The sequence below is a fragment of the Nothobranchius furzeri genome, chromosome 12 (assembly GCF_043380555.1).
Source record: "Nothobranchius furzeri strain GRZ-AD chromosome 12, NfurGRZ-RIMD1, whole genome shotgun sequence".
Lineage (NCBI taxonomy): Eukaryota > Metazoa > Chordata > Actinopteri > Cyprinodontiformes > Nothobranchiidae > Nothobranchius > Nothobranchius furzeri.
The window spans coordinates 53,407,650-53,551,828 of NC_091752.1; the positions used below are offsets into that span (position 1 = coordinate 53,407,650).

Below are 144,179 nucleotides of genomic sequence, written 5' to 3' on the forward strand. Positions count from 1 at the left end.
TCTGCTTGCTTCACAGCCAGACAGGACACGGATAAAATTAAAAAAAAAGGAATGATCTTCCTTTATCCTTACGTAGCATTGACAGTCTGGACACCTTTAAAAACAGCTAAAGACCCTTTTACTTAAAGCTGCTTTTACCTAAACCTTTTATTTTCTTATTTTTAACTTAAATGTGTAATAATCTTTAATCTGTTTTATGATATTTTATATTTTATTACTTAATTTTTCTGATTTCAATCAATTTCAGTTTTAAGGTCATTATGATTTTTTGACTTTATGTTTATTTTGTGTTGATCAATGTGAAGCACTTTGTGATTCTATGTCTGTGATAAGTGCTAAATAAATAAAATGTACTTACTTACTAGTCTGAGCACAGGCAAGACCAAAGGGGATTACCGTAATAACATTTGGTCCTGGTTGCACTCAGACTAGTCACAGGTCATTGGTCCTGTTGGACATTAACAGTGTTACCAACAAAAAGCTGCTAGCAACAACTTAAACTTCTTCTCAGGGTGTTACTGAGGACCTTTGGAGGCTCTGATGTACAAACACGTCTGGCTTAACCCTTACCCCATCAAAAACGCCTCGGGTGGCTCAGTCTAGCATGTCTTCATCCAAATTGCAGTCAGAGCGTTAGTAGTTAACCTCCACTGTGTACAGACTTATACAAAGTTAAAATGAGAAAAGTTAGCTCAGGAAGCTATCTATTGGCAAGGTTGTGTATGTTTATACACACACACACACACACACACACACACACACACACACACACACACACACAAGATTAAAGATTATTAAACTTTTTTTTTGCACATCAAGCATACTTCCAGCTGTCATGTTGAAGTTAACAGTCGGATCACTTTTGTCACGGTTGTCAAAGACGACACGGATAAGGATTTGTATACTGTCTAGAAACTTTTTTTTTCTTTTGTGGGTTACCAAGCCAGCCATTGAAACTAAAGGTGTTGACACAACCGATAAGGCTTGCAGCTGTGAGAGGATAAGCATTGTGACATAATGAGCCTGCGGCGATTGCCTAGAAACAGACAAGCACACACACAAACAAGCACCCAGATTGGCTTCTGTAAAGGTCACACCTCGTGCTCTGATTGATTGTCTGATACTGACTTTGATATTATCATGACGATGACCAGTCCAGGTGGCATCCAAGGGAGCAGAGCAAGTTTATGCCTGTGTTGTGGTGCACTAATCTGCTCGATCCACTCCTAAAATAACAGGTTCGTTACCGGGAGAAGTATCGTTATCTGCACCAACTGATGCTCGAGACATGGGAATGAATTTCAGTTTGCTCTTAGGGTTAAAATTTAAATAACTTTAAACTGAAATCAACAGTTCAGACCTTTTTTTATGTTTGTTTCTGTGGAAAAAGTGAAAGTCTTACCGTGAACCTGAGATTAGTTTGTGATAGACTCTTGAGCTAAAGACTAATCAGAGAATAGCCAAAACAAGAGTAAGTTGCTGCTGTCTTAAAATAACTTACATCAGTTAAATAGCAGTTCCTCCAAACACTTATATCATTTAAGCCTTTACTCTGCAATCAAGTTCACTAGGAACACATTTAAAGCCACTGTTGGAATAAGCATGAGATGGAAAATGAAAGGTTTTCAATTCAATTGGTTTATTTATAAAGCATCTTTCTGCCAGCCAAGGACGCCCAAGGTGTTGCCATGATCAAATCAAATTACAAAGTAAAATCATGAGAAAAGACTAATAAAACCATAAAAAAACCAACAACAAACAACAAAAACAAGATAAATGCTGAATCATTGACTTTCCTGCAGCCGGATCTAAAATACAGCTTCAGCCATCAAGAGGGCCGGGTTTAGAAATAGGAGCAAGATTCAGTATTCGGAATTTAAAATATGATTGTTTTGATTATTGTTGAAATTGTGATTATTTAACATGATTCCCGAATCTAACCCTAACAGAAGACATTACATGGAGTTCACATTTTAAGCAGATGGCAAGTGGTTATGTATGCCTGCAGGTAGCAGAGCTTTTTGGTGTCAGTTTCAACTTTTAATTTATGAGATCAAAATGACTTTTTATTATGCCAGAATCATTACAGACTAGGGTTGGGAATTGAAAACCGGTTCCTGTTGAGAACCAGTTCAATTCCTAGGAATCGTTCACCACTTTTGCAAACGATTCCCTTTATCAATTCTGGTTGGCGCGAATGACGTCACCACGCATGTCGCATAGCTTACGGAGGCAGGAAACATGGCGTGTAAGCGGCACACACGCTTAAAAGTTTGGTTAGATGTTACAAGAAAGCATGACAACAGGGTAACGTGCAATAATTGCAAAGCAGATATTTCAGGAAGGGAAGAATATACAAAAGCCTCTGGGCACAAAATACGCTAAAACTTAAAGTTATTGGCGTGTTTTGACTCGCTCTGGACTAATAAATATCAACCAAGCAGCGGCGGTGACATTCGCACATCCTCTCCTGTTAATACTGCAGGTAACTAATCAACTAACACTGTTTATCGTGTTAGCGTTGTTTACCTTATATAACACACTAGCAGACTCCAGCGACAAAGGTGTGACCTGTGGTGAGATTTTTCCCACTCTACAAAAGCTACAGCAACACTGCACCGAACAAGAAGATGACTCAGCCTTCACATGGAGCTCGAAGGAGAACATTTGGAAAGATCTTTCCAACCGATACATGTGCAATTGATTATTTATCATAAAGAAACTGACAGTTATATTTCAGGGTCCGTGCGCTTAGTTTTTTTGCCACCTGTTTAACTACTCTGGAATTTATAAGGAATTAGATCGATAGATAGAATCGACAATGCCATTGATATTGATAAAAACGTATCAATTCCCACCCCTAGTACAGACAACCATAAAAATATATAGAGCCACATTGTTTCTTGTCTACAGCACTCGGTAGTAAAGGGCTTTACAGTGGTCCCTCGTCACCGCGGGGGGTACGTTCTAAAAACCTGCACCATTCTGCATTCGATTCAGTTCCAGCACTCTACTCTTCTCCTGCCCTTCGTGCTGCTACTACTGTAACTTTTAAAACAAGGAGAGACCCTGGATGTGTACTCATCAAGCAAAGACTTTTCAGATGGTCACATTTAATGCTTTTCCTCTCAGCTGTGAACATTTTCTCCTGTTAGACATAAATTGTTCAACTGCTACTGGCATATAAATGGTAAATAGTAAATGGCTTGTATTGGATATAGCACCTTCCTGATTCCTGGAACCCCCTAATGTGCCTTACAACACATTCAGTCATTCACCCATTCACACACACAGACTCACCCTGGTGGGGATGAGCTACTTTTTAGCCACAGCTGGGGCACACTGACAGAGGCGAGGCTGCCGAGCACAGGCACCAGCGGTCCCTCCGACCACGACCAGCAGGCAAGGTGGGTTAAGTGTCTTGCCCAAGGACACAGCGACAGCAACAGACTGAGCGGGGCTCGAACTTGCGACCTTCCTAGTACGAAGCGAGCACTTAACTCCTGTGCCACCATTGCCCACATATAAAGTTACCGCTAGCTTGTTCTAACAGAAACAGGCTCTGGACTGTGATTCTTTTCTCGCTGATTGGTTCTTCTTTCCATTCACCTTTGTTTTCTGATTGGATTTTTGTTTTTGTCCATTTTTGTTCTTGCTGTTATTTTAATCAGCAAAAACAGAAATCTGCGAAACAGCGACGGTGAAGGTTGAACCGCTTTGTAGAGAGGGACTACTGTATAAGTTAATATGACGATGTATTCAACAAAATATTTTAGTAGCATTGACACATGTTTAAAATGTGTGGATACCAAATATTTAGACTAAATTTTGAACTAAATCGATCAGACATGAAAACATGGACGGCTCAAGATGCTATCAAAGCAGAGAAAAGCTGCTATAGAAGCCCTGTATGTAAAAGCAGGACATTTGAGCACCTTAAATATAAGGATCTATGATAATAACCAGTGCCACAGAGCATGTGGGAATACTGTTGATGCATATTTGTAGCCAAACATCATACATTGCCTGTGTGTTTTACCCTTGTTCTGCCATTTTTAATTGTGTAAAGTATGATAATTCACATGTGAGTTTGGAGATGCATGCTATTTACTTAGTGCCATTTAGAATAATATTTTGATATGGTTTGTGATTCTGAACTCAGAATTGAATTAAAAATTGAATAACAGATCAGATCTAGCTGGGTGGACAGGCCCATCTGGGTAACTTTAGTTAGAAAAAGCTGAAACATTTCACATTAACTCTAAAAGGGAAAAAAACAAACGTGTGAAAACATATCGAACTTATCTGGTCATTTACTTATTTCAGTTGCATATATTTACAAAAGTTTGAAAGAATGTCTCTTTGCATGGACATTTATTTATTTAAAATAAAAGTCTAGTAATACCTACCGTTGATTCATTTAACTTTTGCTCCGTGCTTGTTTAAATTATGCCTCAGAAGGTGAGGAAAATTTAATGACTGATCTTAAAATAAATTATTTAACAGCAGAGATGACTTGGTTTCTTGATGAAGAAAATATTTTTCATCTGCAGGCAGGTGTGTCGACATGCCTGCAGGGACTGCACCACTTTATATTCATGTCAACACCTCCCTATAGTTCTTTTGATATTTCAACACCTAATGTGTGTGTGTGTGTGTGTGTGTGTGTGTGTGTGTGTGTGTGTGTGTGTGTGTGTGTGTGTGTGTGTGTGTGTGTGTGTGTGTGTGTGTGTGTGTGTGTGTGTGTGTGTGTGTGTGTGTGTGTAGTGATTTGGATTTCACTTGACCCTGTAAGTTTCTAGTCCTGGACGGGGGTTGTCACGGTAACGGTAACACAGCTTTGATAGTTTTCAGCTCACACCAAATACAGAAAAACCTTCACTCTGGGTGTTGGGGAGTTATTGGAGGCAGAAAACAATCTGAGGAGGACCGTAGAGATCCTGTAGCTGAGCTGTAACATGTTGGGCTATACTGAGAAATGATCACATTCGTCCAGCCAGCCAGGAGCCAATTCTTGTATTTCCTGTCTTCAAATGCAACAGAAGAATTGTATAGTGCCTCACAAGGCACAAGGAAATCACAAGGTGCTTCACAAGAAAAAATGTAAAAATAAATTTATATTTATATATATATATATATATTTTTTTTTTTTTTAATGATCAAAAAATATAAAAATGAGAAATAATTTTATTTGTGAATAAAATATGTGAGGAAAGGGAAAGAGAAATTGAATAAGGTCATCAGTGGAACCACAAAAGCCGGCTTGAACAGGTGAGTCTTCAGTTGCTTTAAAGGAGACCCCTGAGTCCACTGATCTCAGGCTCAGGGGGAGAGAGTTCCAGAGTCTGGGGGCCACAGCAGCAGATGATCTGTCACCTTTGGTCTTTAGCCTGGTACTCTGCACAACCAGTCAGCTTTGGTCACTGGACCTCAGGGACCTGCTGGGGTGTAGGGACTGAGGAGATCACCAATGTTTGTTGGTGCTTGTCCATGTAAGCCCCTATAGACCAGAACCAGGATCTTAAAATGAACCCTGAAGTTGACTGGCAGCCAGTGAAGCTGGAGGAGGAGCGGTGGGATGTGGGACTCAACTTAGCAATGTTCCTGAGATGGAAGAACGAAGAGCGAAGAATAGAACTGGCATGAGAATCCAGGGCGAGAGCTGCCAAAGGTCACAGCGAGGTTCATGACAGAGGGTTTGGTGTGAGAAGCAAGCTGACCACACAAGGATGATGTGACATTCACCACCATGGTGGGACTAATAACTTATAACCTGCCAGTGGAGGACGGATTCTAGTGTCTAGTTATATAGGTACAGTATATGTATTGTTGTCAGTGAATTATTTCAGTAAACAAACTCATGACTCACTGGACAAGTTTTATCAAAACACTCAAAGTGATCCCTGAAAGGACATTTATATGATTTTTGTGAAGATAAATGTGGTTAAAACACAAATTCGTCAAAATGTGTTCAGGGACCATCCTATAGGGGGCACCAGTCCATCTGGAATAACAAACACATCAGAGATCGATAAAGAGCGCTCACAAGCAATGTCACTTAAAATAGAGTTTATAGATGATTGTGGTGATGTTATGACATCTGTTTGCAGGATCAATGAGACACACCCTGTGATCTGTGAAGATAAACTGTCTCCCTGGACTGTGATCCTCTACAGAAACTCACATGAAATAGCATCCTCTTTGCTTTAATGTCTTTATGGCTTTTATTTTGAAAATCTTTGCTGAGAAAATGCATTCATCTGATTCAGAATCAGTGTATTATAAACGACTTGGATTAATATTGGGAAAAAATATGTTAAGCATTTTTTAATCAAAATGACTGAAATGCCTTTTATGTATGCAGATAAGTGTAATCAGGTATAACTACCATAATTACTACTGCTAATAATAATAATTGTTTACGTTTGTGCAGCAACACAGCTCTGAAACAGAGAGGCCAGTTACTGATACTCGACTGCAGACAAGCTGAGGCTGTTCCAGCCTACTGCAGGTCTCCTGTTCACTCTTGTGCAGAATGTCAGATGATGAAAAGTTTCCATCGTTTAAAAAAAAAAGAGTACAGATGGCCTAAAAAAGCCTAAAAGTGCCACTTGAGAAATAAAATAACGCCACCAGCTTCAATGAATCATGCAATTTAAGGGTAAAAACGAGTGAGTCATGAGACTAAAAAAATCATCCAGTTGCTGCTTAAACCTAAATCACAAATGCTGCAAAGAGAGGAGGGGAAGAGCAGGGAGAAAGAGGGGGACGGGCTCTACGTCACTGATGGTGGAGAAACCAGAGCTCTGGGGTGGAGCAGAATAAATAAAGGAACGAGGACGGAGGTAATTGAATCTACATCCTCCCAATAGCTGTTGGCTTTACTGTCTGTGGTGCTCTTCTGGGCGGTGATGTCACTCCGACTGCAGCGTGGCTCGCCCACCTCAAGGTGGACATAAACAGAGCACCTAGCTCGCCCATACTGCAGGGAATTAATTATTTAGCATGCAGCATATATGTATCTGTACTTTTATTCATAAAGATGCTGAATAATTCAGACATCGTGGCTGAGCGGTAAAAACTCTGAGTTCTTAAGCTGCAGCATCATCTAATTGATTTGAGAGACAAACAAGACTCCTAAAGGGAAAAGTTTTTGTTTCCTGAGTTGATGATTTAAAACTTACTAAAAATAAAACGGGGGGGGGGGGGGTTACACCAAACCATGTCCCCGTTTTCAACCCCAGTTCATTTCCCTCAGCACTTACGTCCTTTAATATAAATAGACTCATGCAGCAACACAAGCCAGCCCATATCATCTCCCGCTCTCGTTTTTTTCAGCTGTGATCAGGCCTCACCTGGCGTTTCATTTATGGCGTACACAGCAGGCTCTGAGAGACGTGCCCTGATGCTTCGCTGTATTGGATCTGAAAATGCTTAGCCCAGCTCATCAAAGGAAAATGCTGCAATACTTCAATGGGAGGCCAAGGACGCTCTCCCTATGACTGGAGGAGGCTTTTAAATCACGGGAGGTGAACAGCGTGTACTGCTCCGCTCGCGGGCTGCACGTCTCATCTGTCAGGTGGCTGCACAAAGCTGACAACACAGAACCGGACTCCTCCACTAAAAAAGAAACGAAACGCATCTGACTACATTAATCGTCTGGAACATTTCGGCATGCACAAAAAAATACGCTTTGAGACCCGGTCATCTCTCAAACCGTGCAACGTTGCAATTCTGATCATTTTTATCATGTATTGCTTCATGTTAGACTGAAAAGCTTTGAGGAGATGGTTAAATCACACATGGTTCACTTCAGTTCAGCTCCTGATGTCATTAAACAATCTCACATCCACAAAAGAATGAAATGCAACACTTTAACCAAATTATCCCACGTATAGTCCATAAGAACGCGAGACAGGGTGAGGAGCTCGGACTTCCATGAGCCGCTGCTTTTCCATGTCAAGAGGAGCCAGCTGAGGTGGCGTTTGGTCAAAATATCTCTTCAGCGCTTCTACGAGGAAGTGTTTTGGATGTGTCCTGATAACAGGAGGCCCCCGGGTCGACCCAGGACACGTTGGGTGGATTATATCTTTCCGTTAGCCAGGAAACACCTAGGGATCCTGCTGGTGGAGCTGGTGCACGGTGCCACCTCCACGACCTGGAAAATTATGAGCTGAGGAATGGATGAATCTCAAGTGTAATTCAAATAAGTTTTATACGAACCTTTTATTTCATCAGTTTATGACAGATTGTGCAAACGAAGACAACTGGACTTCTTGGACTCTTGAATGTGTTTCCATCTGAGATTTGTCAATTCCGACTGGAATTTGGGAGGGTCAAGCTTATGGTAAATGGCCTGTATTTGATATAGCACCTTCTAGAGTCCTGGAACCCCCCAAGGCGCTTTACAGCACAATCAGTCATTCACACCGAGGTGTTGATGAGCTACATTGTAGCCACAGCTGCCCTGGGGCACACTGACAGAAACCGTGGCTGTCTATTGTTGCTTAACGAGCAGAAACTACTTATGAAGACCCCTCCTCCCTATCCCCTGGGGAGTTGTCGGTGTCGTTAGGCCTTATTGTGTGTGAATGGTCTGGGTTTTAGTTCAAATACATCTAAGCTTGTCTTTGTAAAAATTTGCAACACATGTAGGATGGACGGCTCATTAAAGATAGACTGTTTCATGTTGAAAAGGGTTCTGTTTACTATGGATTTGTTGCTGTATTTTGAACTAGCCTGTAGTGCCCGTGTACGTGTGGCTATAGGGGTAAAACGCTGGCTTAACCGTTTTGTGTAGGAGGAAAACAAGAAGTCTTAACAGCATGAATGGTCCTCATGGTTCTACAGAGGAGAGCAGGTCAATGCCACCAATGTGTAACATTCCCATACTAGCTGCTTCTGCACAACAACACCCCCGCTTTTTGTTTACAGGTTGTTTACAGAAGATGAACGTCTTCCTCGCTCCTCACAGCAATCACATATTTTTCACTCCGGGGTCATGAGCAGAGCCTTCTCTCGTTGACACCACCCCACACTCTCCACCTCCTTGGTTTTCAAGACTGCTTGGATTTCTTCTTCATTTAGCTTGCGCCAAGCCTCATTCACCTCAACCTTGTGGCACTTGGTGCTCCGTTGCAAAGTAAGTCAAGCAAAAGTGTTGAATTTCACAGCATAAACCAGTGAGAATGCAATAAATGTTGTCTAAGGAGGAGAAATGTTGATAATGGACTGCCTCTGAAAAAAGCAAAGCACTTAAGCTTATTTTATTGGTTGAAAACCATTATTGGATGTCACAATATCAATGTCAAAATAACAGATTTGACTAATTTCCTGTTAACATAAACTTGGACATACGTTAAGGTCATTGCAGTCAACAAGCAAACAAGAGTTTATTTGGAAAACAAACGGATGGTGCAGAGAAAACGGTGGATAAGCAGTTCTGGAGCTGAAAAAGCTCCAGTTCAGACAGCAATGACGAATGAAGAGACCAAAGACAGAACAGTTCTGTCAGGCATGAATCAGGTGATCTCTAGAGTTGATGAAAAATCCATTTTACTGGATCAAGTCGTATTTTGACAAATTAAATAAAGAAAACTGCTCATTTTTCATCTGTTGCACGAGAAGAACAAGAAGCACAGAATGTCCCTAAAGCCTTTTGAATGTAAATTGTGACTTTTGAACAGGCATCTCCATCAGGAGCATCAAGAGCCCTCCGCTCAGCTGATGGGGAATTGTTGGTGGTTCCGCGTTCCCGGTGTAGGTCACGGGGGGATCGCGCACTCTCAGTGTTGGCACCGAGGCTGTGGAATGAACTGCCTTAAACCGTGCTCCAGTCACCCTCATTGCTGATTTTTAAGTCGTCTGAATACGTATTTTTATGTTATGGCTTTCCAGCGGCAGATGTAGCGTGGCTTCACTGTCCACCATGCAGTGTGGTCTTCTTATTGTGTTTAATGTTTTTTTTACAGTTTTTTACGTGTGTTTCTTATTATCTTCTCGTATTGTTCAGCAACTTGGGCATCCGATAAGGTTGCGGAAGGGGCTTTATAAATAAAGTGAAATGAAAATGAAATAGATGTAAACAACTAAAACTCAGTGTGTGTGTGTGCGTCACGACAAAAATCTGTTAAAGCATTAGTTTTAGTATTCAAATATTTCTCAAAGGCTTTTTAAATTATTAAACTCTAATTTTAACATGCTTTCCTAATCATCCATTCACAGATTTTGTATTTTTTTCTTAAATACAAAGCTGGAATTGACTCTTTTTTTGCTCGTATCCCTGGCATTTGTTTCACAAGTCCATCATCTGGACCGCCATGCTCCATCTCTGACGTCAGGAAGCTTTTTAATGTGAGCATGCAAGCATCACTGTCAGCTCCTGCGTGGCTGTGAGGAGGATGTGGGGGGGCGGAAGTGGGAGGTGGGCCTTACGCTGTGATGTCATGGAGGCTGATGTGTGTGGGGATGCTTGCATCAACAAGTCCTCCTACAGCTGATCAACACACAGGCTCAGTTTGCTGTTTCATCCCTCTCATTTACAGGTGATCAGACATGAAAAGCGCTCCTAGAGAGGCTGATTTAGGTCTAGAGCAACCTCGTCTATCATGGATGCTTTAATAATTCTACAGGTGACAGGTGGTCTGTGATTTTGGAGTCACAAAAATACTTAAATTTGTGTTAGTGTGAGACTGCTGCTGTGAATTTCTGTTTTTATAGAAGTGACTGTAGCTGATTGATCAAAACTACATAAACACACAGCACCATCTGCTGGTAGAAAGGGATAAAAACAAACGCTGACTTTATTAAACTAAAGTTTTCTTAAATCTGCACAAAGCAAACAGATAAACAAGAGTTCCTAAAGAAAGAGGGCTAGTTGTAAACAATTAATATCTTATCTGTTGTAGACCTACAACCTCAGTTTGTAGAAACATGAGACGGCAACCCTTAGAAACTGAAATAATGGAAGAAGAAGAAGAAGAAAATATCATTCTATAGCGCCTCTCAAGATAAAAATCACGAGGCGCTTCACAAAAACAAAAAATGTAAAAATATAAAAAGCATTTAGAAAATGTTTAAAAATATATTTAAATGAGCAAAAATAGACAATTGGGATTTAAAAGAAAAAATGTAAAGAAAGAGAGAGTGAATAGGAAAGAGGGAAATCAGTGGATCCTGAGGAAGGTGGAATAGGTGGGGAGAGCAGAATAAAGAGAGAGTGGTGAAGGTCATACAAAAGCCAGCTTGAACAAGTGAGTCTTCAGCTGCTTTTTGAAGGAGTTCACTGAGTCCACTGATCTCAGGCTCAGGGGGAGAGAGTTCCAGAGTCTGGGGGCCACAGCAGCAAATGATCTGTCGCCTTTGGTCTTTAGCCTGGTGCTGCACAACCAGTAGGCTTTGATCACTGGACCTCAGGGACCTGCTGGGGGTGTAGGGACTAAGAAGATCACCAATGTAAGATGGTGCTTGTCCATGTAAGGCCCTATAGACCAGAACCAGGATCTTGAAATGAACCCTGAAGTTGACTGGCAGCCAGTGAAGCTAGAGGAGAAGCGGGGTGATGTTTGTGTGTTTGGAGGACTTGGTCAGAAGCCGAGCACAGGCATTCTGAACCACCTGTAGACGGTTCAGGGAGGTTCTGCTCAGACACGTGAAAAGAGAGTTACAGTAGTCTAAGCGTGAGGAGATGAAGGTGTGGAGAACTGTCTCAAGTTCAGAGCGAGATAGAATGGGACTCAGCGTAGCAATGTTCCTGAGATGGAAGAAGGAAGAGCGAACAAGAGAACTGACATGAGAATCCAGGGTGAGAGCTGGGTCAAAGGTCACACCAAGATTCCTGACAGAAGGTTTGGTGTGAGAAGCAAGCTGACCAAGAGAGTCTCTGACTTTGGGAACCAGCTTGTCTGGGGCACAGATGAGGATCTAAGTCTTATCTTCATTCAGCTGAAGAAAGCTCCCAGCCATCCAGGTTTTGATAGAGTCTAAGCAGGTGTGTAACAGCTGCAGCTTAGACATCTCATGGGGCTTAAAGGAGATGTACAGTTGGATGTCATCTGCATAAAGATGGTTGAAGATTCCTTTAAAGGAGCTCAGGATGTGCTGAAGAGAAAGCAGATAGAGGAGGAAGAGCAGAGGTCCCAGCACAGAACCTTGTGGGACACCATGGGTAAGAGAGGTTGTGGAGGACCTAAACTTGGAGACGGCCACAGAAAAGGAGCGCTCAGACAGATAAGAGGAGAACCACTCCAGAGCAGATCCTGATAGGCCTACCCAGTCTCTCAGCCTCTCCAATGGCAGGAGATGGTCAACAGTGTCAAAGGCTGCAGTCAGGTCCAGCAGGACCAGAACAGAACAGTCCTCTGCATCACTGTGAGTCAGAAGGTCATTAGAGACCCTAAGAAGAGCTGTTTCAGCAGAATGAGCTCTACGAAAACCTGACTGGAAGCTATCATAGATGTTATGTTCATCAAGAGCAGCTGTGAGTTGTTTAGCCACAACCTTTTTCAAGATCTTGGAGATGAACGGATGTTTAGAGATGGGTCTGAAGCTGCTATGGAGAGAGGGGTCGAGACTCAGTTTTTTAAGAAGCGGGTGGATTACAGAGTTCTTAAAGTAAGCAGGGACCTGACCAGAAACCAGAGAAGCATTAATTATAGAAAGCACTGCAGTAGCATGGCAGTGCTTCTCCATTATCATCTGCTTATCTGGGGTTGGGTTGTGGGGGCAGCAGCCTAAGCAGAGATGCTCAGAGTTTCCTCTCCTCAGCCACATGGGCCAGCTCTTTCAGGGGAATCCCAAGGTGTTCCCTGGCCAGCTGAGAGACATAGTCCCTCGTGTGTGTCCTAGGTCTTCCTTTAGGTCGCCTCCCAGTTAGACGTGCCAAGAAAACCTCAGGAGAGAGGCATCCAGGAGGCATCCTAACTAGATGCCCAAGCCACTTCAATGGGCTTCTTTTGATGTGGAGGAGCAGCGGGTCTACTCCGAGGCTCTCCCGGATGACCGAGCTTCTCACCCTATCTCTAAGGGAGAGCCCAGCCACCCAACGGAGAAAACTTATTTCTGCCACTTGTATCCGCGATCTCGTTCTTTCAGACACTACCCAGAGCTCATGACAGTAGGTGAGGTTTGGAACGTAGATCGACTGGCTCTCTCTTCATCAAAACAGACCAGTACAACGTCCACATCGCTGCACCAAACTGCCTATCAATCTCACGCTCCATCTTTCCCTCACTTGTGAACAAGACCTTAAGATACTTAAACTCCTCCACCAGAGGCAGGACTTCATCCCTGACCTGGAGAAAGCATGTTACCCTTTTCTGACTCAAGACCATGGTCTTGAACTCAGAGGAGCTGATTCTCATCCCATCTGCTTCACACTCGGCTGCAAACTGCTCCAGAGATCACATTCTGATGAAGCCAACAGGACCACATCATCAGCAAAATGCAGAGACCAAATCCCTAGGCTACCAAAACGGATGCCCTCAACACCTTGGCTGCACCTAAATATTCTATTCATAAAATTTATGAATGGAATCGGTGACAAAGGGAAGCATTGGCGGAGTCCAACTCTGGGGATGAGCCCAATATACTTCCAGCAACGCAGACCAAGCTCTGACACTGGTCATACAGGGACCTAACAGCTGTATCAGAGGGCCTGGTACCCCATACTTATGAAGTGCCCTCCACAGGACCCCCGGAGGCCTTCTCCAAAACCACCTTCTCCCAACTAGAAAACACATGTAGATTGATTGGGCGAACTCCCACGCACCCTTCAGGACCCCTAAGGGTATAGAGCTGGTCCAGAGTTCCACGACCAACGCAAAAACCACATTGCTCTTCCTGAATCTGAGGTTCGACGGACCCTCCTCTCCACAACCCCTGAACAGACCTTACAAGGGAGGCTCAGGAGTGTGATCCCCCTGTAGTTGGAATACATCCTGCGGTCTCCCTTTTTAAATAGGGGGACCACCAACGCGGTCTACCAGTCCAGTGGAACTGCCCCCGATGTCCACGCGATATTGCAGGCAACGCAACCCTACCATATCCTGAGCTTTTAGAAACTCCGGGCAGATCTCATCCACCCCTAGAGCCCTAGAGTTTCCTCCGTAGGGTGGCCGGGCTCAGATGCCAGATGGTGGACCAGAATCTCCTCGAAGCCATATGGATGTTTTGTTCCATGGTCTCACCGAACTCCTCCCACGTCCGGGGTTTTTGCCTCCACTCCATGTCTTTATAACACATCTAAATCATGCTTAGCTGTGGCTCTACGGACTGAATTTAAATAAAAGAAAACTTTATTATGCTTAATAAATATTTATAATCTAAAGTGTGAAACCCGTCACTAAGCTCAGAGGTGACAGAGCTTTTTTTTCCGTAGCGGCCCCTAGGCTTTAGAATGCACAGCCAATGCCCATGAGGTTAGGATCTTCTCTGTCCTGTTTTAAATCACTCTTGAAAACCCATTTTTATTCTTTGACTTTTAACATGGCATGAGAATCTTTTAGTTTTCATGTATTTTTATGATGCATCTGTTTTTAATTCAGTTTAATTCTATGAAGCACTTTGGTCAGTTTTGTACTGTTGTAAGGTGCTATACAAATAAAGTTGCTTGGTTTGACTATTTATTATTGACTAATTATAAACAGTATGTAGCACAAATTGTTATTTATCATATCTAAATATATAAACAAGCCTTAAGTTGTAACATTAACTGAAACTATATAATACCTCTTTAAAGTAGACCTGCTTTTTGGCCTTTTTGATTAACTTGTTCTGAAATGTTTAATAAATCAACTTTAGACAAATAGAAATATAGAACAGATTTGATTCACCATCTGACAAGAAACCAGTTTCTTTCTTGCCTTTAAATATTGCATAGTAACTATTTATTAACAATTTATAATTTAAAACCATTTGTTAGCTGTTTAAAGTGGTAAATCAAGCGTGCAAGGCAAACTTGACAACGATGAAAAGGTTTGTCAGAGTTAGCATGAACTGATATGACTTGTTTTTAAATGGGAGCAGCACAGACTTGGATTAGCTGTTAAAGGTGCATTATGTAAAAATGAAGTAAGACCGACATCATCTGGTTAAATTTGGGTACTGCAACCAATTTTCCAAACAAACAACTTAATTTTTCACTTCCTCTCAGAGTTTCATGGCTGTTTCCAGTTACGGCTCAGCGCCAAAAGACTATAGATGATAAGAAAAGACAAGTCATACAAGTAAAGTTGATTAAAACACTTCACTCTAAAATCGAGTTGTTGGTAATCGAAACAGTAACTTGAGATATTTTAAAAGCTGACTCTTTGAGGTGCACACTATATCGACATCAGTATCGGTATCGGCTGATTTTAGTAATTTATTAACATATCCGTATCGGTCTGATAAATAAAATTGGACCGCTATTTACAACCGCTATATTTTCCACCTTGTTTATCTGTTTAAGAGGATGAGGGGTGTGATATGTATTTGTTTAGTCACGTGGCTGTAATCTTCTCAGAAGCCTAAATGTGTGTGGTGTGTGTACATAGTATGGTAAATTCAGCTTTAGTAATTTTCATTCTATACAAAATCTGCTGATTTTAGAAGCATTAATGTCATATTGTATCCGCAAATGTCGATTATCAGCCATAACAGTGATATCAGTATCGACCCCAAATTTCCTATCGGTGCATCACTACTTCTAATTCACCGTTAGTATTGTTAGCTCATTGTGGGCCTCCAGCCTGCTTTACGCGATGAAGACAAACAAAAAGATAGCTTATTTTAGTGATACAAGAAATAACTTCTGGGTCGCTCCTGTTTACTGACTTAGGATCTTTACAAAATGGATGGCGTCGAGTTACAAATGCCAGCTCTGCAGCATTAGCTGATGCAAACTTGGCAAGCAAGATTACTTTGTTTTTCCTTCTTCTTTCTTTGTCAAAGGAGAAAAACAAACAACCACCCAGAGATAGAAATATGTTTCAATGTAACCTCCAACATGACTGAGACATTAAAATGCTTTGTGATTATTTCGCTGTAGATTTGTTACTTATTGCACCTTTAACTTGCCAGTCAGGTCAGAATTGCAATTTTTCTAAAAAGAAGTTATTTAAAGATCTACAACAGAAACTAAATGTTCAGAATTGAGATCTGCATCAAACAATCATGACTATTTAACTAAATAGATTTTATTCTTATTTTTTTATTTAAATAGTATAAAACATTGCTTGAAAATTTTATTTTGTAAAAAAATCTTTGTGAGTTACTTCAGTTCATTTTGTAACCACAGGTAGAGGTATTATTTTGACGATTTTGCTTAACCCTTATATAACCTTTTAATTTTCTAACGTTTCTGGTGTTTGAGCTCAAGAAAATGCACATACAAAACTTCCTATTGAAATATTATATAATATTTCACATGTCTCAATTTTTTTACATCCTTGGCTTCAGCCCTGACAAAATATAATGAAAAAAATGTGTCTGTTTCTAAGATTTAACCTCTTTATTGCCAGGTTTATGATCAACACCAGAATTGTTTAAAAAAAATTATTTAAAAAATTGAAAAATCAATTAAGTTTTGTCATTTATGTTCAGATTACCTGTTTTGGGGTTAAACTGTCACAGCATTGGAGTGTCACAAGTAGGCATAAAAATGTTTTTTGCTCACTTTAAAGTTTTTGTGTAAATTAATGTTTTATAAAAAAGTGACAATTTCAAACTTAGTGCACAAAAAATGCAGACACAATACTCCCTCATAAATTATTTCATAACTCCCAATTTCTTTACATTAATCTTGTTCTTTATATATATATATACATACATACACACATATATATATACACATATATATGTATAAATATACAGGGAGTGCAGAATCATTAGGCAAGTTGTATTTTTGAGGAATAATTTTATTATTGAACAACAACCATGTTCTCAATGAACCCAAAAAACTCATTAATATCAAAGCTGAATGTTTTTGGAAGTAGTTTTTAAGTTTGTTTTTAGTTTTAGCTATTTTAGGGGGATATCTGTGTGTGCAGGTGACTATTACTGTGCATAATTATTAGGCAACTTAACAAAAAACAAATATATACACATTTCAATTATTTATTTTTACCAGTGAAACCAATATAACGTCTCCACATTCCCAAATATACATTTCTGACATTCAAAAACAATACAAAAACAAATCAGCGACCAATATAGACACCTTTCTTTGCAAAGACACTCAAAAAGCCTGCCATCCATGGATTCTGTCAGTGTTTTGATCTGCTCACCATCAACATTGCGTGCAGCAGCAACCACAGCCTCCCAGACACTGTTCAGAGAGGTGTACCGTTTACCCTCCTTGTAAATCTCACATTTGATGATGGACCACAGGTTCTCAACGGGGTTCAGATCAGGTAAACAAGGAGGCCATGTCATTAGTTTTTCTTCTTTTATACCCTTTCTTGCCAGCCACGCTGTGGAGTACTTGGACGCGTGTGACGGAGCATTGTCCTGCATGAAAATCATGTTTTTCTTGAAGGATGTAGACTTCTTCCTGTACCACTGCTTGAAGAAGGTGTCTTCCAGAAACTGGCAGTAGGACTGGGAGTTGAGCTTGACTCCATCCTCAACCCGAAAAGGCCCCACAAGCTCATCTTCGATGATACCAGCCCAAACCAGTACTCCACCTCCACCTTGCTGGCGTCTTCGGACTGGAGCTCTCTGCCCTTTACCAATCCAGCCACGGGCCCATCCATCTGGCCCATCAAGACTCACTCTCATTTCATCAGTCCATAAAACCTTAGAAAAATCAGTCTTGAGATATTTCTTGGCCCAGTCTTGACGTTTCAGCTTGTGTGTCTTGTTCAGTGGTGGTCGTCTTTCAGCCTTTCTTACCTTGGCCATGTCTCTGAGTATTGCACACCTTGTGCTTTTGGGCACCCCAGTGATGTTGCAGCTCTGAAATATGGCCAAACTGGTGGCAAGTGGCATCTTGGCAGCTGCGCGCTTGACTTTTCTCAGTTCATGGGCAGTTATTTTGCGCCTTGGTTTTTCCACACGCTTCTTGCGACCCTGTTGACTATTTGAATGAAACGCTTGATTGTTCGATGATCACGCTTCAGAAGCTTTGCAATTTTAAGACTGCTGCATCCCTCTACAAGATATCTCACTATTTTTACGTTTCTGAGCCTAAGTCCTTCTTCTGACCCATTTTGCCAAAGGAAAGGAAGTTGCCTAATAATTATGCACACCTGATATAGGGTGTTGATGTCATTAGACCACACCCCTTCTCATTAAAGAGATGCACATCACCTAATATGCTTAATTGGTAGTAGGTTTTCGAGCCTATAAAGCTTGGAGTAAGACAACATGCATGAAGAGGATGATGTGGACAAAATACTCATTTGCCTAATAATCCTGCACTCCCTGTATCTATCTATCTATCTATCTATCTATCTATCTATCTATCTATCTATCTATCTATCTATCTATCTATAAACATTTACATATATGTACGGTATATAAATTGTTTTTATCAGTTATTTGCACACCAAAAAAATCATAATTTGGTTTAGTCTTGTGGTTGTGCAGATTCTCACCATTCATGGAAAACAAGCAGACATAAATTCATCAGTAAGGACACACATTTCCAACAACTTCTCCATAAAACTGAGTTTATTAGATTGTTAAAAATAAGGCTATGATAAGATTTTAGCAAAAGTTTGACTAGGAGGAACCACAGTTAGGACGTCCAGAGGAACCCTGGTGCTACAGCTAAATGTGACCAGTCTGGGGGTTTCAGACAAAACACACACATCTGCCACACATCTGGAGGGGGAAAAAAAGACATACAAATACACATGTTTGCACTCACATCCATCCACCCAAAATGGTGGCAACAAACTGAAAAGCAGCAGATGAAAGACTAGTTTTCATTCAAAAAATTAAATAAAAACATGCATAGATTTGCACATCAAGTTTTCAAAATATTGTATATGTTTTGTTTTATTTTATTGTATTTTTATTTTTTTTTTTCTAAAAAAATCCCACATGATCATCATGATTGTGTTTTATTGAACCATTATTAACAATCATGTAAACTTACTGGACTATGTTGTTCATGTAGAAAGTTACATTCTGAGCCCAGACGGACTCCATAACCAAGAAAAAGAAATAAATACTGGAATGGTAAACACACAAATAGAAAATGACTGCTCTGAAATGGACGTAAGACGAAGCTCATTGGATATAAAAACAAATCTGCTCGATGGTGGCGAGTCAGTCAGTCATTAAAACACTTGTTAATGACTCACAAAATGGATACAAAACAAATAAAACAGAAAACCTAAAATCGTTTTCATTTACAAACAAACTAAAAGTCTTTAGTGCTGCATGATCCTCCTTTAGTGCATCTCTGTTACACAATCAGACACAACCTTGAAAATATACAGTCCCAAAAATATGTGACTCACAAATGAATCCATCGTTTTCCTTAATCCTTTGGTTCTAACTGGACTAAAAACCTCCACACACTCCGGACACTTAGTGTTGATGATGTTATTTACACACACTCCTCAAAACCTTTAGGTGATGACACCCAACCCTTTAAAGTGCCAGCGAGCTGAAGCAAACAGGAAGCACTGATCTGTTGGCAAACACGGGACAAAGTTTTAACACACTTTTAGGCTAACGCTAAATTCACACAAGGATTCAAAGTGCTTAAAATTAATTCCAAACTAATAAGTATTAAAAACTAATTCTAACTTTTGAATTGTTCCTAAAAACATTTATCCTTCTCTTCTGAGGAGCTTTACATAATACCAGGAGTTTGATGCTTATAAATTCAACATTTCACACGAAAGCTCCACAAATAAGAAGCTGGGCGTCCCAAAGATTTAAGTTCCCTTAGCTCATCTGTTTAGGTCTGCATCCCTCTGGGCTGGAAACTGTTGGCACCAACTGGAGACACAACTGTGACAAAACACATTCATTCATGTATCTTTTCTACTTTACTTCGGTTGTTATCAGTAATTAAAGTTTGGAAATTTTGATTAAAAAAAAAAGAAGGAAAAAAAAGGCCTTTATTTGCTACTTTAAACTGAAGCAGCAGTCCGGAGTTTCCCTCTTACAGGAATTATGCAAATCCACACTGCACTGTGATATAATGTGAGCAGTACGCTATTTTGTTGTTGCTAAGCCTGTCCCCCATCTCGTAGAGCCTCGTGCAATTTGAATTGAATGCTGCTCAGAACTAGCCAATAGCATTAGACATCTGCATAGATAGAGATGTTAATCACGCGTTTGAGGATGTAACTGCAGATGCAGAGTTGAGGAATTTTCTTGTCGACAAGTAAGTCTTTAAAAGAAAAGACAGCATATTGTAAGGTGTTTTAGCTGTTAGCCGACTAGGGGAGCGCGCTTAGGAACGAGAGCCAGGAGGCTTCCAGCCGTAATTACGAAAGTAGGAAGAAGGGCTTAAGGTGCAATTCCTTTGTTATGCCTCTAGGTGGTGCCGGTTGAGGAAAAACACAGAAATTCAGCTTTTTATCTGAATTTGTTTGCAAATGACCTGGTACCAGTCTGAAGCCTAATTTATACTTCTCTGTTGGCTCCACGTGGGAGAGACACTGACGGAGACATTTTGCCCTCATACTTCTCCGTCTTCTGGGGAGTGTTGCAAAGCAATTCCCCGCCAGGACAACAGAGGGCGTAGCGCTGTTCTGTGGTATCCTGTCATGCATCCGGTCCAAGATGGTGTGTCTATATTGTGTTTTTGTATGTCAGAGACTTTTTAAGACAGATAAATTTGTCCCTCATCCTCCTCCACCTCTTCATGCACTCGCCACCTCTAAACCCACATTTCCCGCCATTTCCATCCACGAATAGGGCTTGTGATTGTGACGTCATCACCGACGCGTCCGCCCCATTGGAGGCGTGAGTCCTTACTTGTTGCTTGTTACTACTGTAAGCAGCACGCTCAGTCTCGTTCTTGCGGCTTAATCTATTATACATTTGATTGGTTATATTACACAACTCTAGTAAATCATTACTGTGTTGTGGGGTGGCCTATGTGATCGCCAGGGGAACAAAGGTGGAAAACAAGCTAACTTTTCACCATTTTCCTGCTTGGAGGCTAAACCACGGAGACCATCATCTGGAGTATTTTCATTCTGGTAAGTTACAGATGGTGTATGTTTTTTATACACTTTCTTTCCTTCAACTGCGACATGCACATGAAACACACACACACACAGAGGCTAAACTCGCATACCGGTGAGCTAATGCGGGTGCACTGACACTCAACACAACTTCTCTTACTACACTTCTTCTGTGAGATGACAACTTTGACCGTTTTACTAGAAAAATCAACAAATGAAACGTTTACCTCTCATCCAGACGTTTACATCCGCTCACACCACAAACAAGAAAGCCGAAATTGTCCGTTATGCAGAACTGCAGCGCTAACAATACGTCATCAGTGCTCCGGTCTTGGGTCTTTCATGTGGATCAAAACCATTTATAATGCTGATTTTGTCCACACACCGGTCCCCGGCGTCTTTAAAAAACCACCCAAGTATATTCCCCATCCCTTTTGGGCTTTTATAATGTTGTTTAGAATTTTCTTTCACCCAAATCCGCTTCTTCTCTGCAACAGTACCGTTTGTTTCACGGTGTGTTTACACTCGTCAGCCTTCCAACATGGCCGTGAACATCCCAGAATGCTATGCGTAATCACGTGTGATGACAAGCCCTATAAAATGCTTGCTGCACATCTTTGCACTCCTCCAGTCACAAGGGAATAAAACGTTCCTATTTTTAGTTTTTCCAAGAGGTATTCTACAAGCTTCTCCATGTCTGCCGCTAGATATCCTCGGCTCTCTTTTTGTCTTTGAGGGCGCAATGGCAGCGCTGTAGACGACAGCACCATCCTGACCAATCACAAAGCTTGCCTTCTCCGTTTAAACGGACGGTTGTTTAGAAAAGAGAGCTCGACTCTGTCCATGTGAGGGCTCTCCAGCAGGCTCGCAAGTACGGATAATGGCGTTGCGGCCGTCCGTCCCGAAGCTGACAGAGAAGTATAAATTAGGCTTAACGACCAGCAAGTCTGACTCGTTTTAATATCGGATTCTCTCAAAGTCGTCTCTTCTTCTGCCTTGTGGAAACTAAACTGAGACGAGGTCTGGACACCTGCAACAGGAAAATCTGCGGAGCAACTTTTTCAGATGTGTTCAGAAGGATGAAAACCTTCAGGAATGTTTAGAAACATTTTGGAAACTCTCTTGTAAATAAAGATGTGACCAACAGCTGCAGCCCAGTGAGGTAGTGACTCCTGGATGATCCACACCAACATCCTCTGATGTTGCTCATCACTGAGAGAGAGGACGTTTCTGTTTGCTCTCTAATAAAACCAAAACAGTCGGGTGATTGAGTTTTAGTGACTGCAAAACTCCTAAAATCAGATCCCTTTAGAGTTTTAAACCCTTTTTAGTCTTTAGAAACATAAACGACGGTGATGCTGTGGTGTGGGATTTGTCCCGTGAGGACCAGCTTTTCCAACATGCTGCCCAGCACGGACGGACTCTTGAACATCGGCTTAAAACAGAAAAATGTACAAAACAGACTGAAAAGAATCGGGGGGGGGGGGGGGGTGCTCTGGTGTCTGAAGAACCCGTCTGACGGGTTTCAATCCAGAGAAGCAGTGACCTGCCAGACGATCAGGTGGCTCCGCTCCGCCTTGGTGGGCGCAGACTGCTCGCTGTCGATTTGCTCGGATAAGCCATCCAGCTCGCAGCCTTCATCACCTGAGGAGGAGGAGGAGGAGGAGTCACGCTCAGCGATACAGGAAACAGTTTGAGTTGTTGTCTGCACTCACCGATTCTGAAGTCGATATATCCCTCTCCTCCACTCATGATCAGGTATGTTTTGGACTCTGAGGGTGCCGAGTCAGAAGATTCTGACGCAGGTTCATCTGAGCCTGAATCAGCACTTCCTGGAGGAGGCATCGCCTGACCTGGAAAAAATAAAAATACCACAAACGGGGTGACGATGACACAGGAGTAAAGTGCTCGCCCTGTAATTGAAAGGTTGCAGGTTCGAGCCCCGCTCAGTTTGTCGTTGTGTCCTTGGGCAAGACACTTAACCTGCCTTGCCTGCTGGTGGTGGTCGGAGGGACCGGTGGCGCCAGTGCTCAGCAGCCTCGCCTCTGTCAGTGCACCCCAGGGCAGCTGTGGCTACATCGTAGCTCATCCCCACCAGCGTGTGAATGGCTGATTGTGTTGTAAAGTGTCTTGGGAGGGGGGAGGGGGGGGGTTTCCAGGACTCTAGAAGGCGCTATATCAAATACAAGCCAACTACAGATCTTAAAACGTTGGTTCGTGTGGCCTCCTGAGCTTTAGTTTCACGTCTATATTTGACCTAGCTAGGTGTGATCAGCAGGACCGCATAAAGCATGAAAGTAACATTATAATCCTTCATTACTAAAAATAATACTTAAATTTAAAAACAAAAATAAAATCTTTAAACTATAAAATGAAGAGATTAGTGTTCATGTTTGCTAATGCTAATTATACCTTGTGGTCCCTCCGGCTCGCCTCACCACCGTTGGAAACAGAGCTTTCAGTCGCTCTGCTCCTCGGCTCTGGATCTCACTTCCTCCTGACATCCGAAGCACAGACTCCCTCCTCTCATTCCAATCCAAACTCTAAACTCTCCTGTTCAAACTGGCTTACACTCTCTAGCCCACAAACTCTCCACTCTGTAATTTATAGTATATTCTTTGTAATTCTATTGTTTAAACTATCTCATTCTTATTTTTGTGTAAGTTTTATCATGCTTTGTGAGGTGACATTGAGATTTGAAAGGCGCCTATAAATTAAATGCATTATAATTATTATAATTAGCGCTGGCGGCCATCTTGAACTGGGATGACTGTAAACGCGGATCAATTGTAGATGAACGTCAAATAATTATTATTTAGGAGCCCATGAGATAACACATCACCTGCCTCTCACCTTTCTGGTGATGGGTGGTTTAGGACCTGGACCTGCAGTTTAGCACTACAGAACATTATTTACTCAAACCTGGTAAGATAAATAATTTCAGGTTATTAGCTCATTCAACTGCCAATGATGACAAAAGTCGTCATTGCCATTTTTTTTACTGTGTGGACGTCGGAACGACGCCCCACACCGTGAGAACGAACATCTCAGCTCTAAAGCCGATCTTCATCCGCATACGTCACGCGATCAGGAAGCAGAAAATCCATGTGTTAGGAGATCGTTTTGGGCCGCTGCTGTAAAAAAAAAAAAAAACGGAAAAGCTTCTGCCGATCACAATTCAACAACGGATTACGAAAGAACAGATAAAGCTCAAAACGCATGGATTCTTCCTGATGTAAGAAATGAGTCTCCGCTTTGTTTTGGTTGTTTTGGCGTCGACGTCATCCTAGAGCGCAACGTTCTGTGACTCTTAAAATAACAGCAAAAACGGTGAGAAACGCTGGCAGCGAAGGGCTTAACCGATCAGGAAGCGGCTGGCAGTGAAGGAGTTTATTAAATACTTTTCTACTAAAATAAATATTTCTAATTGGACAATTCCAAAGGCACAACAGCATAAGAATTAAGCCCCTCCCAGTTAGAGGTGGGATCTTGATAAAAGTAGAAAAACGTTAAAGGTGCATTATGTAGAAATGAAGTAAAAATGACATCCTGTGGTAAAATTTGGTTACTGCAACTACTTTAAACAACCCTGGAGCTTTTTGCCAGCTGTCGTCAAATTTAAATTGTCACGTCCCTTCTTCCTTTGTTGTGAAAAGAGCCAGCTGGATATGAAATATATTCCAGTGTAACCTTCCTTCCAAAATGACAGAAACATTAGACTCTTTTGGTATTTTCTCACTAAAATTCTCACTACATTCTTACATAATGCACCTGGGCTGCATGGTGGCACAGTGGTTAGCACTGTTGCCTCGCAGCACGAAGGTTGCAGGTTCAAAACTCAGCTCGGCTGCAGCCTTTCTGTGTGGAGTTGCGTGTTCTCCCCATGCATGAGTGGGTTTCCTCTGGGTACTCCGGTTTCCCCCACAGATCACAACACGCCCTATAGGTTATAAATTGTAAGTCACTTTGGATAAAAGCGTCTGCCAAATGAATAAACATAAACCTTTAATGTTTGTGGGAATGATGGAAGCTGAGTGAAGGTTTTAAACAGGATGACTAATGCCGTCCTAAAGGAAAATTTGTTTCCAAACTCAGAACTGCTGCTTTTGTATGAATCACAAATCAAAAAGGTTTACCGTATTTTCCGGACTAAAAGTCACACTTTTTTTCATAGTCTGGCTGGTCCTGCGACTTATATACCAATTTATGTATACCGCGCTGCTGCGGGCTAGCTCCGGGCCAGGAATGAGCTTCCCTGCCCCGCCATCACCTGCGGGAGACCGTGGCGCGCTGCTGCGCCCTGGTTGTTTATTCTGTTATTGTTACCGGTACTTGTCTTGCAATGTGAAAAGCTTGGTCTCAGATTTAGTAAGAAAAATAGAAAAATTTCACCCCGCAATGCGACTTATATATGTTTTTTCTTCTTCATTATACATTTTATGGTTGGTGCAACTTATACTCCGGAGCAACTTATACTCCGGAAAATACGGTAGTTACGAAATTCCTCATGGAAGTTTGACAGCCAAAACATGTATAGAAATAAATTTCTTCTTCATACATTCTCCTGCAATGCCCTGGTCCTGTAGAATGAGCCCTGGCATTTTTACTGTGATTGCCTGTTTTTCTGTAAAATCACAGAAAAAGAGAGCTGCTCGGGTCGAGCAGGCTGCTTCATGCGCGTTCACGCTCAGGCATAGCCCTCCGAACTGTTCTTTGAACGTTGTTTCAGCTATCATCAAGGATATAAATGTTACAGATACAGAAGACACCACTGGCGATTTAGCTCGCCTAGTAAGACTTTGGGCTTACATGCAGAAGTCCCGGGTTCGATTCTGGATGTGAACATAGTGGTTTTAGAGTTTATTTTTTACATTAATGATATTTTTTTTACAGTAAGATGCCCAAATTTTTATTTGAGACTCGCCAAACGGCATTCAATTCACAGATAAAAAAGATGTGGGTTCAACTTTCATTTTGGAACAATTTTTCAAGCAAGGGAAGGGAATGATCTGAGCATGCAGGAGGACTGACCCATCTTAAACCTTTGTCGGCTGTGCTGAAGAGAAAGGTACAGAACCAAATTATTTAATTAATCAGCTGCGTATTCTCCTGTCCTCTGTCCTCCGGGCCACACACACACACACACACACACACACACACACACACACACACACACACACACACACACACACACACACACACACACACACAAGGGACTGTCAGCTCTCAGAGCTCTGTGAAGCTGACCCCCGTCAGCTTCACAGAGCTTTGTCTCAGCTGTTATTTTCGTTAAGGAGTGTGCACGTACAGCATGCGCGCCTCGTGCACGAGCCTCCTATTGAAGCTGCCGTTACGCTTTTGGCTCGAGGGGGCAATCGCGAGCATAAAAATTCAAAACTCCGTAAAGTCCCTTTAAGTATAAAAAAAGATGCAAATATTCTATGGAACTTGGAATGGGACAATATTACATGTAACTTGTACCAAGCTTTGTAACCTGTAACATGTTTTGTAACTGTAACTTTCATTTTGTAACTTGTAATTCTCGTTTTGTAACACGTAACTTTTGTTTTGTAACTTGCAGAAAACAATCAATGTACAAGTTTGAAATTACAACTCTGAAAACCCACATTTCAGTCTACAGTTACAAAACTCAAGTCTACAAGTGCAAAAAATGTTGTCCCAATTCCAGCTTCCTTCCCAAAAAACTGGCTTCGTCTGACCAGCCAGTCATGAGTCTTGGATTCCTGTCCAAGACAATTCCTGTTCGAAGCAAGCTAGAATTGGGACAATTGCACCACGTACGTTACGAAAAAAGAAACTTTAAATAACTTTAAAGTAACTTTAAAAAGAAGCAAACTGAAGAAAACATAGGGAGTACTGAAGAAACGTGAACAGTGAAGCAAGCACAGAGAGAACCGTTACTGTCTGTGTGTGTGTGTGCGTGGATGGACCAGACGCAGACTGAGCTGTGAGCTCCCGGCTGCAGAGTTTTGTGTGTAGGGAGGGGCGGGCGCTCTATTGACTGGCCAATCACAGAGCGTGAAGACAGTCAGTTACCCAATGAGGATTTTCCTTCAGCACGATAACAGATATGTACGAGTTTTACTCGTTTCATGCTCATACTCGTCAAAAATGCTTTATCCGTACCGGATACTCGTCTGAAACGAGTATCCGGCTCATCCCTAATTTACCTGTTACGAAATTAAAGTTACGTTACAAAACGTGAATTACATGCTACAAAACAAAAGTCACAGTTACAAAACATGTTACAAGTTACACATTTTAGTACAAGTTAAATGTAATAGTCCCAATCCTAGTTCCACAATTTTCGGCCAAAGTGTACCTGGCACGGTGACAAAGAACTTGACGGCATCCCGGTGTCCATGGAAACAGAGCTGGGCATGGGCCATGGAGCAGTACGGCACGAAGCTGCTAGACACATCCAAACACTCGTCGCCGTAAACGCGCACCGCACTGCCGGGGCGATTTGGCACCGCCCCCGCTGTCTTGTTAGCTGAAGGATAAAAAAGATATTGACAAAAATTTCATATGAGAGCCTGATCTGTCTGAGCGGTGCTGAAGCTGTGAGAGCTGAAGGTTTTCACATCAACACACAAAAGCAGGATGACACAGTCACACTTTTATTATTACAAACAATCTATTCTTTATTCATGTAAAAGCCTGTTATTGAGACGTCGGTATCCATGGCAACTCTTTTATTCCACAGGTTGATCTGTCTGACCTTGTTTTAGAGGAAATATGAGACAGAGGCAAGGAGAAGACAGACAGATGCTGGAAGATCTGAGAGAGAAGGTGAGGACATGGTTTCAGGGTCAGCCAGGGTCATCAGTGGGCACGGTGCAGATGAGAACCACGGCGTTTCTGTCTGACCTACAACATCTGATCTAAATAGCTGAATGTTACCTTCAGACAGCGGGATGGAGATGATGACGCCATTTCCTGTTCCCACCCACAGCCGACAGCAGGACACCACCAGAGCTGTGATCCTCACAAAAGAGAAGCCCAGTTTACCCGTTCCTGCAGAAAACACCAGAAGCTCAGAACCTACTAGAACCATGCAGCTTCTCCTCTGATCCGCTCTCCTTTAACACTGAATCGGAGTGGAGGTCAGCGGTCGTACCCAGCATCTTGCTGACGTAAGGCTCGATGTCCACGTCCTGCAGGTGCTGATAGGTGTGAGCGTGAAACAAGCGCAGGGTAGAATCCAGGCGGATGGACACCCAGATCCCGTCTCCCACCCACGCCAGCTGGCGCACCTGGCTCTCTTTACGGGGATGAGCGTCGAACGACTTCTGCTCCGGAGAGAAAGATCGACATCAGGAGACCTGAAGAGCCGCAGGTCATGTGACTCACACGACGGGAAGCTTGTTGGCGCTGTATGTACCTCTATCCTCATGGCTTTGGGCTGGATGACGTAGATCTTGTTCCTGTAGCCGCACCACACCTTGTCGTGGACCACGGTCATACAGCGGATGGAGTGGTGGGGTCGGCCCAGATCCAACAGGTGATAGTTGGTCAGGTCCCACTGACCATCTGGAAAATGAAAACAAAAACAGTTTCATGAAAACCTAAATCCACGACAACAATGTTTTTTTGAATGTTTCTGACACAAACCAACACTGACCAATGCTTCTGTGGAAAATCGCTAATGTCCCATCGGCCAACGCCACCAAAACTCTCCCTTTGATGTGTCTGAAACACACAACAAATACATTTCCACTTTTAAACGAGTAAACCAACATTAGTTATACGAGTTGTTTTGTTTTAAACTCAGGCGTGGACTTACACAATGCCGAGGATGGAGTCCTTTAGCTTGATGGCATGAAGACACTTCCTCCATCGCGCCACAGACGAGTGCACATACAGACTACAGAATAAAGGCAGGTTGAGCTTAGTTCATGTGACGCTGCAGTAACAACTCCCCCTGGTGGCCGGTGACTTACTCACCATCCGTTCTGAGCTCCGAGCCACATGGTGGGCAGAGCGCTGCTCATCCTCAGGACTTCCCCCTCTGATGCGTCCATGTCCTCTGACTGGGATGTCTCTCCGTCTTGTCCACAGCCCCTGAAGACAGATGAGTCATCCAGACAAGGCGTCTCAGCTCACGATCCTGAAGTTTTTACTTTGGATTCCCAACCAGAGAATAAAATACACATTTGTCTGCAGATCACCCCGAGACGGGAACTTTCTCACCTCTGTGCTTCAGCGGGCGAGTCAGTGGGCCCCACCCCCAGAGGGTCGGTGAACACGTGCTCCGTGTAGATCCCCGGTTGGTTTGGATCCGCTCCCTGATCCTCCTGGTCGTCCTCACCCACACCAGCGTCGGCCTCTGTTGCCTCGGTGGCCTCCTCTGCTGTCGGAACGCCGTCCTCTGCTGGACTGGACTCTCTGGACAGCTCGACTGTGGGTGAAGGGAACAACGACGGCCACATCAGTCAGAACCCGCCTCGGACCTTTAGGTGTGCACTAAACCTTTTTGGTACAGAAAGTAGGCTGATTAAATAGATTGCTGCTGTTTTAGAGCCCTAATTAAACCATTAACGGAGCATGTTTCAGCGTTTGTGTCCCACTGAAGCATGCTAACATACATTAGGCCTTATTTATTGATAAATAACAGATCTAACAGGCAGCTTATGAGGCACAAGCTCCAAATGAACTGATTAGATGTTTATTTTATCTGACAGGACTTTAATGCTTGTGGCTAATAGGTCAGGAGTCAACAGTTTAAGAATCAAAATGAGTTCGGATCCTGTTCAGTTTTAGACTTCTGCTGTTTCCTGCTGAGGTAAACGTCTTCCAGCAGCAGTCTACCTGAGCCCGATGCGGCACCGTGCTCCGCCTGCTGGTCGGTGGCACCTGAGCTGGCGATCTGAGCAACAGCGGCGATGCCTTCTGTTGCCATGGCACCGTCGCTGCCTGTTGAGCCAACGCTCGCAACACTACCAGCCAGTGACACGCCATCTCCTTGGCTGGCCTCTGAGTCCTGAGGTACCCCGTCTCCTCCTGGATAATCAGTATCCAAAACGCCTGAAAACACACAAACAGCCTCATGAATCACAAACCAAAGACGGAATCAGTCAGATAAGGCAGCTCTTTGACCTGCCTGGTGACCTTTGACCTACCCGGTACACTGGCGATGCAGACGACATGCGTGTTGCAAGCATAGAAGCTGTCCATCAGGTCGGTGGGCTGAGTGGCGTCCAGCACCAAGACCTTGGTGGAGGAGTTTGTGCTCATGCAAACCCAAACTGTGCTGGACACCTCGTCCTGCAGGATCAGGTCCTTCTCCCCTCTCTCCTGGTTGTAAAAAACAAAGCCACAGTCACCTCACGACATCATCTCCTACTTGATCCTGGGACCTCACCTTGTTCTCCTGGTCCAGCTGGTCCAGGCTGCTCTGAGAACCTTTGGTCTGCTTGGAGAGCTCAGACGAGGAAACCGCCCTTCCTCCGGACAGGTTGACCCCTGCAGCACACCACAGCTGAGGAGCAACGAGAACGTCTTTACACTCAGAATATTATTAACAAATCATATCTGCTTCTTTTATCTAAAATATCCACGTACGCACCTTCATAGAAGCATCTTTCTGGTCCAAGGGCCGCAGGTAAACCGGGACAGGTAAGTTCACCTTGTTTTCCATCTGTCCTCCATTTGTGACCTGTGGAGGTGAAAGCCAGGCAGTCAGGTGGGATTTAAAGCTTTAAACTCACACCTTTATTTATAACCCATAGGTCGTCTTCCTACGAAACTCTACTAAATACTATTATTAGAACTATTTTACAACTTGGCTGATGAAATGAGCTCTCCCGAACTCACCACCTCAGCTCTGTGACTGCTCCCAGGCAGACTTAAGCCCTCATGCTGCCTTCATAGATGCAAACATCACTCAGAGACGAGAGGTAGCTCAGGGCTTGTCGTGATGATTGCATGTGGGCTTTTAAAAAGTATAACCTTTATTTCCGTGATTAAGAAAAACATCACAACCTTTTTTATTGTTTTGGTAACAAAGAGAAAAGGAAAAATAAAATAAAATAACTGATGCAATAGATTAAAAATGAATGCCACTGCAGAGCAACTTTTATTTAGAGGTTTTAATTTGTGCAGCCTTCATTCTGACAGCTGCTACACTAACGTGAAAAGGTGTGATGAGAGTTTGATATTTTCAGATGCTCATAGCGACATTAACCCGCCAAAGACGGCAATCTCAAGAGTGATGATAAACTGACACATTTACACTTTAATCAAAATGTAGGGCCTCAAAATGAAAAAGAATATAGATGCTGAAATGATCAGAAAAGGGAAAAACGTCTCAGCTTCACCTCTGACCTCGCTAAAAGACCCAATCCCAACACTCGCACTGCGCACAACGATCAAGTGCACTTGGAGGAAGTGTGCAGTAAGGCTTCGAGCGCGTGGTGCACAGGTGTGAAAATAACTGGTGAATAGAGACAAGGAGCATTGCTACTGATGCTGGTCTCTGTGTTGCTTCAAAAAAAACCTTTATTAACAACTTCCAAAACAAACAAATATTTTGAAATAAAATTGCATTCATTGCTGCTTTGCCGAAAACGTTCAGAGCATCAACTAATATTCCTAAAATGAACTAATTTCATTTGAAAATACATATTTTCAGAGAAGGCACTTGAGCCTTTTCTCCCGCAGCAACGGACTGTTGGTACTTATCGATGTGAGAAAGCTGCATGACCAGCTTCTGCACTTGAGAATCAGGACGCCCTACACACTCGCATCCCTGGCTGGGATGATGCAATTGAAGGGCGCAGGAGTGGAAGTGCGAGTATTGGGATCGGGCCCAAGCCTGTCAGATGCAAGAACGCTGCTCTGTGACTTCCTTCCTGTTTCAGCACCACATACAGGTCTGGAGGAGTCACTGCAGCGTTTTAGGTTTATACCTGAGTTTATGCATAGAGGAAGACATTTTTAGAAACAGGGATACTTTAGAAAACCGTGTTTCAGTGTGGACGAAGCCTCAGAGCAACAAAAGGAACACCAGCTGTACTCCTGACTGGTGCTTAAAGGTTGAGGGGGCACCTTGTGTTTGCTGGGCAGGCTCCAGCCGTGCACCGTGACCCGCCCATCCTCCTTCTGCATGTGGGCCTTGACCTGCTGGTACTGAGCCTTCTTCTGCTCCTTACGGGAGGGAGAGCTGCACTGATCTGCCCTACAAAACCACCAGAAAGCAAAATGTCTTCTGTAAACACAAACACACACACACATCGCTGACCCCTTACTCACCCTTCGTTGAGGAAGTCGAAGGTCTTGGACTTCTCTGTGGGGAACTGAGAGAAGGTGCTGCTCCGCTTCACCATGCTGCCTGGGGTGTTGTACTTCACATTGGACGGGTACTCCACCTTCTTCATAGCGGGGGAGCTGGAGGAGGAGCTAAACAGTCTGCTGAAGCTGCAGGAGAGTTCCAGAAAAACCAGGAGGGAAACAACGGGAGAGCGGGGAGGCAAGGCAGGGGAGGGAGGGTCACCAACCAGGCAATAACGCAGCACCAGATATCACCAACACTGACCATACAGTGACGAACACTACAGCATGCTGTTCAAAATGAGCTTGTGCTCTTGCCTGATCAATTATAATAGCATCGTCATGGCAACACATTTAACCCTTTACAGCCTGACTGATGAAATACTCAGTAAAGAGTATTTCTAATAAAACTGTTAGTTGGATAATTATCATCTAATATTTAGTTCTAATCCTGTTAAAGAGGCACAACGACACATAATCTGGCATTAAAGATACTATTTAACACTCTTAATATTACAAAACTGAAGATATTTATGAATTAGTCTGACAGCGCCTCGTTTACCTCCACAACCTTTACGGGACGTCGTGCTGCACAAGTGAGCAACGCCGGTTTCCTACCGGAAACATCAGCGGCGCTAAACGGCAGCGGCACGGCTTCCTCGCTGTGCTCTTCGCCGGACTTGCGAGATCACACAATCCCTTAAGACTTCAGGGCACGGTTTGTTTGTGGAACCCGCCATTAAACCAAAAAGATGGAATTCACGTTTGATATCGCTGTTTGATGTCATATATGATGATGTTCCTCTCCACTGCCAGGATTAAAGCCATGAAAAACACAAAGCTGCACTTCTGAAACGACGCTGTAAGTAAATCAGCCGTTGGGTCACACGCACTTTCACATAAATGAAAATTGTATCGCTGCAGTACTTTTATTTTGAAATTTACCGCTGATTTTACACTGAAACCGTGTGTGATTTCCTGTCTAGCCCTATGTTAACTGTGGAAATTGGCGCATCCCAGAAGCGGGTTGTGGCAAAAGTAGAACCCGAACCGATCTTTAGCAGCGCGGCACGCCGCACCTGGAAATTGGCGCGTCGCTGCTGGTTTGGAACACTCCACGGACTATAATGGATTCTATCTGAAGCAGTTCCGTTCTGCGCCGCTGATGCTTTCTGTGTGAGACTGGGGTCAGTCTGCAGAGCAGCTTGATTTACTAAACACAACCTCGGATAAAAGCTACTAAAAACGATGCATCAATAAATAAAAATGTCTTCATTTGCAGAACTTTCCTAATTAAATTCTAATTTATGCTTTTATCTGATTAAACTGAGTTCATCCACACCAAAGCGACCAGAGTCGTGTCTTTGTAGAACGATGAACATTTATGGGTAAAACTTTCAGATAAAATTATTTTCACAGAATTATTCTAAGTGGACCTACAGGTTTAAATAAAATTGTCTTTCAAGCTGGTTGAATTCAAGTTTTTAGGAAAAAATGTATTTTCTCTAAAGAAAGCAGGAGAATGAACAGAAATGTGTTTGTTTTTATCCATTGAAACTGTTTGTATCCCGCTTGGTTCACTTATCAGCTGCACAGTGAAATCATATAGAACAAGGTATGAATTTAAATGTGTTTAAATAACCAAACTAAACACAAAGATGCAGCTTTCTCGGACTTTCACTCCTAAACTTCAAAGAAAAGTTGAAATAAAATGCTCGTTGATGACATCCTTTAAGTTGACCTTGAATAACGAAATTGGAATTTAAACGAGTCGACCTGCAGCTCAGCTGAGAGCGGACAGCACAGAAAAACACGACAAGGCACAGAGCAGGCAGGAGACGAGGAAAGCCCAGAGACACAAGGAGAGCTTCGTCTGAGTTAGTGGTGACAATGCAAAGGCTGCAGATGAAAGTGCTTCAGAGACTTTTAGGAACGGTTTGTCTGTTAGTCGGGTTTCTGCTAAACTCGAGGTCTTTAAATGACGTTTACCTAATGCTGCAAATTCAGAAGCAAATCCCCGAAAATCAAACAAAAACACAAGATGATGTTTCAACATTTCAGAAACGCGTCGACGTGGAGAACGAGTTAGCAGCATCACCAGAGTAAAGGACTCACAACTGCCAGATGCTGGATTTCTTTTTCTCCGTCAGAGCTGGATTTTCCCTTGAAGCCCTGCAGAAGACGACCAGATGATGTCACGATAGCAGCTGACGACGGTTCCTTTTAGACCATCCCCTCCACCCCGTCTTTACCTGATCATCTCAGTCCACCTCACAGCCTCCTGCAGCTCCATCAGCCGCTCCTTGTACTGGTTCCTCTCCATTAAGACTCTGGCCATCTCCACTCTGGTGAAGCGCTTCCTCTGAGCTGTAGGTACGTCACTCTGAGGGCACACACAGTTAAAAACAGAAACATCAGTTCAGGACTGGAAGTGAAACATAATTCTCCTGTTGGAGTGATGAAGACTCACATTTTCTTCATCTTTGCTTTTCTGCCTCACCTCCGCCACCTCCAGTCGGACTCTGGAAAAGATCATTTATTACATTTACTCTGTTTTCCCACTCAGAAGTGGTGAAGTCAGGGATCTAGATGGGTTCCCACTTCTTAAGCTCCTCCTCCAGCTCCTTGTTCATCTCCTCCAGCTTGGTCTTGGCCAGCTGCACAGCCTCCATCTCCCCCTGAAGCATCTCCTTCTCACACGTCAGCTCGTCCACCCTCAGGATCAGGTCCTTGTTAACCACGTTCAAGGCATTCCTGGAAGAAGGGGACGTTTAGTCGTAAAGTAATGATGAACCACAACAAGAAAAGAAAACTATTCAGACTCTACACTTACTTTGTTTCGAGCAGTTGGGAATTCTCCTGAATTAGATTTTCTACTTCCTTTCCCATTCCTGGAGAGGAACGAAAGCAAAATTAGCATTTCACTATAGAGAGAAGGACATCAACGACACTCTAGAGCTACTCAGGCAATCTAAACAGAAATTTTCTACAGAAGGATGTTTATTTTTTTTGTTTCTCAGCTTTGAAAATTAAAGGTACCCTACGAGATTCTTTTACTGGAACGTTTTTGGCCACATTAGTTGAAATGCTCTCCATATACTGATGACAACCAATAAATTAAATGTTTTGTCAAAAAAAAAAAAAGAGAAAATTTTGAATAATCTCAGAAACACACAGTCCTAGAATAACCTCATCCAATCCAGTGCCGGTCCCCCTTCTTAATGATTGGCTTACATAACATATCCATCCAACTGCTCTGCTGAACGTCTCTCACCCTCAGTTACTGGGACAGCAGAAGCTCAGGACGTAGGGCGGGTTGTCCAGTAATCGGAAGGTTGCAGGTCCGACCACAGAATGCTGCTGTGTTGTGTCCTTGGGCAAGACACTTAACCCACCTTGCCTGCTGGTGGTGGTCGGAGAGACCGGTGGCGCCAGCGCTCGGCAGCCTCGCCTCTGTCAGTGCGCCCTGGGGCAGCTGTAGCTACATCGTAGCTCATCCCCACCAGCGTGTGAATGTGTGTGTGAATGGGTGAGTGACTGATTGTGTTGTGAAGCGCCTTGGGGGGTTGTAGAACCCTAAGAAGGCGCTATACAAATACAGGCCATTTACCGTTTACCCACAAAACGCTCTTTCTCGACACAGCAGCTAAACAGGAAGTTCGCTGTGCTGCATAGTAACACAGATAGAATGTCTCATTTAGTTGAGCCATTGCTAAATACCCAAGTACACTAGTATGCTCTTGTGTACTTGTCAAGTATGTTCTTTGCAAGTACATCAGAAAGCTCGTTCTACCGAGTTCATGGCAACAAGCGCTGCTTTATGCTATACGGTTAAGAAAACAACCGGAAATAAACATAAGTGTCCTTTAAAAAACAAAATAACAAATATTACATCATTTGCCGTCCACGTTTCATTAAAATGAATACAACACCAGCATCTCCAGCAGTTATATGAAGAAAAAAATGTCTCTCATCAAAACAGAGCAACACTGTTTTTTGTGCTAATATATTAGCTAATTAGCAGTTTGAGGTATTGTGAAGAAAAATACCAAATTAAACACAATAACAAAGTTATATTTATTTATTTAGATGCAATGTTCGTATTTTCGATATAAAAAAACTACAATTAAAAGCTTTCTCCTCTGTCATTTTTTTTTGTTTGCGGTATAACGTTTACAACGCAATGCATTGAGGGATACATAGTCGGCCCAAGTCTGCATTGAGGCATCCTTTGTCTCCTTCCGTGTGTCTGTCACAAGCAGGTGTACCATTTTCTGCACCTATCTGATTCTGTGACCCTGGGGAGGAGCCTGTAAAGAGGGCGGGACCTCTGAGTTGTTCTGATTGTTGAGTGAATACTATAAAGTTTTACTTTGACAATAAAAGAGAAATTGTTTTAACTTTGTTCTGGAAATAAAATTGAATTTTTTATCAACATTTTGACTCATTCTGAAAATCTTTTGGCTTTTTCCTTAACATTCTGACCTCCTCCTAAAAAAAACAACTTTAACTTTGAAACTGTGAAACAACTAAACAAAAATCCTTCTTTCTTCCTGAATCTGAATGGCTCTAATATCAGAGCTATGACTACTTTAGCACTACAGACTATTCATGCTACAAATCCAACACGTATGTGAAGTATCTCCTAGACATTTTACTTACTACACGTTTAACATAAACTACCAACAGGAATGGCACCACAGCACGGCTCACATGACTGACAGGAGAAGAATGGACAGAGTGGATGTGCTTCTTACCAATCAAACTAAGGTCTGAGAAAACCATGCAATCCCAAGTCAGGCAGAAGAGGACAGCGAGAAAGAGAGACATGTGGACAGTTTGAGTGAAATGACCAAAATAACGAAGGAGCCAGAGCTAAATGTGAAGCAGCTGACTCCTCAAGCTGAAAAAAAAACAGCTGCCATATTTAGGGTAGTTACATTTTATATTTGCAGGAGAAAGAAGAGCAGAGGAAAAAACACAAGGGCAAGAAATAAAATCTGCAAAAGGAACCATTACAGATCATCGTCCATGCAGGCAAACTGGTAAAAAACAAAAGATGCTGAAGAATATAGATTGTGCTCAGGAAGCTGAAGCTTAGAGGTGGATTATAAATGCAGGGTGAAAATAAGTTAAACAGACATTACAGAAAAATAAAGTAGCAGGATGAGCAAAGGTCAGAGGTCATACACACCAGAGTACTCCACTTGGATGAGAATGAGACAGAAGAGAGAGAGAGAGGTGATGTTAGCATGAGCAGAGAGCTAAGAGAGCAGACAGAGGAACGGCAGCCGGAGCTGAAACAGCCGGGAGATAATCTGCTGCTGCTGGGATTAAATATGGAGTTAGTCAAACTGAGTCACAGCTGGTTAGGAGGGAACAAGCACAGATCAGTTATTTCAGAGTAAAGTAACATTCGTGGAAAAGCTCTTGGTTTGTGCAGACTTGACTTTAACTATTGCAGCAAATTAACATGCTGCATAATAATTATGAAACTTTATTTTCAGTTATCTAGATTAGGAGTGTGCACAAGAAACCCATTTGCAACAAATATGATTAAAAATTGATTTGGGTGTATTTAAACCTTATAAAACATTCTGAGACCACCACATATAGGTTGTTTGGAAAGTTTGTATTTGTATTACCGTATTGACCTGAATATAAGACGAGGATTTTTTCATTGAAAATAATTTTTAAATGTGGGGTCGTCTTATGATCCGGATCTAACCATTACACGCTTGTAACAGCAGAGGGCGCCACGCTGTGTGTTCTCAACGGGAGAAAAAAAAATGGAGCAGAGAGGTCTGGAGAAGGGGCAGCAGTAGCTCAACAGGTTCAGCGGGTTGTCCAGCAATCGGAAGATTGCAGGTTCGATCCCAGCTCTGGACAGCGAATTCTGCTGTTGTGTCCTCGGGCAAGATACTTAAGCTTGGTTTATGCTTGACGCATTCACTTTCCGCGCGGTGATGCGGCTCGCGGATGGAACGCACTTCACAACTCGCAGCTTTTATGGTTCGTGCGGCTTGTCTCTGCGGTGAGCCAATATTCTCCCAAACTGAACGGGGCAGCATGGAGCTCTACAGCATGCATCCAACACTTCACCGTAGTAGAAGTAGAAATTACTGTTTACAATATGGCATTCCAGCATTTTTAACAGCGTCCTCGTCTTTTCCGAAAGTGCGAGCTATTTCTCTCCAAGAATTATTAACTACTTGTTGATCACGGTGATCTCTGAGAGCTGAATCATATAATTGTCTGTGTTTACGAACCTCTGCCATACTAGTTCTTGCCGGTCCGCCATGTTTTTCCGCGTCCGTCCATCCGCGTGGTGAGAAATTTTCTGAGGTGCGCGTTGCGGAAATCTTGGGCCGTGCGGAGATGCGGTGGAGGGGCGTGGTTGTTAAAATGACGCAAAATGACGCAACTTTTACATGTGGACCCGTGCGGACCTCGCAGACGCGTCAAGCATAAACCAACCTTTAACCCGCCTTGCCTGCTGGTGGTGGTCGGAGGGACCGGTGGCGCCTGCGCTCGGCAGCCTCGCCTCTGTCAGTGCGCCCCACGGCAACTTTAGCTACATCGTAGCTCATCACCATCAGTGTGTGAATGTGTGTGTGAATGGATGAATGATACACTGTAGTGTAAAGCGCTTTGGAGTCCTTAGTCTGAGAGGCGCTATACAAGTGCGGGTCATGCGAATTTTAAGATGATGGTGGTCAATTCAGCAGCATACGTGGATGAATTGGATGGCAGCGAGGATGACGTTCTGGGAGGAGTCGGCAGGTGTAGCGATCTGATGGCACACTGGGACCGCAGCAGCATGAGTAGGCAGAGGGCGTCTGAATAAAAGCCTCATTTGACTTTTGATTTCACATGTCAGCAAAGTTCTGATAATATGCATTAAAATAGTATTTTTGCTCAAATTTTCAACAAAAATAGTTTATTTCAAAAGTTTTTTTCCCCCTTTCCTAAAGATTAGTCTTGGAAAGGGGGGTCGTCATATAATCGGGGTCGTCATATATTCGGGTCAATATGGTAATTAAAACTCATTTATTGCCTTTTTTTTTTTTTACTGTGTGGACGTCGGAACGAGCCTTCGCACCGTGAGAACAAACATCTCAGCTCTAAAGCCGATCGTCATCCGCATACGCCACACGTCACGTGATCAGGAAGCAGAAAATCCATGAGTTAGGAGATCATTTTGGGCCGCTGCTGTAGAGGTGCGAACCGGAAAAGCTTCTGCCGATCACAATTCGACAACGGATTATGAAAGAACGGATAAGGCTCGAAACGCGCGGATTCTTCCTGATGTCAGAGGTTAGTCTCCGCTTTGTTTTGGTGTCCACATCATCATAGAGCGCAACGTTATGTGACTCTTAAAATAAACAGTGAAAACGCTGAAAAACGCTGGCAGTTAATGAGTAAAAAAATAAAAGTATAACTGTTTACTGGGAGAGAACGTATTTGTTTTATAGAATATTATAATGAGGTATCCATCCATCCATCAATTTTCTGCCGCTTATCCGGGGTCGGGTCGCGGGGGCTGTAGCCTAAGCAGGGAGGCACAGACTTCCTTCGTCCCCGCTACTTGGGCCAGCTCCTCCGGGGGAATCCTAAAGCGTTCTCTGGCGGGCCGTGAGACATGGATCCTCCAGCATGCCCTTTGACCTTAGCCTTGAAAGGTTGAGTTTGAATGCTGTGAAATTCTAAATTAGCGACAAAAGGTAATGCTAAAAAGAAGCACGTAAAACATCCATGTAGATCATTTTCAAACTGGCCTTTTCGTTAGAGGAAAAAGTTACAAACACAAAGCAAACCAATAAATTAGTGAATGTTTGGAGAGAAACGTGTCACTTCAAAAACAGTCAAATAATAAAATAATCCAACCATCGTACCAAAACTGTTTCCTGTGAACTCACCGAGAAGATCAGCTCCTTCGTCCACGTCCCCGATCAGTCCGGTGCCCGCAGAAGACAGCTCCTCAAACAGCGAGTCTGTGTTCCTGTCAAACGCCATGTTCTCAATGCCTTTGGTAGGAGTACTGAAAACAGGACAACAGGGGGTGTGACGCTACACCTCTGACCCACACCAGCCCAGCGGTGTGCTTCTTGCTCTACCTGCAGGGTTTGTATCCAATGAGGTCCATGTCCAGCTCGGGAGTGGACTCAATTATGTCTTTAACTTCAGAATTTTCCTCATTTTCAGGCAAACCTGCACAAGACACACAACAGGTGAGTGTAAGAGGAATAAAAGTATGAGCGGGTGAACGTTTTCTAAACCTCTCTATGAAGAAGGTGAGGAAATGCATCAAAACCACTGATTTTATAACAACTGAACCTACCCACTGATATGGTTCTGGTCCCCGGTGCAGCCTGCACCTCTGTGCTCCGGCTGTTCCCATCCCTCCCCTGCATGTCTGAGGTGGACGTACCAGTGAGGTCTGATAATTCATCCTGTAATCAAAACCAAACGTGCAGCATACGGTCCAAACGACAACATCAATGAACTGATACCAAAATAAAACTAACAAGTGTACAGAACACTAACTAGGCCACACGATGTGAGGGGAAACGGAAACAACTGAACAGGTTACAGTGATAGTTCAGATCTTCTGAAGATGTTTCTGTGGAACAGTTAGTATCTTACCTGCTGCAGATAGCTCTATGAAAAGCCTCAGCTGGGAGAAACAGAGTTAAACTGACTGACAGGCTAACAGCTAGTCTGCTATCTTAAAACAACCCTAAAGTCTCAGAGCTAGTCATGTTATGTAAAAACACCTTTAATAATTAGTGGCAGAGCTACCTTTCTGTAACACTTCCTGTCAGTCCCACATCCAACCTGCCTCCACTTGTTGATTAATTATTCATTTAAACAAAAGGATGTCATTTACAATCAAATATACTTATATACATGTGTTGTATTCCGGAAGAACAGGCTTTTTCGTGTATCATATTTCCCATTTTTCAAATGCAGTGAAGAGTTTTTACCTGACAACGGCACAACACTGACTGTTTCAGGCAGAAAATTTAAATTTTAACTAAAGTGCACTAAAGTGCAAAACTATTGGTGGTTTCGGTAAGGGGTCAGAACAGAACGAGAAGAGAGAAGTGCGGAACGAACGCCACGGGGAAAGGAGCCCTGCAGGCTCCTGTTCTCCCACCACGCTATTTCTGTCAAGCCAGACAGAATAGCTGAAATGCAACCCGCTAACGCAGACTCGTCCCAGAGTCTTTTGATTTCTGAGTTAATTTAAACGTGAGAAAGCGCATCTGCCGAAACGCTTCAGCAGTGTGTACTGAGGTCAACTCTGGACTGGACCGTCGCACACCTTCGTCTTCTCTGTCAGCCAAGGTGGCATCTGGAGAACCATCCTCCTGTGAGGTCCGGATCTAAAAGAGGGTCCTAAGTGCGGTGAGGCAGAACACGACCAGATAGCGTTCTGATGCTGTTTTTCTAATAAGAACTAAAGTTTAACTGCAAAACATCATTTTTCACTCAGTTCACGTTCCCTCTCCCTGAAGCAATCTCAGACACCTGCATGCACGCATTCATAATTCCATCATCCTCACTCTTAGCGCATCCAACACAAGGTCTATTTGAGCAAGCCTAAAATATCAACTGTTAAAGATTGTCCAAAAAGGTTGCCAATGTTGATCGTTTTTCCTACGATTGTCAGTTCAAATCGTTAGTTTAAATTGAAGAAATTAATCTCTTAAAATTTAAACTTGCCTTTTCATTGAACTGAAACACAGACAAACGGATATGATCGTCAGTTTATCGATGAAAACAACCTTTGAGTCTTCTTATCTCTATATTAATTTGTTAAAATTAATATTCCAGATTATTATGTAGAATGGTTCATCTTTCATAAAAGAGCCAACAACCATTACGCTACACATGTAATTTGAAACTGGCGGCTGCATAAATAAAAATCTAATTTGCACGAGAATTAAACTAGAAATGTTTTGTGATGAACAAAAAAAATTTACTTTTGAAGTCTCCTTCAGGTAAGATAATACTTGTTCATAAACTTTCCACAGAAACCCAGTTCAAAAGGTCAGAATAATGTATTTAATGTGAGATGTGAACAAACAGAGGTAGACAAACATGGCTACTATTTCTGAGAGCCAACCTTTTACTCTCTGTAGGAACAAAAATAACTATAAAGGACATTTAAACACACTCAGAAACATAGAAGGATGGGTCTGGGTGAAAATGGAGCTTATAAAAGTAGACAACAACTCCAAAAGCACCGTGGGCAGGTTCAACATCAGATTATTATCACAGAGCTAGCACCCAAACACACAACATCACTACAACAACACAACACCAATTCCACAAATAAAAGCAACAACATGAGCCATCAATCTACATCTACAACACAAATGTACAGAAAGAGAACCACAGACGTCTCACAAGGAGCTGAAACTAAAAACCTGCAAAAGTCCAGTGGTGCAAACCTAGAGCAGGAAGCGGTGCAGCTTTAAATGTGCGTTAGTGTTTGATGGCATGATCGCTAATGTTAGAAAAAAAAACACGAATGAAGCAAAAACAAATTCATTCTAAATGAAATAACAATTAAGAAGCCAGATGCAACCAATCTGTCCCTGAACTTCACATCAATAATTAAGCACTCCTGGCTTCAGACAGGACATGGTTGCATGTGGCTCTGCAAAGCACAGGAGCTCCATGGGGGGCGGGGGTGTCCTTTAAACATATGAGGCGGGACTTTGAAAAAAGACAGTGAGACAAAACTAGTGAAGCCCACACATGCACACAGGAACTGTGCAGAAGCGCCGGCGCTCATTCAACTACCTTGCAGTCGTCTGCCAGTGAATTCCCCCAAGTAGGGTCCTGCTCAGTCTTACTCCCCCTTTCCTTTGGGGGGTCGGCAAAGTCCAACTGCTTGGGGGGAAAGTAAGAATGAAGCTTGCACGTGCAGAAGCAGTTCAACAGAAATGTGCACACCTAAAAGTGTGCACGTCTGTGAAGTGAATGGAGACGCCTGTCTGTGTGCATTTATATAGCATCTCCCCTGCTTTTGCTGTAAATATCATTTTACAGAACCAGAAAAAATAATCCTCTTGGATTAAAAAAGGGGGCGGAGCTTATTGCACTACACTGAAGCCAGCCACTGGAGAGTGGTGTACTTAATATTCATGTTGGTGGTGTTTATGTGTGTTTTAAACTCACTGGATGGTTGGTTTTTTTTAACTACAATAAACATTATTTGATTATTAATTTAATATACAGTATCGCCCCATAATGAGTTTTTTCAACTTAATATTATAAAAGTTTATTACTTCAATTATCAAAAGCATCTAATTGGTTAAAACTATGATTTAAGGAGGGAGTAATGCCTAAATAAACTTTTTTTGCTGATAACCTGTATAGATGAGTGTCTAATAGTGCTGTAGACATGTGTAATCATTAGTGTGGCAGTTTAGTGCAACTTACTTTAAATTTAATACTTCAGCCCAAAACCATAATTATATCTCCATCTTCAGGTTAAAACTCTGCTCCACATTTATGTAGAGCCAGCAGTGGCCGATGGCTGAGCTGAAAAACGTGACGTTGTCAGCAAATGACTACGTTGCTGCACCGCACTGGTCTCCAGGTGAGGCAGCCACACCTCCACCTGGCTCAGCCACTCACCTGCCGATATGACACACTGGCTCTCTGAGCCGCTTGCCTCCTTGAAAAAAATGCCCTCCTCCCCTTCTTCATCTAATGATCGTGGTTAACAGGAAATCCTCCAGAATGCTGCAGAATCTGTGTCTGCTTTGGTCCTGAGCGGTAAGTCGTGTGTGAGTGCATGCTTGTGCGCACGTTAACAACTCGTTTTTAGATTGAGAAACTCCGGGGGGGGGGGGGGGGGGGATTTAGGGGGTGCGGTCTACCACTGCCTCAGTGCTGCTCTCTAGGTCCACCAGGCGACGCCTCTTTCAGAAGCGTTTTCCTAACAGGAAGTGTGGATGAAATACGTCTCAACCCATCCATTGACCCTAACTTTAATAAAATGTAAATAGAGCATTTGTAGTTATTTATGGTTGTATTTGAAAGGCAGTTGAATAATTGTCAAAAAAAATAAAGAAATCTTTGATTCTTTTAACTAATTATTATAACTTCACAAAATGGTCTTTTAAATCAAGTTGACAGTTAATCAGTTAATAAACTGATAAAATATTTCATTTTTATATTAGGAATTAGTATCATTAAATCATTTTATCATACTCATTTATTAAAATTGATCTAATTTGCCATTTGGAGCACATTTTATTAATAAAGGGGTGAACAATCTAAACAGGTTTAACCAGAAAGTCTGCCAAGACTTGTTATAATGTCATAAAAGTAAATGACTATTAAAAAATTTCAGATCCATAATTACCGTGTTTCTTGTCAGAATGTTAACAGTTATCAGAGAAACTGTTCCTGTAAATGATAATTAATACATTTTCATCGCTGATGTATTTACCTGATTCTCCCTCATTTAAATAAAATGCAGTGATTCTGACAGCGTTATGTGATAAAACTGGTTATAAAGGTGATGAAATGTCTTTCTTAACGAGACTCATCAAAGTGGATGGACATCAGAGATCATGACTGACCTGCGGCCACATGCTTGTAACAAATCTGCTGCTACTCTTCCCATAAAACTGATCTCCATAAACATGGCGTCTTTGTTTAACTCACTCGTGTTGAAAACGGCCTCAACAATAACAGACCTGTAACTGTGATTACATAAGAGCCAATCAGATCGCAGCGAGCCTTTGTCTCTCAGAGACTGGCTGCGTGCCCTGCATCAGCATCACTCCCATCATGCACTGCGCTGCACAGCTGATGTCCCAGTTTTAGCCAAAACGCAGCGGTGAAATAAAATAAAGACGCCCTGCGTGTTCCACCTGCTACAGACACTAAAAACTTTAGATTTCTAAATAAAACAACGTTAATAGAAATGATTACGGTTCAGAAACCAGCTGTTTTTAAATCTCTTTAAACTGAAACTGAATCCAGATAATAAGCAGAATCAAAAGCCATAAATATTCATGTGGCAGATTTAATTATGTCCTCCGACCACTACACCGGGGAACGTCTGCATATTCATCAGCAGCCGAAGTGGAGTCAGATAACAGAGGTGGCCTTGTCACACGCTGATTAAAAAACACACAGATCTCATCAAAGACGCTCTTATTCTGAAAGGGGTCAAAGCCAAAAACACATCTACAGAAATCAGGCTACTCTCAACAGGCTGCAGAGGACAGGACTTTGGGCCTAACAGATTACAGATTATTTAATCTGCGATTGATAGATGTTGTCCTGTTGAGCTAAAATGATTAACAGCATCAGGACTCTTTTCAGTCACGTCAGTAAGTCATGACATCATGGACTATGAAGCAGAAGCATTCTTCTCTGATGAAACAAATCCAACATGGCACCACCACACCCACCTTGAGGCTGGTGTTGGAGCGCAGCTGAGAGGACTCGGTGAGCCTCCAGCCTTCGGCGCTGGGAGTCTCTGCTCTGGTGTGGGAATCTGGGATTATCAGAGACGCTCCACCAGATGAAGGGAAAATCCCCAAAGACAGAGGTCGCTCTCTCCTTAAGAGACACAAAAATCAGACAACAGGTCTGCTGTGGCTCACTTATTCCATAAAACATAAACGTTGCACAAACGTGTCTCACCTGACTCGACCGATGCTGCTTGACTCTGAAGTCTCGCTTATCTGCTGCAGTTTGATCCTCTCTACATGCTCCATGTAGTTATGGATCATCTGTGGAGTGGAGGTAAAAACCAAAAACAAACCTGTTGGATTATTGATTCTAACTCCACGCCGTTTCCTCTCCTCACCTCTGAGTGCCGCTGATGGAGGGAGTTGTACTCCTTCTTCAGTTCTACTTCTCGTTCTTCTAACCTGCCGTCTGAAAGAAACACAAACACCTGTCGGTTTAAGATGCTTCCATTTTGCTAAAGAAATGTAAAAATCTCACAAAAACAAGAACTGGGATTAAATGACCCAATATTAACTCACACACATTTGCATTAACATTGGACAAATTGTAATAAAAGCTTAAATAAGTTGTGATTTTACTCAACCAGGCAGGAGCTTTGGGAGGAGAACGGAAAATCAAAACGGGGTTTTAGCGTTGAGCTGACTTGTGAAGCTAATCCTGTGTTAGCACATCAGCTTTAGCTCCCACCATGTCGAGCTGATTGTGGAGCAACGCCTGAATCAGTCACGGCAGCTAAAGCTTCTGCGTTGTGTCTGGCGATGACACACCCAAGTGTTTGACCTGACACCTCAGATGCTGCTGGGAATTTCTGGAGATGAGGGACGAAGTGAGACTTTGAGAGTCTTGTTGCTGACCATGTCCATCCCTGTATGACCACATGGACCCATCTTCTGACGGTTACTTCCAGCAGGATGAAGCATCGTTTCACAAAGATCACATCATCTCTACCTGGTTTCTGGAACATGACCACAAGTTCACTGGACTCCAACGACCTCCACAGTCCAGATCTCTAGACTGGTGGAAAACCCCATTTATTCAAGCAGTCAGCTGACTTCCTGTTTTAGGCGGTGTTTATGAACTCACACTGATGCTCTATTTTCAGTCTGTCCCTGTTTTGCGGCATCCCTCTGAAAGAGAACCAGTCTGGATCCATTCACCACCTGGCCTGACCTTTATTCCACCGCTCCAGAGCAGAAGGCCAATTAGCCACCATTTTTAGATAATCTATCAGCCATGCCCGTGCTTGCTTATGATTCCCAAGAAGGGACAGGAAAATGCAGCAACAGCTGAAACCTCCAGTTTGTTGTTGAGTTCATGAAAACTAGAAAAGACTGTTTATGTTTAAAATGAAGTGATCAGGTGTTTTTCAGTAAGCAGTGAAATAAAAGTGTAATGATGCTTTACTTCTGTCAGACGGAAATAAAAATGGTCATAAAATAAAAAACGAGGTTTGTATTTCAGCTAAGATTTACAGCCCCCATAGAGAAAGAGTCCACATCTATAAAACCCCTCCACGGTTTGGTCCCAATACTTTAGTTCTTCTTCCTCATTAAGCATTTGATTTGTTGACTGAGTGAATATTTCAGCTATCTCGGTGATCCGAATCATTCAAGACATTTGTTTCCTAACTGAATTTCTTCCCAAAGATGTTTGTGATTACCCTCCTAGGTTTTAAAAAGCCTTGGAGGAATCGGTGCCTAAACACTAAAATTCAGCTGTCTCCTTTTTGTATTCTTATGTTATTTGAAACTTTTATTTGTGAAAAACATATTTTCCACAATCCCAGGATGTGTCTTCTAACACCGGCGAGAAGCTGCTCCATCATGGGAGGATCTATTGGGACGTGTGTGTTCAGGTAGCCGGTGAGTAATAAACATCTGTTTATAACGCTAAAGTCAACCCAAAAAGGAAACGGTGTTATTTCCCTGATGTGTGGAATGTATTTAAAGCCTGTTTAGTTTTAAGTCCCACGCAGTGGCTCTTGGACTGGACTGGTTTGTGTAGATTTACAAATATTCATCAGGGCAGGTCAGATGTTAATATCACAGTAATTAGGGCTGCACAAAATATCACAAATATATCCTTATCGCAATATCAGCGTGCGCAATATGCATATAGCAAAGAACAGATAAATATCGCAAAGAACGTCAGCTCAAATGTTTGCTACGCATAATGTAATCTGTCAATCAAACGGAAGCATGATTTTTTTTTTTACAAATCAAATGGAGCTCTTCACCCATTTGACCAATTGGGTGGGTTCTCATATTTTAGATGCCCGCCCCCGAGGCAGACGCACTTAATTGATGATTAGAAAATAGGGCTGAAGGATTAATGGCACATGCTATTTAATTGCAATGTGACGAAAAGGAGATTTTCTTATCGCAAAGGCTGCGATTTGACTGGCAGCGAGTGGTTAGCACAATGCTAATATACATGGAAAACCCCATAGGGATGCTAACGCTAATATCGCCAATTACATTCTTACAAATTACAAATTAGGAACGTTCCAAATGATTACATTTGGAGTCCAATAAAATATAAAAACTGCCATCAATCAAATAGGTACAGACAGATATTTTAGTAAAGCTTGAAAACCGTAAGAGACTTTAATTTTCACTGAGTTTTGGCTAGCAGCTATGGACGTAAGAAGAAGAAGAAAGTACCATTTCTATAGCGCCTCTCAAGATAAAAATCACGAGGCACTTAACAAAAACAAAAATTTAAAATATAAAAAAGCATTTAGAAAATGTTTAAAAATATATTTAAAATGAACAAAAATAGAGAAAGTGAATAGGAAAGAGGGAAATCAGTGGATCCTGAGGAAGGTGGAAGAGGTGGGGAGAGCAGAATAAAGAGAGAGTGGTGAAGGTCATACAAAAAACTGAACTACAGAAGCTCTGCATGGACAAGACGTCAAAAATTATAAACACAAAAGACTTCAATAAACGGGACACACAGAAGCTGCTGATTCTGCTTTTCCCAGGATCCACGGATTACCTTTTCTTGTTCATTTTCTTTTTCCCTTTCCTCACATCTTTTGCTTATCTCATTTTTATGATTTATTTTTTGTCATTTTTTAATTTCTTTGTTTTTGACTATTTTTGTTCCTGAGTCAAGTTTTTATTTATCGCAACTAATATCATCATCGCAATTAGGGTTGTCACGGTATGAAAATTTAACCTCACGGTTATTGTGACCAAAATTATCACGGTTTTCGGTATTATCGCGGTATTTTTTAAACGGTGTTGCATATGTTCAGAAAGCATTGATAGTCCTGTTCTACACAAACTGAAATAGTTCTGAAAAGGTTTAACAGTGTTTATTAAACCTAAAATAACACAAAGCCTTAGCAAAAGTGCAACTTTTCACAAGTAAAGGAACAAATAGCTTCTTTTTCTGGAACATGTTACAGTAGTCAGTGCAGGTTTAAATTATACAAATCCAAACATTCGAAACATAAACAATATGTAAACAAATCAAAGAAACACCACTTGTTTTCTCATATACTTGTTTTCTTCATTATCAAAATGAAAATCTAAAACTCCAGTCCACACTTGACTTGAAGTCAACCTTAAAAAAATATATGTATTTAAAATAAATAGCCACTTTAAACAAATTACTAAAATAACTACTACACTATGTAATCAAATCCAAATGTTCAAGTATAAATGGCATTGAATAAGTAAACAAATCAATGACAAGGAACTAATTGTATATTTCTCTTCATCATCAACAAATAAGATGCTTCATCCAGCAACAGGGTGTCCGTGACACGGTTTAAATGCTGGCAGAGGACGCTGCGGCTGCAGTCTATAGTGACTCGTTGCATTCTCCGTCAACCAAAAGTCCTCACGTCATGCATTTAAGCTAAAATGCTAATGTTAACTTACCTTGCACTGGCTGTAGAGACGTGGGTGATGGTCACTCAGATGTGCCTTTAGATTCGAAGTGTTGCTGCCTTTTGCAGACACTTGCTTCCTGCACGTTCTGCAAACGGGATAGCCGTCTTCTATTAACTGTCCATCAGCATTTTTCAGAAATCCAAAATATGCCCATACTTCCGATTTAGTCTTCTTTGAGGGCTGATGGATGTCCTGGGCGCTGCCGTCTCCTCCTTCGGCCATTATTTCAGCTTCAAAGTTTTGGTGCCGTTGCAAATTAAAAAGTGCGTGTGCGCGCCGCGGGAACTTCAGCTGAAGCGACGGTGGCTGGTAAGGGTCATCGCGCCGAAACCGCGGCCACGGTAAACCCACCGAGATAATTTAGTTTTTTAAAAACTGGACGGTTATTTTTATTGTCAACTTTTTTACCGGGGTTTACGCTATACCGGTTACCGTGCCAACCCTAATCGCAATATTAATCACTGTTATCGCATATCACAGGTTTTCCTAATATCGTGCGGCCCTAAAAGTGATATTCTCCAAATAACTCATCAAACACAGCCTTGAAATCAGCAGCGTTCATGGATAATGTTGTGGAAACTTTGTATGAATCCATTGATTTTTTATTCATCCGACTGTCTGACTAGAGAAAAAGTAGTACGTGATGTTTAATCCCAGCCTAAATGTTTATAACCTTGTAGTCATGTAGCTTATTCCAGGCATCTGAAGCTATAACCATCTACCTACGACGGCCTTGTTAACCCTGCAGCAGTGGACTATGACTCTGAAATCAGGTGTGTCAACAAGAAGGAGTGAATGAATGAATTACCTCTGGGAGTGGCAGTGACTTCATTCACAACCATGCTAGAAAAACAAACTGGGTTTAGACAGTCAGAGGGACTAAATCAATCAAAGATACTTTATTAATCCCAGAGGGAAACCCCAATTTCCACAACGAACCAGCCCTTACCTACTTAGTTACTTTCATTGGCTGTTTTACTTAAAGAGAAAATGCATTTAAAAATATGGGAAGAGAATAAAATGTCCTTCCTTGTTTCTACTTGGTGTGCATGACTCAGTTTAGCCAGCTCAGCTGCTCTACCGTCTAGTCAGTGTGACTCCACATTTTCCAACATGCCAACTGTCTTTGCCTGCTCAGATTAATCCACCAGCTTCATGAGCAGTAAAGTGGCGCATTAAAAGATGGGAATATCACAAATCCTATAATGCTGTTAGTGTTGAGAGAGAGAGAGAGAGAGAGAGAGAGAGAGAGAGAGAGAGAGAGAGAGAGAGAGAGAGAGAGAGAGAGAGAGAGAGAGAGAGAGAGAGAGAGAGAGAGAGAGAGAGAGAGAGAGAGAGAGAGAGAGAGAGAGAGAGAGAGAGAGAGAGAGAGAGAGAGAGAGAGAGAGAGAGAGAGAGAGAGAGAGAGAGAGAGAGAGAGAGAGAGAGAGAGAGAGAGAGAGAGAGAGAGAGAGATGTGACTGACTGCCTTCCTTCCTTCTTTAGGATGTTAGTATTCTACACCAGACACTCGCTTCAGTGAGATGAATGTTCCCATACACTCTGGTTCTGCTGCTGCCTGTGACCGATACACTCCAAGCCCCTCCCCTCATCTTCAGCTCGCTGTCCACCTTACGTGTGCGCTAACAATGAGCTACGTTGAGCACAGTGTCCAGTATAATACTTAGATGTTCTGATGGGAATGTTTTCTTGAAGCTACCTCCACGATGTGCGTAATGATAAAAATGTCAGTGCGTCTGCATGCATTGGGGTAATTCTTTCAAAACGACCAACAGCCTTGAGGTTTCTCCTTTAAAATGAACTGTTTTGCCTTCTTGTGAAGATTGTTGCAAAGAGAAACAACTAAACTTGATTAGTGGCTCGGTAGGACCACCCAAACGCTGTGGCTGCTGTGGCTCCCAGTGTTTTCTTTACTTTGGGAAACGGGTAATAACAGCTCTTTGACTGGAAAAAGCTGCCAACCCCTGAGCTATACGTACCCATAGAGAAATTGTGAAGACACAATAACAAAATATCTAAATGCTTACTTTTGCATACTGAGCTCTACGTCTCTTAAAAAACTCACAAGAATGAAAAATAACCTTTGGTTTTTTATCTGTTTAATTGCACATTTAAAAACTACAAGCTTCATATTTTATCTGAGAAAAATCACATTAATGTATCATCTGCATACATATTGACATACAGATGAATCTGAACCAAGAGTAGAGCCTTGTGGGACCCCAACAGAACAGTCAAAGATTTAATCGCTCTATCCGACATTAGACTTTAAATGGAGTTACAGGTAAATTTTTGGTAAAAAGTTGGGTCCTGTTATAATTTGCCAGATGTGGAAAACACAGTCAATAATGATTTTCTATGGGAATTTAGGAGCAAGTCTGTGTGTGTGTGTGTGTGTGTGTGTGTGTGTGTGTGTGTGTGTGTGTGTGTGTGTGTGTGTGTGTGTGTGTGTGTGTGTGTGTGTGTGTGTGTGTGTGTGTGTGAGTACATGCTTACTTTGGTCTGCATAGTTCTTGATCTTGAGTTCAAGTTGACGAGAATGAGACTCCATTCTGTCCACGTGACTCTGCAGGTCCTTCTTTTCCTGCTCATGAGTGTCTTCAAACTCGATGAACTTCTACTCAAAGACACACACACACACACAAAAGAAGCTAGGTCAGACACATGAGCATCAAATACTAATGCTATTTAAGTAGAACATGTTTTGCTTTAAATTTTTAACCATCTCATCACTAAGATATGAAGACTTTGTAAAAAGTGCAAATGACAATCAAAGATGATTAAACCACAAATATACCTGTATGGTAAATGGCCTGTATTATATAACACCTTCTAGAGCCCTGGAACCTCCCAAGGCACTTTACAACACAATCGATCATTCGCCCATTCACACACGCATACACACACTGGTGGGGATGAGCTACGATGTAGCTACAGCTACCCTGGGGCGCACTGACAGAGGAGAGGCTGCCGAACACTGGCACCACTGGTCCCTCTGACCACCACCAGCAGGCAAGGGGGGTTAAGCGTCTTGCCCAAGGACACAACGACAGCGACAAACTGAGCAGGGGTCAAAACTGCAACCTTCCGATTATGGGGCGAGCACTTAACTCCTGTGCCACCATCGCCACTAAATACATGTATATCTGGAAGGATAGTTGCTACCAAGTAATTTATTACCTAGCTACTGGGGTATTTAACAGTTTGCAAACATACAGAGTATTTAAGTAAAACAATTCTAGTGAGCCAATGTGACTTTCTACCACGAATTTCATGATAACGGATTTGAAAATGTCTAAATTACGATCAGAAATCTAAGTTCCTTCCACCTTCCTTTTGACATGACCTCTGACTAGAAACCTGTGTGCGTGTGTGTGTGTGTGTGTGTGTGTGTGTGTGTGTGTGTGTGTGTGTGTGTGTGTGTGTGTGTGTGTGTGTGTGTGTGTGTGTGTGTGTAGGGGTGCCGTAAAGCGGTGAAAGATTAGGAAGATTCTAAGGGCCCACAGCTGTCAGGGGCCCAAAAATGTTTTTCAAAGTTGAATAAAAAAAATGTTAAGTTTAAAAAATCACAAGTACTTTACTTTGCAGTATTTCTTCTCATTTAAGACATTAAACAAACAATCTTTTAGTCTTTATGAAATGTATATTTATTCAGAGGTCCCTACTTTATTTTGACTAATTAATTTGAACCCCCCTCCCCCCCTCCCCCCAACGGCATTAAATGGTACAGTCCACCTGGCCGGGGGGCGCGCAGCAGGAGAGGCTAGCTCACGCAGCAGTCAGTCAGCAGAGTGCGTCAAGGCTGCAGTAAAAATATGTCTGCAAAAACAAAGTCTGGGTCACAGAAAAGGAAAGAAAGAAAGGAGAAAGAGGACAGGCAGAAGAGAGGGCGTCAGTATGTCACACAGTTTTTCTCAAAGAAAGGTGGGTTTAGTTAGTGAATGGTTAAATTCAACCTGTTTGCTAGCTCTGATATTCACAGTGAGAGGAACTACAGTATGTTTCATCTAATTATGGTAAATGGGTTGTCCTTGTCCCTACCAGAATCAGCAGCTGGTGATATGTCAGCAGGTGTCCCCTCACAACCCAATGAACCTCAAGAAGGTGAGCAATGTAGCATGCTAGCTAGCAGCCTCATTTAAGGGGGTCTATGGGAATCACTTAAGGTTCTCTTCTCTATCAGTACTATTACAAAGGAATATAAAAAGGCTATTTTTGGTGATAAACACATTGTTTTTCCACATAATGATAATTATAAATATCAATCAGTAAAAATGTATAGATTATGGATGCTGGGCAGGTTGAAGCATTATTATTTAGTCTGTTAATGTAACATAAATTACTGTGAGATTATTACTGTGAAGCACCTTTTTGAAGGCACCATACAAGAAAAAAATAACCCCTCTTCATCAACTAAATACCTTGAAATGAAATGTTTTGAATCTGACTGAATTATGGGAGGTTTTACAAGATGTAATTTGTTTATGTAGCTTTTAGAACACAAACCAAAAATCCGTAATTTCCAAATAATTCATCAGAGAGCAAAAATGAAACAAAAGCTGTTAATAATTGTAATAAATAAACTTAATATAACATTGAACACAATAAAATATGAAATCTAGCATTGATCATTATCCAGCATTATTAACTATATCACTGTAATAAATCTTGCTGTGTACAATCAAGGCTGAATATATTTTTAGCAGTTGTTTTTTTTTGTTGTTGAGGAAAAATGGGTGTCTAGAGACTTGTATACTTATTCATTCAAAGTTGTCCAACAACTACAATTTTATGTAACCCTAACTGACTCTGGTTTGAACTGTGTGCTTATTCATTTTGTGTCTATGATGAAGCCATGGAGACTTAATAAAGAAGTCACCTTGTGAGCAGTGAATCCTTAATTTTTGTCAGTCGTACAGAAATACTTGATTTCAAGAGGAAAGACAGCTGAAAATGAAGTTATGTAAAGCTTTGACACAACATGGAAATTTAATTAGATATCCAAATTTGAATTTTATCATCAAATAAAATTTTTGAATAAATAAACACATTTTAAGGGAGTAAAAGGGAAAAGGAGATTAACACCTTTCAGCATGTGCATTTCCTGCTTTATCCAGCAGTGATATTGCTAATTCTGTTGAAGGAAATTCACTGTTTAATGAGAGACTGTCATGGTCTGCGTCTGCCCCTTCCTTCATGTGCCTCCTGGTGTTCTCCATCCCTCTCTAGATTCCCTTCTGTGTCTCATAGCGCCCTCATGTGTCCTTTGTCTGTGTCTCAATATTGTGTCTTCTGTTTGTAGGCCTTTTTATCATTCCCTCAGGTCCGGTGTTCATTTAGTTATCCTCTGTCCCTCCAGTTGCAGCTCCAGCCTCTTGTTCCCCAGCCCGGTATATGTGTGTGTGAGTTATTTATGTCTGTGTGTGTGTGTGTGTGTGTGTGTGTTAGTCCTTCCCGCAGCCTTTTAGTTTGGATTTGTAGTTTTAGGTTTATCTGTCTTCCCCGGGTTCTGTTTCCCCATTTAGGTAATTATTGTCACCTGACTTCCCTCCAGCCCTCACTCCACACACCTACTTCCTGTTCCCTTAATTACTCCTCCCTGTTATTTAAGCCCTGTCTTGTCTTTGACTTGTGTCGGTCCATTGTGGTAATTCTGTCAGTCTTCTCGTGTTGTCTCTAGTGTTTTGATCTCCTGCTCAGCTCTTTTGGATATATTGGTTTTTTGGCTCCAGCCCATTTGGATATATTTTTGTTTCATTCATCCTAATAAAAGGATTTTACTTTATATCATCTCCTGCCTCGTGTCATCTTGGGTTCCTGCATTTTGGGTCCTACCAACACCGAAACGTGACAGAGACAGCTGGTGAAAATGATATGTAAATGGGTAAGAATGCATGTAGACCTATATAATTAAGCAAAACTGAAACACTAATATAATATATACATACATCTCCCTTCGAATCTGGGAGGGTGGAACCCCAGCTCCAGCTATGGACGAGCCCCCAGGGGGCCCAACTTGATATTTTTTCATGGGGCCCAAAATCTCTGGCAGACCCCCCCCCCCCCCCCCCCCCCACCTGTGTGTGTGTGTGTGTGTGTGTGTGTGTGTGTGTGTGTGTGTGTGTGTGTGTGTGTGTGTGTGTGTGTGTGTGTGTGTGTGTGTGTGTGTGTGTGTGTGTGTGTGTGTGTGTTTGCTGCCATTCTGTCCAGCTGAGCAAGCCAAAGCCCTAATGTGGCTCCTGTCTTCCTGCGGGCACACAACTCTTTGTGGCTTTGATGTAAAAGGATTTACCAAGCATTGCACAGCAAGACACTTTCAGAACCTGACGGTAGTGAATAACACATGACCGTGTATTCATCTCTCTCACTAGGGATGAGCGAGTACACCACTATCTGTATCTGTATCTGTTCAACCAACTAAATGATCTGTATCTGTATCTGTACTCGGAATGGGCGTGGCATAACCGGAAGTGGGCGTGGTTTAACCGGAAGTGGGTGTGGTTTACATCAATATATTATTTTTAGTCTCAAATTGATATGGAATGATCAGAAGTTGATGTGTGTATTGTTTATTTGAAAACTATTTACAGAGCAGCCTCAGAATTGAGATTAAATATTTTTGATCACAATAGTAAAGAAACTGTTACAGAACAAGTGTTTCAATAAAATTAGAACATTAATATTTAAGTGCATGGATTAATACATCTGAACTCATGCAGTAGGAACTAAGAAATATGAAATTCTAGAACCAGACATAACTTTATGAATATTTTTTTATTTTAATTTGATTAAACTGATTTTTTTCTTAACGTTCTTGGTATTTTGCCCCACACAAAGTTAAACAAAACAATGTTGATTGAGGTGTGTGTGTCTGAGAGAGATAGAGAGGGAGAGAGATGGAGTTAAAAAAATAAAAACCCGACCGGAGCGGAGGTAGTGAGTGACTTGATGCAGAACGTCAGCTCTGTCTTGTCAAATGCACCATGTAAGTTACGAAAAAAGTAACTTTAAATATTCAACCGAAAAAGAGGCGAGCTGAAGAAAACCTAGGGAAAACTGAAGAAACGTGAGCAACAGTGAAGCAATCACAGTGAGATCCGTTACTGTCTGTGTGTGTGCGTGGATGAACCGGACGGACTGCGCTCCCGGCCGGCTGCAGAGTTTTGTGTGTAGGGAGGGGAGGGCGCTCTATGTGACTGGCCAATCACAGAGCGTGAAAGGATTTTTCTTCAGCACGATTAAAGATATTTACCAGGTTTACTCGTGTCATGCTCATATTCGTCAAAAATGCTTTATCCGTACCGGATACTCGTCTGAAACGAATATCCGGCTCATCCCTATCTCTCACACAAAATAACGGAGATTTGATGAAGGAACACAAACACAAACTTGGTATTAAAGGAGCATGGGGCAGGATTTGTACAAAATCAAAAACAAGATAGGATGTATGTTCATTCTTGTGAAGCTAATGTGTGATGTTACAAAACAAAAAGAATGAGGCCACCCATGTGTCATTCCATTATCTCGAACAGGCTGTGTGCTGCAAAATGCGCTGCAGTTCGGCCACCGAATTTCCCGTGCAGTCCTACGGATGTGACGTCAATTGACAAAGCTTGCGCGTTCTCGACAGTTTTAAAACAGGAAGAAAACTTTGTCCACACTCCAGATCGCTAGGTGGCGGTAATGCGCCATAAAACTCCATATAGTAGAAGAAGAAGAACTATGTGAAGGGATTCTACCGCAACAGACACAAAGAGGAGGCAGGTTTTATCAGCGACAGTCAAAAACCAAAGGAACCCGATTATATTTTGGATACACGATGGACGAGTGGAGGCTGCTTCATTACTGACATGGCTCATTTCCTGCCAGGTAAGAAACGTCTCAACATAGCAGAGATGTATGTCTGTGATTTTGGCTAACTTTAGGGATTTGGTTATTACTACTTTAGATTAACTAACATCTTTGTGCAGAAACCTCTGAAAGCTAACAGTGTTTAGTGTTAAGCTTCCAGGTCAGTTTGAAATATCTAACGAGGCTGCACTTCTCACAGCTGAAGCACCCAGCTATAACAGTATCTCTTCTATGTTTTGTGGGTATATGTTGAGGGATCTCAATTCAATTTATGAAACAAAAACAATGACAATAATGAAAATAAAATAACTATTACCCAAGGGGGTTATTTTATGTAATTCAACATTGATATTTGTGTTCTTATTTACGTTGTTGTGATGCCTTGTCCCGTAATGCAAACGGTTTACCAAATGATCTCAGTGGCTTGAAACACTGGATATTCTTACATGAAATTAGCTTAGCTTGTTAGCAAGCTTTATCCAAAATGATAGCTATAATTAGCCTAAAACCATCATAATCACCAGCAGCCACAATGCCTTATGCTCATAAATTAGCATCATGATACTGTATAGCTCACCAGTCACAAAACCGGCTGCTGTGTTTGTCAGAGGAAGGTACACTTTCTTTACATCACGAGGGTCATGGATAAATGAAAATGCTACTGTCAGGTTAGCCTAAAGTAATATTGTTACTTACATAGTCGCTGGACACGGTGCTTGTTTTCATACCGGGCAGCGGTCTGGCAGCACGTCGCTGTGGAGTTTTTTTGTTTTCCTTCAGTAAAGAGTTGGTGCGCGCTCCCGTGCCAAGCTGCAGTTCCTCACAGTGCCGAGCGCGTCGCTTATGAGTTTTGTTTCTTCATCCTGCCCCATGCTCCTTTAAGTTATACGTCTACAGCTGATTACAGATCCACCAAGTGATTAAAATTTTTAATTTAAACAGTTGGGAAGACTGAAAATGTTTTTAATAACCGCCTGTGTGACCATCATAGTTGTACCCTTGAACTAAGCCTGTATCTAGGGGTGGGTAATGTAAACGATATAAGGTAGAAACAATATAAAATTGGGTAATGATAAGAGTTTTGGCTATATCGCAATACCCGATATCGCGATTATAACACATGACGTCACTAAGATGTGCACCCTGCTGACATTGGGGCAACAGAATGGCAGTGACAGCAAGCATGGAGTAGGCGGAGGAGGAGGCCTATATGCCTCAAGTGGCATATATTTGCCACATGAGGATATTTAAAAGCATGTCATTTTGACATATAGAAACAGAGGAAAAAATATATCGCAATATATATCGTTGCCGCACATGCTTCAGATTATATGGCAATATAGATTTGAGGCCATATCGCCCAGCCCTACCTGTATCCTCACATTTATCTGAAGATTAGTGGAAGCAATGTTGTAATATAATCATCCGGAGCTGTTTTATGTCTTTACTGAGTCAAAAATGCATTTGGTCAGAATGCTAAACGGAGTGCAGATATTATGCTTTGTTACCTCCAACCTGGCTAAGCCAGTCAGTTAGGGCTGCAACAAACGATTATTTGGATAATCGATTAATCGGATGGGGTCTCGACACGATTAATCGGATTACATGGGGAAATTTTTAAAAACTGCTAGGGAAACGTTATTTCTCTCCTTCCTTCACTTTATTTAACACAACATTATTAGAAAACAGTTCAATAGCAGAAAAACAACATGCCATCACCTAAATTGTCTTATAAGGTGTATAGACAGAGACCCTAAGCTACATCTATCTGTGACCTAAAATGCTTGGTCCAAGTTAAACAGCTTAAGGGAAATTCTCATCTGTTTTGTTTGATCTCATCTGTTAACATTTATTTTAAATGTAATTAAACATAGGCTGTGAATTAATCAAAATTGATCACTATTTCCAAAACTGACTGAAAAAATACCAAATAAAACAAAAGTAAATGAATGCCATCCTCCTTGCGATGATGCCCTGGGCAACTGCCATAAAGTCACATCAAGAAATGCTGCTGATCATTCCAATGATCCCAAATAGACTCACATTAGGCCACATGAAAGCAACTGAACCCAAAAATATATTAACCAGTATATAACTGCACTCTCACACAACACGCCTGCAGCAACAGTTAGGACTCCTCCCTCCCTTTTAAAAGCGTTTTTGCTTCTGAGGACATTGTGGTTGTAAAACCACATGCTAGTAGTCTGGCCCCGGTGTGATCAACCAGTTTCTGCGGGAATGTGACGGCGGAACCAGGGCCAGATTAACACTTTGTTGTACCCTGGGCAACAATATTCAAGGGCTCCATCATCACGACCCAAGGATCACCATAATGTGGTCACATACAGAATATTTTACTGTAATATGCAGTAAATATACTCAATACTTGAATGCCTGACAACACGTAACCCGCCCAGAGTAACCTTTGACCCACCTCGTGTGGACTGACCAATGAGGAGAGGGTCTTAACTTGAGGCCCTCTCTTCATTGGTCAGTCTGCATGAGACTGACTCTCAACTGACATTCAGTCGTAGGCAGCGAAGCGTCTCTGTGCAGCGCAAAAGCCCGGGTGGACAGTTTGTTTAATGTAGGGTGATCATATTTCCATTTCCAAACAAGAGGACAGGGGATCTGTGCCTATGACGTCACACTATGGCAACGCCACACAAACCATGTTGGGACCCATTTTTTGTAAGAACTCAATTAATATCAGATTCTGCCAATAAAAGGGCTCTAAAACAATTCATATGTAAATATTTAGCATATTTACTGCAAAATCTAATTTTTCTGCTTTAGTGCTGCAACAAGGTTTTATTAATAATAAATTATTATACCTTTTGTTTTACTACAGCATCGGTAAGCTTCCTGTGCACAGATGATTAAGGATGCTTGTTTCAGCTGTGAGATTAGACGATAGGATCAATGAAAAAATAAGTTGTCACACACTCCATGGAAACTTTCAGAGAATCCACAAATAGTGGCTTTCAAATGGTTTTGTTACTTTTTGCAAGTTTTTAAAAGAAGCAGATGAGACAGCATGTCTGATAATTTAGTTTTTCATCTGATAATATTAGAACATGTCAGTAATGTCTGAGGGGCTTTTATAAACACTGTATAACTAACACTACTGGAGAGGGCATGAATTACACAGAGGCTTCTGGGGAGCCCAGTTATGGGGGGGGGGGCATTTTGCCTTGGCCCCCAAAATGTCTTGAAATGGCCCTGGGTGTGTGACTGAGTTTTGAAAGTGATCTGAATTGTATCAGATGTATAAATATGACATGTGTATAACTTATTGTTTTTTACTGGTAAAAACGTGTCGTGGAGATAAATCTACCTACATTTGACTTTTCAACACTTTGTTTTGTTTTCTTGTTTTTATTTAACTATTTTCCTGTCCTGTCTGTCTCTCATCTTCCTGCATCTCCTCATAATTCTCCAGAAAATCTGTTGCCTGGATTCTTACCTTTTCACCTCATCAGTTACTTTTGAGCAGATCAAAGGGATCTCCTGACCGAAAAGCGCAGAGCGCGTTTTCGATGCTGCGTGAGGTGACATCACCACAGCACAGGTGATGAGCTCCGCAGTAGCGAGCTTCAGGCACAAATAAGACAGAAAATAGAGAACATGTGCGGACATGAACGATCGTGTGCTAATTATAGTTTTTTGGTTGCGCCACTTTGAGAATGGACCGTGCGCTGGAAGCAGCTGCCTGGATCGCTGCGCGACAATGCGGAACCGGTTCGCAGCAGCGCAAGTCTGCCGGCTCTCCCTCGCGCTGATCTGACTTGCTCTGGTCTGCGCGCAACGGCGGGCGGGAAGGGGGGGGGCGCTTTTGGAAGAGTTGTGCGACACAACGAATCGATGACGCAATTCGTTGCCAACGCTTTTAGTAATCGATTTTCATCGAATTTATCGATTCGTTGTTGCAGCCCTACAGTCAGTAAACGATTCCTCTGGACAAATATTATAGCAGCTTCATTCCTTTGGAGATCAGCCTGTGGGCACTGGAATCCAAGACAATGCCGGGAAGGAAATGCTAAATAAAAAAGATGATGTTAGAATTTTTTTTTTAAACAAAGGATCACATGACCTGGAAGTAACGTCCTGCTCCTCCAGCAGCCGTGACACAACCTCTTCTCAGTCCTCTGCAGTCATTCCCAACACAAGTCAACAAACACTAGTTTCAAGTATTTAAATGTGTATTAATATTAGTGTGTGTGTGTGTGTGTGTGTGTGTGTGTGTGTGTGTGTGTGTGTGTGTGTGTGTGTGTGTGTGTGTGTGTGTGCGTGCTGCAAACTGGGCCAGTTTCCCTACTGTGACAATGCCACGGGCCAAGGAAACGAACTGCGACAGACTCGCATCACATCCTTGACGGAAAGCAGACACTCAACAAAAACACCACAACCAAGGAGTTTCACATCAGTCTCCAACCATTTAAACCTGGACTGGAAGAAGTTTTCACAAAGTCTGTTTATGTGAATCAGTGAAACACAGTTTTACAAACTACAAATACTGAGGATGTGCAAATTAAGATCAGTGTATTTCCCACCTGAGTCTCACAAAAAAAGAGAAAATGCAGCGAGTAGTTGTCATAGTTAAACCAATACCTCCAGATGTCTAAATTAGGGCCCGACCGATATATCGGCCGATATTGGGGTCATTAACAGTATTGGCTATCAGCCAAAAAGACTGCCGATATGGCCAATATTGCGCTACCTATCCAGCAGATGGCGCCAACTTTATGATATGAACTCATGTTGTGTGGCTCCACACCTTTGAACTTTGAACAGAAATGATTATTGTGGAACCTTTTTTTATTTATTCTTATTTATGTTTCTTATGTGCAATTATTTCCTGTCCAGGGTGAATAAGTTCACCAAGTAAACTTCCACAGAGTGTTACTTTGTTACAAAGCACAAGTATTACCTTTTATTTATTGCTGCATTTTTATTATTTTAATATTCTTATAGGGATCTTCTGTCCCTAAGCTTGTGTGTGTTGTTAGATTCCCCAGAGTTAGCTAAGTCCGAAAAAACATGTTGTAACCAGTTGTTTTAGCATAAAGCAATGGAAGGGAAGGCTTGCATTCACCTAAAAAACACTACGATGTATGTGAATTCAGTTACATTGTTTTATGCTAAACTAAGAAAACCAACTGCTGCCAGATCATATTGGGCTGGTTATAAAATGCTTTTTCTGACTTGTCTAACTGGGGAATCTTAGCAAGACACAATTTTACTGAGTGGTGGAATATTCCTTTAAGTTAAAATGTATTTGTGGAAAGCACAGTTTACAAGAAAAAACTTGAATGTTAGATTTATGCTGTGTGTTCTGTTGTTTTTGAGATCTGCTAAATAAATCTTATTTGCATTACTTGGAAACCCTAGTGAGTTATTGAGACAGTTCTTTGGTGTGTAATAGAGAAATAAGTTTGCATCAAAAAGGCAGAGAATGAAGGGTTTAAGCTTAAGAAATGTTTTATTTCTTTTTTTTTGTGAGGGAGATTTATCGGCCATTATATCGGCTATCGGCCTTTGTTAAAAGTTTTATATCAGTATCGGTCCCAAAAAAAGCATATTATGCCTTTATTATGATTCTTAGTGGGCTTCCTAAACTTATTTTGACGTGGCTTTTTCTGTATTATTACTCATAGCAACAAGTAAACATCACGTAAAACGTTGCCTTGTGAGTTCTGCGTGCTGCCGTTTACGTGTTTTATGATCACAGCAATTAACCGGCTAAGCGGTATTTCATTTTTAATCAATGGTTGATCAATTGTCAGATCACACTTAAAAAGCAATTTGGATTGCTATTATCTGTCTCACCGAGACAGAACTCAGACAGATCCTGAGATGCTTCTGCCTGACATATTTATTTTATTCACGGAAAAAAATCAGACTAGTGATTTCTCTTGGCGTTCAGTTTATACGTTCAAACAGCACAGAACTCTATTTAAACTTCTTACATGTAAATCTATGTTATTTGTGTTTCTGTTTAATTAGTTTTATAAATTATAAATTCACAGGATCTTTCATGGAGATAAAGTCAAAGAGTCGGAGTTACCGGGGTCCCACCCTGGAGCCAGGCCTGGGGTTGGGGCCCGTGAGCGAGCACCTGGTGGCCGGGCTTTCACCCATGGGGCCCGGCCGGGCCCAGCCCGAACCGGATACATGGGCTCATCCAACTGTGGACCCACCACCCGCAGGAAGAACATGAAGGGTCCGGTGCATTGTGGATCGGGTGGCAGACCAAGGCGGGAGCCTTGGCGGTCCGATCCCCCGACAAGAAAACTGGTTTTTGGGACATGGAATGTCACCTCGCTGGCAGGGAAGGAGCAGGAGCTTGTGGCAGAGGTTGAGCGGTACCGGCTAGATATAGTCGGACTCACCTCGACACATAGCATTGGCTCTGGAACCCAAGTCCTTGAGAGGGGTTGGACACTCTCCTTTGCTGGAGTTGCTCCGGGTGAGAGGCGGAGGGCTGGGGTTGGCTTTTTGTTAGCCCCATGACTCTCTGCTTGTGTGTTGGGGTTTACCCCGGGGGACGAGAGGGTAGCTTCCCTGCGCCTTCGGGTCGGGGAACGGATCCTGACTGTTGTTTGTGCTTATGGGCCAAATATCAGTTCAAAATACCCACCTTTTTTGGAGTTCCGCGGACGAGTGCTAGATAGTGCTCCATCAGGGGACTCCATTGTCCTGCTGGGGGACTTCAATACTCACGTGGGCAATGACAGCGTGACCTGGAGGGGTGTGATTGGGAGGAACGGCCCGCCTGATCTGAACTCGAGTGGTGTTTCGTTATTGGACTTCTGTGCAAGCCGCAGTTTGGCCATAACGAACACCATGTTCGAACATAAGGATGCCCATCGGTACACTTGGTACCAGGGCAGCCTAGGTCGCAGGTCGATGATAGACTTTGTAGTCATATCATCTGACCTGTGGCCGTATGTTTTGGACACCCGAGTGAAGAGAGGAGCGGAGCTGTCAACTGATCACCACCTGGTGGTGAGTTGGATCAGATGGCAGGGGAAGATGCCGCGTAGACCTGGCAGACCCAGACGCATAGTGAGGGTCTGCTGGGAACACCTGGCAGAAGAACCTGTTAAGACGGTCTTCAACTCCCACCTCCGGCAGAACTTTGACTGCGTCCCGAGAGCAGTGGGGGGACATTGACTCCGAGTGGGCCTTGTTCCACTCTGCAATTGTTGAGGTGGCTGTTGCTAGCTGTGGTCGCAAGGTGGCTGGTGCCAGTCATGGTGGCAACCCCCGGACCCGTTGGTGGACACCAGAGGTTAGGGGAGCGGTCAGGCTGAAAAAGGAGGCCTAAAAGGCGTGGCTGGTCTGTGGGTCTCCTGAGGCAGCAGACAGGTACCGGATAGCCAAGTGGGGTGCAGCAGTGGCAGTTGCCGAGGCAAAATCTCGGGCGTGGGAGGAGTTTGGTGAGGCCATGGAGAAAGACTATCGGCTCCAAAGACGTTCTGGCAAACTGACCGGCGCCTCAGGAGAGGAAGGCAGCAACTCGCTCACACTGTTTACAGTGGGGATGGGGAGCTGCTGACGTCAACTGAGGCTATAGTCGGACGGTGGAAGGAATACTTTGAGGAGCTCCTCAATCCCACCTATGCGCATTCCGAGGAGGAACCAGAGCCGGGAGACCTGGGGATGGACTGTCCAATCTCGGGGGCAGAAGTTGCTGAGGTAGTCAAACAAGTACACAGCGGCGGAGCCCCGGGGGCGGATGAGGTTCGTCCTGGGTATCTCAAGGTTATGGATGTTGTAGGGCCGTCATGGTTGACACGTCTCTGCAACATTGCGTGGTCATCGGGGGCAGTTCCTGTGGAGTGGCAGACCGGAGTGGTGGTCCCCATCTTTAAGGAGGGTGACCTGGGGGATCACACTCCTCAGCCTCCCTGGAAAGGTCTACTCCAAGGTACTGGAGAGGAGGGTCCGATCGGTAGTTGAATCTCAGATTGAGGAGGAGCAATGTGGTTTTCATCCTGGCCATAAAACTGTGGACCAGCTCTATACCCTTACAAGGGTGATGGAGGGGGCATGGGAGTTTGCCCAACCAATCCACATGTGTTTTGTGGATTTGGAGAAGGCCTATGACCGTGTCCCCAGGGGCACCCTGTGGGGGACGCTCCAGGAGTATGGGGTGGGTGGCTTTCTGTTAAGGGCCATTCAGTCCCTTTACCAGAGGAGCGTGAGTTTGGTCCGCATAACCGGTAGTAAGTCGGACCTCTTCCCGGTGAGGGTTGGACTCCGCCAGGGCTGCCCTTTGTCACCGGTTCTGTTCATTACCTTTATGGACAGAATTTCTAGGCGCAGCCATAGTGTGGAGTGTGTCGAGTTTGGTGGCAGGAGAATCTCATCTCTGCTTTTTGCGGATGATGTGGTCCTCCTAGCTTCATCCAGCTCTGACCTTCAGCTATTGCTGGGTAGGTTCGCGGCAGAGTGTGAAGCGGCCGGGATGAGGATCAGCACCTCCAAATCTGAGACCATGGTTCTCGACCGGAAAAGGGTGGCTTGCCAACTCCGGGTCGGGGGAGAGGTCCTACCTCAAGTGGAGGAGTTTAAGTATTTTGGGGTCTTGTTCACGAGTGAGGGTAGGAGGGATTGGGAGATCGACAGGCGGATTGGCTCAGCGTCTGCAGTGATGCGGACGCTGAGCCGATCTGTCGTGGTGAAGAGGGAGCTGAGCCAGAAAGCCAGGCTCTCGATTTACCGGTCGATCTACATCCCAATCGTCACCTATGGTCATGAGTAGTGATGGGTCCAGCAACACCGACACACCGGCGCATGTGTCAAGCTCATGGAGCAAAACCTGTGTTGATGCGTGTGTTGCTTAAGAAAAAGTCACGTGACCAACACTGCTGCTGTGTCGCTCATTGCCAAGGCGCCAAACTGTGTTTATAAGGTATCGACTCTGCATCTGTCAACGGGATGAGTCGCCACGAAAAAATTACCATTTCAAAGATAAAACAAGACATCCCTCTTTACATCAAGAAAATGGAGCCAGAGAGAAAAAGAAAAGTTTCTGCTGTGTGGGATCATTTTGATCTTTTAACAGCAAAAAAGGTACGTGTTTGTCTTTCCTTGTTTCTGCGCATCTGTCAGAGTTGAAAACAGCAATGTGACTGGCTCTCAGTGTAAATTATTTATTTAATTTAATTAGGTTAAATGTCGGATCTGCTCAGCGGAGTTGTCTTATACAAATAAGAGCACTTCCTCAATGCTGAGACATTACAGAGTCAAGCATGAAAACGAAGAGGAAGCAAATACACCAAGAACGAACACAGGTAGACCTATATAGACACTGGGCGTGCTTTGTCACAGTTGTTTTACTAATATATGTTTTATTATTTTGAAATCTAGAATCTAGGAAGATTGCTCTGGACCAAGCAGTCCTGAATTTTATTATAAAGGACTGCCAACCCCTGAGCATTGTGGAGAGTGAGGGGTTCAGGGGGTTGAATCAGGTCCTTGATCCATCTTACGTTATGCCAACCAGAAAGGTTTGTATACACAATGTCTCAGATAGCTGCTGTTACATGTAATATATACAGTGCCAAATGAATTAAGACCATCGTCTGATTTAAGGTTTATGACACAACAAAAAAAAAAATAAACACTTGTGATTCAAATATTATGCATGCTTGAATAATTTCCGTCCGGTGTGTCAGCTCACATTTGGGTATAAAACTGGATTAAGTTTTAAATTCCTACCTTCTATTCAACAGGGCAAAACACAGAGAACTTCATAGCTGGATGTTTTTCTTGCTTTAATGACAGGTGGTCTAATTAATGTGTTGAGTACTAGACTGATTTGATTTTGATTCCTTTTCAGACGGTTAAGGAAATGATGGCCAAAAGGCATGCGGAGGAACTCGAACGAGTAAAAAGGGGAGTACAGCAAGCTGTGGCAGTGAGAGTAACAGCTGACATGTGGACCTCCTTGAACATGGAGGCTTACTTAGCTCTTACCTGTCACTACATCAATGATAATATGCAGTTGTGTACATCTGTGTTGGGAGTCAAACACTTTCCACAAAGTCACACTGCTGACAATCTGGCCAAAGTCAAAAGGGGCATGATGGATGACTGGGCCATAACAAACAAGGTAAGGTGTCTTGTGACCGACGCAGCACCAAACATGATAGCAGCAAAACGAACTCTTCAGATTCGACATTCAATCTGCATTTTGCACACAAACTAAATTTAATAGTCAAAAAATCCTGTGATCAGATCCCTGAACTTTCATCCATAAGACACAAATCTAGGCAAATTGTATCATTCTTCAGATCAAGCACCACAGCAAAAGAGAAGCTAGCTCAAGTGCAGCAACAGATGGGACGGCCCACCTTGAAACTTGTCACTGAGGTACCAACACATTGGAACAGCACATATCAGATGCTGTCACGGCTACATGATGAGAAAGAAGCAGTGTGGGTATCTCTTGCCTCTCTCCAAACAGATTTAACTCCACTCACAGCTGATGAGTTCAACATCTTAAGGGAAGCACTTCTTGTGCTGGCCCCTTTCCATCAGGCCACAGTGGAGTTGTCTGAGGAGAGGAGAGTTTCAGGATCAAAGGTCATCCCGATGATGAAAATGCTAAATTGTGCACTTGAGCGGAACTCTTTACATCTACACACACAAGCAGCCACACATCTCCATGACCAACTTAGACGTCGCGTCACAGACACTGCTTCCAATCTGGAGTCATTAAGTGTGTTGACCCTATCAACACTTTTAGACCCCAGATTTAAAACACTCGGATTTCGTAGTTCCTCCGAGTGTAGTGAGGCTGTCAATCGCCTGAAAATGGAGTGTGCTGCAGTAATTGCTCACACAACATCTGAGCCACAGCCTGGACCTTCATTAGAGCAGATACCCACTTCAGGCAAGTTGTTCAGTATTATCAGTTTATTTTCACATTTGTTTTGTTGCTAATGTGTATTAATACAGAGTAGAAGACAAAAACTAAAACGTCTATGTATTTTTTATTATTTCAGATAATCTGTGGCAGCAGCTTGATCAAGAGGTTGGCAGACAAACCACCAATGCAACAGCTGACTCGATCATTGAGGTCCAGCGCTACTTAGCAGAGGGAAACATTTCAAGACAAGAAAATCCATTAACATACCGGGGGAACCGGAAGACATCCTACCCACACCTTTTCCACCTGGCTTTACAGTTTTTGTGTACCCCAGCTTCTTCTGTGCCCTGTGAACGCGTGTTTTCGAAAGCTGGTGAAATAGTGTCCAAAAAACGCAATAGACTAAATGCCAACACATTGGATAAACTTATTTTTCTTAATAAAAATTTATAAACATAAAAAAACATTTGAGTCAATGACACTGAAATGGGTAATATCACATTCACAGCACTGTCACTTTAATTGTCACTTGGTATCATTCACAGAATATTTTGAGGTGTGTATATTTTAAATTTAGAAGTTTAAAGTAATACCATATGAAGTAGGCCTACAATAGCTTACAGTGTATACAAGGATGATTAGGTCATTGAATCAGTCTGTTGTGTCTCCAGTATGTTGCCTGCAATGATATTTAAAGTCCAGTAGGTGTCATTATAGAGCAAAACAGCAGCACTGTGTCGACACAGTATCAATACTATTTGGGGAATGTGCTGAAACGCTTCATGAGGCTTCATCTACCCATCACTAGTCATGAGCTTTGGGTAATGGCCGAAAGAACGAGATTGCGGATACAAGCGGCCGAAATGAGTTTCCTCCGTAGGGTGGCCGGGCTCAGCCTTAGAGATAGGGTGAGGAGCTCGGACATTCGGGAGGGACTCGGGAGTAGAACCGCTGCTCCTCCGGATCGAAAGGAGTCAGTTGAGGTGGTTTGAGCATCTGGTCAGGATGCCTCCTGGACGCCTCCCCGGGGAGGTGTTTCGGGCATGTCCTGCCGGCAGGAGGCCCCCGGGTCGACCCAGGACACGTTGGAGAGGTTACATCTCCAATCTGGTCCGGGAACGCCTTGGAGTCCTGCCGGAGAAGCTGGTGGAGAAGGCCGGGGAGAGGACGGTCTGGAGCTCCCTAGTTGGGATGCTCCCCCCGCGACCCGGACCCGGATAAGCGGAGGAAGACGACGACGAAATTATAAATGACAGGGCATCTCAAATCCGGTGAGAGGTCCGCTCCGACAGCTTCTGGCATTTTTAAAAAGTATCCCAGGGGCATGGTAAGGGTCAAAGATGTTTAGTCTATTTAATTTCTGACTATATAAAACAATAAAACAATTTCTTCGGTTTTAAAGTGTGAAGTAAACTCAGACGGAGTAAAGTCCAAGCCGATCCCGTTCATTTTGTTTACCTTTGTTGCCTGCCAACATGGCGTCTACTCTCTGAGAGTCAAATGACGTCTGGAGCTCTATAGTTCTTTAGAGCACTTAGAAATTATAATTAGAGGGATGGCAGGTTGAAAAACGTCTGCAAAGAGAATTTTTTGGGAGTTTTACCCTAAAAGCTTCATGTTGCCCATCAGGGTTACCCAATGATTTTACTCATCATCCTCCTGAGTGCCTCAGATTAGAGGCCGACCAAAATATCGGGCCGATATGTTCAATCATTTCAATATCGGCCAAAATTATTTTTAAAAGCCGATAGAAAAAAATAAATAAAAATCAGGCACCTGTGTGGCAAACTGCCGCTATTACTAGACTAAAGAAAGGGCCTGAAGGACCCCAACACACCGTTTATTTTTTAATGTTTTGAGTTACTTTGATATTTGAAGTTCAATAAATATTAAGTGATTTATTGACTTATCTAATTTATATTTTACACGTTGTCTTTCACAATCAATGTGCTGCTAAAACGAATATATACCAGCCTTAATAATCAGCTTTAGATATCGGCCATCAGCAACAACATTCTTTAAAAACCGGTATCGGCATTTTAAAAACCATATCGGTTGGCCTCTACCTCAGATCCCTCTAGCCTCTACTTTTACATGAAAGTATTTGTGGATATGTTTTAAGTTTACATACACTTGCATATATCTGATGCTGTTTTGATGGGCTGGGTGGGTGTTTGTCTTTATTTCATTTCAGATAATAGCAATCATTAGAAATTCATTCTCTTGCAATATTTGATGTTTAGGTTCAATCTGACTTGTGAAAAAAGTCACTTATGTATCAATAATATAAATGACTGTAAAACAACATTTTTGCTCATACCAACATTAATAAACACTGGTATAGCTGATTTTGTACACTAGTTTAATTAAAATTTGTTGCAGGTGAATTAAAATTATTACAACAAAAAAGCAGACATAGGCTGACCGGTTCTATTATTATTATTATTATTGTTATTATTATATAATCTATATCTAGTGAATCCGGCTTAATTCTGAGAAAATTTAGGCCTAAATAATGCTACAACCCACTGTTCTTTCCCCCATCAGCTCTTCTTTGATCCAGATGTAATGATTTGGCTGTTTAGTGTAAATATAAACCATAGGCTGTACATACATATAAACACACGCTACAGCAGAGGACCAAAACGCTGAGTCACGTTACCCAGGCTCTCAGACGTGACTTCACTATCTGATGCAACAACAGCTGACAGATAACAGGTGTGTCTGCTGAGGGGACGTGCGTGTTTGTTGTGGCTGTGAGTTAATAAGCCCCGTATACATGAACAAGGCCGGTTCAGGGTGGTTTTAGACCCACTCTGCCTTGTTTACATCCCGGCTGAGCTGCGTGGATGCTGCCGGGCCACGTGTGCAGGTTAATCCAGGGATGCTGGGAGGAGAGGAGCACCTTAGGCGGCTCCCGTTAGCCTTCTAATCGGGTTTGTTTGCATCCCCAGCTCCTTGTGTCAGCTCACCTCCTCCGCGTGTTTCCTCAGCGCCTTTTCCCGCTCGTACTGGGTGATAAGCTGCTCGTTGTCCTCCTTCAGCAGCTCCAGCTCCACTTCGTGCTCCTGGTTCTCGGCGAACACCGAGTCCAGGTTCTCCAGGACGGCTACGACCAGTGGCATCAGCTCCTTCACCACGTCTTCGTCGTATTTGCCAATGAGTCTCTCGAACTCGCGGTAGATGGAGTTGGCCAGGCCCGATACCCGCTCGGACATCATCGCTGATGTCCCCGGGTCGTCCTGGTACACAACACCGTCTTCCAGCTCCATTTTAGTCCTGTCGGTAAACAGAGCAAGCCCGGGTTTTATTCCACGTTAGCCCGCCACTCTGGAGAACTGTAACCCCCCTAATTAAAACACACACACGGACACATTGGGAACAGCGCTCCGATGTGTTATTACGATGCAAGACCAGCTACGTGGATGTCTTCCTATTTATTCCTGTTGTTCCCGTGCTGCATTCAAATGCTTTCTAAAAGCTCGTAATAACTAAAATTATTGTAAACCAACTAATATTTCCTTTTTAAACACAACTCCCCCTGCCGATTTTTTGTTTTACAAACATGCAAAAAAACAAACCCATTATCAGGGATTAATACCAACATAAAACATCGCAATGAGATCACACACTTACCCAGTAAACAAAAACACAATTTATGTCTTGTTTGTTTTCTTTTTAATTGTTTAGTTTTAAAAACACGAGACGTTTTAACAACATTTAGATGTCCACAATTTTTCATCTGGAAGATAGCAAAAAGCTCAAGTCAATGGATGTTAGCTTCGATGTTACAAGTTAGCAGCACCGTATTTCCGACTAGCTGTGAATCTATCATCCAACAGCTGAGTAGTCGTCCTGGTCACGTGATGAAATCATGCTACTAACGTAGATCCAATCTAGTGACGCATATTTGTCAAAGAGTAACCCTTTATTTTATTTGATAATTTCACTATATAAACAGTAAAGAGTACAAACAAAAGCTAAACGAGAATTGTTTTCTTTTTAAAATGTATTTGATTGAAAGTTGATCATTTCTGCTATAATTTGTCAATTTTTCCTCATTGGGGAAAAAAGTGGAGTTTGAATATGCTGAAATAAGGTCAAACTTTGCGCTGATCATTGGTTTCAGAATAGTAAACAGAACTATGGCTCCCTCTTGTGTCTGGTTTTGTTTTGTAACCTGTTTTTATTGGACCACAAGATTCAGAATATTTCTCAGTGTTGCTCCAAACCTCCAAACTGAACAGAAATGTGAGCATTAGGAACTAAACAGACTTTTTTTTTAAATGCCATAACAAAAATTCTGTCTACCTCTGGTCCTTTTACAGATTCAAAACTGGACATGGTGATATTTGATATTCATCAAAGACTTTGAGTGCAAGAACGTGTCAGCATAAAACCAAGATTGAGAGTAGCATTATTTTTAACGCTGACCAAAGTGATTATATCTCATCATTTCTCAACGTATGATCATGTGGGTTTAGAACTCTGATACGAAACAAAATAAATTAAGGGAATATTTCTGTAATGATGTTCATGAGAGTCTTTAAACATAAAGCATATCCAACTACAGTTCTTGTTGAGTTTATTTATTTCATGAATATAATGCCAAGTCTTTAGCATCTACATTACCTGTTATTATCCATCCATCCATCCATTTTCTACTGCTTAACCAGAGTGGGGTTGCGGGGCCAGTAGCCTAAGCCGAGACATCCAGACTTCCATCCCCGCAGCCACTTGGGCCAGCTCTTACGGGGGAATCCCAAGGCGTTCCCTGGCCAGGTGAGAGACGTAGCCCTCCAGCGTGTCTTGGGTCTTCTCTTGGGTCTCCTCCCAGTTGGAGGTGCCCGGAAAACCTCACCAGGGAGGTGTCTAGGAGGCATCCTAACTAGATGCCCGAGCCACCTCAACTGTCTCGTCTCGTCTTCCTCCGCTTATCCGGGTCCGGGTCGCGGGGGCAGCATCCCAATTAGTGAGCTCCAGGCCGTACTCTCCCCGGCCTTGTCCACCAGCTCCTCCGGCAGGACCCCAAGGCGTTCCCGGACCAGATTGGAGATGTAACCTCTCCAACGTGTCCTGGGTCGACCCGGGGGCCTTCTGCCGGCAGGACATGCCCGAAACACCTCCCCGGGGAGGCGTCCAGGAGGCATCCTGACCAGATGCCCAAACCACCTCAACTGGCTCCTTTCGATCCGGAGGAGCAGCGGTTCTACTCCGAGTCCCTCCCGAATGTCCGAGCTCCTCACCCTATCTCTAAGGCTGAGCCCGGCCACCCTACGGAGGAAACTCATTTCGGCCGCTTGTATCCGCGATCTCGTTCTTTCGGTCATTACCCAAAGCTCATGACCATAGGTGAGGATTGGGACGTAGATCGACCAGTAAATCGAGAGCCTGGCTTTCTGGCTCAGCTCCCTCTTCCCCACGACAGATCGGCTCAGCGTCCGCATCACTGCAGACGCCGAACCAATCCGCCTGTCGATCTCCCGATCCCTCCTACCCTCACTCGTGAACAAGACCCCGAGATACTTAAACTCCGCCACTTGAGGTAGGACCTCTCCCCCGACCCGGAGGTGGCAAGCCACCCTTTTCCGGTCGAGAACCATGGTCTCAGATTTGGAGGTGCTGATCCTCATCCCAGCCGCTTCACATTCGGCCACGAACCTACCCAGCAAGAGCTGAAGGTCAGAGCTGGATGAAGCTAGGAGGACCACATCATCCGCAAAAAGCAGAGACGAGATTCTCCTGCCACCAAACTCGACACACTCCACACCACGGCTGTGTCTAGAAATTCTGTCCATAAAAGTGATGAACAGAACCGGTGACAAAGGGCAGCCCTGGCGGAGTCCAACCCTCACTGGGAACAGGTCCGACTTACTACCGGCTATGCGGACCAAACTCACGCTCCTCTGGTAAAGGGACTGAATGGCCCTTAACAGAAAGCCACCCACCCCATACTCCTGGAGCGTCCCCCACAGGGTGCCCCTGGGGACACAGTCATAAGCCTTCTCCAAATCCACAAAGCACATGTGGATTGGTTGGGCAAACTCCCATGCCCCCTCCATCACCCTTGCAAGGGTATAGAGCTGGTCCACAGTTCCACGGCCAGGACGAAAACCACATTGCTCCTCCTCTATCTGAGATTCAACTATCGATCGGACCCTCCTCTCCAGTACCTTGGCGTAGACCTTTCCAGGGAGGCTGAGGAGTGTGATCCCCCTATAGTTGGAACACACCCTCAGGTCACCCTTCTTAAAGATGGGGACCACCACCCCGGTCTGCCACTCCCTAGGAACTGCCCCCGATGACCATGCAATGTTGTAGAGACGTGTAAACCATGACAGCCCTACAACATCCATAGCATTGAGATACCCAGGATGAACCTCATCCGCCCCCGGGGCTCCGCCGCTGTGTAGTTGTTTGACTACCTCAGCAACTTCTGCCCCCGAGATCGGACAGTCCATCCCCAGGCCTCCCAGCTCTGGTTCCTCCTCGGAATGCGCATTGGTGGGATTGAGGAGCTCCTCAAAGTATTCCTTCCACCATCCGACTATAGCCTCAGTTGACGTCAGCAGCTCCCCATCCCCACTGTAAACAGTGTGAGCGAGTTGCTGCTTCCCTCTCCTGAGGCGCCGGACAGTTTGCCAGAACCTCTTTGGAGCCGATCGATAGTCTTTCTCCATGGCCTCACCAAACTCCTCCCACGCCCGAGATTTTGCCTCGGCAACTGCCACTGCTGCACCCCGCTTGGCTATCCGGTACCTGTCTGCTGCCTCCGGAGACCCACAGACCAGCCACGCCCTGTAGGCCTCCTTCTTCAGCCTGACGGCTCCCCGAACCTCTGGTGTCCACCAGCGGGTACGGGGGTTGCCACCACGACTGGCACCGGCCACCTTACGACCACAGCTAGCAACAGCCGCCTCGACAATCGCAGAGTGGAACAAGGCCCACTCGGACTCAATGTCCCCCACTGCTCTCGGGACGTGGTCAAAGCTCTGCTGGAGGTGGGAGTTGAAGACCGTCTTGACAGGTTCTTCTGCCAGGCGTTCCCAGCAGACCCTCACTATGCGTTTGGGTCTGCCAGATCTACGCGGCATGTTCCCTTGCCATCTGATCCAACTCACCACCAGGTGGTGATCAGTTGACAGCTCCGCCCCTCTCTTCACTCGGGTGTCCAAAACATACGGCCGCAGGTCAGATGATACGACTACAAAATCTATCATCGACCTGTGACCTAGGCTGCCCTGGTACCAAGTGTACCGGTGGGCATCCTTATGTTCGAACATGGTGTTCGTTATGGCCAAACTGCGGCTTGCACAGAAGTCCAATAACAAAACACCGCTCGAGTTCAGATTAGGTGGGCCGTTTCTCCCAATCACACCCCTCCAGGTCAAGCTGTCATTGCCCACGTGAGCATTGAAGTCCCCCAGCAGGACAATGGAGTCCCCTGATGGAGCACTATCTAGCACTCGTCCCAGGGACTCCAAAAAGGGTGGGTACTCTGAACTGATATTTGGCCCATAAGCACAAACAACAGTCAGGACCCGTTCCCCGACCCGAAGGCGCAAGGAAGCTACCCTCTTGTCCCCCGGGGTAAACCCCAACACACAGGCAGAGAGTCTCGGGGCTAACAAAAAGCCAACCCCAGCCCTCCGCCTCTCACCCGGAGCAACTCCAGCAAAGTAGAGTGTCCAACCCCTCTCCAGGTCTCGGGTTCCAGAGCCAATGCAATGTGTCGAGGTGAGTCCGACTATATCTAGCCGGTACCGCTCAACCTCTGCCACAAGCTCCGGCTCCTTCCCCGCCAGCGAGGTGACGTTCCATGTCCCAAAAACTAGTTTTCTTGTCCGGGGATTGGACCACCAAGGCTCCCGCCTTGGTCTGCCTCCCGATTCGCATTGCACCGGACCCTTCATTTTCCTCCTGCGGGTGGTGGGTCCACAGTTGGACGAGCCCATGTATCCGGTTCGGGCTGGGCCCGGCCGGGCCCCATGGGCGAAAGCCCGGCCACCAGGCGCTCGCTCACGGGCCCCAACCCCAGGTCTGGCTCCAGGGTGGGACCCCGGTAACCCTCCGGGCCGGGTACTCCGACTCTTCGTTTTAACCACCATGAAAGATCCTTCGAACCGTTCTTTGTCTCACCCTTCACCTAAGACCAATTTGTCATGGGAGACCCTACCAGGGGCACTAAGTGCCCCAGACAACATAGCTCCTAGGATCATTAGGGCACTCAAACTCCTCCACCACGATAAGGTGACGGTTCAAGGAGGAGCCACCTCAACTGGCTCCTCTCAATGTGGAGGAGCAGCAGGTCTACTCCGAGCCCCTCCCGGATAACCGAGCTTCTTACCCTATCTCTAAGGGAGAGCCCAGCCACCCAACAGAGAAAAATCTTTTTGGCTGCTTGTTTCAGTGATCTCGTTCTTTCGGTCACTATCACAGCAAATTGAAAAGTGTTAATTTTCTGGTGTTGGTCCAATTCAACACCAAGAATAGTTAATTTAACACTAAAATGAGTAATACAGTTGATATGTAACACTGACATGAGAGTTAAAACCCAGTGTTAAAAAGGAGTGTTTCCTAATCAACTCTACAGGTGTCATTTAGGACAAAATAACTCCAGAAAAATTAACTCTGAGCTCCCACAGCAGCTGTAACACCTGCAGAGTTGATATGTAGACTCCACCCTTTTATTCTAAAAGATGGACTGGTAGCGGCCGATTGGCTGCAGAGAGTTGCAGGAGCTGCAGTGGGCGAGGTGCATTGTGGGTAGTCATGTTTTTAGTTAGTTTGTTCTATTTTGGGGTGTTTATGCATGTTTATTTTGGGGAGTTGTGTTGTTCTTAGTTAGCACTTTGTTAACTGTTGCAAATGCGGTTTTGCTTGTTATGTCATGTTTGTACCATAAGTGAGGAGGCCGGTCAAAAGAATGGGACCGGCGCTGTGTGTTCCACTGTCACAATAATAATGTGATGCATGTTTCACACTACTTGTTCATGACTCTACTTCTTGTGATCCTCTCCAATTGGCTGATTGCAATCATGGGTTATACAAGGCATGAGTTAACCAGTGTTTGTCTGTGTAGCCATGTACTTCCTGGCATGGCAGACTGAAAATTATAAAAATTAATTATATCATGGTGGTGATTAATAATTTCAGTGAAATCTGACTCTGAAATTTAACACTGGTTGTAGTGTACACAGCAAATTCAGCATGCTCAAAATAACTCTGAGTTGATTTCAACACTTTTAAAGTGTCAATATGGGCCCCTAGTAAGTGTTAATTTAACACTTTTGGAGAGTTGGTACTTTATCTCTGATTTAGTGTTAAAAACCTACTCCTCTAGAGTTAAATATTTAACTCCAATGTAAGTGTTAAGATAGAAACACTTACCCCAGTACTGGGGTGTTGAAATTAACTCTGGTAGTTATTTTGAGCATGCTGAATTTGCTGTGGACCCAAAGCTCATGACCATAGGTGAGGGTAGGAACGTAGATCGACCGGTAAATCGAGAGTTTTGCCTTCTGGCTCAGCTCTCTCTTCACCACGACAGACTGGTGCAATGCTGCAGACGCAGCACCAATCTGCCTATCGATCTCACGCTCCATCTTGCCCTCTCTCATAAACAAGACCCCGAGATACTTAAATTCCTCCACTTGGGGCAGGACCTCGTCCCCGACTATTATTATATTACCTGTATATCTGTGAAATTCTAGATATATATAGTACCGGTGTGTCTGTGTCCCTTACAGTATGCTGCATATTACTGGAATCCAAGTTTTTCACTTTTTATTTGTGTATTTTCTTAGTGGTTGAAGGTTACAATACTAGCTTACTTGTGTGTGTGTGTGTGTGTGTGTGTGTGTGTGTGTGTGTGTGTGTGTGTGTGTGCGTGCGTGCGTGTACCTATATTTATACCTTTGTTTTAAATTTTCTTCAAATTATTCTCTTAACCGTTGGTGCTGCTGTAACAATTGAATTTCCCCACTGTGAGATCAATACGGCATGCACTGTTTACTACAGTGATGCCCAATTGAGAAAATCATAAGTACCCTACTGACATCCTGTTATTTCATGCCTTTATGTCAGGAGTGCCTCAGCAGATTGATAATCTAGGTTGTTGAGGAAGTCCTCTCCAAAGTTGATCATCTTTCTCAGGGCCAACAGTATTTGAGCTCTGAGACGCAGTTTATGTAGATGACATCCAACTGTACATCTCCTTTAAGCCCCATGAGATGTCTAAGCTGCAGTTGTTACACACCTGCTTAGACTCTATCAAAACCTGGATGGCTGGGAGCTTTCTTCAGCTGAATGAAGTTAAGACTGAGATCCTCATCTGTGCCCCAGACAAGCTGGTTCCCAAAGTCAAAGACTCTCTTGGTCAGCTTGCTTCCCACACCAAACCTTCCGTCAGGAATCTTGGCGTGACCTTTGACCCAGCTCTCACCCTGGATTCTCATGTCAGTTCTCTTGTTCGCTCTTCCTTCTTCCATCTCAGGAACATTGCTACGCTGAGTCCCATTCTATCTCGCTCTGAACTTGAGACAGTTCTCCACACCTTCATCTCCTCACGTTTAGACTACTGTAACTCTCTTTTCACGTGTCTGAGCAGAACCTCCCTGAACCGTCTACAGGTGGTTCAGAATGCCTGTGCTCGGCTTCTGACCAAGTCCTCCAAACACACCCACATCACCCCACTTCTCCTCCAGCTTCACTGGCTGCCAGTCAACTTCAGGGTTCATTTCGAGATCCTGGTTCTGGTCTATAGGGCCTTACATGGACAAGCACCATCTTACATTGGTGATCTTCTTAGTCCCTACACCCCCCAGCAGGTCCCTGAGGTCCAGTGATCAAAGCCTACTGGTTGTGCAGCACCAGGCTAAAGACCAAAGGCGACAGATCATTTGCTGCTGTGGTCCCCAGACTCTGGAACTCTCTCCCCCTGAGCCTGAGATCAGTGGACTCAGTGGTCTCCTTTAAAAAGCAGCTGAAGACTCACTTGTTCAAGCTGTTTTTTGTATGACCTTCTTCACCACTCTCTCTTCAGTCTGCTCTCCCCACCTATTCCATCTTTCTCAGGATCCACTGATTTCCCTCTTTTGTGTTCACTCTCTCTCTTTTTTAACATTTTTTTAATCACAATTGCCTATTTTTGCTCATTTTAAATATATTTTTCAACATTTTCTAAATGTTTTTTTATATTTTTACATTTTTTTGTTTTTGTGAAGCGCCTTGTGATTTTTTATCTTGAGAGGCGCTATAGAAATGATTATTTTCTTCTTCTTCTTCTTCTTCTTCTTCTTCTTCTTCTTCTTCTTCTTCTTCTTCTTCTTCTTCACCAGGAAAAAGGAGTTCAATGGAATCCCCAAAATCTGCTGGACTGTGTCAATCTAACATAATTAGTAATTGTACTTAGTCCTGGCATGTCTACACGCCCATGCGATGCTGTGAATCTGGGCTATTTAGCATTCAACATGAAGACCACCATCCGAAATTTGGGAGTGCAACTGGACTCAGCCCCTCAATTCGACGTGCAAATCAACCAGGTTGTGCGATCGTGTTTTTTTAACACACCGACTAGCCAGAATTAAGCGAAATAAAACCATTTTGTCAGTTAATTTAAAAAAGCATCCCTGTTACAGTCAGAGGTGGTAAAGGACCATGGGAGTGGCCAACACCAACCTCTAAAAATTCTACAATCAAGCATTCCCTTAACAAAAAAAAAATCTTATTTTTGTTATTTTGAATAACTGATCCTATTTTATCCTTTTGTACTCAACCATGTCTGTCTTGCTGAGAGTTGCACTCTGTTACGACCCCTGGGTTTCACCATGCTTGGTTTATTATAACTGTTTAGTCAGTGTTTTGCCCCCTGTTTTGGTAGTTTTCTGCCCATCGTTTTGTTTTCTTTTGGAGTGACAACACCGGACCCAGATACAAGATGGCTGCCTCCATGCTGTTGTCCAGTAACCATGGAAACCACAATGAGCATCAGCAGCCTCATCACTAGTGGATCCCTCCACGGTTCTCCAGGTGGAAGCAATTGGACTAATCGTTTTCCCTGGATCTGGAAGGATAAAAGGCTGGAGGAACTTTCACTCTGGGAGCTACTTGTTACCAAGTGGTCTCCCTTTGGGCTGGTTTCAGGGTTTATAATTTTGAACATCTTGAAAGAAAATAATACCTTAGCTTTTAACAAGTCTCTCTTTAGGTTTGGTAATTACTCAGTAAAAGGACTACAGTGGCCACTGTTTGAGTGTGAGAGTCTTTTGTGGTTAAGTTGCCATATTATTATGTAGAAGGTGAAAGCCTCTTTAGGTTTTGGAAATAACCCTGAATCTTTTAGTTGATCCATCCCCCATCTTTCTTTTTGTACCATCTTGTTGGACACTTAGGTCTGATGGGTTTCTTTTGTTGCTGCCAGTTACCTCTTGATTTATTTTGTACTAACACTGGACTCTCTGGAAGCAGAGTTTCATGGGCTGTGTTAATTTTATTGCTGTTCGGATTTCCAGCCCTTGGTTTTGTGTTATCTTCTACTGTTTTAATAAATTTGTTTTCTTTACACAAGTTCCTTCTTGTTTCCTTGGTTTCCCCTCCCTGAAGAAGGTTAAGCGTAACACACTCAAAAAACACAGTTTTTGTAAATAAAAGCATTTTATTCATGAATTGGTTGTAAAAATTCCACATTCTTTACAAGAGATTTTGTTGTATTCATGTACACCTTCTCATATGGCCAGATTAATGTTGGGGAAAAAGGAGGACCCTTACGGGACATATGAAGACCCAAATCTGTAAAAAGGCATTTACATCACCCATGCTCCAGCCAAGCCCTGTTTCCCCAGCAACCACAACCAGTTCACCATCAACCTCATCCAAACCACCTGCCTCACATTAACTCCTCATCAGCTCCACCTGCAACGCTCCCTATAAAACACCAGGATTAACACCAAACCAGCACCAGATTATTGAAAGCATTTGCCAGTAGATTCTCCAGCACACTTGACCCTCTGCTCTCGCATTTTGACTCTGTTCTGGACCTTTGGATTACCCCTTTGCCTACACCCTGCCTGGATTATCTCATGATTACTTGGATTTCTGACCTCGGACCTGGGTCCTGGACTCATGCCTCCCCCTTTTTGGAACTACTCTGATCTCCCCAGTTCTGACCCCTGCTCTCCTACTGACCAGGCCTCTACTACAGCCCTTCCTTCAGACCGGTGTAGCGTTATGGATTTATGCTCTTTTATGAAAGAGAAACCATGCTACGTATTAATTCGGAATATTAATTTTAATAAATCAATAACCAAATTTTATATTGTTCAGAAGACTCAAAGGTTGTTTTCATCCATAAACTGCCGATAATATCTGAGTGTCTGTGTTTCAGTTCAATGAGGAAACAAGTTTGAAGGATTAAAAGTTTTAATTCTTCAAATTAAACTAATGATTTTGAAAATTGACAAACAGGAAATAACAATCACATTGGCAACTTTGTGGGACAATCTTTTAACAGTTTATATGCTGTTCTTGCTCAAATAGACCTTCTGGTGAATTTATGAAGATTGAGAATGTTGTGACATGAATGCGTGTGTGAGTCTGATTTTGCTTCAAGAAGAAACAGGTGTCTGAGTGAAGTGATGGTTTGGATAAACTTAGGTCTTATCAGAGAACTGCATCAAACGCTAAAACCGTGCTCTGTCTCACCGAACTCTTGTGGACCCTCTTTCGGATCCGGGCCGTGGAGGATGTTGTGGTTCATCCAGATGACACCGGCGGCTGACAGGAGACATAGGTGTCGAACGGAACCGGTCCAGAGTTGCCCTCGGTACACGTGGATGGTAGAGCGTTTTATCGATGCGCTTTCTTAAGTTAATTCACTCAGAAATCAAAAGACTCGGTAATGAGTCTTCGTTAGAAGTCGCGATTCAGCTATTCTGCCTGGCTTGGCAGAAACAGCGTGAAAGGGGGGAAGAACGAGCCAACAGGCTCTGCCCCCCCTTTGGTTTTCAGGTCTGTTCTCTCTCGTTGTCCAACCCGACTGAATCAAAAAACTGAAAACTTACCAAAAACCTTTCTCTTCTCAAAGCAAACGTGCGTCATCAAATGTGTCTGGATTTTACTGTGAGCAAGATGTGTGTGGGTGTGTGTGAATGTTTGTGTGCTTGAGTGTGAAGGTCAGTACCACACATTCAACATTATCTACTTAAGTGTGGATTCATTAATCCATTATAATTACCCCAAAGCATAAGAACCATTCATTTGATTAAACACATTTATAATGAGCAAAATGATAATGGTTATTTTAACATTAAAATCAAGAAAAAGAAGTTTAAACTTTATGTTTTGACTTGGTCTGGGTACAACTCATGTAAACACATCTTCTGGTAGACTGCAGGTGGCAGATGTTATGGTTTCCTCCCAGACTCGCTGGCGTTCAGGTCTTAATCTGTGGGTGAAAGTTCTCAGCGACCCAGCTTTGACACAGCTGAGTCCAACACCACCTTTGTGATAGAAAACCCATTTTTCCTCACGTTACATACCCCCCCTTTTTGTGACGACATGGTGGTCAAGCACAGGCCACCTGCCGTTACAAACACAATAACGTGATGTACTCGTGAAGGTAGACATCCCAGATGAAGGCAGGAACGATGAAGCGTCTCCACAGGTCTCGTGTAGAAGGGAGTCTATCCTGATCAGATGATTAAGGCCAAAACTGTTGCAATCATTGTAAAGTAATCCACTTAGGAAATCTTGAAAGCAGAGCTATTTCAATAGCAGTTAATTTCATCAGCAATAATGCAAAGGTATGCAAAGGATAAGCAGCTCGTGTGCCACATGGAGCTGGGCAGGTGATGTATTCCCCAGGCGTAGTCCAGGCGAAGTCCAGTGACGACCTCGACCCATCTCGAACCACGACCGAAGCCCCATGCGACAGGAAACCAGTTGAAGGATGGTGAAGACGGCCCCTCTGATGGGATGTAGTCCATACGAGCTCGGAGAAGGAGACAAAGTGAGACAGCCCACACGACAGATAGCATTTGATGCAAAACAAAGAAATCAATCAAAACCTATCTATGGGTGCCTCTGGGAAAATGTGGGTGCCTTTTGTGAATTATCTAAAGAAGAAATGTACTGCCCCCTGTTCTACGTGTCATGTAAAAACGTGATGCAGTGAAAACACAAATAAAAGAAAGTAAATCCTAACTGATATGTGAAACTCAGCAGGCTGCACTAATTAAAGGCATGTATATAGAAGAAATAATAATCATGAAAATGAAGGGCAAATTGGCTCGTGGCCCTTTAAGGGAAATAGCAACAAAATAAAATTAACTTTGTAATCAAATATAATCATGCTACACAAAGCACTAATAAAAAGATAGAGATGTAAATCAGTTCTAAAAATGTAAATCAGTAGGTTAGTAATCCCTAAAGATGTGAGTTAGTAACAGGACCCTGGCTGGAGGCAGGTAACCTGAAAAAAAAAACCCAAAGGATATCACATTTGTTAAAAATTCATCCCACAACGAGAGAATTTGTAACGGTCCACCAGTCAGTGGAAAAGAATCCGGTCAGAATAGTCGGTCAGAATAGAGTTTTGAATCTGGTATTGCGGACCCACAGAGACACGAGTTTGGACGTATCTGTGGGAGCAGGCTCATAAGCGATTTGGTTATCAAACTGTTTGTATCTTGTGTTACGAACCCACAGGGAAACTTGTTTGAATTTACCTGAGGGTCCCGTTTGGAACTGGAGCGAAGCTGATGGTGTAGCTGTTAGATCAGAACCTGATTTTACCTGCTCAAAGTTGGGTTGCAGCTTTACGGAGGCGACTTTGTTGTGATCAGAAATAGTAGTGAACTGGAAATGCGAAAATGATGCTCGCAAAGCAGGAGGAGGCTCCCCACCCCCCTTTTGTTTCTCAAACGTATGCCGTGTCTGTGAGACAGGAGAAGCATAACAAAGAACAGTTCTTAAGCTCTTAAAAGCGCTATTACCAAGAAGATGCACATTGTCACCTGAATCGTGCTGAAAGAGTAGGTGTTCAGATGTCCAAAGACCTGGAGGTGTTGGACTTGGAGGTTCTGAAAAGGAGTGATCCAAGGATGGTTGTGTCACGGGTGTCAAAGCAAACCTAGCCATGTTTAGAATCAGATACAGACATGACACTAGCTTTAGGAACATGGTCTGTCCTGAAAACTGAAGCCAAGAATACTTTATTCCCAAGAATGATGGAGGTTCCCACACTGAATCAGAAAAACCCGGTTTAACCAGAGTATTTACAGACTGACTAGAACTCCGCCCCGTAGAAGGTGCAGCACCTAACTCCGGGTCGGAGGTCAATGTTGTCAGCCGAATTGGTGGAAGGTCAGTGTCGAGTTCTGCAATGACCCGCCCGCTCGGAGGAGGCGTTCCCCCGAACCGGTTGAAGTCCGCAACGGAAAACTCAGAGCCACTCAGCACCCCCCCTTTGTCAGGAGGGGCCCCGAGCAGAGCATCACTGCACGCACCTACACCTCCCGGGCCGGGTTGCCTTCCCGAGCCCGTGAGAGAGGTGTGCGCAGCAACCACCGAGCCACCTTTAATATCGCCACTGACCACAGGACTGCTGGAAACCGCAGGGTTTTCTGCGTCGTCGTGGTCACCTGTAAGAGAAATCACAGGAAAGAGAGCACAGAGGCCCGAGACTAAGTCACACCCCTGTGAAAGGAGAAAAGAATTGGCCACCGTATTAGCAGAGGTCACAAACTGAAAAGTGACAAGGTCATTCACATAAAGGTCAAGATGTCCGGGCACAAACCCCTTAAATGGCATGGTAGCTCCGTCCGGAGACCACAAGTGTTTCACGGCGGCCGACGTTTCCATCACGCCCCGATAAAGAAGCTGGTTTGTGCATGAAGCGGACTGACGAGTAAAACGGACCTCTGACTGAAGCGGTGGATCACAGCCTGAAGATTGCACACCCATGCTGGAGAGATGTTCAGCCTTTAACATGGATGACAGAGGAGAAGCATTAGGAACCAAAGGGTTAAGCACAACCTGTTTGTCAGAGAGGTTAACCATAGGCTCAAGAGATTTATTCAGCTTAAAAGCAGCAGAGAAAGTGTTGTTTATTTCAAACCTTGATGTTGATGGTGGGTTTTTGACCCCCTGGAAGAAATAAAAGTAAAGAAAAAGCGTTATGACTGTAAACAGCATGCTGCTTGAATTCACGACATGAAGTGCAGACCAGAACCACCTCCGACCCAGTGCAGCTGGCACCGAACCGCAGCCACTGGTCCCCACTGCTCCCGACCGGCGGCACCCGCCTAAAACGGGCCCGTTCGGGCGGGCGGAGGGACCAGCGATGCTCGGCCGGTGAATTTCCTGCGTCTTGGCATGTTCTGGAAGCAGAACGTCAGAGAACCTTATATCAGGTGTAACAGTGCAAGAAAGATTTTGTCGTGTCTCGTCCATCTCCCATTAAGTTCAGAGCAACTCGCGTTTTTACCTTCTGAGCCGACGTAAAACTCCGGGCAGATTCCTTAATATGTCTCACACAACAAGGACTGTCCGTAGCTTACTTAACTTTATGACACAGGGTAAAACAAGGAATTGTTGATAGAGAAATGAATACACACAACTTCACAAGATGGAAGAAAAAGGCATGGAACCGAGCAACGGAGGCTGTGAAAGCCGACCCGTTCACCGGTCCAAAATAAAAAATAATAAAAAAAAATAACAAACCCTACGCTGCCGTGTTGGTATCAGACGGACAAACGTAGCAAAATGTAGATTCTACACACCGTAGCGATTTACAAGAATCACCGCCAATGCGGGTTTTGTGAGGACACAGACTGACTGTGCCAGAAATGATGACAATTTAACGGGACGCGTGCCCTATTTGTCTAACAGTGGCGCTAGCTCAGCTCTCCGGCTAGTTCTAGCGTTCTTTGTCTGTAGCGACCAGACTTAAATTTTCCCGATTAACAAGTAGGCATCTCGCTCCACTTTTAATACGGACTTTAAAAAAAACATACGCAATCTGAATGCAGTAACGCGTAACGGCTGTGCCTCGCTTTACGACGTTTACCGAGCAGTCAAGCTCCGGCAGGTGTCACCGAGCATTCCGTTTAAAAAGCGCACGCAATCTGAATGCAGTAACGCGTGACGGCCATAACCCGGCTTACGACGTTTACCGTGCAATCAAGCAACAGTAGGTGCCTACGGGCATTCCGTTCAGATTGTTTCTATAAGTCGCTCATGCAATGGAGATATTTTCCACAATAGCTCGCCCACAGTGTCAACACACTGAGACGAAAGGTGTCCGAGAATTTAGTCTCGGTTCTGAGGTCGGAGAATTTAGTGAGCGGAACAATTTCCGGTTAAGTTCAAAATAAGACATCAAAGTGAAACACAGAGAAAAGCGTTGTTTGTAGCTTTTAGATGTAAGAAATCAGACATATCGCAGATATAGAAGACTGGATACGCTCGCCATTAAATGTAGCGTTATGGATTTATGCTCTTTTATGAAAGAGAAACCATGCTACGTATTAATTCGGAATATTAATTTTAATAAATCAATAACCAAATTTTATATTGTTCAGAAGACTCAAAGGTTGTTTTCATCCATAAACTGCCGATAATATCTGAGTGTCTGTGTTTCAGTTCAATGAGGAAACAAGTTTGAAGGATTAAAAGTTTTAATTCTTCAAATTAAACTAATGATTTTGAAAATTGACAAACAGGAAATAACAATCACATTGGCAACTTTGTGGGACAATCTTTTAACAGTTTATATGCTGTTCTTGCTCAAATAGACCTTCTGGTGAATTTATGAAGATTGAGAATGTTGTGACATGAATGCGTGTGTGAGTCTGATTTTGCTTCAAGAAGAAACAGGTGTCTGAGTGAAGTGATGGTTTGGATAAACTTAGGTCTTATCAGAGAACTGCATCAAACGCTAAAACCGTGCTCTGTCTCACCGAACTCTTGTGGACCCTCTTTCGGATCCGGGCCGTGGAGGATGTTGTGGTTCATCCAGATGACACCGGCGGCTGACAGGAGACATAGGTGTCGAACGGAACCGGTCCAGAGTTGCCCTCGGTACACGTGGATGGTAGAGCGTTTTATCGATGCGCTTTCTTAAGTTAATTCACTCAGAAATCAAAAGACTCGGTAATGAGTCTTCGTTAGAAGTCGCGATTCAGCTATTCTGCCTGGCTTGGCAGAAACAGCGTGAAAGGGGGGAAGAACGAGCCAACAGGCTCTGCCCCCCCTTTGGTTTTCAGGTCTGTTCTCTCTCGTTGTCCAACCCGACTGAATCAAAAAACTGAAAACTTACCAAAAACCTTTCTCTTCTCAAAGCAAACGTGCGTCATCAAATGTGTCTGGATTTTACTGTGAGCAAGATGTGTGTGGGTGTGTGTGAATGTTTGTGTGCTTGAGTGTGAAGGTCAGTACCACACATTCAACATTATCTACTTAAGTGTGGATTCATTAATCCATTATAATTACCCCAAAGCATAAGAACCATTCATTTGATTAAACACATTTATAATGAGCAAAATGATAATGGTTATTTTAACATTAAAATCAAGAAAAAGAAGTTTAAACTTTATGTTTTGACTTGGTCTGGGTACAACTCATGTAAACACATCTTCTGGTAGACTGCAGGTGGCAGATGTTATGGTTTCCTCCCAGACTCGCTGGCGTTCAGGTCTTAATCTGTGGGTGAAAGTTCTCAGCGACCCAGCTTTGACACAGCTGAGTCCAACACCACCTTTGTGATAGAAAACCCATTTTTCCTCACGTTACACCGGTAACATTCCTGTGTGTGTTCCATAATAAAAACTTTTAAAGTGCCTTCCTGTCTCCGTTGTCTTCACGGGTCTCTCCAGTCTGGTCATTACATATTTGATTTACACACAGGTTATTCAAACATTTCATTTAAACCTCTTGTTCATATGATTATTGTAAGCTTATGAGTTGTAAAGTCATGGAGTCTTCACTGGTTCAGAGTGAAGAATGTTGACTTCTGGCGTAAACAGTGAGTGCACGAACCTTGGGTGAGAATGTTTTGTCTGAATGCCAAAACTTCTGGGTTTGGAAGGCCAAATAGAAAGTGGATTTATTTCTGTAGATGAAAGAGGTCATTATGTTAAGTGAAAATTGAGCCTTTTGGTACATTAGACAGGACTTTTATGCGTGAAGCTTCAAATGAAAAACACAACTTTAAAAATGCACCAGGTTTATTCTGGGGTGAAACAATGGAATGGCGTCATATCAAACTTTCTATGCATACTTCTATACTTAAAATCTAATTCTAATTCATCCATTTATATGGATGGACCAATGGCCTATGATTTATATTTATGCATTCTATTTTAACTCATTCACTGCCATTGACGACTAAAGTCGTCATTTTCATATATATATATATATTTTTTTACTGTGTGGACATCGGAACGAGCCCCCGCACTGTGAGAAAAAATATCTCTGCTCTAAAGCCGATCTTCATCGGTGTATGTCACGCGTCATGTGATCAGGAAGCAGGAAATTGTTTTGGGCCGCTGCGGCAAAAGTGAGGTGCGAACCGGAAAAGCTTCTGCCGATCACATTTCAATGGATTATGAAAGAACGGATAAAGCTCGAAACGTGTGGATTCTTGATTTTTTAGAGGTTGTGGGCTTTTTCTGTTATTCTTAAAGAAAAGAGTCGGAGAGAGTTTTTCAGTCAAGAACAGCGTGGTCTTTTATTTATCTTCTCACATGTCAGGACAGCTGAAAAGACCCCGACAAAAGAGTGGTTCCCCTTTTTATAGCTCACATCTCTTCTGTGGAAACTGTGGGTGGAGACTTCTGTCTGGGACCCAGCAACACTTTTGGAATCACATCAAGTATTTAGCAAGTCAGATAAGCCTTGAGCAATTCTACTGGAAGCAAGCAGAGACCAAAACAGGAAATTCCTTTGGAGCTGATGTTGGAACAGCACACGAACTCTAGCCAGAAAACACTTTCAACCTAAGAACTCAGCTTTAACTCAATACATTCTGTAGATGACCTCTTGACCTTTTTGGCGCCAACAGTCCTCCCTTTGGTGGACTTGTCCACCACACATTACTATTGTAAACAAATTAGCAAGGTAGGGTATACCAATAAATGAATGCTTAACTAAGTAACAGAACAAATGAGCATCAAATAATGATAATGTAACAATATAACCGAGGATAGAGACAAAAGGGCATAACATATGACCTTGAATCAAAAAATGCATAAAGGAGAACCCATGCCAAAACACGAGATGATTTTCCAGACTAACACAGCAGCGTTAACACGTGTATGTAATGAACAATGATTAAGACACTGAAAAACAACCAATGGGTTCACAGCTGAGACAATGAAAAACTATGAAAGAATACATGAAACATGACATTAGCATTAACTGAACCCATTACTTCGCGGATGTATTGCATGCGCGCTCCGTATGGAGGCAAAAAACCCTGCCCGCTGTACTTTAACAAGGAAAATTCCTCCATGTCCCCCCCGACCCCAGGGGCGAACACCACGGCACAGAGCGTGCATGCGAGGGCATTGGTGACACATGTCCTCGTCAGTGATCAAAAGAAAAAAGCACACACATATCAACAAAAGCACATGAAGATAAACAGGTGACAAATATGATGAATAATGAACGATTAGCTTTAACGAAGACGTAATGAAACAGTAATAAGTCCGGTTTAAAACTTCATTCAAAAGAATAGAACGGAAAATACAAGTTCAGCATCCCTGTCGGCGTTGGAGGCCTTCTGCTGCAGGAGGGCTTTATGTGGACAAGTGTCCTTTATTTGTCAGGAAAGCAAAGGCATAAGTCCTTGGCTCAGTCCTCCCTTTGTCCATCTTCGTGCAGCGCGGTGGTGCCGACTCCATCCTCCCCACAGCGAGCAAAACACAACATGTCAACAAGAAAAACTTGAATTAGCACGCCAATTGCCTATAAACCCATTACCACAAAAACTTCCTAAATATTAGACCCATAGACAAAGCATCCATCCCCACATTCACACCCCCTTTCTATACTACTCACTATCCTAAATTAAAGAGCTAGTTTGCCAGCACGGCATGCAATGATTCACTCAAACATTTCCGGGCTAATGGTAAAAGCAAAACTCACCTGATTGTCTTGATAACTAGGAGTAATGTAAATGGCCGCTCGGTAAAACGACCAGAAATAAGTCCTTAAAACCAAATTTAAAAGTCATCCAGCCAATTCGACCTAAACTCAATCAGAATCACCTATTCTGATCCTCAACCTTCGACACCACTGTCAAACCCTTCATGCAACATCCACACACCCTCAAAAATGAGCACATGCTAACTCATCACTATAAGAAAACACTAGTCAAAACATGACATCCAGCACCCTCCAGAAGATCTGTCCCACCTGAAATGGAGTACTAACAGTCATGGTTATGTTATCACACTAAGTTAAAGAACTTAGACACAAACGGGAACAAAAATGATGTGAAACCTAAGAATATATGGTAAACTCATATGTTGGGTCACCTATCATCAGTAGTTCTGAATCCCCAGCATACGAGGAATTAATCCGCAGCATTATGACCTATACCAATGTCATTAATGTGCTCTAAGCACTTATCCAGAAACATGTTAGTTCTGGGCCCATTATTGGTAGTTTACCAGGAATACACACATGCTATATTCTGTCAGGATTCGTCTCTTTATTACCTCAGATCTGCCTGGCCCCTCCGGCCCATGCAAAAGCTTTACGTACACCTTAAACCCATAACCTCCCCTCGGACAAATAAAACAATCAAAGTTGTAAAACTGGAACAAAAGTAATTAGACATCAGCTAAGTGACGCCGTCATTGTATGGTTAGTGAGACTAGTCAAGTCCACGCATCTACAGATGTGACTATAATGACGTGAATGCAGGTATGGAAACCAGTCTAGGGTGTAGAGTAGTTGCATTTTACTCATCTTTCATTGTAAACAATTCCTCTATTGGTGTCGTGGTCGTCGGATGGCCTATAAAACGATGATACATTGTGGTGATGTCTTTGTCCTCTTGTTATGCTTGTCCATTGGTTATCCTCTTCACCTCCTCCAGCAGAAACCCCATTGTAATTAATCATGGATGGTTCCTAGCGGCATTCAAGACAAGAACCATACAAGTTCAGCAAACTTCTTCTTAATTTAGTTAAACTAGTCCCAGTAAAGTGAGAAGCGACACTATCCTTTAGCCTTCATCTCAGGTATCGACGTGAGTCCACGAGAGTCCAATCTTCATCTTTTTCCATCCTCACCCTTGGTCACCGTGCAACACCAGGAAGCCTTGCACTCCGGTCGGACCAGACGTCCCCCGAGCCGATCGCCTAGGGATTAATGGTTATGCACAAAAATGACCTAACTCTTACTGACCCTAGCCTCTGATAACTTCAACATCAGACACATACAGTTACAAACAGCAAGCGCAATTAAAGGTACAGTGACATCATGACATGGACACACACGGACACACAAACACATACACATGCACATACACACAGAGAGAGATAGAGAGAGAGCAAGAATGTGTGTGTGGAAGAAAAAAATAAGTGGGATCCACTTTGCCACCAGCATCTCCACCTGTGTCACAGAGAAAAATTGCAAAGAAATTAAAACATAAAGCAAACAACAATAATTCAATGAGTATAAATGATTCAACTAAAATATACAACCATGCATGGGTTTTAAAACAGTTCCAGTAACACTGGAGATGATGCCTTGTATAATGAATTCTTAAGATGGTCTTCACCAATTAGAGATTATAACCGAATTGTTTCAGGATCCTGAATTTGAATTTGAATTGGTTAATTTACTCAGAATAGTCCAGTGGCTTTGTTGATGTTTCTCAAGGCTCGGCCACGCCCATATAAATAAAGGAACAAACAAACAAAACAAACACAGTCAAGCACACGGTCCATACACGTCTCTGTGCCCTCACACACCAAGCAAATGTCAGACTTAAGCTAAAGTTTGAAATTCCTCATGCATGTTAGTAATCACATCCAGAGCTTCCTTACACTTCTTAAACACCTAGATTATTTCTGGAAAATGCTCAAACTGCAAGAGCGGGACACGCACAACTAAACTACTTATTCTCTCAAGTCTGTGTCTCCGCTTGGTTTAAATGAACCGAACACTAAATCAGTGGAAAGAAAAGAATAAGACCTGAAGCGTGTGATCAAATTAATCCAACAAAACTTCCCATAACTACTTTTCTGAACTCATGTTGCGGTGTGATCTCTCCAATTAAAAATTAGGACAACCACTTTACTATCAATTCAACAAAATAGTTTCAGGTTTTCCAATGTCCCTTACTATTCACCCCAATTATGCACCTCAAGGCAGAAAACGTGACGAGCAAATATTATTCCCTAACCAGGTTTGAATTCACAATCTCTAGGAGCCAAAACTATCTTTCTTTCTTACCTTCTTTCTTATTTTCATTCCTTTTTCCTTTAGCCAATTGTCGTCCCTTTCTCATCCCTCCTACAGCAGTTATACTCTGCTGCTGGCGCTGTCAGGCTGCACGTACGCAGCAGCTGGGCTGATAAGCAGAATGTCAGTTCGCACGTACACAGAACACTGCTTTTAGCTCCTACACTCCAATTCCCATGCAGCATGAATATAGCTTCGTTTACCTTCAGTGACACCTAATTTAAGTCAAACCAAAATTTCAGTTTAACCAATTTTCGGCTGTAGCCAAATCCAAATGTTCTCGCAACGCCATTCCCGCAAAAGGCCAATTAAAAATGTTATGTTAAAGATTTCACAAGATGAGAAAATGTGAGCATAAATATTATTGAATGAGAGGTACAATTATTCAATATTTTGTAACATTATTTTCTACGTTAGAACTTACAGCTGATAGAAAAATATAGGATCAGGTTTCTAATCCTATTTTTTTTTTTTTTTAAGGATAACTTCCTCAGTTAACTATGTTCTGCAGTAGTTTAGTAAATTTTTCCCAATTCTGACCTTTCACCAAGTCAACTGATTGTTGCCAAAAAGCTTTTTCCATTACCTAACTGCAGCAAGCACTCCTTCACTGGGTGTAACCATAGGAGACAGTCTCTTTTGAGCCTCTCTTTGTAAGTCCAGGATGACCACCGTCATTGATTAAAGTTCACATGTTAACACATATACTCCTCCCCTTTGTCTTTGTTCCATCTGCAGCAGGGCAAACAAGCGTCTGTCTCATAGTGTCCATTTTACGGCACCTCCCCCATCTCGACGCAGACACACAGCTTGTGGTGGGGACTTCCTGCTCCATTTGTGTAGAGTCAGATCCAGGAAACTTTCATTTGCAGCCGGTTTCCGTCTTTTTGACAGGCCAACCCAGTAAAGTTCATGCCACCACAGTTCACAGAACATCTTCCTTAAATATGTTGATTGGGTTGAAATGACAGAACTTTCTGGTTTACAAATCAACGATGGCTTCTAATAAATAGTCGACTTTACTGACTCAAAGGTAAATCTAGACTACTTTCTGGGCACAATTGTTCCTTAATCATCAAATCAGTTCTACACAGGTTTTAATCATTAGGTGCAATCTAACCCAAAATGCAAGATCCCTCCTTTCTTTTTTTTTTTTTTTTTTTTTTTTTACCTATTTATTTATCTTGTTTTGGGAAAATAACTACCAGTTTTTTAATCCAAAGCAGCCTGGTACAGTCTCTAGCCTGGTTACAGGAAATAAGAGTTAGTTTATCTGTTTTTTCCATTATTCAGCGTCTCAAAATCCAGCCACTAATGTTAATGGTTCTTAAAGTTGAGGCAAGACAATTATTGGGTTTTGTTTTACAGCAAGATTTACAGCAATAGTTTTACAAAACCTATACTAAATATTTATAAATGGATGTAACTGAACGTTCTAGAGCAAATACTTTATTTCCTGACTGATTGTTAATTTTAAGATTGGATCATATGATTCTAAGAGGTATGAGAGCTGCAGAATGCAGCACCCTGTGCTATTTATAGACTATGGGATTCTTGTGTGTAAATGTGGGTGGAGTCAGGCCCTCAGACAGAACTTTCAGTATCATTCTTCCCTGGCCGTTCAGGAGAACAGGTCTCACGGAGGCCAACCATGGACTAAGAACTAAGTCTGGACTAAGAAGGTATGCCCAAAACACCAAAAATATCTTTTCTAAAGTCACAAATTGCTTAAAACTGCATGTTACAGAAAGCAAGCAAGCCTTGTTTCAACCATGTGTGTGTGTATGCCGGCAGTAGAAAAAAGAGGAAGAGAGAGAGAGACTCAGTTACAACACGGCCCAAAAGCTGATAAAATACTTCCTTTGTATAAACACGACCATGCAGCTTTTATATTTTAAACGATTTCCTTGTCATCGTACTAACCACAAGTTCTTTTTCTATTGTTTTTCAGTCGGGCAAAGCTGGACTACGCCCTGCTCTCTCCAGCAGCCCCCCCCAAAAAAGAAACTGCGCCACTCAACAGAGCATCCAGCCAGAAGCAGCATCCACCTCTCATGCAAGAAACACTCACTCACAGAGGCACAGAGAACACTTTTTTTTTCTGTTTGTCACAGTCTTAAAAAAATAATAAATAAGTCAGTCTGTCACTTATTTATTGTCTTTATATACATAAACGTCTGTTTTACCTTATCTTTTCTTAATCTCTTTGTTCCAGTTGGACTATTATTATTATGTTTCTCCTAGTTTAAATTTAACTGACCCAAATTGGCACTTACTTTTCCTACTTTACACCAAATTGACAGGACTTCCTTTAACGGCTGGTAATTTTCCGAACTTAATGCCTGCTTCTAAGCAAGTCCTATTCAACCATTAGAGCAAGTCAAATTGCAGTTTTTGAGAGCGCTCTGAGAAACAGTCCACATATTTATTTTCTACAGATCTGTTTCGATCTTACTGTTTAGCAGCTGCCTGACCTTCAATAAATGTATATCTGCTCCCTTTTACTCTCCAGGCCACTACACATATATATGTTACTTTAAACCCTTTTATTTATTCAAACATTAAATTTTTAGCACTGCAGTGAACTTTACATATGCGAGTTGCAACTTTTAGAGCTCTTATTTATCTTATTTATTTTCCTGGTACCGCATCAGGCCCTCACATTGTGGTTCTCACTATTCAAACCCCCACCTCCCCGATTCCGAGAAATGATGGGGCGCTACTTCCACCTCCTAATATGGTCAAAAGTAGTTGAGACTTACATAAGCTGGACAGATCAACATGTTTTTTGGAGCATGTAATCAGCAGCTGGGCTGCCTGATAAGAATTTGCACAGCACGTATGCGGCTGGAACTGATAAGCAAAACACGTCAACATGCACGTACACAAAAACACCGCCCTTATCTCCTACAACACATCCTCCAGCGCTGATCACCCACCCACGGAGCTCCCAGACCTCGGCTCTGCTTTTTTGCACTCTCCAAGTGCTCAAAACTGAGAGCCATACGCAGCCTCTCGCTGCAAACTCAAGACGTCTTCTCACAGGCCTCACTACTGCTTTGCAAACACTCTTAAATTTGTTACTCCTCGAGGACGAACCGAACTCAGCAAAGACTTCAACTTCTTATACAGGCCTCTTTTTCTCTTTTTCCTTTGCCACAAACTCTTATTAAATTTACCAAACCCCAGGGGAAAGACCGAATTACAGGCAAAGTTCATTTCTCACAACTTCAGCGCTTTTTCTTCAGGATCCCCGTCTTCTGCTCTTACCGAGTCAGGAGACTGGATTTCTCAAAACCTTGTCAGCTTTTCAGATTCTATTCCAATCTGCTGTCCCACCTTTCAATTTGACACTTAAAATTTGTCCGTCATCAAAATGACACAGCTGACTTCACACGGTGTGAATATTTTACCACTGTCCGACATGAATCCTCTCTCCAACTAATATTTATAGTATTATCAGAACAGGAGAACACCCCTGCCCAGTGACAGAGGCCACAAAAATGAACAAAAACATGCTCACCTGGGCCCTTAGTACGGACCTCAGCCACTGGACAGGAGCCAAGGGACGCCACGGGAAATCCTCGCTGTTCACCCATCTGGTGTGCCAAAATGTGGGCTTTTTCTGTTATTCTTAAAGAAAAGAGTCGGAGAGAGTTTTTCAGTCAAGAACAGCGTGGTCTTTTATTTATCTTCTCACATGTCAGGACAGCTGAAAAGACCCCGACAAAAGAGTGGTTCCCCTTTTTATAGCTCACATCTCTTCTGTGGAAACTGTGGGTGGAGACTTCTGTCTGGGACCCAGCAACACTTTTGGAATCACATCAAGTATTTAGCAAGTCAGATAAGCCTTGAGCAATTCTACTGGAAGCAAGCAGAGACCAAAACAGGAAATTCCTTTGGAGCTGATGTTGGAACAGCACACGAACTCTAGCCAGAAAACACTTTCAACCTAAGAACTCAGCTTTAACTCAATACATTCTGTAGATGACCTCTTGACCTTTTTGGCGCCAACAAGGTGAGTCTCCGCTTTCTTTTGGCGTCAACAACATCCTAGCGTGCAACGTTCTGTGACTCTTAAAACAAAACAAACAGGAAAAACGCTGGCAGCGAAGGGCTTTACTGATCAGGAAACAGCTGGCAGTGAATGAGTTAACTTTGTGTGGAAAAACATGAATAAATGTTGGTGATAATACATTGGTTCTGAGTGTGTTCTATGTGTATGATCTCAGTCTGCCTTTCTGATACAACTGCTGGATCAAAATGTGCTTGAGTTACTATCGGCGTCTTTAGCGGTATGAGTTAAAGGTCTCGTTCATTGAGAAACATGTAATCCTTTTTCATACAATCAGTAGTGCTGAGTTGCATGCTGAATGTGAAACTCCTGTCGCCTGCATTAGCACCAGAAAGGAAAAAGTCTGGTCAGAAAATACCATTTCCTTCATCACAGGGGAAGACGGTGTTGATTTTGAAGCTGGTAAAGAGCAGAGTGTCTCAGCTAGTAGAAGCTAACCGTTAGCATTAGCAACTCCACAACATGGCAGATTGCTTGTGTAATTTGGGGAGATAAAACATCAACACTGGAGGGAACCAAGGAGACGCTCATCACAGCTCCCCAGGTGTGTGGCAGGTATGTTTTTCCACACACCTGCTCTTCATCTAGCCATCAGAGGATAAAAGGGAGGTGAAGCCGCTCATCCAGTGCTGGTGCAGTAGTTGAAGTGGCAACCTCCAGCCCCACTCCTTTGAAACCCATTTCTTGTGTATTTTTTTAGTAGGCATCCTTGTCCTTCTGGCTCATTGGGAAAGCTGCTGTCCTAGTCTAGATAACACCTTACCCCTCCAAGGACCTACTTTGTTCTTTTCCTTGGAGTGGGGTGAAGTCTCTGCTGCCAGGTCTCACTCCAGAGATATTAGTGACAGTGTCTGACTGATTCCTCATTTCTCTTATTGCAATAATGGAATCATAACCTTTTGAATCATCACTGTTTCTTGTTGCTTTATTAAGTCTCTAAAACACATTTCACAACAGTAGTGATGATGAGATGGAACTTTGTGAAGCCGTTGTAGCATCCAGAAAGGGTCAATTTTCACCTACATATTGACCTACATGCCACCGGCCATCTGCAGACATAATTCCATTCTCTAAAGTGGATTTTAAATTCTATCTTCCAACAAGCCAGAAGGATACTGCAGTGCTTGTTGACATTTCAGGGGGACAAGATGTCAGCCTATGTTCCCAAGCAAAGCTTTCTTTTGATAAGACTGCAGAATTGCACACTGTCAAGAAAGGATGAACTTTCATAATTAAATCATATAATGAAATGAACAATATGAGTTAACTAATCATATAAGGAAATGGACAATATGGTTAAATGAAATGTTTTGATTAATCTGTGTGTAGAATTAATAAGGATGAAATGAAATGTATGACCCATATGTTTAATCAGCGTACGTGACCGGACAAGCACACACTCACCATATCTCCATGACACAATTTAAAGTAATTGCATGCACATAGATAGTTTCTTATCCACAAATTGGAGCATCTTTTGTATTAGATAAAGGTGTGTGCTCTGAGGTTTGTTTGTTAACACCTCTTCAGATGTCAAATCCTGGTTGGCCACACAATCATAATATGGGAATATTTAAACAGAAACTTGCTGAGTTATTCAGTTAGTTCTTGAGCAGAACTCCGGACTGGCCACCAGAGGAAACTCTCTAACCACTGCATCTCTTGACAAGCTGTCAAAACCAGCTACACGCTACAGCGATAAAGAATCGTGCTCCTTCAGAACAAAGCTGACACAGCCAAGACTCCTTCAGAGTCCATCCTTCCATAGATGCAACAACTACCTGTTGTGATCCGGGAGACGACTCTGGACCGACCTGGTCGTACTGCTGTTTTTGCTTCAAACTTCGGTACCTTGGGACCACCCGACCCCCCGACATCTCGGATCCGAAAGAGAGTCTCCTCAGGGGTATGTAGAACACAGCAAGATTGCATCTGGTGCCGTTTTGATAAATCAACTCTTTAGCTTATAACAACCAAAAATTATTTCACACTCAGAACTCAGTTTATTTTTGATACAAGGTTCTGATAACATCACATTCACACATCATCACACCACGCATTCCATCCACTTATTTTCATCCATCACATTTGTCTTATTTAACTTGTCTTGTTTTTAATTTGTTTAGAAAATAAATTTCTTACTTTTATAAACCTGACTTCTTCTGAATTAATACGAAGTGTGTTATGATCACTGAAAAAGCAAAGAATATTAATTCTTCTGCTTAAACATTCAAAGACCAATCAGGATGATATCCTATATTCATCTAGAATATCACATTTTATTGGCCATAAGTAAAGGTAATATATTAAGCTTAAAAACCACATTTACCCCTTCTACACTGTGAAGCTTTCATCATCAAAGTTTCATGATCTGCTCTACTGCACCATCTAGTGGATCATAAATATAAATCAGATTGATGGTGACGTGACTTTTGTGTATGAAGCTTTAGAAGGAACGTTATGGGATTAGATTTGTGCCAAGAGGATCAAGAAAAACACTTTGGAGATCAAACAAATTTTAAGACATTGAGAGAAAAAAATAGTTTCAAAAGAACTTACTATCTGAATCAGATTCTTCAAAATGATCAAGAAAAACACTTTGACAGTCAAACAAAAATTAAGAAATTGACAGAACAAAAATATTGACTAAAGGAAAAAAACATGTTTCAAAAGTAAAACTATCTGAATCAACTTCTTAAAATGAGTAATAAAGTATGGTTCCTTTTTCTGTTTGCCTCTATGTGTTTTTGTTATCAGTTTCCTTAGTTTTGTTCTCGCTGCTCACAGCTTTGCTCTCACTACCAGATTTGCACTTACACTTCCTGGCTTTCTCCTTTGCAATTCCTGAGTTTTTGGTTGCAATTCTGACACAACCCTTTCGGGTGGGTGGGACTTCTGAGAAGTCCTCTCCCATAGGACAGTCTTGAGTGACAGTTCAGTGACCCGGAAGTGATGTAGCCTCCAAGACATTTTTTTTTCCACCTTGGTCAACAACATGAATTTTGAGTCCCAAACACGTTATTTCTGCTGTCTGTGGTGTCTACTGAGGATCTAAAGTGAGTATTGATAATATACTTTATCTTTTCTTAGTTAATCTGTAAGTTAAGCCACTTTTTAAGTTGGTTTTAACCAGACGTTATAGCTAGCTGCTAAGCAAGCCATTGTGCTAGCCTCAGGACAATGGTCTATTGTTCCAGAGTAGGGTTGCCAACCGTCCCTTGAAAAACGGAATAGTCCCGTATTTAGAACCAAAAGTGCACGTCCCGTATTAAACTCAAAAGGGACGCACTTTGTCCCGTAATAAAGTATGGATCAAAATTAGTCTGTAGTCTATTACCGGAATTAACGCTTTGTTTGAAAGCCAGCCCTTCGCCTGCTCTGTGACCAATGAGCTGACCGCATGCTTACACACGAATATGACGATACAGATTACCGCTTATTTCATTGGTCGAGGAACGGTCGCTTGGGGAGAAGATACCGGAAGAAAACAGTCGACAGCAAACAGCATGGCCAACAGGGAAACAAACGCCGACACTGCTGTACAAGTCTCGGACGACAGTACCCCTCCGAGAAAAAAGAAAAAAAGGCTTCAGAAATACAGGGAGGAATGGGAAAAGGAAAATCCCTGGCTGGAAAAACTGCGCGATAACACCTATAAAGCGCACTGCACCGTGTACCGGCGCAGTTTTTCCATAGGGCATGGTGGACTGACTGACCTCAAGCAACATGCTTCTAGTAGTAGCCACATGAAAAACATAAAGGACGTGAAAGCACGGCGAACCCTCGATCCGTTTGTCGTCCACAAGGCCACGGCAGAAGCAGATATGGTAAGTAAACATTGCTTTTTTAAACCCTCTGGTTAAAGTGAAGGTATTTATATGAAGGAAAAAAAACCACTGTGTTGGGGCTTGTTTACTATTATTTTTATTATTTTTGTTGTCTTGTTTTGTCATTAGTTTTTCTATTTTTTTTTTCAACTTGGGTGTTTAGTTTCGATGTAGCCTTGTCTTGGTTTATATGTTGTTTGGATAATTTTAAACTAAAAGGATGGATAAATACATAATAAATAAAGTGAACTATTGTATTGTATAAACGCTTTACAATGCAATAAATATACAATAAATGTTTTCCATTTATTTACCACTGTAAGTGTTCTATGTGGTGCTTATAACCCAGGTTTACTTCTTATCTCCATTGGCAGGTTAAACATCTCTATGGATGAGCTTTATGACGAGTGTGTCACTGCAACCAGCCTTCTGGAGCACCTCACCAAAGGACCTCAGGAGAAGAAAAAGTGGCAGTCCAAGGGAACAGCAGAGAAGTGTATAGAAATTCTTCAGGCAGCTGACCTCTCCAACATCCAGCCTGTTGTATCCTTTGTATCCTTTGTATCCTTTGGGGGCGACGGTGGCACAGGAGTTAAGTGCTCGCCCCGTAATCGGAAGGTTGCTGGTTCGAGTCCCACTCAGTCTGTCGCTGTCGTTGTGTCCTTGGGCAAGACACTTAACCCACGTTGCCTGCTGGTGGTGGTCGGAGGGACTGGTGGCGCCAGTGCTCGGCAGCCTCGCCTCTGTCAGTGCGCCCCAGGGCAGCTGTGGCTACATTGTAGCTCATCCCCACCAGTGTGTGAAAGTGTGTGTGAATGGGTGAATGACTGATTGTGTTGTAAAGCGCCTTGGGGGGTTCTAGGACTCTAGAAGGCGCTATATCAAATACAGGCCATTTACCATTTACCATTTTGTACTCAGCATCCCATCTTCCACTGGGTTTGCAGAGAGGATTTTCTCTCTCATGAAGAATAAGTGGACTGATGTGCGGAACAAATGTTCTACTGAAATAATTAGATGTGAGCTCATTGTCACTCTAAATTGTGACATGTCTTGCTCAGAGTTTTACTCTGCAGTACTGAAAGACAACTCCTAAATGCAGCAAGATCTCAAAAGAAATAAAAATGGAGAAAATAGTCTGTTTTCACATAATGTAGCATTGAGCTTTTGAGTTCATGAGTTTGGACTTTTTTTTTTTACTTCAACCATAGGCTACAGTCAAGGCCTTTGAGGCACAAATATGTTTACAGCTTCTTCACAGACTTTCTGTTTGCACTTTTCTAATTGCACTCAATGTGCAGTTACAGCGTTGCTCTTTCTGTTGTTTTCTATTAATTTATACAATTTTAAGTTAAGCAGAACAGAGTTGTTTTAAAGAGAGCTATTTATATTCTAAAAAGTAAAGCATAACAGGCTACCGTTTAAGAAAGAGACCTGCTTTATTTATTTATTTTTTGTCATTTTGCACAAAAAGTTGAGCATAACAGTTTTCTGTTTAAGAAAAAGACCTTTGTTACTTATAATAATTTTGTAATTTCACGCCATAAATAAATGGCTAAATGATCATTTGTTTCCCATGTTTTCATATCACAAAGAATATGCATCTTCTTAAACCAACTTCAAGTCAAATAGTAAAAAAAAAAATCCTTTCACACACACAAAAAAAGAGCAAAAAAAATCACCACGCTGGGAAGGGTGGCCTGGATTGGCCGGCCCTGCCCGCGAGGTGTCCCTTATTTATTTTTCAGGGAGTTGGCAACCCTATTCCAGAGAGACGTATTAAAAACTCATCTTAACATATTCATTACTGGTTTCGTGGAATTGATGATTGCAATTTATGTTAATAAGTTTGCTAATTTTTCAGGAACCTGTGGAACATCAGAGACTTTGCAGTTACTGGAGCTAACCTGTGTACTGCTAACTTGCTACAGAGGAAGCAGCAGAAAGCTGAGCTAACAGGCTGTTTTGCAGGTAAATACTCTTTTAGTGGAACTGCAGTATTTTTATGGTATAACTCAGATAGAATCTACATAAGCTATTGTGGGAAGACATTTAAACTACATTTACATACAGATACATGTATTTTTTATTCCATGTTACTTGGGAGGGCTAAACAAGTTCATAGTTCTGCCTGCTCCTTTTTCATTGAAACAAATGGATTATATGATGTAACTCTGACTGAATAATTATCTAAGTGAGTATGTTTGATAATAAATTTCTTACCAGTATACAGATCTGACATTTGTTTGTCAGAACAGGACAAATCAGATTCAAGTGCTTTTTGTCACCCTAAATCAGATCCATATCTGATGTTTTTATTACTTAAGTTTGTATGAACTAGGGCTGCAGCTATCGAATATTTTTGTAATCGAGTACTCTATCGAATCTGTTATCGATTGATCAAGTACTCTAATAAATGACCCTTTTGTGTTTGTAAACCATCATATCAAATAACATGTTATAAAATATGAAAGACCTCTTAAAATGAGCAAGCAATTGCCAGTTATTCTTCAAGTTTTATTCAAAATTAGTTTTCAAAACTTCAGCACGTCAAATTTACTTCACAGTAAACAAATGCCTGTGCAAAAAATAAGTATACAACCTGAGCCAATTTTCCCCTCGTGTGAGAATCTACTAGCCTGCAAGCCAGACAAAAACTAGGAGGATAACTGTTGAAGTGGCACAGTGAGCGGCTGCGGCCCAAACAGCACCAGAACCGCTCACGGTGCATGCGCAAACTTGGCTTGCCAGCTATTTCCCTATTAACACATGTCCGTTTTAATTTCTACATTTTTTTCTCACACAATAACAAGGATTATCGAGAAAGCATGTTTGCCGTGGTTATGTCAAATTATACTGATCACAAAACATTTATTTACTTTCTTTCGTTTTCCTCTCATAAATACCCGTGTCCTCCTGCAGCAATGCCGAGGGACAACAGACATCAATAACAACACAATAAAAAGTCAGACATGTTGTGTAAAAAACTGCTATTTTTTGCACACTTTTAGGTCCGACATGTTGCTACCAGACACAGTGTGAGCTGAAACTGAGTGCTACAAACAAAAAAGTCGCACAGTGTCCGCAGAATATATAGCGGACCTCCGAGTCCGCTTGCAGAAGTGACATTTACATGTGGATGTTTCCTGGTCAGGTGCTGCAGCATCGAGGATGTGGTGTTGTGGTAGGCTAAATCCATTTTACAGTATTTACACTGGACTACGTTTTCCGCCTTACGACGTGAAAAATGGTCCCACACCTTTGACATTTTCTGTCTTTTTCGCACTCCACCGGGGTACAAGTTGTCCGCCATGGCTTAAGAGAAAGTTAAGTTACATTTGCTACTCGCGTGTGCATTCAGTGCAGTGTGTATGTGCATCACTTATTTTGGTCCGGGTGAAACATGACCCCGGGCGATTGCTAAGCCATGAATTAAAAACGAATTAAACGAGGCCTCGAGGCAGAGAATTTGACTCGAGGCTTTTTTGTACTCAAATTATTTGAGGTACTTGAGGAATCGTTTCAGACCTAAACTAAACCTATATGCTATCTGCCTTTAAGTTCTTATATCTTTTTATTAAATATATTTTTACATCATCAAACATCTGCTCTGTGATCCGATCATTATTATGCATAAGAGGTACACCTGATGATGGCTCCTTTTATGTTAAATCGCGTTTAGAGGGACAGGATGACAGACTTTAAAATGCAAACAAAAAATTAATATTTTAAAAAGTAATGAAGTTATTGAATATAATATTTAAAGCTTTCTTTATTCGTACTTTACTTATTTTCTTCAGTTCTACTTTTTACTTTTACTTCACTAATTTTTAAAGCCACTATCTGTACTTCCTACTTCACTACAATAGGGAGCCTAGGTCTCCTCTCTTCCCGGTCGGCTCACGGGTCCCCGGAAGAACGAAAACATGAAAGCAAGTCAACGGGGCTAAAAACGCTATTTTCTAATCCGCTTTGCCTTACGTCCTGGATCACACATATGTTGTACTTCAATTTAAATGTAATCCAACAATGGGTGTTTCAATCACACCAGTCACGTACTTTGAAACTGATCAGCTTGTAAAAGTTCGATGTTAGCATGACTACAAATCCGACATCGGCACGTAGCATATATGGCATCACCACAGAATCTGCCACTTTCCCTTCTGTTTTTCTCTGTGTCTGCTTCGATGTCACTTTCATAAAGCGCATTTGTGGTCCTGGACTTATTACACAAAACTTAAAATAACGTCTCCCCCCTTTTGAAAATAAGCACGTTCTTGGTATTAAAATGCATCTTCATGGACATCATATGTGAAATCCATGGCACATAACAAGTAGAATTAGAAAATAGCGTCTTTAGCACCATTGACTTGCATTCATTTATTTGTTTTTCTGGGGAACCGTGGTCTGGAAGTAGATGAGCGTGACTTAGGCTCCCTATGGAGCGCTGTCTGTTACCTATGATAGACTGTCACTATGGTAAAGCTATGGAATCCTGCGTTACCATAGTAACAGCTCAGGTGCATCGTTTAAAATGCTTTATTATTAAGGCTAGAACCTTTCAGACTTCAGAATAAGTTCCATCTCGAGAGAGTAGGACCTTTTCTCTGCGGTCTCTGTGTTTGCTGACTTTAGTCTTCCAGAGAGCAGCTCTAGCAGGTAATAAAACTACCCACAAACAACCCAGCCCAACATCTGACATGTTTAGACTTTCAGATTTATCTGAAGTGTTTCCTGTGCTTTTCTGGGAGACTTTAACATCCCTCAAGGTAAACTGGTTTTATCATTTATATAAAATACACCTGCTGGAAAAAACAAAATAAACAACAACCCCTTAAGCAGGTCAGATTACAGATAAACAGTCAAGATAAAAATCATTTGAATCTGAAATACGAGTTTTAAACATACATTTCTATAACTAGACCTACATGCTATCTGCCGTGCACAGTAGTGGTGTCTGGAGAAGGGACTGATGTTTATTTCTGCACCAGTTTGACAGAAATATAAATAAATGCCACGTTTTCATCAGTGAATAAGTTATAATTTTAATAACATTAAGTGAACAAACTATTTAAACTTGTTTACATTTAAAAATGGATCCATCAGCTAATAGAAGAGTCATTTGGCTTGATTTAGCAAACAGAAAAGTCAAGAGGCTCAACTGCAGGTTATCTTTATGTACGTATTTAACTTCTAAATAACTTATAGTTTTTGTCACATTGCTCTTTGTTAAGTCCCCTCCTGGCCGTCCAGGAGGATGAGGGGACAAACACAGTGAGAATAGGCAGATGGGTGTGACGGTGCAAATAGCGAGGTGAGGAGAGTAAAAGTTAAACGGGTTTATTAACAAAGGGACTCCTCTTAAAGGCTAAAGATAACTAAAGAATCCTTCTCTAAATCAAAGATAACCTGACTAAAGGTCCACAGCTATTCTAACGAAAACAGCTAAATCAGAATGATCCCCAGCTTTAAAGTCCTCGGAGAGAAATGCACTCAAAACAGAGTCTAGCTCTGTAAAAAGACTAAGTCAGGCAGGATTAACGGTTGACGTCTAAAAGAAAACTTCTAACAAGTCCAAAATGGGCAAAGACTACGGCTTAGCAGCAGCTCAAACTAGAATAAACTAGTACACCGGCGTCGGAGGATCGCAGACTAGTTCTGGACCACCTCGAATGGAAGCTGGCATCTTATTTTGTGGTCCTCCCGGGTCCGCGTGATGGCTGATTTAGTTCGGCGTGCCTCTCTCCAAGGTCCTGGACTGCCACGGAGGGAGAGTGAGCTGCTCTGGGAACTGTCCCAGGTGCTGAAAAGTCTGCGGTGGTGACAGCAGGCTCAACTAAGGATGACGAGGAGGACCGAGGGGACGAGGGTCGTCACACTCTTTGATTAAACACCACCAGGAAAACTGAAATCTCTGTTTATATTCATAATCTTTACTGCTATATGAGCATCATGAACAAAGACAAATTTATTTGATGTCAAACGGTTTGTTATTTGTCTGAAGAGGATCGTATCATCTTCTTTAAGTTCTGATATCTTTTTATTAATATATTTCTACGTCATCAAACATCTGCTCTGTGATCCGATCATTGTTATGCATAAGAGGTACACCTGATGATGGCTCCTTTTATGTTAAATCGCGTTTAGAGGGACAGGATGACAGAATTTAAAATGCAAACAAAAAGTTAATATTTTAAAAAGTAATGAAATTATTGAATATAATATTTAAAGCTTTCTTTATTTGTACTTTACTTATTTTCTTCAGGCCTACTTTTTACTTTTACTTCACTAATTTTTAAAGCCACTATCTGTACTTCCTACTTCACTACAATAGGGAGCCTAGGTCTCCTCTCTTCCCGGTCGGCTCACGGGTCCCCGGAAGAACGAAAACATGAAAGCAAGTCAACGGGGCTAAAAACGCTATTTTCTAATCCGCTTTGCCTTACGTCCTGGATCACACATATGTTGTACTTCAATTTAAATGTAATCCAACGATGGGTGTTTCAATCACACCAGTCACGTACTTTGAAATTGATCAGCTTGTAAAAGTTCGATGTTAGCATGACTACAAATCCGACATCGGCACGTTGCACATATGGCATCACCACAGAATCTGCCACTTTCCCTTCTGTTTTTCTCTGTGTCTGCTTCGATGTCACTTTCATAAAGCACATTTGTGGTCCTGGACTTATTACACAAAACTTAAAATAACGTCTCCCCCCTTTTGAAAATAAGCACGTTCTTGGTATTAAAATGCATCTTCATATGTGAAATCCATGGCACATAACAAGCAGAATTAGAAAATAGCGTCTTTAGCACCGTTGACTTGCATTCATTTATTTGTTTTTCTGGGGAACCGTGGTCTGGAAGTAGATGAGCGTGACTTAGGCTCCCTATGGAGCGCTGTCTGTTACCTATGATAGACTGTCACTATGGTAAAGCTATGGAATCTTGCATTACCATGGTAACAGCTTAGGTGCATCGTTTAAAATGCTTTATTATTAAGGCTTGAACCTTTCAGACTTCAGAATAAGTTCCATCTCGAGTGAGTAGGACCTTTTCTCTGCGGTCTCTGTGTTTGCTGACTTTAGTCTTCCAGAGAGCAGCTCTAGCAGGTAATAAAACTACCCACAAACAACCCAGCCCAACATCTGACATGTTTAGACTTTCAGATTTATCTGAAGTGTTTCCTGTGCTTTACTGGGTGACTTTAACATCCCTCAAGGTAAACTGGTTTTATCATTTATATAAAATACACCTGCTGGAAAAAACAAAATAAACAACAACCCCTTAGGAAAGACAGATTACAGATAAACAGTCAAGATAAAACTCATTTGAATCTGAAATACGAGTTTTAAGCACACATTTCTATAACTAGACTAGTGCTGCAGCTATTGAATATTTTTGTAATCGAGTACTCTATCGAATCTTTTATTGATTAACCAAGTACTCTAATAAATGACCCTTTGTGTTTGTAAACCATCATATCAAATAGCATGTTATAAAATCTGAAAGACCTCTTAAAATGAGCAAGCAATTGCCAGTTATTCAAGTTTTATTCAAAATTAGTTTTCAAAACTTCACCACTTCAACTTTACTTCACAGTAAACAAATGCCAGTGCAAAAAATACAACCTGAGCCAATTTTACCCTCGTGTGAGAATCTACTAGCCTGCAAGCCTGACAAAAACTAGGAGGATAACTAACTGTTGAAGTAGCACAGCGAGCGGCTGCAGCCCAAACAGCTCCAGAACTGCTCAAGGCACATGCACAAACTTGGCTCGCCAGCCATTTCCCTATTAACACACGTCCGTTTTAATTTCTACACTTTTTTTTCTCACACAATAACAAGGATTGTCAAGAAAGCATGTTTGCCGTGGTTATGTCAAATTATACTGATCACAAAACATTTATTTACTTTCTTTCGTTTTCCTCTCATAAATACCCTTATCCTCCTGCAGCAATGCCGAGGGACAACAGACTTCAATAACAACACAATAAAAAGTCTGACATGTTGTGTAAAAACTGCTATTTTTAGCACATTTTTAGGTCCGACGTGTTGCTACCAGACACAGTGTGAGTTGAAACTGAGTCCTACAAACGAAAAAGTCGTACAGTGTCCGCAGAATATATAGCAGACCTCCGAGTCTGCTTGCAGAAGTGACATTTACATGTGGCTGTTTCCTGGTCAGGTGCTGCAGCATCGAGGATGTGGTGTTGTGGTAGGCTAAATCCATTTTACAGTATTTACACTGGACTACGTTTTCCACCTTACGATGTGAAAAATGGTCCCACACCTTTGACATTTTCTGTCTTCTTCGCACTCCACCGGAGTCCACGTTGTCCGCCATGGCTTAAGAAAAAGTTAAGTTACATTTGCTACTCGCGTGTGCATTCAGTGCAGTGTGTATGTGCATCACTTATTTCGATCCGGGTGAAACATGACCCCGGGCGATTGCTAAGCCATGAATTAATTAAACACGAATTAAACAAAGCCTCGAGTCAGAGACTTTGACTCGAGGCTTTCTTGTATTCAAATTATTCGAGGTACTCGAGGAATTGTTTCAGACCCAGTATGAGCAGTACATTTTATACCACTTTTACATCTCTAAAGTGAAACAGATGTCACATAAGCACTTCAGGAAGTGGGACACAAAATGTAAACAGTGGATAAAACAAAATTTTATAACTTGTGAGGTACTGGTTAGAGATAGGAAGCACTGATCTAGGTAATGCACCACAAGCATTTTTATTTTACAAGCTTGTTTGGCATCAAGGGCGGAAATCCCATTTCAATTTTGGGGGGGACAATAAACAGTAAAACTTCAGAGAGTAATTTTTTGGGTGGCGTGAAAAAAATGCTCTCTACATACAACACTGTATGTCCTTATAAGAGACTGACCTGAGACTCTGTGCCTGTGTCTGACAGGCTCTGGCTGCCTGTGCTCAAGTGACTGGACTTTGCCTAATGAAACCATTTAGAAACAATTTCACAGGCATTTCATTTCTTTCTTATAGATGTCTATCAAAATGCAAGTTTCTACTTACTTGACGTTCTGGAGCATTAAAAAACGACCTGATGTCTGCCGTTTTTTGTTTCTCTGCCATTTCAACTGACCTGCTCTGCTGACAGTTGGACAGCAACACACACACAGATGGGATGTTGTCATTAGAACGGAGCTGGAGGATATTGATCAACAATAATATCTTGCCAATTTTGTACATCTCCATAAGCATCCTTTCTTTTTGTTTTCATTTCAATAACAAGGCTGTGGCCTAAAACGGAATAAGCAGTTCAGAATAAAAATTTAAAAGTAGATTGTTAATAGTTGAAGCAACATATCCTGAAATGACATGGCTATTAGTGTCACGGTGTAGGAGGTGGAGATGATGGACCATGTGTGGTTGAGCTGAGCAGGAGGAAAAATGCAGGCTTCAGTAAAAGTAAAAATGGTTTAATGGCAGGATGGGATGAACAGGAACACCAGCAAACAGCAACAATGATCTGACAAAGGACAGGGGCAAAACAGGTGGTATAAATACAGAGGGCTAATTAGGGAAACGTGGGCAGGTAAACGAGGGACAGGTGAGAACAATAAGGGTAATCATGGCAGGAGAGGAACACAGTCAGGCGGGCAGGGGCAGATCGTGACCATTAGCTGACCAACAGCTACACGTGTGGACGGATGCAAAGCATTAATTTTAAGTACTAAAACATATCTAACTTTTTCACAACAAAGAGAGAACATAAAATGTCAAATAAAAATTTTATTAAATCACATAACATGAAAGCTACTAAAATCCAAACAGTTCCATATTGATTTTAATATTTTTGAAATTTTCCTTCTAAATATGGCTAGAAAAAATAACAACCTTCAAATCAGCTTTCACAAGTCAAGTATCAAAATGACTGAAATCTCTTTAATAAAACATAGAAATGTTTGTAGGCTATTAGAGAATAACTCTGTAATATTTAATAACTTTATCTAAGTCCTACTGAATGAAAACGTACACAAAATCTAAAAATAGATTCTTGAAATATTTGTTTCATTTTAATAATAAAAATTAAAAACATTTACTTTACAAATACACTAAACATATACATACTCTATAGTTTATCTTTCAGTTTAATCGATCTCTCACTTTTCTCAGTTTTCATAGTGTTTTTGGGTCTGTGTGGTCAACGGGATCTTTGGCTCTGTTTTACACTGAGAGCTTTGAGCAACGTGCCTCCACCACACATTTGCTGCAACCAGCTCATCCCTAAGCTGCACGGTGCACCTGCACTTTGACATGTTGTAAACAACTGCAGAGCCTGGGGAAGACGTGATAAGAGCGGTTAAACGCTGTGGTTTTCCATACATCGGACCAGTTAGTTTTGATTCTACCATATTCATCTGCTAAATAGGATGAAAAGCGGACATTTTCATCAATCTATAAATGCTCCACAGATTCCAGGGGCAGACCGTGAAAGCGTACGTGTCTGGAAAAAGGAACCTTTGGTCACCTTAGTGAATGGAATAATAATAGCGGAATAATCCTGGAATGATCAGAGAACATGAAGTGACAACTTTTTGTTTACTGTGGTGGTGGTGGTCTGTCATAAAGGGATCTCTGACCGGTGATCAAAATGTAAAGATAATCGGTGTCTATGTTTGACATTTATGACCACATTTGACATACATATTTAAGTTTGTAGAACAAGCGTGTGATAAATGACTTACTGCTGGAAACCGCTGGCTTTTTGATTCCCACCTCCTGTGAGCCTGCGGGCTGCTGTGATGCTGTGAGCAGGGCAGAGCCGGCAGCCCCGCCCACTGGAAACAGCGTGTGTGTGTACCAACCGTACCAACTGGAGGAACTGGGGGGGGGACTATAATTTCTCAACAATTAAAAACACATTGTTTTGTATTTGCAGACTAACTTTTACGTTGTGGTTTTAGAAGACAACACAGGTTTACTGATAGCATTTATGTGTTTACAATAACTTTTGTGGGGGGGGACAACTTTGTGTGAGAGGGGGACGCGTCCCCCCCGTCCCCCCCGGATCTCCGCTTATGCACACGACAGCTCTGGATGCTAAAATTCTCAAACCATTGGTAATTGAAAAAAATTGATCACACGGTAGCTTACCATTAACTTTTGCCGACAAAAATGTGAGCTCTTGACAGCAAACACTCTCCCTCTCAGTTACCATGGAGACACATTTGCCGCACACGCACCACCGGTTTTGTCCTGCTCTTGCTTCATCCCGCCCTGTGATGTCCTCAGTGTTTCACTCTGGTTCAAATTGAAAAGGCTGAACAGATCAATCAATACTTTATTAATCCCAGAGGGAAATTAGAGATGACATGTTTATGTTGCTGAACAGTCACTACAGGGTCCCAAAGCCGGCCAGTGCAACCGATGTACAACCAAATGACGTCACAACCTAGAGTGCATTGCAACACTAACAACAATGGCGACCAATGCACGGATTGGGATAGATAAATGTCCATTATTGGGATTTTGAGAGGTTGAGGACCAACAAACTGTAAGACAGAGAGGAAATTATCTCTGTCTGGCCCCAAAACAATTTCTAATCGGAATCTGGCGCCCTTGAGCCTGCAAGGCTCCAACAAAAATTCCCCCCTCAGAAGATATGTGGAATGTGCCGTCGCTATGGCATCTCAACTCTGTCTCCTTTCCCAGCCTGGGCGGGACTGCAGGAAGGCCGCTGAAACGTTCCAGGGTCACTGCAACCCTCCAACCCTCAATGCTCCTCCCCCATCCACAGTGAGGTGACATGCGCTGCCTGCTTCTATCGTGGCTACAGGAACTGAAGTGGGGATAGTCCCAACCCACCACCCCACCTAGTGGACACTTATGTTGTGTTGTCTGAAGTCTGTTGCATATCTGTTTGAGGTGTTTTTTTGCAGAGCAAAGCTGCCCTCCCGGTGGAGGGTAACTCTGAAGTGCCGTTTTTCCCTCCACCTGAACCAATCCTCATGTAACCCTCTTATCTCTATTAAGGTAGCGCGACTCAGGGTTGCGAAACACCACAGTCACCAATTCTTGTCATGTGTCTTGCCAATGTATGTCTGATCTCTGAATTGTGTGTACTGAAACTCTAATTTCCCTCTGGCATTAATAAAGTATCTTTGATTTGATTTGATTTGACCTACGAGTTAAATTATTTTTACAAATTTTATAAAAATGAAGACATTAAGAAGTTTTTTACACCATTTTAATATAAATGATACTAACATTTATCTTTTAAGAACCACAAGGTTTTGTAACCTGGGTTCCTTTTAAAGTGAAGAAATCAGTGATGTTTTGGAAGGACAGGGCAACTTTGAAAACACCCTGTAGATCCACTCAGAGGGTGAAGCAGTGGAATTCAGTTTGAGAGGATCTGCAAAAGAATTTGAAAATTTTCAGCTAAAAACATTTTAAATAATTTTTTTTCCAATAATATGCAGTTCAAGAGCAGCAATTGAAATATTTGTGACCAAAACTACTCTCAGACTGGAAGGTCTGAGCTGTAAACCGGAGAGGCCTAGACACAGGGTGGAACGAGCATAATGGAACCCAGAGAACAGAGACATGAGGGTTGATTGGTGAGAATTAGTCTTTTTTAAATCCCCACAATAATCCAGAAAATGGTGGCAAAACAGTTTCTAAGACTGCACCATTTAAAACAAATTAAGAAAAGTTTCTTTTAAAAGTTAGCATGCATACAACAAAAGATAACAAAAGTCCAAACGAGTCACAAGAACATCCACGTCCTTAATCATGAAGCACCATAGGGAAGGTTCCTCTTGAGGTAGCACTTCACTTCCAAACAGGTCCTGACAGGGGGTCGCAGAAGGAGCCCTCTATTGACACATTTGGCTATCTCTCCCTGGCGCCCTATTCCTGCAGCAGTCCCAGCAGTGGCCTCTGACGCGCCTTTACCCTGGGGGCTCAAAACACTAGGCAGAACTTTTGGCCGTGGCAGCAGCCCATTAAAGATCATCCACAGGATCTGCCCCTATGGAGCTTCACTCTTCAAGCAGCAGTGAGAGCGTTTACTCACATGTGAGCAGAGGTCCACGGCGTCACTTCACACTTGTCGCTGCTCCAGCTGCAGGAGTGGGACACTCCAACCCGTCTCAGCGTGGGTCACTCCACTTTTAAAAGTTACAAAACTAAACTGTTACAGTGCTGAAGGTGCAGCATTGGACTCAAAAACAAATGAATACATCACATAGAAATAAACATAGATCTGAGGTCATTAAGGAAGCTGAATCCATCTGTGTGCAGCATGGTAGCTAAAAGACGCTTAAACCAGTTTGATTCTGACTCAGGGTTCCTAAGGATCTCAGAAGCTTGCTGGGTGTATAAACGTCACGAAAATGCAATGTGTATTTTGGCACCATTGAGGGATTTATAAACTAGTAGTAGCACTTTGAAATCTATTTTCTCCATTGAAAATGATTCATGAGGCATTTGTTCAAACTGGAGACCACAGAACATGTGTCAGAAAAGCCATTGTGTTTGTAATTCATCCACATTTTAAATGTCTACCAGATGTTGCAGAGAAAACAGCTCCATCAGATATCATCTCCTCGTGTATTCAACACACTTTTGTCATTCATGGCAGAAAAATCATGATCTTTACAAAAAAAATAATCTATTACAAAAAGAAAAGTGCAAATTAAAAGGCAATATATAAAAAAACTACTGCAACATATAAAAATGTGTGACAGCAGAAGATCTTTTATTAATTATTACTATCGTCTTTGTTACAATGGTTGATCTGATTGTTTTATTTAATATCTCACATTACATCTGATTACATTTCAAATAATTTAGACTTTCTGAGGTATGTTGAAGGATTTCTAATAACGTAATTTCAGCTCATGCTAGCATTTTTCTCTTCAGTTCACCGTGGACTTGTACTTTACATCCGTTTGTAGAGGTAGACGACTCTGTTACAGTTCGGACAGCGATGCTCTACATCTTTACAGGAATCAACGCAGAAAGGAATGCAGCAGCAAAGCCAACATCTGTAGATAGAAATAAGGAAATATATTTTGTATAATGTGAAATACGAGTGTGTACATACTATTTCTTTATTTCCCGATATTTAGCCAGTTTTTACCCAAAAAGCGTGAGTCCACCACAGATAGCCCAGGTCAGGAGGCCTGTAGTGTGCTCTGTGTTGGTGACGACCGTGTTCTGGCAGTGAGGACACACCGCTTGTCCTGGGATGTCGTGTAGATTAGAGGATACCACCATATGGGTCACTGTGGATGACAAATATACAAGATTTAAAAATGAAAGTGTTTGCATGTAATTTTTCTCTCAACTCATTTATAATATTCAACGCTAAGCACAAGTCACTGTACTGTAGTTAGCAAAGAGCAGGCGAGCAGCGGAAATACTTCCTTTGTGTGTCAAAATAAAAGCAGCTGTGCTATCTGCATGATACATTGGCTTTCATTCAAGCGTATAATGGCTGATACAGTTTAACACGTTGATTGACAGGTACAAGAACCAATAACAATTGAGTGTGCTGTGCTGCATTCACTTACAATCAGACGTTTCAGTTTTACTGAGAAAATGCCATCTTACTATTGATATTTTGTTGTTTATCTGTTTTAGATTTTATATTCATATTATTTATACATTTTAGGTGGTATGTTTATATTATTTATGTTTTATATTTGATGTTTTTATTGTTGTCTGACTTTTATGTTGTCTTCATCTGACTTCTGTTAGTTCTGACCTCTGGTGGATGCACAGAAAAACTATCTGTTTTAATAAAGTTCAGACTTTTTTTGCTAGTTAAAAGTAATACAACATTTTATTTTTTGTTTAAAAACAAGCTGGTACATTTATGTTAAAATTAATTTTGAAGTAAGTTTCTGTCAGGCTTTAAGTTCCTCGATGACTCACTTATTCACCCAATCATGTTGACGTGAGACTACTAGATTGTTTCCTCCTGTGTTCCCATGGTTCAAGCTCCCTACAGCCACAGCTCCAATGCCAGATCCTCTACTGCCTCCATCCACACCAGACACAACCTGATCCAGTCATATCAAATCAAATCAAGTCGAGCTGAATTTGTGTCTAGTCAAGTTGTTTGCTATGTTGAATTAAGTCATTATTAAAGCTAAATCAAGTCAACTGGAGTCATGTTGGCTATGTTAAATCAAATCAATTTCACCCTTCCTTCATTAAATAAACCTTTGGTATTTGCTCAATTTCCTGTGCTGACTGGATTCTTGGGTCTAATGCTCCTGGAAGTGACATTCTATGTAATATTATAAACTATTAGGTGACATTAAGGTGGCACACAGATAAGGGCAGTTTTGCCTCTTCTGTGTGCTCTTCCTTGAGCTAGAATGTTCTCTACATGCTTGTTAGGTTTGTTGGAGACTCCACATTCTCCCTTGGAGTGAGTGAGTGAGTGAGTGAGTGAGTGAGTGAGTGAGTGGTTGTTTGTCTCTTGCTGGACACCAGCTTTCTGTGACCCTAGTGAGGATTATGTGATGGATGGATGGATGGATGGATGATATAATGGTGAAATAGCTAACTCAAAAGAAAAAAGTTCAATGAAATCTTGAATAATTTCAAAACATGTCCCAGTTTTCCAGCGGCTAAATCGTACACAAAACTACAACTAAACTGATTCTGTGCGTAACTGAAATCAAGATCTGTGAAAGGAGGAAGTGAGAAGAAGCGCGTGTGTTTTAACCTTCTAATATTGCAGAAACAGATCATAACAGAGAAACTTTAACCACATCTTGCTTCCTGTATATGTGCAAAAACTCACACACTACTGGGTTATAAAACTATGCCACAATATTGTGAGGAAACAGTGAGTAATGTAGATTAGGGGTGAGATTAGAGTAATTTAGGCTACAGTGGTGTGAAAAACTATTTGCCCCCTTCCTGATTTCTTATTCTTTTGCATGTTTGTCACACAAAATGTTTCTGATCATCAAACACATTTAACCATTAGTCAAAGATAACACAAGTAAACACAAAATGCAGTTTTGAAATTATTTTTTTATTATTTAGGGAGAGAACAAAATCCAAACCTACATTGCCCTGTGTGAAAAAGTAATTGCTCCCTGAACCTAATAACTGGTTGGGCCTCCCTTAGCAGCAATAACTGCAATCAAGTGTTTGCGATAACTTGCTACGAGTCTTTTACAGCACTCTGGAGGAATTTTGGCCCACTCTTCTTTGCAGAATTGTTGTAATTCTGTCATGGTCTGCATCTGCGTCTCCCCTCATGTGTCTCCTTGTGTTCTCCATTCGTCTCTAGGTTCTCCTGTTGTGTATCCTAGCACCCTCTTGTGTCATTGTCTACATCGTCCTCATGTGTTCCCAGAGCTGCAGCCCCTCTACGTTTCCTTCCCCCCCAGGTATCTCCCTCCAGGTCCTGTGCTCCCTGTGGTCCTCCTTAGTCACACCCCTGTAGTTTCTCTTTCTGTGTTCCCAGATCTACAGCCCTCCAGATCATCTCTCCCAGGTCCTGTGTTCCTTCAGTCTTCCCCAGTCACCCCTCCGCAGTTTTTATAGTTTCAGCTTTTCATTTTGTTAGTTTCTTTAGTGTGTTTTTCCCACTGGTGTTTGTAGTTTTCCTTACCCTTAGAATATTAGTTATGTTTGCTGCTCTTCTTGTCTTTAGGTTTTTACTCATGTTAGTTTCCTCCCTGATTAGTTAATTGCTTTCACCTGGTTTCTCTCCCCACACACCTGCAGGTCATCTCCCTCTCATCCTCCCCAGTGTATAAAGCCCTGTCTGTGTCTCAATGTCTTGTCGGTCCATTGTTTTGTGTCAGCGTTGTTTTGTGCTCTATGTAAGCTTTTTTGCCTCGTCTCTTGGTTTGTGCTCCATGTGAGCTTTCGTTCTCCTGGTGTTCAGGACTTTGGTTTTTGGCTTCCTGCCCTTTTGAATTTTTTTGGTTCCTCATCCTAATAAAAAGGATTTTACTTTTAAACTGCTCTTGCCTCGTGTCATCTGGTGTTTTCCTGCATCTTGGGTCCTAACCTCCTCCTAACCTGCAACGTGACAAATTCAGCTTTATTTGAGGGTTTTCTAGCATGAACTGCCTTTTTAGGGACATGCCATAGCATCTCGATAGGATTCAGGTCAGGACTTTGACTAGGCCACTCCAAAGTCTTCATTTTGTTGTTCTTCAGCCATTCAGAGGTGGATTTGCTGGTGTGTTTTGGGTCATTGTCCTGCTGCAGCACGATCACATCAGCTTTAGTTGACGAACAGATGGCCGGACATTCTCCTTCAGGATGTTTTGGTAGACAGTAGAATTCATGGTTCCATTTATCACAGCAAGCCTTCCAGTTCCTGAAGCAGCAAAACAACCCCAGACCATCACACTACCACCACCATATTTTACTGTTGGTATGATGTTCTTTGTCTGAAATGCTGTGTTACTTCTACAACAGATGTAACGGGACATTTGCCGTCCAAAAAGTTCAACTTTTGTCTCATCAGTCCACAAGGTATTTTCCCAAAAGTCTTGGCAATCATTGAGATGTTTCTTAGCAAAACTGAGACGAGCCCTAATGTTCTTTTCGCTTAACAGTGGTTTGCATCTTGGAAAACAGGCCATGCAGGCCATTTTTGCCCAGTCTCTTTCTTATGGTGGAGTCGTGAACACTGACCTTAATTGAGGCAAGTGAGGCCTGCAGTTCTTTAGAAGTCGTCCTGGGGTCTTTTGTGACCTCTCGGATGAGTTGTGTCTGCGCTCTTGGGGTAATTTTGGTCGGCCGCCCACTCCTGGGAAGGTTCACCACTGTTCCTTGTTGTTGCCATTTGTGGATAATGGCTCTCACTGTGGTTCGCTGGAGTCCCAAAGCTTTAGAAATGGTTTTATAACCTTTATCAGACTGATGGATCTCAATCACTTTTGTTCTCATTTGTTCTTGAATTTCTTTGGATCTTGGCATGATGTCTCGCTTTTGAGGTGCTTTTGGTCTACTTATCTGTGTCAGGCAGCTCATATTTAAGTGATTTCTTGATTGAAACAGGTGTGGCAGTAATCAGGCTTGGGGGTGGCTACAGAAATTGAACTCAGGTGTGAAACACCACAGTTGGGTTATTTTTTAACAGGGGGGGGGGGGGGGGGGGGGCAATTACTTTTTCACACAGGGCAATGTAGGTTTGGATTTTGTTCTCTTCCTAAATAATAAAAACCATCATTTCAAAACAGCATTTTGTGTTTACTTGTGTGATCTTTGACTAATGGTTAAATGTGTTTGATGATCAGAAACATTTTGTGTGACAAACATGCAAAAGAATAAGAAATCAGGAAGGGGGCAAATAGTTTTTCACTCCACTGTATTTATGTATCATTTATTCAGTTTGTGGCTGTTTTTTTCCTCCTATTTTTTATTCTGCTATATGTCATTATCTGCTTATTGTTTTTTCTTACACATGTTTAGATCGAAGCATTGGCAGTCCACGTTGCTTCACTGCACTCCCAATAGCAGTAAACTCATCATTCCTACTGAATGTGAACTCTATTTCTTTCAACTGATGCTGTTCAGGAACACATCAACAGCAGGTTAAGTATAATAATTGTAACTTTTACCCAAGAACACCCTTTAAAACAGGAGTGTTCATTGATGAGAAACCTTGCAGGCCACTTAAATTTGATCTTTTTTTTACACAAAATGATTTAATGAGGATGATTTGTACTTCTCTGAATACGTCAAATGTGTGGGGAACAAAATGGCCGCGATGCAGTTGGTCAGTTTGGACTCCCAGTGTGCTTAAACATTAAAATATTTTTCACTTGTCATTCTCTTCATAACTGGATCGGGTATCTTCACTTAGATGCTTCCACCGGAACCGGAAACCCAGATAGCCAGAGGAAACGTGAGAGTGCTAAACACATGATAGCAATTGATGCTAAGGTACATGTTTATCAAGATTAAGTGGAGATCTTGATCCGTGCACACACTCATGGCCATTGCAGTCCTCCCTGACTACACTGCAAAAGTGGCCTGTTTTTTCCCAGATCGGCTGCTTGTCACAAAAGATGGAGAGGATAAAATGTTCACCCACCCGCAAGCATTTGGCGTCATGGTGTTGCAGTTTTAGATATCTATATGATGGTTGTGTGTTGTAAGATGTTCCCAGTGGGCATCAATTTTTTTTTTGTTTGTTTGTTTTTTTTTTTTTTTGTTATAGCGTAGTTGCAAGGTCAGTGATTTTACTTTTGTTCTTACTTTTGACGTGAAATGGCACTAAGTTTATCACTGTGTTATCCTCATGTGTTGTGGGGAACTCTTTTCCCTGTTTCCAAGAGCTAGTTGTGAGTCCTGATAGCAATAGTTGCAGTTAGGGCTGTGTTTCTCCGTACAAACACCAAAAGATGTGGCTTTTTGTTGGGAGAAGTTTTTATCTCCAGGTTCTGTTAGATGGAAAGGGATGGGGCTACACTAGATCTGGGAAATGTTGGGTTGTTTGCAGTTTTATTTTTTTATTTTTTGTATGATGCTTTTGGTTTTGTGTTTAAATTTCTTGTACACTAAAGATGACTAACATTACTAGGGCTGCAACAAACGATTATTTGGATAATCGATGAATCGGATGGGGTCTCGACAGGATTAATCGATTAATCGGATTACATGGGGAAATTTTTAAAAACTGCTAGGGAAATGTTATTTCTCTCCTTCCTTCACTTTATTTAACACAACATTATTAGAAAACAGTTCAATAGCAGAAAAACAACATGCCATCACCTAAATTGTCTTATAAGGTGTATAGACAGAGACCCTAAGCTACATCTATCTGTGACCTAAAATGCTTGGTCCAATTAAACAGCTTAAGGGCAATTCTCATCTGTTTTGTTTGATTTCATCTGTAGACATTTATTATAACTGGGGATGTCAAACAACTAATTTTTAAATTTAATTAAACATAGGCTGTGAATTAATCAAAATTTATCACTATTTCCAAAAATGACTGAAAAAATAAGTTGTCACACACTCCATGGAAACTTTCAGAGAATCCACAAATAGTGGCTTTCAAATGGTTTTGTTACTTTCTGCAAGTTTAGAAAAGAAGCAGATGAGACAGCATGTCTGATAATTTAGTTTTTCATCTGATAATATTAGAACATGTCAGTAATGCCTGAGGGGCTTTTATAAACACTGTATTACTAATACTACTGGAGAGGGTATGAATTACACAGAGGCTTCTGGGGAGCCCAGTTATGGGGGGGGGGGGGGGCATTTTGCCTTGGCCCCCAAAATGTCTTGAAACGGCCCTGGGTGTGTGACTGAGTGTTGAAGGTGACCTGAATAGTATCAAATTTATAAATACTACATGTGTGTAACTTATTGTTTTATACAGGTAAAAACGTGTAGTGGAGATAAATCTATCTACATTTTACTTTTCAACACTTTGTTTTGTTTTATTGTTTTTATTGAACTATTTTCCTGTCCTGTCTGTCTCTCATCTTCCTGCATCTCCTCTTAATTCTCCAGAAAAACTGCTGCCTGGATTCTTACTTTTTCACCTCATCAGTAACTTTTGAGAAGATCAAAGGGATCTCCTGACCGTAAAGCGCAGAGCGCGTTTTCGATGCTGCGTGAGGTGAAATCACCGCAGCACAGGTGATGAGCTCCGCAGTAGCAGAGCGCTGCAGGCACAAATAAGACAGAAAATAGAGAACATGTGCAGACATGAACGATCGTGTGCTAATTATAGTTTTTTGGTTGCGCCACTTTGAGAATGGACCGTGCGCTGGACGCAGCAGCCTGGAGAGCTGCACAACAACAGCGCTGTGCCGCTCTCTGCTCAAAAGAGTCCAAAAATGATATAATATAGAAAGCTTTTTTCCGGTTCCCCTGGATGTGTAGGATATACAGTTCCCCCATAATTCGATCCCTGCTCCTGGATGAAAAGCCGGACATTTTCATCAATACAAGAACCCGCAGTCCGGACGCGCCGGACAGAGAGTGAAAAGTGGACATGTCCGGGGAAAACGGAACGTACGGTCACCATAGTCCTCATAAAGCGGGAAATTATAGATACAGTATTTTGCTCGTGCCCTGGGCCCTTTAGAGTTCTTGGGCCCTGGGCAATTGCCCAGTTAATCCGGCCTTGGGCGGAATCGGTTCGCAGCAGCGCGAGTCCCCCCCCGCTTATCTAATAAGCATCGCGCTCACGACTTTAGACTTTTTTTTTACGAGCTTAGGGCATGTCTAGCCTTTGTAATAATCCGGGACTTGGATGAATCACTTTTGAAAAGTTTTTAATTTACCCGGACACAGAGTTCTCTCCTTCCTCGCTGATGATCCCGACATGCTTGCGATTAAGACGCTGCATCATCCCGTGCCATGCTAAGTCTGACCTAAACGTTGCAGGTAACGAATGTCTTCGCCTGATTTAACTGAAAATGCTCCCAAACTTAAAAAGCTTTTACTTTTTTGACTCTCGCTGCTTCTGCCATGTTCCTCTTCCAAACAACTTCCGGCTCTCCCTCGCGCTGATCTGCCGGCTCTCCCTCGCGCTGATCTGTCTGCGCGCAACGGCGGGCGGGAAGGGGGGGGGCGCTTTTGGAAGAGTTGTGCGACACAACGAATCGATGACGCAATTCGTTGCCAACGCTTTTAGTAATCGATTTTCATCGAATTTATCGATTCGTTGTTGCAGCCCTAAACATTACAAATGAACAGTCTTTTGGTTGTCTGGTTACACATGTGAGCTGGAAAGTTAAATCACTCAAATGTACTGAGCCAATCACATTTCATACAATTAAGATCTGGGATCAACGTTTTACTGGTTTAACGTTTGTTGCCCCTGTGGCGAGGAATCAGAGGTTTGTCCTTTCTGTGTCTGAATGGGCCTTCAATGGGTGGGTCCTTGGCAGCTTACGCTCTCTTTGTGATGTTTATATTGATGGTCCATTTGCCTCCTTTGAACAATATAGGTAGCAACATTTATTATCCATAATTCACAGATCTTCAGGTACCTGCTAGGTCTAACACTCAGTGCTTTTCCCTGTGCCTCTCTTGGACTCTTGGACAGTAAGATAAGATCCTGAGCAGGCTTCATGCCCTACTCAGTTCCCACCATCAGGCCAATCTGGATTTTCTCTAATTGATACGAGAATTGGGCTTGTGTGAAATCTTGGTTATGTCTATGTTTATTTGTTGTATTTGATCCAGTGTGGCTTAGTCTTAAAATATTACTTATAAATAAAAAGACCTTGTTAAAAAATGCATCAAATGTAAGTGGTTTTGTCGTTGTCATCTTCCTCCGCTTATCCGGGTCCGGGTCGCGGGGGCAGCATCCCAGCTAGAGAGATCTAGACCGTCCTCTCCCCGGCCTTCTCCACCAGCTCCTCCGGCAGGACCGCAAGGCGTTCCCGGATCAGATTGGAGATGTAACCTCTCCAACGTGTCCTGGGTCGACCCAGGGGCCTCCTGCCAGCAGGACATGCCCGAAACACCTCCCCGGGGAGGCGTCCAGGAGGCATCCTGACCAGATGCCCAAACCACCTCGACTGGCTCCTTTCGATCCGGAGGAGCAGCGGTTCTACTCCGAGTCCCTCACGAATGTCAGAGCTCCTCACCCTATCTCTAAGGCTGAGCCTGGCCACCCTATGGAGGAAACTCATTTCGGCCGCTTGTATCCGCGATCTCGTTCTTTCGGTCATTACCCAAAGCTCATGACCATAGGTGATGATTGGGACGTAGATTGACCGGTAAATCGAGAGCCTGGCTTTCTGGCTCAGCTCCCTCTTCACCATGACTGATCTGCTTAGCGTCCGCATCACTGCAGATGCCGAACCAATCCGCCTGTCGATCTCCCGATCCCCCCTACCCTCACTCGTGAACAAGACCCCAAGATACTTAAACTCCTCCACTTAAGGTAGGACCTCTCCCCCGAACCGGAGTTGGCAAGCCACCCTTTTCCGGTCGAGAACCATGGTCTCAGATTTGGAGGTGCTGATCGTCATCCCAGCCGCTTCACACTCGGCCGCGAACCTACCCAGCAAGAGCTGAAGGTCAGAGCTGGATGAAGCTAGGAGGACCATATCGTCCGCAAAAAGCAGAGACGAGATTCTCCTGCCACCAAACTCGACACACTCCACACCACGGCTGCGCCTAGAAATTCTGTCCATAAAGGTAATGAACAGAACCAGAGACAAAGGGCAGCCCTGGCGGAGTCCAACCCTCACCGAGAACAGGTCCGACTTACTACCGGCTATGCAGACCAAACTCACGCTCCTCTGGTAAAGGGACTGAATGGCCCTTAACAGAAAGTCACCCACCCCATACTCCTGGAGCGTTCCCCACAGGGTGCCCCTGGGGACACGGTCATAAACCTTCTCCAAATCCACAAAACACATGTGAATTGGTTGAGCAAACTCCCATGCCCCCTCCATCACCCTTGCAATGGTATGGAGCTGGTCCACAGTTCCACGGCCAGGACGAAAACCACATTGCTGCTCCTCAATCTGAGATTCAACTATCGATCGGACCCTCCTCTCCAGTACCTTGGAGTAGACCTTTCCAGGGAGGCTGAGGAGTGTGATCCCCCTATAGTTGGAACACACCCTCAGGTCACCGTTCTTAAAGATGGGGACCACCACCCCGGTCTGCAAATCCACAGGAACTGCCCCCGATGACCATGCAATGTTGCAGAGACGTGTCAACCATGACAGCCCTACAACATCCATAGCCTTGAGATACCCAGGACGAACCTCGTCCGCCCCCGGGGCTCCGCCGCTGTGTAGTTGTTTGACTACCTCAGCAACTTCTGCCCCCGAGATTGGACAGTCCATCCCCAGGTCTCCCGGCTCTGGTTCCTCCTCGGAATGCGCATAGGTGGGATTGAGGAGCTCCTCAAAGTATTCCTTCCACCGCCCGACTATAGCCTCAGTTGACGTCAGCAGATCCCCATCCCCACTGTAAACAGTGTGAGCGAGTTGCTGCCTTCCTCTCCTGAGGCGCCGGACAGTTTGCCAGAACCTCTTTGGAGCCGATCGATAGTCTTTCTCCATGGCCTCACCAAACTCCTCCTACGCCTGAAATTTTGACTTGGCAACTGCCACTGCTGCACCCCGCTTGGCTATCCGGTGCCTGTCTGCTGCCTCCAGAGACCCACAGACCAGCCACACCCTGTAGGCCTCCTCCTTCAGCCTCACGGCTCCCCGAACCTCTGGTGTCCACCATCGGGTATGGGGTTGCCACCACGACTGGCACCGGCCACCTTGCGACCAAAGCTAGCAACAGCCGCCTCAACAATCGCAGAGTGGAACAAGGCCCACTCGGAGTCAATGTCCCCCACTGCTCTCAGGATGTGGTCAAAGCTCTGCCGGAGGTGGGAGTTGAAGACCGTCTTAACAGGTTCTTCTGCCAGGCGTTCCCAGCAGATCCTCTATATGCATTTGGGTCTGCCAGGTCTACGCGGCATCTTCCCCTGCCATCTGATCCAACTCACCACCAGGTGGTGATCAGTTTACAGCTCCGCTCCTCTCTTCACTCGGGTGTCCAAAACACATGGCCGCAGGTCAGATGACACGACTACAAAGTCTATCATCGACCTGCAACCTAGGCTGCCCTGGTACCAAGTGTACCGATGGGCATCCTTATGTTCGAACATGGTGTTCGTTATGGCCAAGCTGCGGCTTGCACTGAAGTCCAATAACGAAACACCACTCGAGTTCAGATCAGGCGGGCCGTTCCTCCCAATCACACCCCTCCAGGTCATGCTGTCATTGCCCACGTGAGCATTGAAGTCTCCCAGCAGGACAATGGAGTCCCCTGATGGAGCACTATCTAGCACTCGTCCCAGGGACACCAAAAAGGGTGGGTACTCTGAACTGATATTTGGCCCATAAGCACAAACAACAGTCAGGACCCGTTCCCCGACCCGAAGACGCAGGGAAGCTACCCTCTTGTCCCCCGGGGTAAACCCCAGCACACAGGCAGAGAGTCTTGGGGCTAACAAAAAGCCAACCCCAGCCCTCCGCCTCTCACCCAGAGCAACTCCAGCAAAGGAGAGTGTCCAACCCCTCTCCAGGTCTCGGGTTCCAGAGCCAATGCAATGTGTCGAGGTGAGTCCGACTATATCTAGCCGGTACCGCTCAACCTCTGCCACAAGCTCCTGCTCCTTCCCCGTCAGCGAGGTGACGTTCCATGTCCCAAAAACTAGTTTTCTTGTCGGGGGATCGGACCGCCAAGGCTCCCGCCTTGGTCTCCCACCCGATCCACATTGCACCGGACCCTTCATATTCCTCCTGCGGGTGGTGGGTCCACAGTTGGATGAGCCCATGTATCCGGTTCGGGCTAGGCCCGGCCGGGCCCAATGGGCGAAAGCCTGGCCACCAGGCGCTCGCTCACGGGCCCCAACCCCAGGCCTGGCTCCAGGGTGGGACCCCGGTAACCCTCCGGGCCGGGTACTCCGACTCTTTGTCTCACCCTTCACCTAAGACCAATTTGTCATGGGAGACCCTACCAGGGGCACAAAGTGCCCCAGACAACATAGCTCCTAGGATCATTAGGGCACTCAAACTCCTCCACCACGATAAGGTGATGGTTCAAGGAGGAGGTAAGTGGTTTTGTAAAAATCTAAATGTAAAAAGGAGCAGCCCCCTTGGAGAGACAAAAGTCATCCTTCTAGAAATGCCAATGGGGGACTCACAAAATCACTCTGAGGGCTGGAGTTGGCCCCCGGGCCACACTTTGGACTTGCCAGTTTAGATTAAATGCTGTCTTCATCATATGAAGTTAAAGGCATCTGCAGTGATGCAATATCACCAGTAGAGGGTGCTCCCAAAGCTGTTATGCAAAACAGAGATAGAGTCAGGTGATAGGGGACATGTGGTCCAGGGATGTAGTCATCATGAATAGCTAAATAAAAAGAGATAGCTAACTAAAAAGAGATCTGCCAAAAACAAAAAAATATCATGTATGGATTTTTAATAAGGCTGATGAGGAAGTAGGGAGGGGGAGGGACCCGTCAAAGAGTGAGACAGTCAACAGTGCTGTCAGCTTTTCACTGTCTCACTGCTGTTGTGGTTTTGAGCACAAGGTTGTCAGCCTTCCTGCACCCCCTTGTAGCCCTCAGTGGCCTGGGAGCCTCAAGCAATTGCCTGCCCTACCTCAAAGCATGCAGCACCACTGAATCTCACCACACGTCACTGAAGGCAACAATACCTCTTAGAAATGAATTCTTTGTCTGCTCTCTAGTTTTGCCTTCCCACCATCCTCATGTTATCTTTTAAAATACTGAGATATTAAAAAACATATACATAATGCAGAAGCAGTCACTTAAAGAAATTTCATTTTATGCATTTGTGAAGGGACAGCTTCTTGTCATGGTCTGCGTCTGCGTCTCCCTCATGTGTCTCCTTGTGTGCTCCATCTCCCTCTAAGGATCCCCTTATGTTTCTCTTTGTGTTCCTCATGTGTCCCCTGATCTGCAGCCCTCCAGATTATCCCTCCCAGGTCCTGTGGTCCTTTGGTCTCCCCAGTCACCCCTCTGCAGTTATTCTATAAGGTTCAGCTTTTTATTTAATTAGTCTCTTTAGTGTGTTTCTTTCCCCACTGGTTTTTGTAGTTTTCCTTCCCCCTTAGAATATTAGTTATTTTGCTGCTCTTCTTGTCTTTAGGTTTTTTGCTTTTAGGTCATGCTAGTTTCCTCCCTGATTAGTTAATTGTTTTCACTGGGTTTCTCTCCCCACACACCTGCAGCCTATCTGCCTCTCATCGTACCCCAGTGTATATAACCCTGTCTGTGTCTCTATTTGCAGTTTGGTCGTTGTCTTGTGTCACCCTTGTCTCGTTACCCTCTCTAGATTTTGGTCTTCGTTTTTGGGATACTCTAGGTTTTGTTATTGGGACGTTTTGATTTTTGTTTTTGGCTCCCTGACTTTTTGGATTTATTCTTAATAAAGGATTTTACATTATTTCTCCACTTTGTGTCTTCTGGTTCTCTGCATCTTTGGGTCCTGACCTCCTCCTGGCTCCCAACGTGACACTTCTGTAACAAACGCAATGCCCCAGATGTGACTGTGCCCGGAACGAACGCAGAACAACAGCTACTCTGTCAAGCATGGAGGCTACAAACAATGAGTTCATTGACACGACAACCCACTGCAGCAGGCCCACTTATTCTACAAACCTTTCCTGTCTGCTCACATATGGATTGTGCATATGTGTCCTCTAAAACACAACTTTATGTTTCTCTCCTTTATGGGTCGAATCTCACCTGCCTGTGCAGCCGGAACAGGAGCAAGGGCAACACCTGGTGGATCAAAAACAGAATTCATCAAAGCAGGGAGGATAGTTTTCATTAATCAGACCACTCTTTCAAGAAAGAGAGCTGACATTCATCAACAAACATCACACATGTCCATTCTTTTTGACTGACAGATGAATGTGTGTATTCTACAGGAACATGTGTTTTATTTAAATATTAGAAGTTTAAGCAGTGACCACGTACCTCCGTTGTATCCACCTGGAGAAGAAGCAGGAGGGATACCCGGTTGAGGAGAGAAACCCGGCTGAGGCGGAAAACCCGGTTGAGGGGTGAATCCCGGCTGAGGATTTAGACCTCCATAATTAACAGGTGGGCCTGGGTAGGGGGGAGCATTGTCCTGGGGTGGGCCTCCTTTTTCCATTTTCAGAAATCCAAGCTGGATAAGAATAAACAGTGCTGTCACATTTTATGAATCTACCTATTTGTGTAAGTGATAAATATATTTTAACACCCTTTTGTATCGTAGAGTAGCAAAGAAATAAAAGTCAACTAAATGTAGAACATCTCTTTAGTGAGTCACTTTGCAGTTAATTTATCGTTGACATCTTTGGTTAAACTGATTCAGAGTAACTGAAGCTGATATTTGTAGAAGAAGGAAGTAAAATAAAGAAGTAAACCTGACTGAACTGACTGACTACAGGAACTGTACTCACACGGCCACATCTGTTCAAATATGTTTCACTGCAGATGCAAACAGACAGATATTCATGTTTAACATACACTTATTTTAATTAGCATCCTGTTACCTCACTGAGAAAATGAGTGAGTGAATAATTAAACATGCATCACTGTCGTCCTAATTACCAGTTTTCATCAGCTGTCCCCTCTCCGCCCAAGCAGCATCATTTCTATTGCTTGTTTCACTGAGAACGATCTCCTAAAAGCCATTTTGGCTGCTGTTTTACACAGAACACGACCCAAGGGAACGTTGGTGCCTGAGCAACTTTCTCCAACATCCATGAGAAACAATTGCCATGTGAATAATAGAGCTGTCGGACTGACGGTTAATGGAAGATAAAAATAAAAACAACCATACTTATTTTTTGATGCAATATTTTATGGAAATAAAAGACACATAAATAGGAAAGTCAGGAAACCAGGATAACATGAGATCCGTCTAACTAAAGTTATTGCACATCAAATATGAAAACAGTCAAAATGACTGCCTTGGGAGTTCTAGTGCTGTTTATGCTGCTAGCAGGTTGCATCTGCTCTGTTTTACCAAAAGACCAGATTGGTGCAGTCATGTCACTGACTGGGTTATAGAAGATCCCTTTCCTGTGCATTAATAATTATTTAATCAAGTTAGTGCCATCACTGAGCAGAATCGCAGCCACTAATTGATGTGCAGCTTCTGGATGAGCCGTGCTTTACTATGTCGTGGATTTCGCTTCCCTCTCAAATGGATGTTTTAGTAATTTAGATCGTTCTCATAACCTCAGGAAAAGAGCCACACCTTCATTACGAAACATCCATCTAAAACCTGAATTTAGTTTGTTTGGAAAGTAAGCTCATGCATTCTCAGATTGTGCAACTCTATGATCTTCTGTCTTCATCTCAGCCTCCCTTTTGACTTGATTGCTTTCAGGTCAAACAGTAACTTTGACTCAAGCAAGAGATAGTCAACCGTCATCAGTAGGAACTTACGTAAGGAGCATTAAATTATCAACATTTCCTTTCCCAACAATATGTTATTATCTTGTACCACATCATGAATTTTTAGAAGTATTAGGAGCTAAAATGACAGAAAAGGCAGTAAAAAACAAACTTTGGGCCATTTAGTGCTGTAACACAAGGAAGTCATTTATTCTGTAAGTAACCTACTAACTGGGAGCGGCTGGTGGCTATAGAACACTTCACTCAACCACCTATCCTGTTTGTGTCTCACTATAAATTCATTTATAATCATTGATGAAGAAACCTCTGGACCATGTTGTCCTTCGCCTTGTTTCACTGAGAAAACGCAGCTCAAAAACACAACATCAGTTTAATAAATAATAATATATGTTTATATCAGTTAATTCTTATGTGATGAAGGATGTAAAAATGTCATAGACTTACCAGGGACTTTCAACAGTAGCACAGGAGCAGAAGGAGCTGTAACTGTGTTGGTGTATTTCCTTTTTTCTTTTTAAATTTCTTGGTTTTGAGGCTTCAAAAAGTCAAGCAAACCCAAATCACAGTGAAAGTCTGTGAGGCTAATAGAAGAGGAGCTGCCTTACATTTCCATCAGAACAACTGATTAGATTTACTGAGTGGTTCCACCCTCTGCTGCTCCCCTCCCTCGTCCCATTTGACTGCTCTACAGCAGATAAGAGGTGACTCACACGTTCCACTCAAAGGCTATTCAAATATTGACTCGTCAATATATTATATGTGTGTGTGTGTGTGTGTGTGTGTGTGTGTGTGTGTGTGTGTGTGTGTGTGTGTGTGTGTGTGTGTGTGTGTGTGTGTGTGTGTGTATATACACACCCACACACACATGTGTATGTTTATGTATTTAGCAGACACTTTTGTCCAAAGCGACTTACAAGTGATAATCGCCATGTTGCCCTTGAGGCTAACAACAACAATAACAACAACAACAGACATAATCTGTCCAAACATCAGTTTGATTTGTTTTGCATGTTTTGCACCTATTAAAGTACTGAGGACCAGTTTGCTCTAGCCATATTTTTACCCTTAAGTTATATAATATTTGACATAGCTTGTGTAAAAAGACAACAAATGACACTGCCATGGAAGCTAGGTGATTATATATATATATATATATATAATTTGCACCTATTGAAGCACTAAGGACCAGTTTGCTTCAGCCATACTTTATCCTCTACATTTGATGTCCCATGGGCTGTCGGAGCACCTGATGTACTCTGGATGATGCGCAGCGTACTCTTCTATTATTATATAACTTAAATTTTAACCCTCTCAGGCTCAAAATACGTTTTGATAAAAGGACAAACAACCAAGTCCTTCAGGGGTCCTTCTCAGTTAAAAAATGCTCATGAAATACGTATGTGGAGTAACCAGGTAGGCAGGTTTTAGCTGTTGCATTTCTGCAACGCCTGCCTCCAGAGGGTTAATATGCACTTTTCAGATTTGTAACACCTGTTTTGTAAAATCAGCAGTTACTTACAGATATAAAGTCTCACCAGCAGAACCAGGCATGCCAAATCAATGTTTTTATAGTTTTGTGTCTGAGATGAGTCGCTTTTGTCTTCAGCCTTTTGATGTTTATTAACAGATTTATTACAGCTGTTCAACGGTTACAAAGCTGTTAAGTTGGCAAACATTACATGCTGCAATGATTCCAGATTTCCTCAACTGAACGTTCACACCTGTTATTGAATGGAAGAACATCATTGTGTTCCTGTCTTTAAAGATGTTCAATCAAAACATTAAATGAAAACCAACTTCATTTATAAAGCCCTTTAAACAACCACCGTAGAACCAGTGTACCTTCATATAACTGATAAGAAAACAATGATTTTTATGATGTCATTCGATGTGAAGCAAGAATGAAATTGAGAAAATACATATTTTGCAACTTTGTCTACAAAGAGGTAAAAAAACGACTACAGTCAGCATCTTACATTGTGGTAAAGGGAATGTCCAATGAAACTTTTAAATCAGACAGAGACGAAGCCTGATGTCCAGATCATTCCACATTTTAGGAGCTGCACAATCCTTCAGGAGCAGCTGCAGCCTGAGAGAATGGTAACTTTAATTTGACTATAAGTATTCTTGCTTTTGAGTATCTTTAATGACTAATTACAGTTTCTTCACAACACTGGTACTTGAGTCCAAAGATGAAAGTGCAACAGTGTCAAGATAAGAGCAAATAAGGTTTTGATTGAAAAGAACCTAGTCTAAGGACAGTGTTACGACAAAGTACTACTGTAAGCCACTACAGCAAGACCTAAGGACACACAGCCTTAAAAGAACCTACTTCTGTAAACTAAAATGTGTGTGAATTTAGTGGGGTTGAGGACCAACGGAACTTTAAGACAGAGAGGAAGTTATCTCTGTCTGGCCCCAAAACAAGTTCTTATCTGAATCAGGTGCCCTTGAACCTGTGAGGCTGAAGTGATTACTCCCCCTCAGAAGAAATGTGGAATGCTGCTGTCACCATGGCAACTCTGTCTCCCTATCCCAGCCTGGGCGGGACTGCGACTGGTGAAGGCAGTTGAATCGTTTCCGGGAGTCACTGTGCCCTCTAACCCAACTACCTCCCTCCCCTGTCCAAACGGAGGTGACGAGCGCTGCTTATCGTGGCTGCATGCACTGATGTGTGGAGAGTCCCCAACCCTACCTCCCCACCTAGTGGACACTTATGTTCTGTGATGTCTGAAGTCTGTTGCATTTCTGTCTGAGGTGTTTTTTTGCATAGCAAAGCTGCCCTCCCTGTGGAGGGTAACTCTGAAGTGGCTTTTTTTCCTCCACCTGAACCAATCCTCATATGTAAACCCTCTGATCTCTATTAAGGTAGCGCGACTCAGGTTGCGAATGACCACAGTCACCAATTCTTGTCATGTGTCTATGCCCATGTATGTATGTCTGATCTCTGAATTGTGTGTACTGAAACTCTAATTTCCCTCTGGGATTAATAAAGTATCTTTGAATTGAATTGAGTTGAATTTTGAGCTGCACTGTAGTACTGCTGTAGTTTGGGCTAGTTACACCTCTAATGCAAAAAAAGCTCCTTAATTGTGTTACAAAGGGTTGCAAAAACACACAGAAACACGTTTCATAGAATTCCATCCAGTGTGGAACATTGCCAAGGGAATTGCTCCACTGACACCAGTGGAGTTAAAAGTGTTTTTGGTAATAAATGATTTGGTTTCATGATGCAAAGTTATGGTAATCTTGTACACAAGATTTGTTTGTTTGATAAAAGTTATATTGTTTGTTGCACCGCAATAATCGCGAGGGCTTACTCTTGAAAGAACATGCGAGCGCCATCGTCCGAGCTATCCGCAGGAGCCTTGTCTACCAGTTTCTAAGGTCATTCGTTTTACTGGCTTTGGATCATTGTTTATGATGGATGGTGTTTAAATTATTTCAAATGTTAATTTAGAATGCACCCAGGAAAAGCCGGTGTTAATAAAGCATATTAATGTTCACTCAAATGATCAATTATTCTTATTTATGCAAGACATAAATATAAAATACAATAAAAAAAGTATACAATTAATGAGTAAAGAAGTAATCAGAATTTTAAAAAATACGTGTTTCTGCTTTTCACCATTAAAAAAAAAAGTTTTTATTTCCATAGATTTTTGTGAACACAGCAACAGGTGGATTAAACTAAAAATAAATACATTTTAAAATAACATTTTAAATAACTGAAATGTACTTTTCTGAAATGTTTGTGTTTGTAAGATTTGACTTAAGTGTTTTGGATACATTTACAACCCTGCGTCTAAGACCTCTGAGGTGGCACGTGGCCATGAGGTAATTTTTGTAAATGGGACATGCTTTCATTTTATGGAATTGCTGTTTAAAGCTGTTATTTTTATATTTGTAGTTTTCACCATGTTTAATAAATAAAGAAAAGCTCCTGTCTTGAGGAAGCCAAGATGGTTTTGTTATTTTGGAGCTAAAGACGCTATACAAATATCATCAACAAGCTCAATCTGGCCCTGACCTTTCCGCTTTGAAGGATGGTTGTTTTTGATATAACAAGTACAGTAAAAAAATAATCAGTGAACTTTCAGTAAACTAATGTTTATGACAGAAAGCTGGGTCAAATGTGTCATGCGTCTGAATCTGAAGTATCTCTGAACATGTCAAATGACCAAAAACCTCTTAATCACCTATACCTACATCAAAGGTGAACTTGGAACTGTAGATGGGTTGTTGTAGCCTGGCAAGCCAGACTAAATAAATGTATTATTTAGTCTGGCCATGCTCCACTGACGGCTCTCGGTTGTGGGGCGGGTTCTACCGTTGTCTTTCAAATGATCTCCGCATTCCACTGGACAATGAATGTGGCACTCTTGTTTCACTCTGTTGCATCATCCCACCCACCAGGCATATAGAGTGCCCTGATTGGCCCACAAAGCGGATAAAGTTCTGTGATTTGTTCACTAAGCAGATAGAGCACTATGATTGGCCCACCATTATGGACCAATCACAGCTCTTTATGTGTTTGAAACCCCTCTAGAGAGCTGTGATTGGCTAGCCAGAGTCCTGGTAGGAGCTGCTGAGGTTCCAATGGAGCGTGCCTAGACCAAACTTTGCAAAGCAAGAATTTGGTCTAGTTCACTAGGCTAGGGTTGTTGCACTTTAATCATTGCAATTTCACAAGTTTATAGACATATCACACAGACAGAGCTTTTGGCATGATCACAAGCGGTCTTCTATGGTGCCATCTGCTGTTGGGGTGCCACCAGTCCCCATGGACGTAATTTTCACTTTAGAAGTGGGGGGGACACGGGGGGGTCTTTACAGTATGTTCTAATGGGAAACAGGCTTCAACACAAACGGTTGTTTTCTGCTTGGTTCTAGAGCTCAACCAGTGTTAATTTAATATAGCGTAATATTGTTTTTGGATGGTAAAAAGTGCAGGGGTCTAAACTTGACTTTGGAAAAAGTGGGGGGGGAATTTGGTTTGCATTTAACTATGAAGTTCTTATCAAAAGCACATCAGACGCGATCTTTCATTGTTACGGCTGTTGCTGTTTGCCTCAGAAATCTGACACTGCAGAGGACAATCAGTGCTGCCTCCACCTCCTACCTGCACAGCTGCACTCACTTGGGCTGATCACCTCCTGAGCAGCATAAAAGGGAGAGCTGCCAGGAGGAAGAGGGAGACTGGATCTGTGCCAGTTCTCTCATGTGCTCCATTTGTTTGTGTTTTAATGGCTTTTAAATGGGTTTTTAGTTCTTTAAGCTTAGTGAAGCTTAAGAGCTTTTAGAGGTTTTTAACAGACGAGGGACCAGAGTGCTCGTTACCTCTTGGCTCCCAAACTTGTTTAAGTCAGTGGACTTTGTTTTGTGAATGTTTGGGAGCATTCAATGTCTGTTTTAAATGTAAACCCTTGGCCATTTTAACAATGTGTTTAAGTACTTTTAGATTTGGAGCTTTTAGTCATTTTAAAATCCTTTTAATAAATCAATGTTTACAATTTCCACAACTGAAGCACATGCCTCTGTGTTACTCCCCGTCCTTCTCCATATCCATCAATAGAGGACGTAACAGTCATGTCTACGTACCCCAAGTGGAGACTCTCTTTTGGATCCGAGATGTCAGGGGGTCGGGTGACCCCAAAGTACCGAAGTCTGTTGATTAACCGCAGTACGACCAGGTCAGTCCAGAGTCATCTCCAGGTCGCAACAGTTTGGGACTAGTTTGTGTTGGATAAATTATGGATACAGTATTTTATTATTTTTTAAACGAAAGCTTCATCCGGTTTATTTTACTCTAGCAAGAGACAGGCGTTTGACCTTGCCTCTTTCCAGTCCTGGCTTATCAGTGAGAACGCCCTGTGCCCGCGCCTGTTGTCTCCCTGTCTAAAGGAATGTCAAAAGTGTGTGCGTCAATGTTTTAGTGTGTAAATGTGTGTGCATTTTACCATTTTGTGTGTCCTTAATAAATACTCTTGGAGGGCTTTGTCTGATGAGAGTGAATTGGCAACTCTTGCGTGGTGTGTATTTGTTTTTGCTCTCCCTTTGCAAAGTCTAAATTGTTTGGTTGTTGGTCAATTATTGGTATGGGCTATTGATCAGCTTATGGGTTAATCGATTGGCTTATTAATATAACCCCTGCGTGCTGAACTTTCCCTCAGGTAACCCTGGATGGGAAAATGAAATTACCTAACAGTTTGCATCTCAAATGGATTCTTAAGGAATCTTGCTGTGTCAGCTTTTTTCTGCAGGAACCGTTTGGCTGTGTCAGCTGTAGGCAGCTTATAGCTTGTCGAAAGCTTTGGGTTGAAGAGGGTTCACTTCGGATGGCCTGTCCGAAGCTTTCTCTAGAACTGAGTGCTGAACCTCACAGGATGTTGGAAGCTGGAAGTTGAAGTGCTGAATCTCTGTAAGTGATTCTGTTTTAATATTCTCATATTATGATTACTTGACAAATCAGAATTGGCCATGTAAGAAGAGTTTTACCAAGAACCTCAGAAAACATGCCTTCTTTCAGATACAGGATGCTCTGATTTGTGGGGGTAAGAAAATATCTATGTGCCACGAGTTTAATTTATCTCTCTAATGACCCTTGCCATATCCAACATTCATTTCATCATATATATGTCATTTTGAACTTCGGTAATTCAAGCACAGATTAATCAACCTTATTAATTTAAGCACAGATTAATCAAAACATTTCATTTATATTATAATTATTATAAGTGACAACAAACAAATATTTATTTAATGATTATTCAACTTATGAGTTGTAGAAGTTCATCTTTTGTCCTGTGAAGCAAGCAGATCGATAAGGCCACTGCTTGGCAGAGAAGACCTTGAGGAAGGAACATGGTGTAGACTAGGGATTCCCAAAGTGTGGTACGCGCACCCCCAGGGGTGCGGGAGCTGCCGCTAGGGGGTGCGCGAGGTGAAAAGTGTAATGGCTGCGGAGCTCAGAGAAGTCTGTCATATGTCACCATTAGTGTAGCCAGAAACTCATTTGTGGGTGGGCCTAAGAAAAAGTAAGTGGGCCCAATAAATGTAACTGAAAACAAGTATATTTTTGCACGTGTCCTCCGCATGTGCCCTAGCTTCATAATTACAACGCGCCGAGCTTCAGCACTCTGGCCTGCGCATGCCGATATGTTCCGTATTTGATCATTTTTAACTGTGTTGGAGGAATCTGAAGGTGACGAGTCATTCTGTCAGATTGTAATTAACACCGTGTCTCATTCAGGTGTTCTGACATTGTAAACCTCACACACAGAACATTGTGGATGTAACAAAATAAATCAAGAAATGATTCCCATTCAGGCTATTAACAGCGCGCTGAAGATCTGAAGTTCAGAGTGCGTCTGTCAGAGGTCAGACGTGTTCCAGCGGAACCACGGCTCACGGGTGCACAAGTGAGCACATCTGGGCTGGGCAGAAGTAATTTTACAACATTGGTTTAAATAGCGCCGATAACGGGATGCGGTGACTGGAGCGGCTCATGGAGCTGTGCCGCGTGCACACACACACACACACACACACACAGAGATTCAATAAGCGCGCACGCTGCGCAAACTCCGGCGCGCCATCAGACTGAAGACAGAAATGAGCACTATCTCCTCTGTGATTAAAAACTTTCAAGAGGTTTTATAACATTTTTCATTCCAGGTCAAATTAAGATATTAGCTTCTATTTTGGGATGACGTATTAAAGTCGAATCCGCTCCAACCAGTGACTCCGAACCTGACTACAGCTCATGTTACTGCAGCATTTGTTATTTCAGTCCGCATGGCAGCGGATCGCAGATTCAGCCACGCCATAAAACAGCAAAAAGTTGGTCTGAGGCAAAAGTGAACCTCATGGCTATAGCTTTTCCATATTTTCCCCTATAGACATTTGATTACGCACAAGTAGGTGACCAGCTCAGGTTTACGCAGAGCAGAAGGAAGGAGAGCACTCTGGCCGCACAGGTTAAACGTTCCTACTTTAAGAAAACTGTTAAATTGCATTGTTTTTGTGCCACCTGGGCACTCTAAATATTTATTTAAAATTAAATCAAAGGAAATTGTAATGGTATTGAATGTTTATTAATTACTATTTCAAAAATGAAAGTGATGGGGAAAAAGGTCGATCATATTGTTTTAACCCTGTCTGTTTAGCTTGACGTCTGATATATATATATATATATATATATATATATATATATATATATATATATATATATGGGGGGTGCGTCGACATGGTCGGGACATAGAAGGGGGTGCGCGGCTAAATAATTTTGGGAACCACTGATGTAGACAATACGTTATCATGTGTTCAGAGCTGCAGAGAGGCTCTGAACTCCAGCTGATGGAATGCAGGATCCGGCAGATTAAAGGCAACTCATGTAGATTCCTGTCTTCATATTGCCAAATACTGATGACCATTTGTGGACGTTCTAATTTGAAAGGGAGTAGGCTGAATTATAAACTTATGTATCCCTACCCCTTATTACATGATATCTGTTATTTGTGTGTTATATTATATCACACTAATTAAAAAAGAGAGCAAGAAAAAAAGAAACTAACAACAAATCTAAAATAATTACCCCACCCGAAAAACAAACTCACATCTCCATCATGTACAATAACAAATGATAATCATTATACACCTTACTCAGAATAGAAGCAAATCCACATTGGTCATCTGTTTTCTTCTTTATAATTATTTAAAACATGTTTTTGATAACTTATTTCAAACTGGTTTATGTTTGTACTGTTTAATCAATTTCCCTCTGGGATTAATAAAGTATTTTTAAATTGAATTGAATTTACTCCTCTAAGCTGTTCCATAGTTTAACTCCTACTATTGCTATACCCATACTCGTTAGCGTTGTTCTAACCCGATGTATCTTTAAATTTAGTCCTCAGGAAAATTTAATCTTCAGGAAAAAAATTATATAAAAAAGGAACAAAACTTAAAAAAAAGGAAAAAAGAAAAAGAAAAGAAAAAATAAGAAAAATAATTGAAAAGAAAAACAAAAAAAGATGTGTTTTTTTATCTTCCTCTCAAGTTATATCCTCCTTCTCACTTTGTGAACAACTTCTGTATATTGTTTAGTAGTCATTTATTCCTTGCTTTATATATCATTTGCGCTGTTTTCTATCTAACCAAGACTTAAAATGTTATAGCTCATTTGTGTGGTCCATATATCCTGCATGTGTTATTAATCTGATCACCTGTTTCTGCATTGTGGTAATTGAATTTGTGGTACTTTTGTATGCGTTTCCCTAGACCTCTACACAGTAACTCAAGTATGGTGGAAGTAACGTTATATAATATACACAGTGCCCTCTGATTGCCCAGTATTGCGATGCCTCAAGTCATCTTCCCCCTGACATGTGTAGGGTTATGAAGCTTATAATGGTCTGCCCTTAACAGCTGCCCCTTCACACAGTAACATCACCAAGGTCGGACGCTTGGTTCAGTATGTTTACATTCCAGGAGAAGAGACAGAAGAAGAGAAGAAGAACGCTTTTCATTGATTAATCAAAGTACTTTATTTGTGATAAGCTAATCAAAGCATATGTTGATCATTAATAATCAGGTGAATGATCTGTGAAATAAAGATGTCATGAGTTATGTGTTTAAATGAATAAACAGGGCTGCACCAGACAGACTGATATGCATTACCATGGAAACGCATGACACATTATTCTCAACCAATCAGAACTTTCGTCTGTGGTAGGACAGAATCTGGATTGTTTAATGAAAGTCGTCCAATCCGGTTTACTAAGATTTATAAACAATTGGGAGATATAAAAGAAGGCAACGCCATTTTATATTCAGTTCCACGTTAACATCAGCTCTGTTCGATCCGAGCTCCAAAGGAGTTACATCATACTCTCAACATTGTTTTCAACCAGCTCTCAATCCATCACCGCAAAAAGAGGAGTACAGGCTGGCCAGCTGTATTTCCTGTTTTAAGCTGAGAACTGTCAAGCTGGAGATTTCCGTTGTTTGAATCAACGAGACGACATTCCTTCAAAATAAGAGTGAACTTGCTGACGCCTGCCGACTACTACCGGAGCTATCCTCAGACGGGCTTTGTAGTGCTGCGACCGCTGTTCCACCAGCTCCAGTACAACCAAGGTCTTAGGACCTGGCATTTCCTGATCTACACGGGAGACTCCATATACGGTACGTGGTCACGGCAATATGGCGGCTCATGTCAGCTTCTAAAGCCTCGTGGTAGCCTAGTCATAACAAACCAGATTTGCTACGTCAGCCTAGAGATTCTGAACAAAACACACACACACACACATACCAACACGAAACATCCAAATCCATATGCATTCATCATTGAGATAGTCCTGGTAGATTGTAAGAATTTATAATTATAGAAATTAAAGATTCTTAAACGATCCCAACTTTCTCTTTTCTTGTCTCTCAGTCAATACAGAGTGTTTAAGTAAACTCCCTGATGATAAAAACAACCACTTCTGATTAATTACTTAGATCTAATTACAGTGTATAAATATACAAAATCAGATCATTAAATTATCTAATTACAGTGTATAAATATACAACTTCAGATCATTACACATGTTTGATGTGTGGCTTCAAGCAGATTTTAGTGTCTATAATCACACCAAGGAATTTTATTTCATGTACCCTTTCATTATACACTTCACTTTTTTGGTTTCCAAGTAACATAAATTTAGTTTTATCTAAATTTAGTGACAATTTATTTATATCAAACCTTTCTTCATGCAAATAGCAGTTTGTTTCACAGCATTTTCAATACTTGGGATATTTTGTCAGAACAAACCAGAAACGTGATATATTTGTTTGAAAGTGAGTGAACAAATTACATGTCAGGATTTATAAAAATAAAAAAGACCTCACATTGGCAACAAAGTTTTTTATTTGATAAAACATAAAACAAGAACACCAAGAAGATAGATGACACTGGATGTAAAATGAGGCAGCAGAGATGCTGGTATATAATCTAGCTTGACCACATTTCAAATTTCTCTCGCAAAACATTGTTTCCTCAGTTTTTACATTCAACCTACATTTGTACTAATAGCAGAAGAATGATAAAAAACCAATTTTTGCCCAGAAACGTCACATACAGAAACAGTAAAAGGCGTTAAGAAAATGCAAATATAAAAACAACATTCCCTTAATAAGAAAGCGAAAGATATATTATTATTATTACATTTGTTAGAAAAGTTGCTCTGATTTTTTACGTTATGCCTCATGTCTCACACACCTAAGAAGAGACTCCCTGAGGAATGTTGATAGGCTCCTGACAGCATTCCTTCTCATACTTGTTGACCGTGGAGTTCTAGTTTTACAGCCGTTTGTGGACGTAGATGATTCTGTTACAAGTCGGACAGTGATGCTCGACGTCTTTACAGGAATCAATGCAGAACGGAATAAAGCAGCAAACCCAACATCTGCAAATGGAAACAAGAAAAGTAGAATTTTCAATAAATGTAAAATATGAGGCTTCGTGGTGAGGTAGGTGGTACTGTTGCTTCACAGTAAGAAGGTCGCTGTCATGGTTTGAGGAAGAAGAGGAAACAAATGTTGGTCTGATAACCCCAGGAGCAGGCAACAGGACAACAGGCTGCTGGTGAGCTGAGCTCAATTTTATTTGTCACGTTGAACACACAAGGGTACACAACGAGGATCTGACCATAGAAATGATGCGCCATTGGGCGCTGGAGAGAGTAATAGCGTTGCCGCCATATTAGATGGGTTCTTCACTTTCCAAACCCAACTGGAGTCAATGCAGAGTGAGCAACTATGCCAGTTTTTTAAAGTTAAAAGTTAAAGTCCCATTAGTTGTCACACACACAGGTGTGTATGCGAAATTTATTCTCCGCATTTGACCCATCCCCTGGGGGAGTGGTGAGCTGCAGACAAGCCGCGCGCGGGAACTATTTGGTGGTTTAACCCCCCAATCCAACCCCTTAATGCTGAGTGTCAAGCAGGGAGGCATTGGGTCCCATTTTTCAAAGTCTTTGGTATGACCCGACCAGGAATCGAACCCTGATCTCCCAGTCTCAGGGAGGACACTCTACCACTAGGCCACTGAGAAAGGTAACCTACGGTTGCAACAACCAGCACATTTTTCAAAACAGATAATTAGGGATTACTTTTCTAGCCTAACCTGGATATTATATTTTCATCATGTTTTACTTTATTTTATTTTATTACATTTGTTTTTATTATCATGCCATATAATGCCATAATTAAATGTGGGGTTTTTTTTGGGTGAACACCTTCCTCAGTAGAAATAAATCAACTGGGGTGAATGGGAACGCTTCCAAGGTTGCTGTTCACTGTTACGCCAGCTCCAAAAGGTAATTCCAGTCCAAGTCTCGTCCATGTATATGATGTCAGTGGATCTGATAATTACGTCTTCTTCTTCTGCATGGATTGTTATGGTGTTTGGAAAGCAACTTCAAGGTGCACTACCCCCACCTACTGGAGTGGAGTTTGGACCAGGAAACTAAACACCAAATTCCATATTCCCAAAGATTAAAGAAGTAAACTAATTAAATAATAATAACAACGACATGAACGAAACAGAGGGCCTAAATACAGCTTGTTTGAGTACATCTAGTGGAGCATTTCCGCAGTGAGTTAACAAGTTCTCTCCAAGTGTGTGGGCTTTTTCTGCGTACTCGGCTTCATCTCACAATTGACTGAAGATTCTGAATTGCTGCTAGGTGTCAGTGTTTGACTTGTTTTTGTCTGTGTGGTCCCTGTGATGGACCAGAGACCTGATCAGATTGTCCTATACCGCCTGCATGACCACTGGAGATAGGCACCAGCTCCCTGTGACATTAGTAACAATTAAGATAGAATGATGAAAGGATGGGTTGATGGGTGCATGGATGTAAAATATGATTTTACAAAGGTGTGTAATTGACAATTATCCAATTTTTACCCAATGATGAAGAGTCCAACACCGATGGCCCAGGACAGGAGGCCTGAAGAGTGCCTTATGAAGGTGACGACATTCTGGTGGCAGTGAGGACACACCGTTTGTCCTGGGAGGTCACGTAGAGCATGTGACTGTGATACCACCACTTGAGTCACTGTTGAAGATAAATTAGCATTTAGTTTTTCTCGCAACTCATTAACAAAACAGCCGTTTGGGTTCCTTTAGTTTTATAACATTGTCATTAGAAGTCCAGCTGTCGGCGGATTAATATGTTGCCTTATTCAGATTTCTGCTAGTTCTGACCTCTGGTGGACGCAAAATGAAACAATGGTTTTCAAAATAGTTTTGACTCATTTTGCAATTTTGTAAAATCACAAACACTATTTTCTGAGTTTATGTTGCAATAACTTATGTTTCCAAGTAGAAGTAGATGGGTTTCTTCTCTTACAGTTAACATTCAATGACAGCAGGTTCATCAAATCTGTGGCTAAAAAACACAATATAATAAATAAACTACTGTCAACTTTGCATTGCGTGGTTATTTCAGTAAAAATATTAAAAGTTTGCAAGTTTTCCTCATTTCTGAGCAGTCACTACCACAGACGTGTTTTTTATTCACGTGTGGAGTGTTTAGAGGCAGTGGAGACCCACAAAAGGATGCAAAAATGATGTTTACTTACTATGGCCCTTTTAACAGACTTAAACTTAAACAGATCATTTGGATTCGGGCCCAGCCCTGGGAGGAAGGGGGAACTGAGACTGGGCAGAAATAAAGAAGTGAGCTTGTTTAAAAGGTTCTTTCAGGGCAAACAGGAGGTGGGTTGTCATTAAAGTTAAGGGAATGCTCATTTAAACAACACAGCATCTTGTTCTTTCTAGGAATTAGAATCACAACTGTAGGAGTTCATTAGTAATAAAGAGCAAGTAAATATTCAAGTAAAGAAAAGAAAAATCAAGTTAGAAATTAAAACGATTAATAAAATGATAAGCAAAGAAACAAAAGTGGTCTGAGATCTGCCGCCCTCTTGGATTTTTACATTTATAAACAACCACAGGTTGCAAGCTGAATGTGAGATCTTTGGTGTGGGGGGTTATAAACTACTACTGCCATGAGTTGTGATGAGAACCAGAAGATATGAGCTACTTTAAGATCACAGCAGCACTTTGATCTGATGGTGGTCGATGGGAACGGTAGTTCCTCAGAGAGATCCCTCATCGTTTATCTTTATGATGTAAACTCTGTTTCTCCAAACTGAAGCTCTTCAGGAGGATATCACCAATAAGTTACAATTATAGCTTTTACACAGGAACACCTTTAAATCAAAGGCTGCACTGCAAAAACTGATTTCTAAAAAAGTTTTAAAAAAATTTTTTAG

General features: G+C 42.4%; 4 protein-coding genes across 7 annotated transcripts in view; all 4 read right to left on the reverse strand.

Annotated features, from left to right (window-relative positions):
• Positions 1–22,606: 22,606 nt before the first annotated feature.
• spag9a (sperm associated antigen 9a) lies at positions 22,607–71,981 on the reverse strand. 3 transcript variants are annotated; one of them, XM_070542695.1, is made up of 31 exons: positions 71,546–71,981; positions 52,337–52,457; positions 46,276–46,346; positions 46,110–46,198; positions 45,875–46,025; positions 43,242–43,328; positions 40,768–40,879; positions 40,544–40,637; positions 40,346–40,467; positions 37,184–37,198; positions 35,260–35,317; positions 35,028–35,180; positions 34,897–34,948; positions 34,679–34,809; positions 34,542–34,598; positions 32,409–32,573; positions 32,205–32,334; positions 30,724–30,813; positions 30,520–30,636; positions 30,278–30,452; positions 29,967–30,182; positions 29,349–29,556; positions 29,103–29,219; positions 28,942–29,022; positions 28,780–28,847; positions 28,540–28,688; positions 28,276–28,447; positions 28,059–28,172; positions 27,478–27,648; positions 22,850–22,987; positions 22,607–22,778 (listed from the first exon to the last, which is right to left on the reverse strand). In XM_070542695.1, the coding sequence occupies exons 1-31, from the start codon at positions 71,843–71,845 to the stop codon at positions 22,660–22,662; spliced, it is 3,843 nt and encodes a 1,280-aa protein (XP_070398796.1). In that variant the 5' UTR covers positions 71,846–71,981; the 3' UTR covers positions 22,607–22,659. The 3 variants fall into 3 exon arrangements, with proteins under 3 accessions (XP_070398796.1, XP_070398795.1, XP_070398797.1); XM_070542694.1 differs by having other exon boundaries at positions 43,242–43,331; XM_070542696.1 differs by lacking the exon at positions 37,184–37,198 and having other exon boundaries at positions 43,242–43,331.
• A 12,343-nt stretch (positions 71,982–84,324) lies between these two features.
• LOC139062170 (uncharacterized) lies at positions 84,325–86,239 on the reverse strand. Its single transcript, XM_070542697.1, has 2 exons — positions 84,587–86,239; positions 84,325–84,506 (listed from the first exon to the last, which is right to left on the reverse strand). Exons 1-2 carry the CDS (start codon positions 86,022–86,024, stop codon positions 84,490–84,492), a joined length of 1,455 nt encoding a protein of 484 aa, XP_070398798.1. The 5' UTR covers positions 86,025–86,239; the 3' UTR covers positions 84,325–84,489.
• Positions 86,240–114,671: 28,432 nt separating this feature from the next.
• On the reverse strand, positions 114,672–130,500 carry LOC107376618 (cell death-inducing p53-target protein 1 homolog). Its single transcript, XM_015945806.3, has 5 exons — positions 130,299–130,500; positions 128,421–128,613; positions 128,187–128,222; positions 115,077–115,221; positions 114,672–114,981 (listed from the first exon to the last, which is right to left on the reverse strand). The coding sequence occupies exons 2-5, from the start codon at positions 128,596–128,598 to the stop codon at positions 114,876–114,878; spliced, it is 465 nt and encodes a 154-aa protein (XP_015801292.1). The 5' UTR covers positions 128,599–128,613; positions 130,299–130,500; the 3' UTR covers positions 114,672–114,875.
• Positions 130,501–140,748: 10,248 nt separating this feature from the next.
• The window catches only part of LOC107376617 (lipopolysaccharide-induced tumor necrosis factor-alpha factor homolog), a 10,676-nt gene continuing 7,245 nt past the window's right edge, over positions 140,749–144,179 (reverse strand). For both annotated transcript variants that reach the window (XM_070542699.1, XM_015945805.3), the window contains 2 exons: positions 142,807–142,957; positions 140,749–141,304 (listed from right to left, as the gene is read on the reverse strand). In XM_070542699.1, the coding sequence (XP_070398800.1) occupies positions 141,199–141,304; positions 142,807–142,957 (257 nt within the window). In that variant the 3' untranslated portion in view covers positions 140,749–141,198. The remainder of the gene's footprint in view (positions 141,305–142,806; positions 142,958–144,179) is intronic.

Coding starts and splice junctions, on each gene's coding strand:
- spag9a (XM_070542694.1), bottom strand. CDS start 71,845: ATGGAGCTGGAAGACGGTGTTGTGTACCAGGACGACCCGGGGACATCA. Junction 52,458..71,545: donor TGAGGAAACACGCGGAGGAG/GTGAGCTGACAC, acceptor GTCTTTGAGTAG/AAGTTCATCGAGTTTGAAGA. Junction 22,988..27,477: donor GTTCTTTGTCACCGTGCCAG/GTACACTTTGGC, acceptor TATTTTTTCCAG/GTCAGGCGATGCCTCCTCCA.
- LOC107376618 (XM_015945806.3), bottom strand. CDS start 128,598: ATGGAAAAAGGAGGCCCACCCCAGGACAATGCTCCCCCCTACCCAGGC. Junction 128,223..128,420: donor TCCAGGTGGATACAACGGAG/GTACGTGGTCAC, acceptor TTGATCCACCAG/GTGTTGCCCTTGCTCCTGTT. Junction 114,982..115,076: donor GGTGGACTCACGCTTTTTGG/GTAAAAACTGGC, acceptor TTCTATCTACAG/ATGTTGGCTTTGCTGCTGCA.
- LOC139062170 (XM_070542697.1), bottom strand. CDS start 86,024: ATGGACGAGACACGACAAAATCTTTCTTGCACTGTTACACCTGATATA.